The sequence below is a fragment of the Ictidomys tridecemlineatus genome, chromosome 12, assembly GCF_052094955.1.
Source record: "Ictidomys tridecemlineatus isolate mIctTri1 chromosome 12, mIctTri1.hap1, whole genome shotgun sequence".
NCBI classification, from domain to species: Eukaryota; Metazoa; Chordata; class Mammalia; order Rodentia; family Sciuridae; genus Ictidomys; species Ictidomys tridecemlineatus.
The window spans coordinates 28,606,385-28,750,563 of NC_135488.1; the positions used below are offsets into that span (position 1 = coordinate 28,606,385).

General features: G+C 37.3%; 1 pseudogene across 1 annotated transcript; it reads left to right on the forward strand.

Annotated features, from left to right (window-relative positions):
* Nucleotides 1–68,918: 68,918 nt before the first annotated feature.
* Nucleotides 68,919–117,293, forward strand: LOC144369149 (endophilin-A1-like; annotated as a pseudogene). The gene is made up of 8 exons (XR_013428623.1): nucleotides 68,919–68,987; nucleotides 81,794–81,866; nucleotides 106,142–106,285; nucleotides 107,192–107,325; nucleotides 109,114–109,272; nucleotides 111,556–111,659; nucleotides 113,842–113,972; nucleotides 116,050–117,293. The product of XR_013428623.1 is annotated as an endophilin-A1-like (transcript).
* The last annotated feature ends 26,886 nt before the right edge of the window (nucleotides 117,294–144,179 follow it).

Sequence of the window (144,179 nt, forward strand, 5' to 3'; positions counted from 1 at the left end):
CCCCCCCTTCTAGACTAGTTCTCTTTAGGAAAAACTGTTAATAGCTAGGATTCTTTTGGTGTCAAAAATACATAAATGTGATCTTCTCTTCAAGATCAGTATTTAGTAATAACTGGAACAAAGAGCCATTCTATTTTAGATGTCTCTTTTAAATAGCATATTGCTGGCATTAAAAAACCACTCAGATTTGATCTCAGCTGTTAATTTGAGAATAGAACAGAACACTGTGATGATTGTATGTTGTTATTCATATCCTATATCTATAGTTTTTTCTTCCATTTTTAATTAACTTTTCTTCTTTACTATTTATTTTGCTGCTTTAATCTCTTTTTATTCAAAAAATTTTCATTATTTTCCTTCTACTAGTTTGGACATTATACATTCCATCTGTTAGAATTAAATTTTAACACATACACTGATTTAATATCACAAAAATATATTTATATTTTCATAATTTTGTGAATCAAAGGACTATTAATTTGTTTGGGAATGAAATAAATCAAAAGACATGACCAACTCAGGATTCTGAAATCTAGATGTGCTATTGTTCTGTGATGCTAATCTGATATTTCATAGCTACTTGCTAATTATATTCTTATTAATGGCTCTTATTAATGATCCATCCTGTAGATGTCAAAACTGAGGTGAATCCGGTATTCCACAATGTAATCCAGGTATCACTACTGTAGGTTTACTGTGTGTGGTTCTGTAATTACAGTGAAGTTGCTGCCAGTGACTGAACTTGAGTTAGGATCTAAAATCATAGCAAAAAAAAAAAAGTAAAAATGAACCTCTTAAGATGAAATTGAAGAATATCTATTGGAATAACTAAAAAACTTGCTGCTTCATTAGTGAAATTATTATTACTTCTTGGGTATGGAGAGGGACACTTTTCTAATGATTATCTCTTGATTATTTTACCACCAGTGTCAGTTTAAATTTAAAAAATGCTGAGGGAGAAAAATAGTGAATCAGAGAAAAAAGTTTAAAAAAAATTGTGCTTTATAAATGGTCTTTAATTTTTTTTCTTAACACAAGCTTTCATTGAGTGTAGCTAAATTAAATTACTAGCTGTAAAGGCACAGCTGTTAGGTGTTCTATTAGGCTTAAATCTCTGATTAAAATATGGAAATTATTTTTCCTAATTTCCTTTGGGTAAAAATGCATTACCATGAATATATTAACAAAGTGTGCTTCCCATTATTATTTCTCTTAATATATATAACATCCAGATATATGTTGATGAGAAAGTCAAGCCAGGGTAGTTGTAATGTGGACACTGGATTAGACTTCTGGAATCTTCAGTTCTTAACTTGTTTTGAATTATTCACTCTGAGATATACTCACAGTTTACATCTCTTTGACTTAGTTTGTTGCTTTTCAGAAATGAAGGCATAAATCTTGATTTCACATGGTTGTGAGAAAGTTAAGAAATTTTGAAAAAGACAAAAGTTTTGCATTTAAATATATGTTAAAATGTATTAATGTTCAATTAGGAAAATGATATTGTCTCTCTGATTGACAGAAATACACAATTGTATAGAAAATTCAGGAGTGCTTTTTGTAAGAAATCAGAATATTTTCCAAACACTTATACAAATAATGTTTCTTTCTTACCTCCTCTTCTTTTTCCCCCTTTAATTTCCTCAGCTGTAAAAGAGCATAGTGACATTTCATTTATTTAAAACATAGTGCAAGGTTTCAGAAGATTTCCTTGGCTTGAAAAAAATGTGTGTGTTTTTTTTTTTTTTGCTTCAATTGTATTTTAAAGAAAAATGACAGTTTTTGCATGACTTTTTTTCATAGGAAAGGCAGCAGCATACAACAGGCACTAGTATGGCAGTATGCATAAACATGGCTGTATAACCAATGTGATGCTACAATCTGTACACATGATAAAAATAAGAATTCATACCCCATTTGAATCAAACGTATGATATATGATATGTCAAGGTCATTGTAATGTTTTGAGCAACCAATTTTAAAAAAGATGTCAAATACAAAAATTCCAGTAGCATAAAAAACTTCCAGATGTGCTTCTTACCCAGATTCAACACTGTTTCACTGTTTGCTTTCATTGGCTTTATTATTAGCTCTTCTCTCTTTACATACATATTTTTCCTTGAATCATTTGAGGGTCATAGACTAACCTGACACTGTTTCAGTGGATATATCATAGGAACTAGAATGTTTTCTTATATAACTTCTGTGGTAAAAATCAGAATTTAAAATTAGTTCAGTCTGAACTTGAATTTTGTTTATTGTCCCAATAATGACGTTTATATAGAATTTCTCCCTTTGGGTCCAGGACCTACCTATATTATGTTGTATTTAATTTTCATATCTCTTTTGTTTCTTTTAATCTGAATCCAGTCTTCATCCTTACTTTTCTCTTTCATGACCTTAGTGTTTTTGAGGACAACAGGCAAATTTACCATATACAACATATATTCACAGATTTCTCTAAAGTTGTATTTGTTTGCTTAGTTATTAACTTACTCATTTACATTTGTTACAGACTCAGCATTTCTTATTCAGTGGATTATAAACCATTATCATTAATATTTATTTTAATGTACAAGCTTCCAAACTTGGCCAGTGGGATCCTCCCCAAAGTGGCTCCTTCTTTGACATGCCACTGTCAGTCTTTCTGCATTGCCTTTCTTTCAGGCACAGTATTATATTCCGGGCTTCTCTTTCTGCTGTGGGTTCTGCAAGGAAGTCTTGTTCTTTTTAGTCAGGAATGGTATTTAGATCGTGGTGCTGGGGTGCCCTTTGCTATCAGATTGCCATAACTTTTAGACCCTCTTTGAGGTTAAAGCCAGGGAAAAGAAAAAAGTACACAAATAAATCCATGTCCATTCATTTTTCCATTGATCTATCCATCTGTTCAAAGTGTGGCTTCTTCCTAACACCTTTAGTTTCAGTTCCATTCCACAGGGTTCACACTAGTATATCTCCTTTCCATGTTTGTAACTAAACTTACCATCTGTGAGAAGGTGACATTTATTATTGTCAGTATACTTACTTACTTGTTCAATTAAACAAACATATTTTTAGAATTTCTTGCCTATACTACTGTGAAAAGAAACCTACTAACTACAGTTCAATGTTGTTTATGGTTCTTTTTATCTAATACTGAGAGTACAGTCCAAAGTACCACATCAAATGATTTGGGTTAGTTCCTTTTATCCATCTCTTTGATGTGATTATGTTCTTTATCTGCAATAGTTAGGTTCTTATGTTTATGTTATATTCTTTTTATTTCATTTCATTTATTTATTTATTTTAGTCATTGATGAACTTTTATTTTTTTAAATTTATTTGTGGTTCTGAGAATCAAACCCAGGGCCACACATTCAAGGCAAGCACTCTTCCACGGAGCCACATACAGCCCTATGTTGTATTCTGTTTAAGCATCCTTCCACCCATGCTTGCTGATTTTACTTATTGGTTATATAAAGTAATATGGTTTCAAGACTAAGATGTACCCAGAAATGCCATGACTCCAGTTTTTCCTACCCAGTTTTCACCTTGTTATTAGTTTCTGATTTATCCTCCTTATATTTCTTTTGCAAAAATAAACCTATTGTATGAATACAAAAATTTTTCTTATATTTAATTAGCGTTTATTTTATTATGTGTTAACTTGAACATATTTTTTCACATGATTAAATACCATTTTCAGATCTTTTGTAAATTATATTTTTCCCATTCTTTCACACATAAAGGTAACATGAAGTGTGTGTGTATGTGTATGTGTGTGAGAGAGTGAGTGAATGAGCACATGTGCAAGAGTGCTTTGCCTTTTTTCCCATATGACAGTATATTCTGGGTGTTTACATGTCAGTTCATAGAGACTGACCTCGTTTTTTTAATAGTTTCCAAGTATTGGACATCAGGTAGCTTATGTAGCCATCAGCATTTAGATTGTTTCCAGTATTTTGCAACTAAAAATGTTCCTGCAGTGGATAAACTTGTGTATGTGTACACACACACACTTACACTCCCATACATTCATAATGTTGGAAGTGTATATTTAGGGAAAATTCCTAGAAGTGGGATCACTAGGTCAAAAGGTAAACAGAAAAGTGAATTTGATAGATATTGTCATATTCCTGTCCATACAGACTGTACCAACTTTAGTTCTCATCAGTAATGAGAAGACCCATTTCTTCATAGCATTCTTAATAAACTGTATCAAATGTTTTAAAGTTTTACTAATCTGAAAGATGAGAATGGTATTGTGATATAGTTTTAATTTGCTTTTATTTTATTATGTGTTAATGTGAACATATTTTCATTTGATTGAATACCATTTTTAGATCCTTTTTGTAAATTGTCTATCTGTGCCTTTTGGTTGTTTTTTTTGAATTTTAAAAATCTCTTTCCCCTCCATTTGAAACATTCTTGATACGTTAGTGATAATAGCTCTTTAGCTGTCATATGTAGTACAAATTTTTTCTCATGGTTTTTCATTTGTCCTTTATTGATGAGGACATAATTCATATATCATAAAATCCATCTATTAAAAGGGTACAATTCTGTTATTGTTTTTTAATTAAATTTACAAAGTTATGCAACCATTACCACCATCCAGTTCAGAACATTTTATTACCATAAATAGAAACCTTAGGCCCACTGGTGGCCATTCTCCCTACCCTTTAAATAGCCTGTCAGTCACTAATCTTTCTGATTGAATAGATTTACCTATTTTTTGTGCCTGGATTCTTTTAATTAGCATAATGTTTTCAAGGTTCATCTATGTTATAGACATATTAGTACATCATTCCTTTTTGTGGCAGAATAATATTCCATTGTATGGATACAAAACATTTTCTCATCTGTGAACAGACATTTGGATTGTTTCTACTTTTTTGGGTATCACCAGTGATGCCTCTATGAACAATTGTGTATGTGTTTTTGTGTAGACAAAAATTTTCATTTCTACTGTGTTTACGTGAGGAACAGCCAAGTCACACTGTAAATTTGTGTCTAACCTTTTGAGGCTCTGCCAGAATATTTTTCAAAAACTTGTTAAGTAAGATTCTTTGAAGCACCAAGATTTTGAATTATGATGAAGTACAACTTACTAGGGTGTTTTTGTAGTGGTGATGGTGGTTTGGTGTCATATGCAAATGCTGTTGTTTAATTCAAGTTGACAAAGATTTATATCTATATTTTCTTATAGTTTTATATTTGGGTCTTTCATCTATTTTGAGATAAATTTTGTATAAGGTATGAAGTAGTCAACTAGCTTCAGTCTTTCACCAGTTATCCCATCACCATTTGCTGAAACTGTCATATTACATTTGTTGCTAAAAGTAAATTATTCATAAATGTATGGGTTTGCCATTTGTCTTTTGAATTTGCTTCTAATTTTATAACTTTGACCAATAAAGATTTCCTTACACATGAACAAATCTGTCAGTCTCTCTTATTTGGATTCTGAGTCAAAGGAAGTCTTTTCCTATACTTAGAATTCATACATGTTTTTCTTTAATAAGAGTATCTCCCCCCCCCCAAATCAATGCCTATTGAATCAGAACCATTTATTTTTTTAATTTTATTTTTTCAGTTCTAGGTATTGAACCCAGGGCCTCGCACATGATAAAAAATGCTCTGCTACTGAGGTACAAACCTAAACTTTGAACCATTTATTAAATGTCCATCTTGTTCAGTGATTTTATGTACTATTTAGATGATACACAGTTTTCATGTAAGTAAGTCTATTTCTGGATTTTTCTAGTTTGTTCCATTGATCTGTTTATGTACCAATATCATACTTTATTATTTTTTTGTGGTACTGATAATTGAACCCAGGGCCACTCGCACACTAAGGGAGCATGCTTTCACTGAGCTACATCCCCAGATCCCTATACTTTTAAGTTGAAATTTTAATTTTGTACAAGTTCAGACTGTCATATAGTTGTGAGAAATAATAGAGATTCCTGTGTCCTTTGCCCAGTTTTCCCTTATGGTAGCATCTTGCAAAACTGTTGTATAATATCAAAACCAGGATGTTAACATTTACAACAATCAGATTATTTTCCATTTTCTTGAACTCATTGTATTTTTTTTGTGTGTGTGTGTTTTAGCCATTGTATAACATGTGTATGTTCCTGTGTTCACCACCAGTCAGCATGCAGCCCAGTTTTATCACACAGGGGTACTCACGTTGCCTTTTTATAACCACACCTACCTCCTCTCTCACCCTCTCTGCCAGCCACTAATTTGTTCTCCATTTCTGTAATTTTGTCACTTTAATACTATAATTTGCCTTTTATAATACTATGTAACCTTTGGGGATTGGCTTTCCCCTCCTTTTCTCAGCATAATGTCTTAGAAATTCATACAAGTTGTTGTATTGTTCATTCCTGATTAAGTCCCAAGCTTGTCTACTCAATACAGATAATTGAAATCTTGTCATAACAGAAGCAGATCAAAAAGTAACCTCATAAATACTATTTCACATATGTTCATTGTGTGTGTGACTTTGTTTAACCATTCACCTGTTGAAGGACAGTGGGAATATTTCTAGTTTTTTTACTTATAAATCTGCTATGATAATTTATATACAAGATTTTTCTAGAATAAATGCCCATGAGAGTGATTGCTGAGTTGGGTGATAATTGCATGTTTTGTTTGTATAAGAAACTGAGAAACTGTTTTAATTATAGAAGCTTTTTAGTATGTTTTCATATCTGGTGGACTAATATCCCCTGATTGCTTTTGTTTTTAGGTATTTTTCAAGCTTGAATGGGGAGAAACAATAGCATTACACGAACATGTTTTTGTCTAATTTATACTGTTTATTAAATTACAAATAGATCATCAAATAGTATTTTCTCTATTTTTCTTTTCTAACTTCTACTATGACTAGGTTTAGTGTGATTTACCTTGGCAAATTATCATTTTAGTATGCTGCACATTTTGTACCTTTTCTGAATTTTCCATTTGTTGATTTATTTATTTACATGCGTGACAATAGTGGAATGCATTACACTCATTATTACCCATTTACAGCACAATTTTTTGTAACTCCGTATATAAAGTATTTTCACGCCAAATTATGCCATTATACATGTACTCTTTTTTTGCATTACAATTGTTAATACACATATGTACCACAATTTATCATATCTCTGTTTGTTATAAGGTATGTTGACACCAAATTCAAATCTTCATACGTGTATTTTGTATAATGATGACCATCACCTTCCACCCTCCTTGCTATTCCCCTTCCCCCTCCCTTTCCCTCCCACCCCTCTTCCCTATCTAGAAATAATCTTCCTCCCATACTGTCCCTCTCTACCCCACTTTGAGTCACCCCACTTATATCAGAGAAAATTTTTAAGAAAACAATGTTATAGAATTATTTCTCTTCTGTTCCTTTTTAAATCTATTTGAAACAATGGAATTTTCATATATATTAATGATTCTCAAACTTCATTGGGTGACAGAATCACCTCCTTGTTAAAACACAGATGACTAGGCCCCACCCATAGAGATTCTAACTCAGCAGGCCTGGGAGGGGACTGATTGCATTTCTACAATTCCAGGCCAGGCTGAGGCATTGGTCTGGGGACCACAATTGAAAAAAATCACTGGTCTGTATTAATGAAATGGAGCACAAGTTATCTCAGGGAATATTGCTGGGCATTATGATTGGTATTCTATTGATGTTTATAAGATAGGAGTGATCATTTCTGTTGCAACACAAGAAAGTTTGATATTTAAGTCATAGATCTGAAAGGAGATGGAAAACTCTAGTTTTAAATCTTCTATTTATTGAACCCTTCATTTATTCATCAGATTCCTTATCTTCAACTATATTTTCAAGGCAGGGAAAGGGAGTATCTTATTTAGAAAAACTTAATATTTTCTAAGATCCTATATTCAATTAACAAAAAGCCCTTGACTTCAGAATTCATTGAATAACATTTGCATCTCTGTGTCTCTGTTCTTTACATAATTAACTGTAGTGAAACTGAGAGTTAAAGATGAAATTTAGTTTTATAAACTTAATAATGGCCTTTATAGCTGCCAATTACAACTTGGTTGCCTTGAAATAATAAAACTTTTGGTTGAATTAGTATTTTTTTAGGTGTTTATCTTGTCTCATGACAATCGTGTTACCTCGTCACAGATTGTATGCATATCTTGACTGAATTGAAACTATATCAGTAAATTAATCCCATCTATTATGGAATTGACAGGGAGTTGCCTAGTGACTAATGTTGGAGCCTCATATGTCACATGAGACTTAATTGGAAACTGACCTTGGCAACCTGATGTTTTATTTTGACCTAAATCTACTGTGGTATGTGAGATAAATACTGTTATTTAAAGATCTTGAAAATGTGTATGCTAAATTTGCCCATTATATAGTTAATTAAGGTGATACATATATTAAAGTTTGTGGTTTGGCAATAGTTAAAATTGAGAACAGAGAAGGAAAATTTGAAAATCTTGGTTTCCAAGCAACTGAACACTTGTCGTCAGATGTGTGTACCACTTGCTTAATGTTAAGATGCCTGGGGTATAAATAATTGATTGAGCAAGGACTACAACAGCATAGGCAGCCGAATTCTAAGCTCCTTGACCTAAGCTCATTATGATCAGATTAGTGAATAGGGTGACTGAATTCATCAAGAAAAGGAGCCCCTATGCATATCTGTCATGTATACATTCTGAACATTCCTTCATTAACACAAAAGATCTGGGGGGACACCTCACATCCAAACCTAATGATGCCTCTTTTAATTCTTTTGCATTTAAGGCTTTGTGCTGGCTGTTTTAGGATGCCTTCCTTGATTTGTGTTCCCCACCCACCTACTACCATCTCTATCATGTTAGCAAAGCTGACTCTTATCTCCTTGTCTACTTATTGAAGTCATCATTTAGGTTCTTAGAGTGGGGAGTCTGTATTTATTTCTGTTTCTTATCATTTTTGACCTTACCCTTCTTGCTGTTTATCTTAATTCCAGATATTAATTCCTGATCTGGCATCTCACTGTTATTTTTTTTAATTTCTTTCCTTTCCTACCTACTTTATTATGAAAGCACTTAAGCATAGATTATGGGAAGAATTATTTTTGCCAAAACTTGAGTAAGTATGTCACAAATGTCCTTACACTTTCTGCCTTAATACATAATTGTGCACCTCTAAAAGTCCCGTTTTTCTACACAGCCTCAATGTGATTTTCACAACTCAGTTTTGTCCTCTTAAAACAAGAATGATTATACCATCTTCATCAGGTAATTAAACTTGTGGCTAAGAAGAGACCAAGGCCAGTCTGCATGAGAACCTTTCGTAGAAGTCTCCCTCCTTTTTTGCAGTTACTCTTTCAGACTTAGGGATTTCTGCAGGGGCAAATAAGGTCTTTTGTCCTCAGAGCACCCACAGATTCTGATTTGTTCTGTGTGAAAAATTTTAAAACAAAGATAAATTTGTGCCAACCTTATAACCCATTCATTGCTTTCCCCTTTTCTGCCCAGTCTCATGTTCACATTCCCATGCAATTTTATTTTTAACTTATGTTTGATCTTTGTAATAAGACATGGATTGTATAATTTTTGTAGTGATGTACTTTGACATCACAAGGGTGATAGTTCAATATTAATTTTATACTGAATGCTTTGAGATATCAACTGGAAGCTTTTAGTATTTTATAATCTTCTACTAAGCATGTATTTTGAGGGTCAGAGCTTTTCTCTTAAAGTGTTAAATGATAAGTTTTTATTGCACACAATTCATAACAAATCTTTTAGCTATCCATCTATCTATAAGCCTCAGAGGTGACTACATTAAGATGGGAAAACTAGGTAGAAGTTTATGGAAGGTACTGTAAATCAGTTTTAGGAGATGTATTACTCATAAGCATTTGGTTGGGGGAAAGATAAGTGGAAAATAAATGTCTTATAGTCAGTCTGAGGATTGCTAGTGGCACTTTTTAGTATTACCAATCAATGCTGGTATTTTTGTTATTGTTCCTTTTTTTTTCTGTGACCTCATCATGTTGTCCTTTATCTACTGCTAAAATAGAACCACATTACTAAGTCTGCTGAAGGGTTTCCTATGACATAGTCATATGTGACCAGTAAGTATTTAGACTCCAAATTAAGAAAACACGAAGTCAAATGAGATACAAGATCTATTCCTCCTTTGCAAAACCCATTTAGTTTGGATTCATTCTAAGAGGTAATATTTTAACTAGAGTCTCCAGCACTTGCTTATCTATTTCTAATTGACAAGCTGGCATGATACATGTGCATTCATATATTTCAATCTCCTAAACCTTTTGTGTTACTAAAACCAATCAAAACTCTCATATGATCAGGATTCTGCTAGGTTGTATAAAGCCAGAAGAGCGTTGCCTCATTGTTTACAACAGTAAAAACCCCGAATAGTCTACAAAATTGCAACTTTTCTGGAATACTCAAAGAACTTAGGTTGCAGGACAGTCAACTAACCTGTAATCTAAGGAGAAATAAGAGCCTCCAAGTAGACAGGATGATATACGTACCTGGAGCAGAAGCTGGATGTCATATAAACTGGTAAGAAAAAAATTCAGCTACATTTAAAGTAATGAAAGCTGAGTGACAACATGGAAAGAGCAGTGTGAGAATTCAGTCATGGGTGTGCAGGCCACAGACTTTACCAGGGGCTCTAGGGAGGGAGTGAGCTGGTGGCAAGGCAAGTGACTGAAGAATGCCTTTCTTGTGAACAGAAACCACTGTAAGAAAGGCAGGAAGCCATTCTGGGACTGCCCCACCCCATCTCATCTTTGGAACAAAAGCCTTAGGTTCCCAAGGGAAGGGCAGGCTTGGGGTACAGGGAAGACCGACTTCAGCAGGGGAAGGAATAGGCAAGTCCCTCTATCTCTGGAGGAGGATGTATTACCAACCCTGACTATTAGAGCTCCCTAATATTGGAGGAGGGTCAAGATCACTGGGAAGGGCCGGGAAGGGCCCACCCCCAACCCTTCACACACAAATCCCGTGTAAGACTGAGTTGAACCAGGATAAGAAAATACCTTCTGTATACATACATACTGGGTTAGCAAGCATGGAGTGACAGTAGGGACTGTCTACTGCTAGGTGACGGGAAAGAACATGGAGAGAGGCCCTTCGTGAGGTACAGGCATAAAGGGATAGAACAGAAGTTGAGGAAAACACTCTGGCAAGCCAGTCCAACTCTAAGCATGGGGTAACATTAAAGCCATATAAAAACCTGGGCTGAGCAGAGGGTAATACCCATAGCAACAATAAATCCCAATTTGAACTCTCAACTTCCAACTAGATTCAGTCAATTCCATAGAGAAGATGAGCAGAAGAAGACATGTGTTCATTTTTAGGCACTAATACTACTTATGTCAGTATGCACAGGATATCTGGCTTTCAGCCCCAAATTACCAAGACATCCAAAGAAGCAAAAAAACACCATATATACAAGAAGCAAAGCAGTCAATAGAACCAGACTCAGAGGTGATCCAGATGTCAGAACGAGAAGAGAACTTTAAATAACTGTGATCCATATGTTAAAGGTTCTAGTGGAAAAGGGGATAATATTTTTGAACAGATGGGGAATTTCAGTAGAGAAGTGAAAATTATAAAAAGAAAGAAATTGAAAATGCTAGGAATGAAAAATAGTAACAGAGAAGAATGATGTCTTTGACAGCCAAGGAAATAATAAGAGCACATAAACACAAGTAAATAAAAAAACTTTTCCATGTTGAAACACCATGGAAAAAAAAGGGGGTACCAAAAACCGAAATATTAGAATCTCTAGGAACCTTGAGAAAATATCAAATAAATATTTCATATATATATTATATACTGTAACATATAAATAATATAACATATAATATAACATATATATATATATATATATATATATATATATATAAATTAGAATCCCAGGATGAGAAGAAATAAAAGATACAGAAAATATTTAAAAAGATAATGGCAAAGAATTTTCCAGAATTAATATAATCAAGTAACAGATCAAAAATCAGTAGACAGCGAATAGGATGAATAGAACGCAAATACCATATTAAAACTAAAAAAACAAACAACCCTCCCTCCACCAAAAAAAACAAAAACAAATTTAAAAAACTCAGAAAACCTCAAAGGCAGCCAGAGGGAACAAAGACATTGTAAAAAGAAAGAATCAAAGCAGATTTCTCATCATAATTTAGGCAAGCCAGAAATGCAAATCATAAATTGAAAATCCTTTGTCCAGCAAAAACACTTTCTAAAATGAAAGAAATAAAAAAAGCAATTCAAAGTCCTTATTATTCTTCATTTCACTGATGACATTAAATGTCTATGGAAATGAAGGTAAGAGCCACGTTGAACTTTACTATTGTGACAAACCAACTATTGTGTCTCAACTCCTGGTTGCCTGTGACTTTTTGAGATTTGTCTGATCTTAGTTCACTGTTGTAGCTTTGATTGTTTTAAGGTAAAGTGCTCGGTATCTGTGATAGTTCTCAAGAGAAAAGGAACCAGTAGGATGGCTAGGGGAGTGTGTATAGATACCAGGAGATTTATTTAAAGAAGTTGGCTCATGTGATATGGGGACTGACAAATCCAAACTCCATGGGGACTGGTCAGGATGGAATCTCTGATGCTGCAGTCTTGAGACAGAATTTCTTCAGGAAACCAGTAGTGTGCCTTTAAGTTCTTTCAGTTTATTCCATGAGCCCTATTCACATTACTAAGAATAATATCCTTGACTTAAAGTCAACTGTATGTGTTATTATCCACACCTTCACAGCAATATCTGTGTGCATGCTTGATTGAATAACTGGTACTATCGCCTAGTCAAGAGGACACCCTAGTCAAGAGGACATGCAAAGCTAACCATCACAGGAGCCATTCATTACTGGACACGTGGGAAGATTGAAAACAGACTCTTAGCAAAATGTTGAAATCACAGTGGTGAACTACATCATGATCATTTGTATTTTTAGAGAGGCAGAGAGAATGATCTGAGACCAAAGATGCACATTAAATAAACTTTCTGCCTCAAGACCATTGTTATGCTCAAAGCCTCGTAATTTTTTTATCCTTATTGAATTAGAGAGAAACAAAGATGTGAATCTTAAGGATTTATATGGAAAGGTCTCAAGGGCTACTTATTTGTAAGAACTGAAGACAATAACTAGTATTCAAACTTATTAAGCCTTTAAGTGTGCTTTCTCATGTAATGTTTGCTTTTCCTTAATTTAATGTCTAGAACCACTTAAATATATTTTGAATGATTTTAGTCCAAGAACTGTCCTGTCATTAACTATGTTGATATAAGACATAGAGAGCTTGAACGTCACTATGACTCCATCTGCGAGTTAACAAGTATTCTGGGATTTCATGGGGAAAAGGGCCTTAAAAGTCATTGTAGTACAGTATTGTTGCATGTGTTGGAGGGAGATTAGGCTAAACGATGACACTGAGGCTCTATTTGAATAAATGCATGTTACAGGGTACATAGTTTAAAAAATGGACTTTCAAAGCACAGTAAAAAAAATTTAAATTGTAAACAAAATTATAGATGTAAGAAAGTAGTTAAGAGTGTGTGTGCTTTCTAGCATAGATCTGAACTCACAATGATAAAATGAGTTTTTAAAAAGAGAACTGTTGGAAGTCATGTCCTTGTAGAATATAATGGTATTTCTCAATTCTGATGATAATAAAGCCTAAATATTCTCATAAATGAGGATTTTTATTTTTCCCGAAACCATTATTATACTGAATATGTCTTATAATTACTTGTTAAATTAGAGAGAAGAATGTGACTTTTAAGGATTTGTGTGGAAAGCGTCTCCAAGACCACTAATTATCTGGGATCTGTAATTTAGAAAGTAACAGTATTTGCGACTATTTCAAAGATTGCTGCCTAAAGCCAGTTTTGTTATGTTATAGAATTCATTTGAGAGGTGACTGATAGTGTCTCTATAATTTTAATGTATTTAAAGGACACAGATCAGATGTATTACATAGTTCAGCATGGGAGCAGCAGATTTTCTGTCAGGTTAGAGTTCTAGTTTTCTGCTCCCTGAACTCACCAAATTCATCTGTTCCAGTCTCAATCTACTTGTGAATTCAAATACTCCTGAACATGTTTTGAATTTGTTACAGTGACTATAGATGCCTGCCTTATGTAAATGTTACCAAGATCATTTGTATTATTTGTCTTTCTACTATTAAGGTAGTACTGTATTAGTCAGCTTTGTATCATAATAATGAACTAACTGAGGTGATTAACTTAGAAAGAGAAAAGGCATTTTTGGCTCTTGATTCTTGAGGTTCCAGTCCAAGATCGAGCAGCCCCATTGTTTTGAGCCTTTGGGGAGGACAGTATGTATCAGCCAGAGCATCGTGGCAGAGCAAAACTTCTCATCTCGTGAACCAGGAAGAAGAGAGAGGCAGGGAGAAACTGGAGTCCTAAAATCTCCTTTGAGAGCATGCTCATAGTGACCTGAGGCTCTCACTGAGCCCCACCTTACAAATGTTCCACCACTTCCCAAAGCAATACCCTGGGGACAAAGCCTTCAATACACAGGTTTTGTGTATTGGGGGACATTCAAAATCCAACCAATAGTGTTACCAAATTTATTTAGTTCTATTGAGCTTGGTTTTATGGAAGACACTGTAGCACAAGAGGTCAGCATTTTTTTCATTGAAATTTTCAATCAGTAAAATTGCCTTTAGAAAACATGTTTTTTAGTTATAGATGGACACAGTGACTTTATTTTATTTATTTTTATGTGGTGCTGAGGATTGAACCCAGTGCCTCATTTGCTGGGTTAGTGCTCTAAGGCTCAGGCACAACCCCAGCCCCTAACATTGCCTTTCAATGTGATTTTCTATTGTATTTAGTATTATATATGGATTGCTTTAATTGACTGTTGAAAATATCACATCAGGATAGAAATTGGGTGAAAGTATAATATTGGTTATAAGAGGAGAAGTAACATTTTCTTTAAAAGGGGAAATGTATAACTTATCAGTAGAAGAGAAAAGAAGGTAAAATCCACTGTTTAAAAAATAGCAGAGATCATAAGTACACTCAATGCTCAGATCTAGTTTCTAATAACATTCTCCAGTAAAGGGAGCCAGGGCATCTTGGGGGGAAATGGCTGATTCTAGGACTGGGAACAGGAATTATGCAAGCTGAGTCAGCATTTTGTAGTGCTGGAACTTAAGAAGTCACTCAGAAACAAAACATTTTCATGGGAATGTGTCAGAGGATGCAAGACCAAGCTTAAAGATCTCAAACATCTGATGTGTGTGTGGCAAAAACTTGCCCCCAAAATGTGGGCTCTCTCTCCTCATTGTTGCTGAGAAGAAGTTTTTTAGTTTGACTACATCCCAATTATTAATTCTTGATTTTATTTCTTGTGCTTTAGGAGTCTTGTTAAGGAAGTCAGTGCCTAAACTGACATGATGAAGATTTGGGCCTACTTTTCCTGTTATTCACAGGTCTCTGGTATGATTCTAGTTCCTTGGTCCACTTTGAGTTTAGTTTTGTACATGATGAGAGATAGGGTTTTATTTTCACTTTGTTGCATATGGATTTCCAGTTCTCCCAGCACCATTTATTGAAAAGGCTCTTTTCTCCAGTGTATGTTTTTGGCACCTATGTCTGGTATGAGATAACTGTATTTATGTGGGTTTATCTTCATGTCTTCTATTCTGTACCATTGGTCTACAAGTCTATTTTGGTGCCAATCCCATGCTATTTTTGTTACTAGGCTTTGTAGTATAGTTTAGGTATTGTGATGCCTCCTGCTTCACTCTTTTTGCTAAGGATTGCTTTGACTATTCTGGGTCTCTTATTTTTCCAAATGAATTTCATGATTGCTTTTTCTTAAGAAATGATGTTGGGGTTTTGATTGGAATCGCATTGAATCTATATAGCGCTTTGGGTATTATCGCCATTTTGACAATATTAATTTTGCCTATCCAAGAGCACGCACGTCAGATAAGAACTTAAAAAAACTTGACACCAAAAAACAAACAACCTGATTAATAAATGAGCTAAGGAGCTAAACAGACACTTCTCAGAAGAAGATATACATTTGATCAACAAATATATGAAAAAATGTTCAATATCTGTAGTAATTAGAGAAATTCAAATAAAAATTAAGATTTTATCTCATGCCAGTCAGAATGACAGTTATAAAGACTACACAAAACAATAAATGTTGGCGAGGATATAGGGGAAAGGGCACACTCATACATTGCTGTTGGGACCGCAAATTGGTGCAACCATTCTGGAAAGCAGTATGGAGATTCCTTAGAAAACTTGGAATGGAACCACCATTTGACCCAGTTATCCTACTACTCAATCTATACCCAAAGGATTTAAAATCAGCATATTATAGTAACACAATCACATCAATGTTTATAGCAGGTTGATTCATAATAGCTAAACTGTGGAAGCAACCTAGATACCCTTCAATAGATGAATGGATAAAGAAACTGTGGTGTGAAAAAAATATATATATATAATACACAATGAAATTTTACTCAGCATTAAATGAAAATAAAATTATGGCATTTGCAGGTAAATGAATGGAGTTGGAGAATATCATATTAAGCAAAGTAAACCAATTCCAAAAAATTAGGACAAATGTTCTCTCTGATAAGTGGATGCTGATCCATAGTGGGTGGGGGGGCATGGGAATAAGGGAGGAACTGTGATTGGGCAAAGGGGAGGCAGGTGAGGAAAGGGGGTTTGGGGACAGGGAAGTTGGTGGAATGAGATGGACATCATTGCCCTAGGTACATGTATGACTGCACATATGGTGCTCTGCTACATCATGTACAACCAGAGAAATGAAAAGTTGTGCTGCGGTTATATACAATGAAACAAAATGCATTTGCTTTCATATATACCTAATTAAAACAAATTAATTCATTAATAAAGAGCTCAAACAGAATAATTTGAGCAACAAAATAAATGAAATAGTATCATATCAAAACTTTCAAATAAATATCCATGAGCCCATGCCAATATAAGTAAATGATTGAATGCTTTAGTAAATGGAGAAGAGACAAGTTTTCTGTGCAGAATAATTCTAAGTAACCCATGCACTCTTTCCTAAAAGAAAGGGAGTATGACTCTGTATGTGTTTGGTGTGTGCTGCTCATAGAGACTTCTGCCAATGAGTACAGCATGGAAAGGGGCAGGGGACAGGAAAGAGTAGCTTCCTGGTGAGAAGCCTGGAAAGCACTGTCCAGCCAGGTGATCCAGGTCCACATCAATAGTGATAAATTGTGTTAGCATTTTTGAACTTTTATACTACTAAACCCACAATCTCTAATCAAGAGGAAAACAGAAGGCAAACTCCAATGATAACATATAATACAACTGACCAGTGAACCTTTAATTGTGAAGGTCATTAAAACAAAAGTGAGAAACAGTCACAGCCAAGAGGAGACTAAGGAGATATGATAAATAAATATAACATGGTGTCCTAATGGGATCCTGGAACAGAAAAAAAAATGGGTAAAAAAAAGAAGCAAATACAGATAAGTTACACTTTAGCTAATAATGTCTCAATATTGGCTCACTAATTGCACCAAATGTGCTATGCTAATGAAAAATAGGATCAAAACATTCTGGAGCTCACTGCACTGGCCCCTCCAGTGGAGTGTCTGTACCATGGTCTAGGAGGCCCTGCCTGGTCTGGCCACTTCTCTCTAATTCCATTTCTTAGGCACTGCCTCCCTAGCACTGCTCCAGCCACACTGGGGTTGCTGCTGTTCATTAACTTGTCCAGGCTGTTCCTGCTTTTCCTTTGCTGCTTCCTCTGACAGGAGCTCCACAGGTATTGCTCAGCTCACTCCAGGATTTTGGCAAATACCACCTCATTAGAAGGGTCTTTTCCTAACCATTCTGCTTAAAATGGAATCTCTACAGTCTACAACCACCAAGCCTGTATTCTTTCTCTTTATAGTAGTATTTTATGAAATAATTTATATGTATTTTTACTTTTCTATCCATCCCACTAGAAATTAGGTTCCACGAGATGAGGGACTTTGTTAGTTCTGTTTATTCTTAACATCTGTAGCAACTCCTGTCACATGGCAGATAGGCGCTCAGTACATATCATCATAATTATTCAGTTCTGCTTCCTTCCTTTATTCTACAAGCTTACAGCCCATTCTCTTTGCCTCTCAAAAAGTTGTCCTCTGTTATGCATTAGCATTTGTATGTGTGAAACTTTGTTTCCCTTCTAGACTGCTAATACTGAAGCAGTTGTGCTTCTTTGATTTATCTGTGTACCCCACAGTGTCTAGCTCACTGCCTGGCAGGAAATTACATAATGGCATTTATGGGATAAATATTTGTGTCTGCTTTGCATCTGTCCTTTAACTGCTGTCAGCATTCCCTAGTGAGAGGCCTCAGGCACTGCATAAAATGCTGAATGCCTCAGACTTTGTTCAAGGGACTCCTCCAGGACTTATCTCCCTATCTCCATCGTCCCTTGATTCTGACTTGCTTGACTTTATCTTGGTTTCCTCTGCGTCACATGTCCTCTTTACAATTTTGTTTTCCTGTTAAATATTTTCCAAGTCCCTGGCCTAGAAACTTTGTAGGATGCCCCCTCACTTGCCCAGTAATTGTGGTTATGAAGCACCAAGCTCCTGTGGCCAGCCAAGCCTAAACAGATGTTAGCACAGCTGTCGAGGTATGGAGTGTAACCTCAGGAATGTACACTGTGGCTTGCATGAGGCAGGCTGCCTAACAGCACCCTGATGTTCTCCTCCACCTTTGCTAGCTCCTCACATTTACTAGGAATAAAGGCAAATTGCCAGGTACTGTGGGCATTTAGATAAATAAATATAATACAAAGACATTGAAGAACTCATACTATGAGCAAATGGTCCTTATAATGTAGATTTCGCCTGAATTAATTGTAGACATAGTGATTAGCAAGAAGTAAACAGACATCTGCATCCCAACCTCTCAAAACCTGACTCAGTACCCCACACCTGACTCCAACAGCAGTGACAAATTTTACATTTTTAAATTAGCCCCTTCTATGAAGAAGGGGGTATTCTTTGTAGAGTGGAGACTTTGAAAACCTTGTGTGACCAGAGACTTAGCAAACTAGTTACAGTTAATGATCAGTGCATTCTTGGTGGATGTAGCATGCTCCATGTTTTCTGCCATCTAATGTTTATTTTTTTGCTTTCACTTTATGCTAAGGGGTGACAAGTTCTTTTGAGGTTTCTGAACGAAAAGTGACCAACAGATTAAGATTCCCGCACACTTACCTTCCCTACTTTAGGATGAATTTTGATAGGGAGATTTATTCCAGAATTTCAGTGAATTTGATACTGTGTTTTTTCATCATCTTGAGACCCAGACATTTTTGAGAACATTTCTGAACACAAGAAGTGCCCCTTCAACCAAGAGGCCCTGTAGTTAATGCTATCCCTGGGTTTTAAGACTGCTATTAGGACTGCAAGGTGTCAGGGTTGGTTCATAATAATTTTTGCAGTTGTAGAAAGCAGCTTCAGTATAACACAACTGCATTTTTTTAAACTGGGAATTACCCTTGTGCAAGAGGCGGAATTCTGTTCAGCTCATTCTTTTCCTAGGTAATTTCTATATTGGGATAATTACTTATTTCCAATTTATAATCTTAGTTCTTAATTCCCTAGGAACTAGAATCTTTTTATAAAATACAGAAATGGCAAATTTGACCTTTAAAAGAGCTTTTCCTCTCCTTATATCTTTAGCAGAGAAACAAACCTCCATTTCTTTTGGTATCTCATTTCTTCAGTTCTCATTTAGTTAATGAGAGAACTGTTTTCTCCAATAACCTCTGGTAGAATAGAAATGGAACTTGAAGAGTCTGCTTAAAGTCCCTCTTCACTGAGACAAAATCGAAGCTGTTTGGATAGGGAAGTCAGCATCTCCCTTTTTTCCAGATATTAGAATTAATCAGCCTTTGATTATTTTCTAGGATTTATGAATATCTTTATTTAGTTCAAAGGGACAAGACTTTAAACTCCTTGGAAGTTCCTACCATTTTATGACAAATTGATTAGATTTATTATCTGCATTCACTGGGTGCTGACGCAGCGACTTTCTGATAAAGAAGTATGATTTGGGGCTGTGGAATCATGCTTAGTGAGTGAGGATGATCTGCTGGGGTTCTGGGAAGATACCCAATTCCTTATTCAGTGATGATGAGCACCTGCCTGTGTCAGGTATATTTTGGATCCTCAGCCACAGTGAAGAACCCCACCCCCTAATATCATGGAACTTCTGTACCAGAGAAAGTTAGGCCTGGGAGAATACCTTATATTTCTTCATGTGGCCTGAGACTCACACTGTTTCTCTCTTTACCAGTTTTGCATGGGATGTTAGATATTCTAGTGCACACACTTCATTAAATAGAGGCAGAGAATGTGAAGGTTTTTTAAGTGGAATCATGTCCAGATACTTTTTGATTTTCTTTATTCCCTTCTCTAGGCATTGCTTTATAGCTTCTTGCCACACCTTTGACCCTTATCTTTAAGACCTAAATTGCCCTTTAAATTCCATTCAGTCAATTTGTATTCTGCTTATCATTTCAGAAAACACTTCTGCTAATACCAATAAAATATTGTTTATCCCTTTAAATTTGTTGAACAAATAATAGAAAATTGGATATTAATATATTACTTAGAAAATGTACTTAGAACATTTTTAAATAAATTTTAGTTTTTGAGAGTAGTTTACAGATGAGTCCCTTTATTATAATTGGTTTTTCAGGGTTTATCACATTTTAAGTCTCTTCTTCAGTTTGTTTGCATGTGACCTCCTATTCATAAACAGAAATACATAGTTTATTGAATCTATGAAATATGACTGATTTTAAAATCTACAAATAAACTGAGTTTCTTTATCGTTAATTTAATATTCCTTCTCCTGACAAAAAACAATGGGATTTGCCGTTAGAGAAGATTTTACACTAACACAATTGGAATTTTATTAAAAAATACAAACTTGTCCTAGTACAGTCTGGATTGTTATTTAGACTTCCCTCTTTCTGGAATATCACATTTCACATTGTCATTACTTGATTTGAACTTTCAAATTAATGGTTTTGTATGCTTTTGGCAGTTGTTATAAAGTGCTACCTCTTCCACATAAACAGCCTGATGTTATTTGCGGGTTTGTCCTGAAGAGCTATTTATTTCAGTCATTGAAGAATGGAGGAATAGAACCTAATTTGATAATATTTATCAAAATTACAAAAGTAGTCTTTTTTTGAGAATTCATTTATGAAGTATACTTATATGTAAACTAACCTATGTTCAAAGTTAATAAATACAACATTTTTGAAATGGCAAAACATTGGAAAGAGACGAAGTATATGCATATTAATAGGGTACAGATTTATGGTGCATTTATTCAATGTAACACTGCAGATGTTAAGAATGCAGAGTGGGTTTGCTATGTATTTATGTAGAGAAAAGCAAGGTATAAACACACTTATGTTAGCTTTTGTGTAAGAAGAGGGGTGGCACATTTTGGTGTTTTAATTTGTTGCCTAAAGAAACCCTTGAAGGATATAAAAGAAACTGAAAATGTGATTGCTTATAAATATTACATGGAGAAAGTAGGGCAATTGGAAGCAGAGAAAAGTGAGAAACATTTTTTACTACGCACTTTTTAATACCATTTAGTTTCTTTGAGCCATGCTGTTTATATTGCCCTTTGAAAATAAAAAAAAGACTTTTTATGGAAAGTTTGGGAATTTTCATGTATACTAATATTGATCTTGGGTTTTTGGAAATTTACTGGATTTTTTTTTAGCAATAAAAGGTGATATTTGCTGTCCTTCTTCTGAGGGATTTGGGTGATGGCGATATTTTTTCATTGGCAAACACTAGAGCATATCTTCTGGCACAGAAATCCTGCTGGCAGGAAACATGATGGATGCTCTTTCAGTTACATTAGATAGACTAGGAAATGGAGAGGTGAACTGAAATACATGGTTTCTGCTTTCCAGGAGTTGCCATTACTTCTGTCTAAAATGGGGGTGGAGAAAGTAATTTTGTTTGCAAAACTGAATGGTGTAAAATGCTCTACAAACACACAGATGCCCACACAAAAATAAATGGAAGGTTGCTTTGTACTTTACCATTTTTTACAAAGGCCTTTCTACAGACATATGAAAAGATAGCAGTATTTTCACCTGCAAATTTGTAATTTTCTCTCTAGTTATATTATTTTGTAAGAACAGAATTGGAGTTACTAAGAACTTCAGTTCTCATCTGGGTAAACCAAACAGGGAGTAGAGTGCCTGGCAAAGGCACTGTTGGGAGAGGGGTCTCATTTTACTGTCAGAAATTATACGTACATCAGTATAGTTAGAATAATAAATATTTGTATCTTGGATAGAAGTTTCCTGGTAATAATTTCTGTTGGTAGAAGAGTTTATTGATGAAATCTAGGAAATTTATTAATGACTTAAGTTTATATGAAATACTTGCTAGATTTTATTTTTCTACGTTCTTTTGTACCTTTGAGTATTTTTCAAGATTTTCATTGGCAATAGTTTTTTTTTTCCTGGTTGGAAACTTCCATTTATTCAGAAGGGAAAAATCCTGCTAAGGAAATTGGAGATGGAAGCATATCGTGGAGTATACCAAGAGTCTGATTTTGATTGCCTGATTTTTGTTTGTTTGTTTAATACTAGCAAGAAAGTGTTAGTTCTTTTTCCTGGAGAGATGTTTCAGTTGTTCTATTCTAAAAGCAACTATTGCTTTTTTAAATACTCAGATCACTGGGTTTTTTATATGCAAGGTATGGTGTGCCTGTAACAGCTAATAGTATTAACTCTCATTCATCCTTCAGAATTTAATTTATTAAATGTCATCTCCTACCCACTCTCCCCAGTCCATCAATTGAGATAGTAGAGTTGAAACAAGGGAGAAGAAAGCAAACATTTGAGGGTCTGAACGTTGTAAGTATGGGACAGCTGGCAGTGGAATTGTGGACCTCCGGATGAAGTGAGAGAAGCCATCATTTTCTCTTGATCACTATGTACCAGTGACATGGGAAAGGTGATTTTCTTAAGGTGTTGCTGTTAACTATTAACATAATTGGGTTAAATACCAAACTTCATAGAGCCTACTAAGATCTTTGTAACTGAGTGTTTATAAACTGGACTTTGTGGTTTTTGTTTTTGTTTCTGTTTTTTTGGTAAGGAACAGAATGGAGGAGGCATCACCATTCTTTGATGATTATCTTCTTACATTGTAACCACAGGTTTGAATTTTAAAGAAACCTAGTAAAAATATGAAATTTCATAAGATGAATAAATAATTAAGAAAGAATAGAAAAGAAGCCAGAGATTGCTGTAAGGGAAAGAGGCACTGTGAAGATTATTAAAAGGGAATATGAGGGAACAAAATAATTTCAGATCTCACTCCTAGCTGTTCTTTTTGTGGCTCTGCTCAGTGGGTACAAATTGTGGAGTGTTCAGTGGTTACCTCTTAGCTCAGCATCTTAGGAAGATGTTTTCATTTTCTTAAACTGAAACATAATCCCTCTGTCTCCTTCAGATGACAGGCACATGGTGAAGGATAGGAGAGGAACTCTGGGCTCCTGCAAACTTGTCCCTGCATGACACACAATAGATTAGATGCCTGAGGTGTTGGCAAATATTGGAGATATTTATTTCCAAGAGGTTAGAAACTTTACCTAGCTCCTCTCCTCTGTGCACATAAGGAGTAATTGGATTATATTCACTGAGTCAATAGGTTTTTGGTGTCACATAATCTCAGGGCAACAAATGTGACTGCTTAGATCTCAGTGCACTCCTGCAGATGGCAACTTTCAGGAGGTGACCAGGAGGTATTGAACTCCCTATGAGCTCGCCTGGGGACTTCTGACCTTCTCTAAAAAAAGCCCTTGCTGTATTGATGCTCCCGGTGGTGGTGGTGGGTCGAATGGAAGTTATATAATCACAGTCCCTTTTTCTGTCAGGGTGGCCATTATGCAGAGAGCTAGGGCTGGATTTCTTCTTGGCAGGAATAAGCAAAGAAAAATCTGGTCACTTTTTTTTTAATGGAAACATCATGAAAAAAAAGCTTATTGTCTCTGAAATTAGAGAATGAAATTGTATCTGAAGGAATTTGTGGGGAACATTGGGGTTCTGCGATCTGACCTTAGTGAGTAATAGAGACCTTTTTGTACTGATATTGCATTTTAAAAAGACATTTGACATAGTGGGGAGAGAAGATACTAGGCCAGAAGAAGGTAGGCCTGCTACTCCTAATTCAGGCTGTGTGTTGTGTAAGTTTTTCTACAGTCTGATACAGACCACATGCCTTCCCTGAGCTTCTCCTTTCTGATCCCTTCAGTGAAGTTCTTCTGTAATAACCAAGTTCCTTCCAGTTTTGAAACCTGGTGTTTTAATTAGGGAGCTGCTTGAGGGCTCAGGAAGACCCACGTTACTGACATTTAGGACTTTTTTTAAATAGGAGGACATCTTTTAAAAGTATCTTTATAACTGAGAGAAGAATATTTTCAATGCAAATTACAGTTAAATTTGAATTCTCTAATTATGCTTTCACTTTTATGTTTGTGCCCTGAAGCAAATTGAATGTAAAGAAAACAGTTTTATAAACAAAACCAAAGAGAAAGAATATTTGCATATTTTGCTGCAGAAAAATGACCACTTTACTCTTCAGGGTTTTGGATCCTCCCTCCTGTTTCTGGTTTTTCTTACCCCAACATATTTTGTGTGGATGCTAAAACTAAACGTGACTTGCACATACCTTGGCACTGGATCTCTGTCATCCTCCTCCTTCCTTTTTTTTGTGGACTTGTATTCATTGAAGGGTAGTTTGGGGCAGACTGGACACATGGAAAGCTTCATGCTTCTGGCAGACAAGGGATGTGCTCTTTGTGGGGGGATGTATGAAATCCAGTGTTGGAATCTTGATGCTGTCAGATGCTGTCATTTCCTTTTTAGGAATTAGCCCCCTCACACCAGAGGTCCTAGAAAGGCCATGTGGGACGTGGAAGCCCAGGGCTGAACAGATACTGCTAACAACAAACATTGTGCTCTTTTCCATATTCCAAAACCACCTTTACAATTTGACCTTGGACTCACCTTCCAATGAAAAAGTTCAATCCAAATAATAATAGCTCTTGTGTTCACAATATGACCTCAGGAATACAAAGCTATATCTCTAACCATCTAGATCAACACGACTTCTAGAAACATTGTTTGAAATCTCCTAGTGCTCAATTCTGTTAGTGACTTTGTCAAGGAACCCTACCTGTGGATTTCTGAGCTTGGAATGGACCAAGGGAATATTTAAACTGCTATAGTATTTTATACAGAAACTGCTAGAATTATAACCCTAGGACTCCTGTCTTCAGCTTGGGTTGCTTCCCCTACATTCTTCTCCTCTTCTCATTTGCTCTGTTGTCACAGTGTTGCTTGAAAGGTATTAGTAAAATCAGGTTGGTGTTGAAAAGCCAAGATCTAGAATATTCTGTAAGGATTTAAAAGACATTCTCTCTCTGATTTCCCTCTTTCTGTACACTTTCTCTTATTTACCCCAAATCTTGTCCCACAGCTGGTCTTCTGGGATTTTTCTGGCCTTAAATATACTTTTTAAAAACTTTGTTGCCTTAAATATTCCCATAGAAGACCCTGCTAATGTTGCAAGAATCGAAAGTTGACTATTATGTACTTTTGTAGAAATAACACTAGATAGGAAGAATCTACAGACTTGGGTCCAAGTTGGATACAGCGAGTAATTTGTGACATTGGTCAATGTCTTCATCCCTCCAGGCCTCAGCTCTCTTGTTCAAAACATGGTGCCTTCTGACTCTGAAGTTCATAGAATGACGACCCATGGCACATTGTCAGTGATGAGTGCTCTTACTGTCAGCTTTGTATGTGGGTAGCTTTACAGACAGCTGTTAAATCCTGGATTATATAAAGACAGACTTATAGGCAGAAGGATGAATAGATGGATGGATATCTGGAATGTTTTAGTGAATGGGAAGGAACCAGGAGGAAATCCCTGGGAAGTATGTTTAAATTTGCATGAACATGTTTATATTGGAATAGTTCTAAACCCCAGGCTTCAGATAAACTAGGAAAATAAGACACAGTATGAAGAAATAAAACTTAATTTGCTGAAATTGATGAGTAATAAACAATTTCAAAAGAAAAAAAGAAATAAAGAATTAAATTAGGTAAAATGACGTTAGCTTAGCTACTTAAAAAACTCCTTGTCCTTGTTTCTGCATAATTAAAGGAATTGGACTAAATTCTACTATATATCCTCTTCCATGTAGGTAACAAGTATAGTGGAGATGTTTCAGACCTTGACAGGAAGTGAGAGATTTAGTAATTTTTTTTCCTTTTAGTTTTTGATCTTTTCCTAGAGGTATAGTGTATGCAGTTTACTAAAACTCAAATATAGAAGGACATGGGGAGAAAAAGCCAAAATTCTTGGAAATATTTCCATATATATATAACTATGATTGACTCACTGTCAATCATTTGGTAAAGGTACTATTAGATTTGTGTATAAGCAGCAGAAACTGTTTCATAACATTCAAGGTGAATGAAATAAGCTGTTACCCTTATTTCTCCAAACTAAATTTAAACCAAGTGAAATACATAGTTGCTAGATTGACAGGAATTTCAATATCACTTTCCAGGTATGTCCTTTCCTGTACCCAGCTTCCCAGCTCCCCTCTTCAACCACCACTACCAAGTTTACACAGCCCAGAAAGGACTCTCTCTGAGATCTGCTTTCAAGTAGGGAAGAGCCTTAGTATTTGTCTGTCTTCTGTGTTGTCCTTTCTCTGTAGCCTCACTGTCATGTCATGTGGAATTGTTTGGGTATGAGGTATACCCCCAAAGCTTCTGTTAATGCAGGCATATTCAGAGGTAGAATTATCAGATTATGAGAGCTTAACCTGATTGGTCCATCCTAGTTTGAATGGACTGACAGGTGGTAGCGGTAGGTAGGCGGGCGTCACTGGAAGTAGGTAGATCATTGGGCGTGCCCTGGAAGGGTTGTTCTTCCTGAGGCCCCTTCCTTTCTCTCTTAGTTCTGCTTTCCGGTGCTTCCAGGAGCTGAGCAGCTTTCCTCTGCTGGGCTTTTCCCCCAAGATATATTGTCTCACCTTAGGCCTAGAGCAGTGGAGTTGGCCATGTGTGGACTGAGACCTATAAAACCATGAACCCCAAATGAACTTTTCCTCTCTAAATTGTTCTTGTTGGATATTTTGGTCACAGCAGTGCAAAAGTTGACTAAAACAAGGTCCCACTGTTGAACACTGGCCCCACGTGGCTGTTCAGCAGTGCTTGCCTGTGGTACTGTGAAGCCTCATGAGCTTGAGACCATATGGCTTTTTGAACAAGGGCACCTCTATTAGTTCAGTGCTTTATCTATTTTCTCTGTCACATGGTATGTCATTGATGACATGTGTCATTTAACCAGTCACCTAATGGTGAATATGTAGGTCATTTCCAGTGTTTATTATAAATAGTGTCATGATAGACATTTTGTTCTTTGAATGTCTTATTTCTTTATACCCAGGTGGCATGTTGCTGTATTAAAAGATAGAATTGTTAAATTTTGACCCATATTGCAAAGTTGTGTGCTAGAAGAGATGTTCTAGTTTATATTCTCGAGAGAGCATCCAAGTGCCCTTCCTTGTCATTCTTGCTGATGATCTCTGTGGAAGAGGAAAGTAGTTTGGGCTACCACGATCTCAGAAGAGCAACATATGGCCATACACATGGAAAAATTATCTCTGGAGAACTTGAGTTCCTCTTGTGTTCTGGATCCATCTGCTAGGGATTTATTATTTTTCGTGTTTTATTTTTTTTCCCAAACTTTGTGTCGAGTTGGTCATGTCGACCCATTTGGATTCAGAGACTGAGCCGTATGTCATATACTATCTCATGGAATTTGAAGGAATGACCAGATTTTTCTCAGTCTTTCAAGATTTCTAATCTTTTTGCTGTGTTTTCCCACATATGTGTGATTTACCTAGTAGCATAATTAATTCAGGATTTTCAGCTAAAACTTCCTAAAGCAATACTCTAAGGTTCATTTGTGAGATGAAAATTGATCAGAACTCTAGAGAAGTAAAGAGATGTCTCCTTGGCACCTTTGTTCTATGGTTTCCTGATATACATTGTTAGGTTAGCTAGTACTGATTTCTGAATCTGTCTCAGCTACCTTTCTGATGATAACCAATTATTGTCCACCTTTTGTTCTTTAGCCAGACTATTTTTTTGCTATTCTGATTTTTTTCCAGGATTTCCCTGTGTTTAACTCTCTTTTTTAGAAATATTTCTATATTCTTTGTTTGTGATTGATTTGAACAGTCTTCTAAAAATTGCAAAAGCCTGTGTTAAAATCCTATTGGCAGTAAGACCACATGATTTCTGATATATTAAATCAAAGTCTGAGGACTTCAGTATATGGTGTAGAGAAAGCTATACAAATAGTTTTTCATACAAGAATCATATCAAACAATAGCAGATGAATGCATCTCTAAGGTTAAAGAGATGGATAGAGCTTTCAGCTGTGTCTTATCATGCTACATGGAGTGTGTCTACCCTTGGGCAAGTCATTTCATATTGGGCCTTAGTCCCAGTTGGTAAAAGTTTCAAGCTGTCACTTTCCATTATTCCATAACCTCTCAGCTTATTTTCCATTATTCCATAACCTCTCAGAAGTGGGCCCACAACCAAAGAGAGGGAGGCACTGAAAATGGAGTCACAAATCTAGCAAAGACTCCCTCTGGTGTCTGAATTAATCCTCTGTACACAGGGAAAATCTATACACAATGTTCCCAGAGGGATAAGACAGAAAATTTGAGAAGCTTTTGCAATAAAACACCTAGAAATTCTGGGTAAAAACAAACAAAAACAAAACAAACATGTGCTTTCATGCATTTCAGAGCTGCTTGGAAAGCAATATCAAGAGCTATAATAGAGAGGGAGCCAAGACCTGAGCTTCTGTAAGAATGAGGGTAGGTGACAGGCGGTGGAGAGTAAGTGTAGGACTTGGATTACCATGGATGATTTGGGTCTCTTTTAGGGGAGAAGTTGGAAGAGAGTCACCCTCTCATAAAGTCAGGACACTAAAACAATATCTTTAAAAATTGCACATGTATGTGTTTAGAAAATTCAAAGTAAAATAACCAATAACAAAATGTGAAAGCCTAAAAACAAAATGTTACCTAAAACATAATAGAATTAAGACTGTACTAATGCTTAGCAGTTTCCTAGGGCTGCTGTGATAAATTGCTGCAAATTTGGTGGCTTAAAACAATGGAGATTTATTTCCTCACAGTTCTGCAGCCCAGCAGTCTGAAGTCAAGGAGTTTTCAGAGTATTAATCTCTGAGGACACCAGAGGAGAATCTGTTCCTTGGCTTTCTCTTAGCATTTGGTTTTGCTGGCAATCCTTACTATTCTTGGTTGAGAAGCACCACTGACTTCAACCTCCATCCTTATAGGGAGTTCTTATTGTGTATCTATCTCTATGTTTCTTTTCTCTTTCTCATTGGTTGATCAGTCATATTTGATTAAGGGCCAACCTCATATAGTATAACCTTATCTTGACTACATCTGCACATGATTACCAATGTGACCTTGTTCCCAAAATAGATTATAATCACCAGTTCTGAGGGTTAGGACTTCAACATATATGTTTTGTGGACACAGTTGAGCCCGTACTATGTTATCAACAAAAATTAGTGGGTTAACTTGACTAATTAGAAAGTTTTGATTTGGCTTAGAAAGCAAGAACCTCCTCTGTACTGTGTGTGAGATACATCCAACAGTGCAGTGCTTCAGAAAGGTTGAGAATCAGTGCATCAGCAGTGGTGTGCAAGGTAGATATAAAAAGGAAGGGTTTTGAAACAACTATAAAACAAGATTAAATTGAGAGTAGGAGGCAAAAAGCAAAGAAAAAAGGTGATCTTTTTTTCTTTTATAGAAGAATGCTATCTAGTTAATATATAAGGAATGATAAAATTAGAAAATCACCATTTTGCAGTCCCCAATTGTGGTGGTGGTGGGGATTCTAGCAAAGGGCCTCTCAGAATGATAAAGGTATTAAAATATTTTCATAGTGTCAAAGTGTCACTCCAAAAAATTGCTGTTAAATGAAAAAATGAAAATGTCTTTATAATGGAGGAATCTGGTGGCTACCTCCTTAACCAAATGATCAGTTGAGCATGAGTAATAATGGGATAGCCTGGTATGATGCCTTCATTCAGGTTGTACTCACCATAATTTATGAGTCATTCTTCTAAAAATAATTCACTCAGTCTTTTTTTAACTTTTGAAAAAAGTTTATTCATTCATCGAAAGACAATATTGGCAATAGGTTATAGGAACATATTCTAAGTTTAAAATTAATCTTCTCTTTTGAAAGTTTCAGAAGTTTGCCTCTTCTTTCTAACCATACTCACTCCAACAAAATAGTGGACAAATAAAAGTTTATTTCCTTACTTTTACTTACATTCATATTGGGACAATTAGAATTGGTTCTTCAATATTTAGGTATCATTTATAATCAAGAGATTTAATCACAGAAGGGCACATGTAAGAATATGACAACGCCAAAAAAAAAATGTAGTCTTTATCTCTAACTTTTGAGATCTCAGATAATACAGGCATAGAGAAGCAAATCAAGTTACACCATCAGGAGGAGCCTGTAGTGTGGAACACTGCCTAAACTGCTGGAGAATTCTCCAAGATATTGGCCTGGTCTCTTCAAAAGCCAATGTCATGGAAGGAGAAGGAAGGAGGCGGGGATGGGGGATGTGTTTCAGGATTAAAAGTTAGCTGTAACAATCAAATGTTGTGTGTGAACCATCACTGGATTCTCATTTGAAAAATGAGTTTAAAAGACAGGATGAACCAGATATTAAATGATATTAGGAAGTTATTACAATTTTTTAGGTGGGGACTGGTACAGGTATTGGTATTAAGTGGTTATTTGAAATAATGTGCCTTAGGAGAAGATTTAGTATAATATTTGCAGGTAAAGTGTTATAAATAATTTGCCCTAAAATTACTAAGTAAAAAGATACATGTGTGTACACACACATATGACACAAATACATAATTTTTTAATTTTTTAGATATTTAGGGATATGGCTAAAAATCCTTGCAGTGTTCTTTTCACTATTTTTATAACAAAATGTCATGGTTATATCAAATTGAAGTTACTTTGGTTCTGCAATAATGATTTATTGTCAAGGAAGCTCTAATACAATATGCTATCTTAGGTGTAAGTTGACATATACAGTTACATCCATCAGTGCTAAGTGCATTTGACCAAATTCAGCCTCAATTCCTTATAAAAATTCCTAATAGAAATTGATCAGCGCTTCCTTCATCTGCCTTAACCTCACAAGCCAGATCACACCTCAGCACTGAAATATTCCCCTTAGGGTCAGGGGTGCAAGACCATCTGACCTTTGTTGTGGAGGTTCTCTGTTACCAAGGCAGTTCAGCAAGGAAAAAAGTACAGTATAGACATTGGGAGAAAGACAGTTAAATCATTGTTATGAGCATACATTTTAACCTTTAGAGGATCAATTGAAAGACATGAAAACAATAAGCACATTTATGTTTTAACACAGAGAACCGTTAACATGAAGAAATAGGCTATACAGGAACAAACAACCACCAGATAGAAGAATAGTGGAAGAAAAGACTCAATTTGAGGTAGAATGTTTTTAAAAAATAAATGCCCAGGTATAATTAGGAACAATTTTTCCTTAAAGAATAAAAACAATGTAAGTACATATAGAAAGCATTCTGTTTTGAAGGGAGAAGAACAGTATGATAAAGGAGTCAGTCTTCTAAGACTAAGTTAAACTAAAATGTGATAATTGAAAAAAAAGAAAGATACTGTTTTTAACAAGATAAGCTGATAATAAATTGTGTGCAAAGTAGTTAAATATAGCTAAGGGAAGTATAAAGAACACATGTGAAACCTTTAATGCTTAAAATACTCTGTTCATTAAAAAAACCAGATCAATGCACTAGAATAATTAGTCCATAGACCCTAATGCATATGTGAACTTAATATAAGGTATATGTGGATTTTGAATCAGTGAAGACAAATAGATGCTTCAGTAAATGATATCAGAACAAATGAGTAGTTGTCATGGATAAAAAGTAGGTAATATCTTACACCAGGATAAGTTCCAAATGGAACAAATAAAGGTTTATCTTCTAATTAATGAAGACTTCTAGGTCCTAGAAGGAACCAAGAAAAAAAGTAAATAATTTGGTTTGGTGAAAGCTTTTCTAATTATGACCCAGGGAATGTAAAAGAAAGAATTATATATATATATATATATATATATATATATATATATATATATATATAAAATCACAATTGTACTGCAGAAAGCTCCTGTGGAAAACATTTTAGAAGATGGAAAAGTAAAGAGATTAGCATAGTAAACCCTCATGTTCTCATCACCAGTTTTCAACCATTATCACCTCATGGCTGAATTTATTTTGAAGTTTATCATATCATCTTATCTAAAAAAATCTCTTTGTACATGTGTGTGTATAAAAAACATTTTTCCTTAACACATTAAAAACCATTATTACAACTAGAAAATAATCCCTTAATATTCATGCTTATTTTTAAGGCACAGGAAAATGAATCTGCTGGCGAATAACATCCACATAGACATACATGCATACACAAGGCACATTCTGCAATTTTACAGATGTTTAAAATAAAAAGAGAGGAATATGCTGCAGAAATTCCTATTGAACTAAATTTAGGTACATTCCCCAAGTGTGCAGTGTTCCTAATGCTCTGAATCTGTTAATGCCTCACTGTCAGCTGGCTGTATCCCTCGATTATCCTTTTGTTAATCCAGGATCTTGCTCTGACCTGAATGTTGCCCGTTCTTTAGCTTTCTCTTAGAAGTCACTGTTAGAAGTCACTGAGGACTGTGGCAGATGACATAGCAGCCTCCTAAACCCTGCAAGGTGTGTACTTTTCTGACCTGGGCAGGTGCCCCAAGGACTTTAAGGAAGAGTCAACCCTGATGAAATGTGAAGGTAGTAAGCTGGCTGCCTCCAGAATTTCCCACCTTTCCACAAATGAAGATGGCTGTCTTCTATGGGCAGGGAATGATTTAAGGGCATTTATGGCTTAAAGAATAATAATAAAATATTTTTTGAACAACTAGCCGAAGTGAATCACTTTTCATAAAGATGCTGTGAGAGCAACTAATTATGAGACTGATGACCAGATTTTAATGTTATAATCATTAATTTTGCTTTTAATATGACTGTATTTAGAAAAAACTTGTGGCAGTTTTGTTCAATTTGTTTTAAAAATAATGAAAAGATTTTTGGAGATCTAGAGCTGAAGACTGATCAAAACAACATTAAAAGTTTTAGTAAGCAGTATCAAAGTAATATATCTGTATATCTGTAGTAAGAGGTGTCACAGTAATATATTTTAATTAAAACTTAGAACTGTGTCATTTGAGAGATTGCATCTTTTATTCTGTTGTAGCTGAGGGACTTGCCCAAGACTGGCCAGCAGGGCCTGGACCCTGTTGCCCTGATCCTGTGTTCTTTTCATGTGGCCTTGCTTCCTCCTTTCATACGTCTGAAAAAGTTATTCTCATTCCCTTAGATTATGCATTGGCTATTAACCAGGCATGAAAGGCATGGATACACTTTTTGCTCTTAATTTAAACTCCCTTTCTCCCATTGCTTATGATGCTAGCTCCTGTTCATGAACTTTGCACCAGCCTTTCAGCTCAGCCAGATGCCTTGGAAGCAATTGATATTCCTAAAGAAATCCATAGTTCACTTTTATTTTCCTCCGATCTTTTTCTTACCCTGGTAAACTTTTTTGGTCATTTATCTCAGTCATAAAGATGAATGGATGAAGTACCTTAATTTTTTCTGTGTTATATGATGTACACTATGTTGTCATTCTTGTTTCTTTTGTATCAATGTACATTTTGTTTATGAAGGAAGAGTTGAATCTTTTTTTTTTTTTTACTCTCTCAGCTTTTAATGTCTCATAGTTGGATAGTGAAGGGTCTTGGATCTTCCTTGCATTTACTTCTTTCCTGATGTTTTAGACTTTATTGTCATGAGAGAATAAAGGGCGATGGAAACAACTAACGATATTTCTTTAACCCAATAGAAGATAGTAAAACCTAAGAGATGCTGGGAAAGACTGTGCACCCCATAGTACTCAGCCAAAGAGGAACCTGGAAAGGACCTTATGCACCAGGGGATAAAATGCTGATTGTAACTGCTCTGGGGGTGCCTGCTTACCCATGTAACCAATATTGCAGGATCATCAGTATAGTCTCACTATTTTTTGCTAAAAAAACAAAAAACAAAAAAAGACTATTTTCTATGCCATTAGAATGAATAATGGCACTTTAAAAATAGAATCCTATTTCTTCACATAGAAGAACCTTAATTAAGAGCCAGGGAAGGCTAGAGAAAGCTGCTGTAGGATTTTGCCTCAACAATAGAGTATTAAGAGGAAATTCAAGCAGTTTGCTTTGTAGGAGAATTGCAGCAGCATCTGAGGGTGGGAAGGATCTTTTAGGCAATATTGATGAATACAGACTTGACGTAGAAAGCCCCTATACAGCTAAGAGGTAGTTGGCTAACCCCTACTTGACCCACATTGGAGACCAGAAATTTAGGAGAGTAGCCTAGAGCTTTCAAAAGAATTTGTACTTTTGAATCTGGCCAGTCTTGTATCCTGGGTTCAACATGCTCTGTGACCTTGGGCAAGTCCCTCAATTCTTTGATCCTCCATTTCCTTATCATGATTTCATTAGGCTGTTAGAATGATATGAGATAGCAACAACTGGTGTTCTCAGCCAGTCCATCACGTTACTTGACACTCTGAAGTTGAGATGAAATTTGTCTTCTATGAGTTCTCAATCTTGCTTCTGAATCTGCCTCTTGGGGCCACACATAGCATGTTTGCAATCTCACTAACTACCCTTCTGAGGCATTTAATTTTAGGTTTTAGCTCTCTGTGGGCAGTCTATTATCCTTTGTGTGCTTGAAAGCTGTGTATTTGAAGGACAAATGCGGACACAACAGTGGTAAGTAGAAGGCACCTTACAGCATTCTGTACCATCTACCTGTCTTACAAAACAATCACATTTGTGAACTTGGTATTATTACTCAAATTAAATTTAAATGTTTTACTTCAGTCTTCAATTAATATGAGAAATTCTTTATTTTGGGATGAAAAAGTGTTGTTTCAGTAAAGGAGAATGAAACTTATGAGTGACACCAGCCATTTATTTACTTTACAACTGTTAGAGTATACCCTTAATTCCTTATCTCTAAGATATGAAAATCTTTCTATGAGCTTGTTTACTTGCTAGTGATGATCAAAACCCTCTCCTAACAGAAGCAGGTCATAAGGTAACCTCTTGAGCATGTAGTATCTTACACACATCCATCATGTGTTTTATTCTTCATATCCTCCCCAAATGCAAGGACCTGGATTTTTTTCATACTCACCTCTTGGATGCACGCAGATTTTGTGCATGATGTTTCTGTTGTATTAAATAGAATGTACACAGATAATTCAGCAAATCCTTATCTTTCAGCATGTCTATTATGAGTGGTCTGTGCTTCGTTGCTGCCCTCAGGCCTCTGAGATGGGAGGGACAGTCTATACCAGGTCTGAACTGTTCTCATGCTCTTGGTTTCTTTCTTCCCTCAGGGTCCCAGTGCTCTCCCATTTCTGCGCCTGCTTCTTGATATTTTTATTGCCACTCTCACTCCAGGCTGCTTCCCCTCCCCAATTTTTCTACAATCACCTGTATTTGGTTTGGTTTTCATAGACAGTTATGCTGAATTTTGCTTCAGCTTAACTGATGAGCACATTTTGTATGTTTTATTTACTGAGCTACATTCTTGATCTCTCCTTCATGTTAGATGTGTCTGTTTAGAGAAACCACCTTGGGAAATTCAGGGGTTCAACTGTAGCACAATTCCAGTCTGAAAGTATTCTAATCTCAGCTTTTAAAACATGTACAATTTGAGGGTAGAACCATGAGAGCTTGATTTTCTTAGAAACTCAACAACAAATATTTAGGTAGCAAATATGTATTTGATTATGTTACATTCTACTCACAAATTAAACAATCTTTCACCCTGGGCATGTGGTTAGGTCCCCAGAGGCTTACAGACTAGTTAGCACCCTGTGCTAAGATACTGCCCTTTCTTGTGCTTTGAGATTGCTCTGTGAAGGAGGTCCACTTCTGGAATCTGTTTAAAATGTGCTATTTAAGTTCTGCCTGGCCCCATTTAAGAAATTAGGCTATGCAAATCCAACCTTATCACAAGATTCAGGTTTAAGGAAATTTGAAGTGCATTTGAGATTCCTTTTTACCACAGGTTTTAGTTTTTACTGGAACTAAAATAATGAATTTTAATGTTTTACATTTGAGGTGAAAAGAATTCCATTTCTAGCACCAATGTATTTTACCTTTAAATCTGGGTCCTAAGTGACCATATTTTTTTCTCTATGTTCAATAGTTTCTGCCATGATTATTTTATTATTTAATTTAAAAATCATTTAATTTGCTTTACTGGAAACTGAATGCAGGGCATCGTGCATGCTGGGCAAATGTCGTATCACTGGGCTACACTCCCCCCACCTAGTGATTCTTACTCCCATGAAAACATTTTGTTTGTTTCTAATGTAGGTAAAGTGTTTAATCCAGAGGTTCTCCTGATATAAAAAGTTCTTAAAGTCATGTGTGATGGAATGTTTTCCAGGGCTTGTTCATTTGTGGCCCGTGAGGCATTCATTAGACCTGGAAGAGTCCAATTTTTTCACTTGCACCTATTTATAAGAGAGGGCACTCCTTTATCATTACCTGTCATGGTCTGAGTCTGAGTGGACTAGCTCAAGAACAGACTGTCTGTTAATATTTCTGTCACCATTTTTATCTGGTGACAGTACTGTCTGGAAAACAAGAACTTTTTTGGAAAACTTGACGTTTTCCTTGACTAAGGAGATTCACAAAGTTCAAAAAATAAGCAATCATCTAATGTGTATAGTTAGAAACTGTTATTTATTTTAGTTCAAATACACTTTCTTCAGGAAACCATTATCCATGCTCTTTCACCAGGCTGGACTGCATGCTGAGATTCTCTTCAAATATTTTACCATTAGACAGTGAAACCATTTTTGGTCCATGCAAGAATGTAAAACAGAAGTCATACATATTCCTAATCCCAGTTGCAAGAACAGTTTCTTGTGTGTCATGTCCATGAAATAAAGATGTGTGGTCCACATGCAGATCCATACACAGGTGTATGATTCTACTCAGCAGAGAGAGGGGGGTGGGGCTAATTGACATGTAGATGGACCATGTGTCATTAGCTTCTTTTTCTCCACAGTATTTAGTAGGACCCCAGACAGCACCATAAGGAGCTTATGACTGAAAATGGAAATAACATGTGAATCAGTACATGTTACATGTAAAGAGAAAAGGCTTTTTTTGTTATGTATGTCTAGCAAAACTGACATTCATTTAAAAAATGTTGAGTTTCTAGTATGTTCTAGGCACTGTGGAAGAGTTCTACAGATATGAAGAATGAAAATATAGATCTTGTTTTCAAGTAGCTTACAGTTTCTTAAGGGAGAAATATATACCAGTGATAACAGAGCAAAGGCAATACTAATAGAAGTATGGTAGGTACACTGTGCTTTGAGACCTTGGAGGAAGGAGCAGAGTCCTTGGGGTGGGAGTACAGTTGTCTGGGAAGGAACTCTATGTTGAAGAGTTTGAATTTCATGCTAACGTCAATTAGGGAACTGTTAAGGATCTTAATTCTCAGAGTGACATGGTCAGATTTGCCTTGTGGGAAATTTATTTCTGTGTACTAGGATTTAGGAATTGAGGTTATGGTGATTCTGGAACAAATTAAACATAATTACCATATGATCCAGAGGATTTACTTCTGGATATACAACCAGGAAAAAAAAGCAAGAACATAAAACAGCTGACAAAAGACCAAAAGGTAGAAACAATTCATATGGTCATTGGCAGATGAATGGAAAAATAAAATGTGGTATGTGTGTGGTTGAGTGCATGCATATACAATGGACTAGTAGTCATCCTTGAAAGGAAATAAATTCTGATAAATCCTGCCATTTACATGAACCTTGAAGACATAGCAAATAAAATAAATCATTCTTCATCCTTGAAGTATGATGATAATAGCACCACTTAATAAAACAGGGCAGTTGTTGTGAGTAATATTTTGTCCAGTTCATTTTGAGGATGCCTGAAACACAATAACTTTTCAGTGTCAGTGTCTGCTGATTTTTTACAATTACTGCTATTGTTGCTACTGTTTGTTTGAAGCAATAACATAAGGATACGGCATAATAATATTGTTTCCTTGACTTTGATGGGATTTCTTATATTTAACATCTGTAGTACAAATTGACATACAATAGCTGTACAGTAAAAGTTTTGACATGTGTATACCTCCCGAAACCATCACTGCAAGCCAGAAAGTGGACATACCCATCCTTCTGTTTCAAATGTCCATTTGTAAGTTTTTTCAAATCCCTTGGCAATTTTTTTTCTTCTGTCGCTGGCCCCCTCTCCTTAGGCAGCAACTGGTATTCTTACTTTTCTGTGTAGATTAGTTTGAATTTCCGGAGTTTTATGTAAATATAATTACATAGTATTATGTAATTTTTGGTCTCACATTTAAGTCAGTAAGTATTTAGAGGTTTATGCATGTTTATGTGTATATGAATAGTTCATTCCTTTATATTGCCAAGTATGGATACACCACAACTTGTTGTTTATCCTTATGCAGCCATTGATGTATTTTTAGGGTTTCTAGTTTGGTATGATTACAAGCTTTTTTTTTTTTAATGCACATATGCTTTCTTTTCTTATGGGTCTATCTAGGATTGGAATAGCTAGATCATATAGTAAATTCATGATTAATATTTCAAGAAAATACCAGCATAATTTTACAAGGTGGGTTGTTCCATCTCACATCCCAGTAGTGGTGAGTGAGAATCTGTTGCTCCACACCCTCATCAACACTTTGGTATGTCAGGTGAATTTTAGCCACTCCAATAAGCTGTATAGTAATAGTTAGCTGTACTTTAAATTTTTATTCCTAATGGCTAATTGTGTTGCACATCTTTTCATGTGTTTATTTGCCATTCTCTATATTTTCTTTGATGGTGTTTCTGTTCGGATGTGTTGCCCATTTCTTTATTGGGTTCTTTTCTTAACTGAGTATTGAGAGCTGCTTCTGTCACATGGATCCAAGTCCTTTATCAGATATCTGCTTTGTGAATATTGCCTCCCAGTTTATGGCTTGACTTTTCATTCTTTTAACAGTGTCTTCTAGTAATTAGAAGATTTTAATTTTGATGATGATTATCTAATAAGCCTGTTGTTTTTTGTGCTTTTAATGTCATAATCTGAAAAAATCCTTACCTAATCCAAGGCTGTAGAGATGTTTCCTATGTTTCCTTTTAGAAATTTTAGATATTTGAGTTAGATCTATGATCAGTTTAATTTTTGTATACTGTAGAAGTATGGATTGAAGGTTTTTTCCATATAAACATCCATTTATTCTACATTATTTGTTGAACACTCTTGTTTGTTCTTCACTAAATTGTCCTTTCATCTTTGTAAAACTTATTTCTCCTCAAGCCCCATTTGTTAGTCCTCCAACTTTATTTTTCTAAGTTGTTTTGGTTGTCTGTGTCCTTCATATTTCCATATGGGATCAGCCTGATTTTGTTCGTACACATTCACCACTCCCCAGGTAGGATTTTGATTGGCATTGTATTAATCTATAGATCAAAGTGAAATGACAGAGTAGAGCTCCCCATTTGTTTAGATCTTTTACAACTTCTCTGCCCAGTGTTGGTTTCACAAGTATAGATCTTATACATCTTTTTATTAGGTTTATCCCTAAATATTTTATATTTTGATGCTATTTTGAACATTACTTTTATGCTAATTTATGATTATACATTACTAGTATCTGAAAATATAGTTTATATGAACTTATAGCCTGCAGCCTCAATCAACTCCTTATTGCAGTAGCTTTTTGTAAATCACGTTAGGTTTTTATTTATTTTTCCCATGTTTTTACTGGTGTATTATAGTCATACATAATGGTAGGATTTGTTGTTACGTATTTGTACATGAATACCATATAGCTATATAATTTGGCCAAAATCATTCTCCAGTATTTACTTTCCCCCTTTCTTCCTTACTTTTCCTGATCCCTTTCCTCTACTCTGCTGATCCCTCTTCAATTTTTATAAGACTCTCCCACCTTACCTTACTTTTCCTGTTTTCTTTATAGCTTTCACATGTGAGAGAAAACATAAAACCCTTGGCTTTCAGAGTTTGGCTTATTTTGTTTAATATGATGTTCTCAAGTTCTGTCTATTTTCCTGCAAATGAAACAATTTCATTTTTTTAACTGGATAAAACTTCATTATGTATATATGCTACATTTTCTTTATCTATTCACCCACTGATAGACAACTAGGCTGGTTCCATAGTTTGACTGTTGTGATTGTGCTGCCATAAACATGGGTACACATGCATTGCTATAGTATGAAGACTTTAATTATTTAGAATAGATATTAAGGAATGGTTTAGCTGGATCACATGGTGGCTCCATTCCTAGTCTTTGGAGGAACCTCCATAATAATTTCCATCGTGGTTGTACTAATTTACAGTTCCACTAACAGTATGAAAGTGTTCCTTTCTACAACCTCTTCAGTATTTATTATTATTTGTATTTTTGATTGCTGCCATTCTGTCTGAAGTGAGATGAAATCTCAGTTAAGTTTTAATTCACATTTCTCTAATTGCAATGATGTTGAGCATGTAGAAGTTGGTTTTTTTAAAAAAACTTGTGAATTGATCTTATTATTTGTGTCATTCTGAATTAGTATTAATTGGTCAGTTTTCTTCAATATGGATCATATGTTGGAGTGTTGACCCTACATTTTCTTCTTGGAGTTGCATAATTTCCTGTATAATTCTTAGGTCTTTGATTGATTTTTAAGTTGATTTTTTGTGTAGGGTGAGGAATCCTCTCATTCTTTTACTTATGGATAATCACTTTTCCTAGAACTTTTTGTTGAAAGTCTGTCATTTCTCCAGTGTGTATTTTTGGCACCTTTGACTGTACCTGGGCGGGTGACTACTTTAGATTTTATATGTAATTATGTCATTATTTTGGATGCCTTTTATTTATTTTTAACACTTTGTTTTCTGCCTGTGTATCCATCTGTGGGTATTACTATTCATTATAACCTCTATTACAGTGTTGAGTAGAAATGATTAAGTGTGAACATTGTTGTGCATATTCTTGATTTGTGCTGATGATGAGGGGCATTCATTCCTTTACTATTAAGTATGACATTAACTGTAGGCTTTTCTTGCATGTCTTTTTTAACATATGGGGCATTCCTTTTGGTTCTGAGAGTTTGGGTCAGAAGTAGATGTTGGATTTTGTTGAATTCTTTCTATACATTTGTTGAGGTAATCATATGGATTTCCCATTTTAGTTTCTTAATAGAGTAATTGATTTTTTTAATATTAAAAATATTCCTAGACAAACTCCACTTACTATTCTTTAGAATTTGTAAAATTTGTAGTGATATCAACTCCCTCATTTCTAATAGTACTAAATTGTTAATTTCTGTCTTTCTTTGCTCCTGATAAAAATACCTAGGAATTTATTGATGTTGATTCTCTCAAAGAGCCTGCTTTCTCTATCATTTTTCTCCTTTAAATTCATTGTTTTGATTTGAATTTTATTTCTTCTGCTTACTTTGGGTTTATTTTGATTTTCTTTAATTTCTTAAGGTAGAAGGCCCAAGTCATTTTTTTGGTACCTTTCTTTGCCTGTAACATACTTGTCTAGTGCTATAATTTTCTTCATAACAATACAACTTTAGTGTCATCTCACAAGTCCGGTGTTGTACTTTTATTCAGTTCAGATTATTTTCTAATTTTCCTTTGATTGCCAGTGTGGTAATTAGAAGTAGATTATTTACTTACTTCATAAGAATTTTGTATTTTTCTAAGAATTTTTCTATTCTTGATTTCAAATTTAATTTTATATGGCTGGAGAAGACACCTCGTATGACTTGAATCCCTTCAAATGTATTGAGATGAATTTTATGGCTGAGATTATTCTGTATCTTGGTAAATATCCCATGTATACTTGAGAAAAATGTGTATTTTGTTGTTGGTTGAAGTGTTCTATATATGTTGATAAAGTCAGTTTGGTTGATAAAATTCATTTTTCTGTTTAATTTTTTTATATTCTCAATTGCTATCTTAAATGTCTCTGATTTTTTTCTCCCTCATTGTCTCTTGGTGTTAATACTGTCCTATATCTTGTTTTATCTGTAAAATTATAGTTAGAAACCTATAATATTATCTATATTGATATCTATTCGTTCTTTATCTCTATTTATCTTTTTAAGCATATGTAGTATAATTATAATTTCTTTACTCTCCTTGTGAATTGATCTTATTATTTGTGTCATTCTGAATTAGTATTAATTGGTTAGTTTTCTTCAATATGGATCATAGTCTTTATTTGTTGCTTCTTTGTATCCCTAATAATCCTTCTTTGCATGGTGTTATGAATTTTCCCTGAATGTTGGGTATTTTTATATTCTTATAAAAATTTTGAACTTTGGGCTGGTTGAAATGGTGTATACCTGTAATCCCAGCCACTCAGGAGGCTGAGGCAGGAGGATCACAAGTTTGAGGCCAACTTGAACATTTTAGTGAGATCCTATCTCAAAATAAGAAATAAAAAGGATTGGAACTGTAGCTTAGTGATGGAGCACACTTAGGTTAAATCCCCAATACTGAAAAAAAAATTCTGAACTTTCTTTTTGTACAGAGCAAAATTACTTGGAAATAGTTTTGTCCTTTTAGATCTTGCTTTTAATATTTATTGGGGAGACCAGAGCAATGTTTAGATATAGCCAAAGTGCATTGCTTTGTACTTCCAAGACTTCTTGAGTTCTCTACTAAATTCCGTGTCAATTATGAGCTTTCCCAACATATCTGGTGGGAGTAGGTATTATTTCTGGCTCCACATAAGTGCTGGGCATGGTTCCCTCTAATCTTGTTAGATGATTCTTCCTGCAGTGTTGGTTACTTTCCTCACATGGATGTGCTTTGCTGAATAGTCAAGAGACTCTCTAGAGATCTCCAAGATGTTCTTCCTGTGCATTGTGACTCTGCCCTACAAATTCTCGTTGTCTTGGTCTTCTTAAACTGTGATCTCTAAGGCTTTACCAGTGTCCTTGTATTGTGGCCTGGAAAAACCTCTCAGAGCCCTAAGTTGGGACAGTGTAGAGATAATCTCATTTGTTTCCTGTCAATCAGGGTTCACTATTTATTTGCTTGATACTCAGTCTTAAAATGATTGTTTCTCATATGCACGCACATGCTGATTGTCTTTGGGAAGGAGTACACACACACACACACACACACACACACACACACACACACGCTGATTGTCATTGGGAAGTAGGATAAATCCAGTCTATTTTACTCTGTCTTGCCTTGAAGCTGCAGTTTGATGACCTGCTTTGAAATTGGTAGAACCTGTTAGCTAAGTGGTCTGCAGAATCTTCCATTGTGGTACAGTGGGAATGGTGATATAAGGCTGAGGGTTTCATTCTGTTACTACCAATCACCAGCTATGTAAAATGTCTCAAGGGACAGACTTATGGAGTCTCTAATTAAAAGGAACCTTTTGGGTCATGTGGCTCAGCCTCCAACTCTGAATAAAACTCTTTCTGCATATTCTTTCCTGTATTGTTGTATTAGGCAACTCCCATTTGAAGAACACATTTCATATTTTAGACATTTCTCACTATTAGGAATTTTTAATATATTAGCTGGAATAAATCTTCCATTCAGATTGTTTAGTGAAGTCATGTGTAGTTAGTCTAATCTCCTCTCCATACCATAGCCCCACTTATATTTGAGGACTTATTGCTCCCTTCCTTCCAAGTCTCTGTCCAGAATTATAACCTCTGGTCTCTGTAAGTCTCAATTGTTTCCTGTTTCTGCCTTCTTTATGGAGCTAGAAACCATGCTAGATACTAAGGATGCAGAAGAAAATATGCCATCTCTCCTTTCCAGAAACTCATAGGCAAACATAGGGAAGAGAAGAGATAAAAAGATAAAAATACAGCACAGAGATAAAGATGCTAACAGAAGTGTGTGGGGTGTGCTGGGCCCTTCACAGGATTTTGGAGATCAGCTTAATGAAGGCACGCAAAGTGTACTCTGTAGAGACTATAAACATGTCTGGTATTATTAGTGGTAATAGTCAAAGATGTGTCCACAGTTGATCCATTCCCTTTATTTTCCCTGAATCATGTTATGCTTCTGACCTTTTCAGTTTTAACGTTCTGCTGGAAATCTCTGGTTTCCACATAATTAATGATTTTTAGTGTATGATGGTGCCCACAGGGGTGGAAGCATGCACTAAGTTCATTTTTCCTCCTGCTTGTTGCAAGTCATTTTTTTCTTGGCTCATGAGAAAGGCAACTTGTACTCAGTGAATCTTCGTGTAAATTGGAATCTTGTGAGCTAGGGGCACTGTAAAGCTCTACTGATGTTTTATTGCTTAACACTTTACAACTCCAGATGGCAGTGGTAATACTTTAGCATTTGCCATATGGAGAAATAGAAAACAACTTTTAGAAGTGAGCCACAGCAAATTCAGATCTCATAGTTTTGTAGCACCAGATCCAACTGTGCCTCTCTTGTAGGATTTTGGAGCTTCTAATTATGATTTTTTTAAGCATCTCATTACATTGCCAACAATACCACAAATTAAATTAAGAGGAAGAACTTATACATTGATATGACATGTTGCTGAGGTTGGACCTGGGAGGGCACAGTGTGGCAGCATTTCTTATATTCAGGGAATGTGTTAAGAATGTGGTTCCAAACCCTACCTTCAAATGTCATCAGAAGTTCAGGAAAGTGTAGGAGGCAGTGTCCTTTTAGTTAGTCTCTAGATGGCTTTGCTGCAACTAGTGGTGGGGACTGATCCTGTGAAATGGGAGTACCATATTCCCTTCTTCTGTCTGTGGCTCTGTATTTTTTCTGCCACCCTTCCTTCTACTAACTTATAAGGGTATATTTTTATCAGAAATTTAAATTCTGAGTGTCAAAAAAAAGTGAGATAGACATTTCTCTTCTCAAAGTCTTCAGTATAGCCTGTCTCATTTGGTCACTATAACCATGGAACCTTGAGTGTGTTATTTTGAAGCTCACTGAGTGTAATTGAGATAGCACAGTCAACCAGGTTGAAACAGGTTAAAATCAAATTCCTTCCCACAATCGTAGCTAATGTTCATCATCTTAGAGAAGATATTATGCCAAATATTACTTCCTTCCAAAGTGGTTAAGCTAAGTAAGACCCTAACCTTTAAAACTTAAAGAACTGTGTATGTGGGTTTACTGTTTCTAGCCTGTTCATAGGAACTGTTTCAAAACCTTATTCCAGTCAATGTTTTCATGATGAGCTTATAAACATGAAGGTGAAACGGATTCTTACTTAAAATATGAAGTTAAGCTTTTGGAGTCAGACGCATCATGTCTTGCTCAGCACATTTTTAATACCCTTGTGCTTGTTGAGGTTTAAAGGATTTAGTACTATGTGAAGAATCCATCCTGCATTTGACTGTATCTTACCTGAATAAGCTATAAGTTGTATATCTTTTTAAATGATACATAGTCATTCTGTATGTTTAAGTACATTTATCCATTGTGTATGTCTTTTTTAGTATGTAGAATTTCTTTTTACTTTCACTTGCAAAATTTCCAATATATTTTTGATATGTTGATTATCCTTTTTGTAAAGTATAGTAGGCCAAAAAAAAAAAACCCACAAAAACATCAATGTCAATTGTAGGAGTATTTGTAGATTTTCAATAAAAGGAAAGATGTTTCAATTTGTTGGGATTGGTTTTAAAATTTTAATTTTAGCAGACTCTCCTCCACATACAGAAATATTAATTCAATACTTAAGACATAATACAGCAAAGAGATTACCCTGCCAGTGAATTAACTGCATGATCTTCTACCTCTTCAAAGATAGGAAAGAATAGAAGAAATAAGAAATTTACTTTCTAGTATGCTTTTGATACTTTAGGTGAAATGAGATCTGAGCAAATGTGAGAAATAAGAATTAGCACTTGGTGTTCTAAATTTAACTCTAAAAGAGTTAAATAATCTTGGAGATTAAAAATGCACAGCTCTGGTAGTTCTTGATTTATGAATTGTAGTATGCATTTGTGCTATGACCTCTTCACAGATGAATCACTGAAATTTGATCAGTGTAGACAGTGTTTGCTTCAGTAGTCACTAAAATATCTTCCAGAAGGAAAGCTTTAATAGAAGGAAAGGCAGTGTGTTGTGCAGCACTGTGCACCTGGTGGCAAATAAGATATGAGTCACCCTATTGGAAGATTAGATTGGTAACAAAATGTACTTGGTACTTCTGGCCATACCCACTCTGCTTTCTGAACCTTCCTTCTCTTGTCTGGCTCATTTTTCCAGTTGCTTGGCTCACAGTCTCTGTACAACCTTCTGAGACTGGCAGTTTGGTAAAACTGACTGCTTGGTGTTTGATTCTGATTTGGGTCCGGATGCAGGCCATCTCAGCCCCTTATCTGGATTAGGAAATTAGTATGGAAGTGGCCACACTACAGGTTTCCATGGAACTTTACCATTTCAGGATTTCTTTAAGGATTACAAAAGAAATACTCATTCTGGAAAGTAGAAGCAAACAAAAAATTAAATAGTTTATAATTCTTTTAATGGAGTTAGGTTTGATATTTTTGAGGAATTATTTATCTCATCTCTATACATACTATTATTAACAGTTAGAATCATACAGTTTTAAGGCTAATTTCTTTTTACTTTATGTTTAATGATATGTATTTCTATCATTTTTCTTCTTTTTTATTACTATTTTTTTTTATCCTAGCAAGGCACACTTTACTTCTGCAAAAGGGTGTGCTACCCAACAAAGTCTGGCAATCAAGCACACTTGGATGGGCAGTCCACCTGTTTTTATCCCTAATGCAGCACTGTCTCTTGTTCCGATAGGAGGAGATGGGGGTCTCAATCTATGTGATTGGCTGATTTTAAAATTGTGGAGGGCAAAGGCAAGGGCTATAGTTAAAAAGACTATGATTGAATCTTACAATCCAGTTAAGGCTACATATTATAGTCTGTAACTGGACCACTCTATTTTCTATTTCTCACAAGTCTCCCTTTTCTTTTTATACCTTTCTCTCATTTTTGTTCTTGTACCCTTTGGTATTGCCACCCATCTTAAACATATTAACTTTTTAAGATCTAAATTGTCCATAGTATGACTTCTCTTTTTAGTAGTTTGGACTGCCATTCCAGTGATTAGGAGCACTTGGTGAGGTCCTTCAACTTGGTTGAACCTAGTCTTCTTTCAGGTTTTGATTAAAACCAAGTTTCCAGGCTGGAAATGATGACTTGTGAACTCCAGAGGAGGAGTCTAAGCAACAGATCATAATAATCATACCAGCAAAACCAACAACAAAAACAGACACAGATCAAGTCCATGTATACAAGAGGTTAAGAAAATTTATAGATCTCCAATTGACTCAGAACAAACTTGTGACTCTGACAGAGCTTTTTGTGATATTTATCAGACACCCCTTTATAAATACCCTTCCTTTATAACCCCTTCATTTTATTTATTTCCGGAGGAATAACACAAATATGCATCTCAAGTTACATTAAAAGAACCATTTTCTTTCCATTTAAATGTCCATGTCTGTGCTTTAGTTATACTCTCCTGCCAGGTGTTTAAGATTGAGATGGTCAAAATTGACCTTTTTCTTGTGTGCAGTTAAGAATCAGCTGAGATTTGTCAGGGATCACTCTTGGGAACTTGTAAAAAATCCTTTGGTTCTTTAGCCTTCCTCTACTAGTGATGCCCTCTGCCAGAATGGGTCAGGATTTTGCTGATCACATATGGACGCATCAAGGACATTTGCCTCTCCCTATTTACAGAATGTGCATTGGTTGGTTTCCTGTTCTTTGGGGTCCTCACGATCCCCCTGATCAAGAGGAGGTCAGGTGACTCACTGGAGTTGCAGGGCTCCTAGAGGGTCCCATCATTCCCTGAATTCTAACTGAACTTAGAGAGAAAGGGCAAAAATACTGACTGATTTTTCCTTGTCCCTTTTACTTGCTTGATTGTGTTCTCCAAATTTTTATTTTAAAAATCTAGAAGGTCAGTTTCACCAGTCTTGAAGTAGGAGTACTGAGTTTTAACTTTAATGTTTATAATTACTTGGGGTCCATATTAGTACTGGAAGCTGGCATTATATTCTATCTGTGCCATAGATGATGACTTATTTCAAATTAACTCAGGTTGTTCTGTTAGGGTATTGCAGAAACATGGCTTCTGACAGGAAGCTGTTAAGAAATTTTACAAGGAAAATACAAAATGAAATTAACAAAGGCAAAAACATACTCAATTTGCATAATGGCTATGAACTAAGAAATATAATTTATATAATCCTAAACCTTTATTTAGTTATGTATTTTATACCCTGTTTATTTTGAGATCACATTAATCTTTACAACAATAAACCTGTCTCTTGAACATAAATTTAAATGTGCTTAATTCTGGCCTACTTTGGAGCCATCCTTACATGAAATAAGGTAAGAGGCAATCATAACTTAAGGTGAGTCTGGGTTCTTGAAAATTCTTAAACTACTTTATTTCTAAAGCTGATTTTTGCCTCTTTCTTACATATCATTTTACAAAGTTATTACATATTATTTACTGAATCTATCTGAATATCAGTTAACATAATACAACATTATGTCTGAAACATTAATCAAACAGAAATGCTAAGAGAGTTCATAACTTAAATCATATTTTTCTATTTACCTTCCAAAAGTACATTTAAATTTGTGAAAAGGAACATAAAATTTTATATATATGGATATATAAAAACTTATTGATAAAAAATTAGATTTACTCAGTTGCAAAACATTAAATGACATAAATACTACCCAGATTGGTTATTTCTATATAAATCTGAAGAAGAATATTGCTATAGACAGTTTTAGTTAGGACAGAATTTTACCAAGCTGGTATTATCCAAAGTTTTACATTTTAAAAGTCTTGTGCACTTAAAGAACATGAAGACATCTAAAATGCAGGGCAGTTAGTAAAGGTTAGAGTCACAGTTACACAGATATCATTATTAACTAAGTTTTACTTTTACATTAAAATTTAGACAAGGATTCATGTGTTGTTGAGAAGAAAGTGCATTTGCTTGTTGATGGATGGAATATTCTAGATATGTCTGTTAAGTCCAAATTATTGATTGTATTATTGAGTTCTATAGTTTGTTTAGTTTTTGTTTGAAAGATCTATCCAGTGGTGAGAGAGATGTATTAAAGTCACCCAGTATTATTGTGTTGTGGTCTATTTAGTTCTTGTATTTGAGAAGGATTTGTTTGACACATATAGATGTCCCATTGTTTGGGAGATAGAAATTTATGATTATTATGTCTTGTAGTCATAGGAATCCTTTCAGCAGTATGAAATGTCCTTCTTTATCCCTTTTCACTAGCTTTGGTTTGAACTCCACTTTATCTGATATGAGGATGGAAACCTCTGCTTATTTACATGGTATATTTGAGTGGTACATTTTTTCCTACCCTTTCACCTTCAGTCTTTGAATGTCTTTTCCTGTGAGATGAGTCTCTTGAAGACAACATATTGTTGGGTATTTTTTTTAAATCTAATCTGTCAGTTTATGTCTTTTAATTGATGAATTTCGGCCAATCACATTCAGAGTTATTATTGAAATATGATTTGTATTCTTGGACATTTTGTTTTATTTTTGGTTTTAAACTTGACTTAGTTTCTCCTTTGATTGGCCTTTCCTTTAGTGTAGCTCCTCTCTTTGCTGATTTTCATTATTGTTTTTCATTTCCTCATCTTATAATATTTTGCTGAGGATGCTCTGTAGTGTAGGATTTCTCATTGTAGATTCTTTAGTTTTTCATAAAAGTTTTTAAAATCAAATCTGAAGCTTAATTTTGCTGGATATAAGATTCTTGGTTGACATCCATTTTCTTTCAGAGCTTGGTATATGTCATACCAGGATCTCCTGGCTTTGAGGGTCTAGGTTTCTATACATGAGTAAATCCTCTGAAAGAGAAATTAGGAAAACTACCCCATTCATCACAATAGCCTCAAAAAAAAAAAAGAAAAAAAAACTTGAGAACCAACTTAACAAAAGAGGTGAAAGACCTCTATAATGAAAAGTACAGAACACTAAAGAAAGAAATTGAAGAAGACCTTAGAAGATATGATCTCCCATCTTTCTGGAGAGGCAAAATTAATATTGTGAAAATGGCCATATTACCCAAAGTGCTATACAGATTCAACATGATTTCAATTAAAATCCCGATGTCATTCCTTATAGAAATAGAGAAAGCAATCATGAAATGCATTTGGAAAAACAAGAGACCCAGAATAGCCAAAGCAATCCTTAGCAAGAAGAGTGAAGCAGGAGGTATCACAATACCAGACCTTAAACTATACCCCAATGCTATAATAACAAAAAAGGCATGGTATTGGCATAACTACATAAATATAGTTATCTTATACTAGACAAAGGCGACAAAAACATACATTGGAGAAAAGATAGCCTCTTCAACAAATCGTGCTGGAAGAACTGGAAATCCATATGAAGCAAAACTGAAAATAAAACCTTATCTCTCACCATGCACAAAACTCAACTCAAAGTTGATTAAGGACCTAGGCATTAGTCCAGAGACCCTGTGCCTAATAGAGAAAAAAGTAGGCTCAAATCTTCATCATGTCAGATTAGGCCCTGACTTCCTTAACAAGACTCCTAAAGCACAAGAAATAAAATGAAGAATTAATAAATGGGATGGATTCAAACTAAAAAGCTTCTTCTCAGCAAAAGAAAAAATCACCGAGGTGAAGAGAGAGCCTACATTTTGTGAGCAAATTTTTGCCACACACGTCAGATAGAGCACTAATCTCCAGGATATATAAATAACTCAAAAAACTTAATACCAAAAAAAACAACCCAATCATTAAAAGGGCTAAGGAGATGAGCAGACACCTCTCAGAAGAAGATATACATTTTATCAACAATTATACGAGAAAATATTCAACATCTCTAATAATTAGAGGAATGCAAATCAAAACTACTCTAAGATTTCATCTCACACCAGTCAGAATGGCACAGCTATCAAGAATAAATGTTGGCGAGAATGTGAGGAAATAAGGCACACTCATACACTCGGCTACCTCAGTCGTGGAGGATATAGATGTGGAATCAATGCAAGGACACCAGAAGCTTAGTGAGAAAGCTGGCTGATGAGAAACCGTAGTGGACTTTCAGCAAGCTCCTGTTTATTTTTGGAATGCATACAGCTGTTATAAGATGGGTAGGGCGTGCCCGCCAATCACACATAAACACCTTAATATCTATAAGTCAATCATCTTTTGCCTAGTGTAACTGCACTATGAGGAAGCACTAAATATTGCTGTCGTGATGGAAGGCAGTCTGGAAGGGTCTTTGTCCCTAAGGGAGGGGGCTATGAGTTGGGGGGCTACATGCACTTGAAGCACTTGACTCGGTTTCCTGACCTGGTAGTCTGGTACCTTGGCAACGCTGACCACAAGTACTGAGGATGTGGTTTCACAGACAGCTTGCTAGAGCAGAGCACCCCGTCTTGCAGGTGTGCCTGTCAGGCCTGTACAAGATTAGGTTTCCCTAGCACTCTGAGCTGCTCATAGCTACTAGCTGTGAACTGAAAGTTATTCCAACACCACTCCTTGGTCTACCCAAAGGACTTAAAGTTAGCATACTATAATGATGCAGCCACATCAATGTTCATACCAGTGCAATTCACAGTAGCTAAGCTGCGGAAGCAACCTAGATGCCCTTCAATCGATGAATGGATTAAGAAACTGTGATATATATACACAATGGTGCATTTCTCAGCATCAAAAGAGAATAAAATTATAGCATTTGCAGAAGCTGGAGAATATCATGCTAAGCAAAGTAAACCAGTCCCTCAAAACCAATCCCAAAAAACCAAAGGCAGAATGTTCTCCCTGATAAGTGGATGCTGATCCATAACTGGGGAGGGGGGCATGGGAAAAATGGAGGAACTTTGATTGGGCAAAGGGGAGGGAGGGTGCATGGGGGTGGGAAAAATGGTGGATTGAGATGGACATCATTACCCTAGGTACATGTATGACTGTACATATGGTGTGATGCTGCATCATGTACAACCAGAGAAATGAAAAGTTGTGCTGCAGTTGTGTACAATTAATCAAAATGCATTCTCCTGTCATATATACCTAAATAAAATAAATAAATAAATACAACAATTTAGACAGGCTCAAACCATTCTCAGATGTATATATAACAGTTGTTTATTTAACCAGTATGAAATTATCATTTAGAAGACTTTGAAACATTTAAAAACCTTAATCCCTTTAAGATTTAGTTTCCTTAAGTAATAAAACCTAACAGACATAAGAAATTATCATAAGAGCAGATCAGTGGTTTGAGGAGCCATGTTCCTTCTAAACATAAAGAATTATTAGCACCTTAACTGTTAACTTTAGGAAATAAACCTTTAATAACTTTAACTGACTATGCTGATTAGAGCTGACTAAATCACACACAGAAACTTTTTGAGATTTACCTTCCACAAATCTTTTGGAACTTACATGGACATTCTACAACTTGTTTATTCCACCATAAAAAAGACTGTCTCATCTGGAAACATTTCTTTTTCCTTCAATTTTCCATTTTGAAATATATTTCTACACCATAACTTTCTTATGTCTCTCTTTTTCCAGTTGCTGACACTTAAATTTACATTCTAAAATAATCATTATGAAATTTTGGAATTTAGAAAAAAAATATTTCTTTTAATAAGTTTTTATAGCACTTTAATTGAAACATAGCTGAACCTTTTTTATTCTTTGCATATAGAATTACCTGTTAGAATTTTAACTCTTAGAAACCTTGCTTTTGGGTTAAGACCCAGAAACAAGCATCTCACTGTTTTCCCTCATTTATAAATTTATAAAACACTTTTAATATACTCAAATATATGTTACCTTTATGGAATTCAAAAAGCCGAGAATACCTGAATTTATACTTAGTTGATGTGTTAGTATTTTAACTTTGCTAATTAATCAGATGTCTGTTCTAATAAACACATTTGTAAAGATTAATCCCATTTTTATTAAAACTAATTTACTATGCATGTTACCAATGAAAACCAAAGTATTAAACAAGTCTAGTTAACACTTTGTCAGTTATTCTTGCCATAGAAAAACCTTTAGAAGCAATGGTCATTACACTTTAAACATTTTATAGAAAGCAACAGTTTGATTGGCTGACAACCTAGAAAAATGCATGCCTTAATAATTTCAAAGGCATCTTTGCCCTTACCAATTTAAATTGACCCTTTTGGTTAAAGTTTTACTTAAGTCACATGAACTTAAGGCATTTGGATTCATTCTTTAAATTTATGAGTACTCATTCATCTGTAAGCCAGTACATGTAAGCCATACCATGTACATGATAAAGGCAGAATCACGTGTAGAGATATGACATACAATACACTGGTATGCACTAGTATATGTAAAAAAAACAGGAAACTAAGATTTGGTAGCTCTTTATCAGCTGTTAAATGCCTACAGGTAAGAGGCAAAAGAACTATCAATTTTAACCCTTTGGAAATTGAAATAGAGCCTGTCACAGATTTTTACATTGTGATTCAGACATGGAAAGGGCCTGTGCTTTCCATTTTCCTTCCCTGTTCCTATGCCTACAAGTTTTCCTGGAGATTTCTTATATACCCCAAGCTTCTTGTGTGCTCAGTGAGTCAAAATAAAACAACAGTATTTTTATTTTTGGTTTCTTTTTCCGTTTTGTCCTAGGACTGTCTTCCTATAGTTTAACATGAGGGCCAGAGGTATTTGAGGATATTTCGCTGTCTTTACCCTGCCAGCCTCCTCTTTTTCTAGACTATTTTATTTAAAGGCTCAATTTCCACTCTGGATGGTTTTTGCTCTTCCCCTTCCCTCTGTTCTGTGTGTGATCTTATATTTCCGAATACTTGCTCCCCTATACCCTTTTCGAGGTTTCTTTCACTTGTGTCTCAGTCACACTCACAAAATCTCCAGGATGTCCTAACCACCAAGGAAGCACCTTTTTCTTGAGAATAAATTTTCTTATCTTGGTCCATGCATGGAGTTGCCTGGTTGTTGTGTTGCTTGCTTGGGCCCTTCACCACCCCCCCCACTTTCAATGTGGGGTCCATTGTCAGCCTTAGGAGTCACAGATTTCCTTCCCTACTCTGAGGCTGCCACATCAAGTCAGCATGATGGTCTTCTGTGAGGAGGAAGACTCCATGACCCCTGAGACAATACATGTTGTTCCATGTTGGGCACCAAATTTCTTAGAAATACCTGTGTGCTGCAAGAAATCGAATTAGCTTGGTAAGGGCAAACTGTACTTCTGCAGAGGGCATGTTACCAAACAGTCTGGCAAGCAATCACTTCCATGGTTTTAAGTGTTGTTGTTTTTATTTTGTTTTGTTTTGTTTTGTTTTTCCATTTAGACAGATATACCATATTTTACTTAACCAATCTGTTGTTGTTTTCTTAATTTGTTGGGAAAGTTTCTCTTAAATGTCCCATTACATTTCTAGCTATACTTGTATTTTTGAAATACATGTTCCTCAATATGTTTTTGTACCTTTGACTACACTGGTGGTTAATTTTAGGTATCACCTGACTATGTTAAGGGATAATCTTATAGACGGTGAAACATTATTTCCATTAAATCTTTGGAGTTGTTTCTGGTAGAGATTTGGCATTTGCACTAGTAGATTGTTCCTAGGGACCTTCCTTATGCAATCTGAGCCCAAACCATCTAATTTCTGAGGATCCAGATAGAAAAAAAGACAGAATAAATATGAGTTTGTGTTTTCTGTTTTCTGGAGTTGAGGCACCTATTTTCTCTTGTCCTTGGATGTCTGAGCTCCAGATTCTTGAGTCTTTGGTCTCTGTGATTTGCACCAGCTATCCCTTGGGTTCTCAGGCCTTTGGTCTTAGAGTAAGAGTACACCATCATCCTATCATTTTCTGAAGCCTTTGGACTTGGATTGGACATATTACCAACTTTCCTGGTTCTTCTGCTTCTAAACAGTGCATCATGGGACTTCTTTGTCTCCAGTGCCCTTAATAAATTCTCTATTGTATATTCTATTGTTTTTGTTTCTCTTTGAGAACTTCAACTAATAGAACAACTAATAGGAAAAATAGGACAGTGAGGCAGGGACAGCTTTGGAGAGTAGTGCAGTGAGGTTTGCATGAGGATGTCAGTGGCAATGCGGGTGCCTTCGGTCTGCGTCATCCCAGATGATGTCTTACCAGGCAGACAATGAAGCTGCAAGCTGATTAAGAACCTAATGCCCTTCATTATGCATTTATACAATAGTAATTACTATTAACTATTAATAAAATATTAATAATGCATATAATGTATAATAAATAATAATATTATTAGAATTATAGCCAATATTTACAGGATTAACTGAGTTCCATGCACTAGTCAAAGCACTTTCACACACTTTTGCTTGTTTAATCTTTATAGCCATCTTATGGAATGTCTGGATCCCCAAACACAGCAATATAAGGGATATTTCAGATTGCTAAATCACAACTCACCCCTAACTAGACAAGATTAATCAAATTTTTATATTCTCTAAAAGTCTGAACTATGAAAATTGATGATATTTTGAGTAGAGATGGAGGTCAGCACCACAGAAATAAGAAGACCTTTCTGCACTGAGCATCTTTGCACTAATTGCTGCATCAGTGAACTCAACAAGGGAGGAAAATAGAGGTGGAAAGCAGATAAAGCACTAGAAATATAAATTTCTCACTAGTAGTTATTTTTAAATGCCCTGATTACAGAAGGGCAAGATTTTCTCAACTTTTAAAAAAGAAAAAAAAACCAAAGTTCTGATGAAGTGATGGCCTGGTTGTGTTCTTAGTGCCATTCTTAACCCCCGTCCAGTGTTGTGTAACTGAAGACTCATGTGATTTTAATAACAATAGCTAAGTATGTTCTCTCACCTAGTTTCCATGTCCACTCAGAAGCGTAATCTATGGACTTTATTTTGTAGATGAGGAATCTCAGAGCATTGAGAAAGTGGAACACCTGCCCAAGGCAACATAACCAGGAAGTGGCAGGATTGATAACCCAGGAAGTGTGGCTTTGGGACTTCTTCTCATTATTTAAATTAACCTCATTCTGGTCTGTGTCTTCAGGAGAAGGCAAATGTGATTATGAAAATCTTCTAAATTAGCTTTATTAATTTCCATTTTTAGCACAAAATATCAGTTTTTCATACATGCAACACCAACTTATAGGTTCTAAAATGTTTGTGTCTTTTATTTTCTCTGTGCTGACAAAAGCTTGTTGGAGATGGTTTTAACATCCCATTATTCAAGAGACAACATTTTCTGCATGCAATTACATTCATTTTCTCTTGAAAATATTCATTGTATAATTGTAATCTGATCCTTTGGCTATGGAGTGTGCAGTGAAATGTTGGTTTACCAAAATTCTTCTGTTTGTCAAATGGCTAATTACTATTTTTACACCTTGGGTTCACTTACTATCATTGTCTAATAGGGATGCTACACATTTTCTTTATAAACTAGCCATTTTCTTCTGCCAGTAATTTATGACCATATCTGACTACAACAACTAGGACTAGTAGGCTGTAACAGGGGACATGCATAGCCAGGTGCTGGAAATCGAATAACTGGTTCTTAGTTTACTACCTCAGCTTCCCTGATGTATTGTGTCCCTTTCTTTCACAAATGTCTTTTATCTAAATAATCAGTGCCAGATAATTTTGCTTCAATTGTAAAAGATAAATAACACTCTACAGTCAAAGCACTTCAAAGTGCACTCAAAAAACAACAAAACAACGTTTTTTAGGATGCTAACACAAACTTATTTCATTGTAGCAAACAAATGTGTTTTTTAAAATATTTCATTTGTGTTATTTCTGCAGCAAAGTTTTCATATTGCCCCTCCAAAATCTCACCTTGTGTAATTATTATTTTTAATTCATGTTCAGAGACCCTTGTAATATTTCTTGTGCCCACTCTTTTTACCAAGTTTTGATATTTTATGTTTTCAACAAAATATTTGAATTAATAAATTCTTTGGTTGTTTTATGCAATTGGCATCATATTATTTTGCCTTCAGTACTGCTTGCAAGTTTAGTCACTCATTTTTTAAAATTTAACTAATGATTCTCTGCTTCTTTTATACATCAACTTTAAATTCACAATGATTCACTGGCATATCTGGTTGAACAGAGATGAAATAGGTGGGAATGTCTCATAAACTCCCAAATAATGTACATGAGGGATTTTCTCTGCTTGACCTTTAATAGATAAAAGCTTTGGACAAGTAATATCTGTGTTTTCCTTTATCACTCTCTCTCATTACTTCCTTTTTGCACTGCCCTCTTTTAACTTTATTTGCCTGAGGATTCCTAGTAGCCACAGGACTCTTCTCAAAAACTTTTTTCCTGGATTTTCATGTCTCCTAAAATAAATCGATTTCTTTCAGCATGTTAAATGTGTCCTGCCACTGCTTCCTGGTCCTTATTGTTTTTGATGTGAAGTCTGCTATTAATCTTATTGGGAGTCCATTGTAACACAATGAGTAAACAATTTTCTCTTGATTTCCCAGAGTTTCTCTTTATATTTGGCTCTCAACATTTTGATGTGTTAGGTGTGGTTCTCTCTGAGTACACTGAGTTTCTTGGAAGTGTAGATTAGTGTTTCTAATAACCTTGAGAAGTTTTTAGCCATTATTACTTCATTCTGCTCCTTTCGTCTCATATTTTCCTTATGAATTTCTTGGTGTTCTTGATGGTGTGCCGTATTTCTGAGATTCTGTTTATTTTTTCTTTACTCTTTTTTTTCTATTATTTGGTTTGCTTAATCTCCACTCATATATTATCAAGTAGGTTGATTCTTCTACCATTGCAAATCATTGCTAAGCCCTTCTAGTTAGTGATTGTTTAATTTCACTTATCATACTTTTTAACTTCAGAATTTTCATTTTTAAAAATGTCTTTTTTTCATATTCTCTTTGATAAAATAATCTATAAGCATGATTTTCCTTATTTCTTTTAACATGTGTATACTGGCTACTTTCATGTCTTTGTAAGTCCATCATCTGGGCCCTGTAAAAGTAGTATCTAGTGCCTGTTTTTTTTTTTTCTCTCTGTGTATGGATCATATTTTCCTGGGATGGGAGTGTGTGTGTGTGTATTTTTTGCATGTGTCATAATTTTTTTGTTGAAAATGGCACATTAAGATAACACAACATCTCTGGATACTGATTCCTTCTTGTGGAAGAAGTTTATTGAAGTTGTTTGATAATTTGTTTGGTGACTTGACTGAACTAATTCTTTGAAGTCTATTTTCTTCCCAGTGTGTATATCCTCTGATGTTCACTAGTCAAATTTTCTTTTTCTTCTATGTCTGTATTAGCTTGGTTTCCTAGGAGTCCCATCCCCTACCATGTTTACCTAAACCTTTATTAATCCAATTTCTGCGTAAGCTGCCCTGGGCAGTTGGGTATGTGTGTGTGGTTTCCATATTAGGAAAATCTATGGTTTGTGCTGAGTTCATCCAGGTTCTAGTAGCTCAAGAGGTTCTCTCTCTGGTTTCTCCTAAGAAAGTGCAGTGTGGACTTACAGTCTTAAAGACCATGAAAGATAAATGTGATTTTATTTTTAAGCTTGACTTCCCAGGGGTTACCCCTGAGCTAAAGTAACTTAATGTTTATTTGATCAAAGGCTGTGCTTATACCTCTTGAGTCAGTAAGACTTTTTCATTTTTCTGATGGGTCTGTACTTGACTTAAGGCATTTTTTTTAGGTCTCCTCTATATTCCACTCTGATTATTCCTGATTAAAAATAAAAGTGATGTGTGCCTGGGTCATGTGCTTATTAGTCTTTTGGGCCCCTAGAGGTGAGTGTGACCTCAGAAACACTCTTTGGATGTCTTGCACATTCTGTTAAATTATGGTTGTTTCACAATTTTACTTTTTGCTACTAATATGCAGCTAGCTAATTGCTTGCCACCACAATCTCCATTCGTTTTGATAATGCCCCTAGGCATGATCTTCCCCCCTTTGCATTCTAAATAAAGTCAGTCCCTTCAGGCAGTAGTGAGCTCTCCATCTTTAGGGCCAGTCTCTCATCCTTGACAGAACCTCTATCACTAAACCATTTGAAAATAGGAATAGTAGCCTGCTTCTCCTAAGAACGACCCTGTAATATGAAGACAGTGGGAAAAGGAAGATGGAGTCCTTTTAGTAGCACCTGCTAGGAATTACTCTTCTGCTTTGCATGGTTGAGGTTAGGGGCCAATAAGGGACATTGGCAGCTTCAAATGAAGCTGGAAAAGAATATTTCACCTTCAGATGAAACCATAGCCCTTACACTAGGAGTTGGGAGGCCAGGAGTCCCTCTGTACTTGGCCATATCTGCCCACAGTGGAGCTTCCTTTACACACAACTGGGGAAATGGCTAGGAGCAAGTCACAGCCCCCATGGGACTTCATTCTTATCAAGGTTTAGTATGTTTTATTGAAGAGAAATTTCTCCATTTGCTGTGGGCTTTTAGGAAGTTTTCTAGGGACTTGAAATTTTTTTTTAGTTTATTTTCAATAAACCTTACCAGTTAAATAAATGGTGGTGGTGCCAGAGGGGGTGTCTACTGATTTCACTGCCACTCTGGAAGGTCCCTCTTTTTTCCTTTATTTCCAAAACTTTTCTCCAAGTGAAGTGACATTTAGCTCACCTGGAGGACTAATCTTTCTTTGTCATTGAATGTGGTCATTAGATTGTGACCTTCTATATCTTTGTGTTCCTTGTGTATAGTACTAGGAATGCTGCTTAATTGTGAGCTCTCAATAAGTGTATATGAATGAATGAGTAGATGAATAAACAGGTTTGATACCATATTTTCCAAGTCATGTGTTAAGTTTTTACCCAAAGGGATTGATACAGCAGTATAGGGGTTTTTGTGACTATGGGGACGATAGGTCTAGATTCTGCTGAACCAGCCCAGTCATAGCTAGCCAGAATTGTAAAAAACAAAGGGAATGTGAAGAACTGCTACATGGTACATGAGTAAGAGAAGACAGCCCAGTAGCAGAAAAAACAATAGTAGCAATAAAAAAAAAATAGATACATGATGTGCAAAGGCATCCGTAGACTAGGAATCACAGGGAGTTAGTTAACATGAAAAGTTGTTGAATCTGTCAAGAGTATGACATTCATAATATGATGCACTATAACCCATATTTGCAAAAACAAGGCTAACATAACAAAGTATTGGGGAAAATATGGAGGAACAGGAAATTTCCTGCCCATGGTGCCATAAATTGGTAGAACTACTTTGGAGAGTGATGTTACAATATCTAAATAAGTTCTATGTATAGTATCTTTGACTTATGTCAGTAATTTTACTTCAAGGCACAAATTCTGGGGGATATTCTCACTTGTGCAGCAGGAAACACAGAGGCATGCTTGTTACTGAATGTTTTTGAAAAACATAAAATACCCCTAATATATATCAGTGATGAAATGGAGAAACAAATTTTGATGTATTCTTTTAACGGATAACTATGTAGTAGTTAAAATATATGACCTACTTCTACTTATAGCACAATTATAAGTTAGATATGTAATAAGTTACTGGAAGGCATGTACAGTATAACATATCATTTAATAAACAGATAATAAATCCTTGTTTATCCTGGATACTATAGCACAGGTATTAACAGATTGTGGCCTGAGGGCCAAATCTGATCCATGGGCTGTTTTCAAGAGCCACAAAAAAGAATGATATTTATATTTTTAAAGTATTGTAAAAACAACAACAACAAATAACATGTGACACAGACTGTATCTGACCCTCAAATCCTAAATGTTTCTGTTTGTCCCTTTACTAAACAAGTTTGCAGGCCCCTACCGTACAGGTGGGCTTGTGCCCACAGCTACATGACCTCAGTCTGGGCTTGGTGGACAGCTCCTGTGTCCCACCTTCAGCCTTTCTTCAGGAGTTTGTCCTATGCCTTGGAACTTTAGCTGTTCTTGGGTGCATCCCGAAATGTCAGGAGTTAAAAAACCTCAAAGCAATCTTCAGCCAGAGGCAACGTGAATCAGCTAATGAAGATTGCCATAACTTCCTGTTCATCCAAAAGCCCATGCTGAGGTGTGTCCATGTGGTGCTTTACAGGGACCCCAGCAACACTGAGCCACGTGGCCTAAAGTGGTGGTAACCAGCTACAGAACACACCCTACCTTGGCCTTACCTGTCCTGCCCTGCCTTTCCTTTGCTTGATCACACCTCAGTCCCAATAATCTGCTATCTCTTCATATGTGTCCCAAGTTCTGCTTTGGAGAACACCAGAATAAGGCAGATGTGGGCAGGAAAAAAACAAGATTGCCTATGGGAAGAAGAGTGGTTATCCCAGAGCAGACAAGCAGAATAAAAGGGACCTTAGTTGAATTTATTACCTGCTATTTCTTTATTTGAAAATATCTGTAACTAATATGGCAAACGGTTAGCTTTTTAAAACTTAGTTTGTTTTTTCTTCAAGAACCTGATACTAATTTTGCTTAAGCTCTGGTTTCTACCTTGGCATGGTTATCATATCTTGAACAAAATTAATTTAAGAATCAAAGAAAGTTGACTGTATTTAACTGGTAGAAGAGACGATGAACCATATAGTAATTAAATTGAAAGGGGCTTTCCTCCATTTTCATGTGCACTTCATAGTATCGCTTTCTCTTCTGGTAGTAGTATGTATCTAAAACTTTCTGCTCTACTGAAGAGATTCCTCTGAGATTTAAACAAGTAGAACAGGCTCTGTCTAAGTTGGGAAATATTACATAAGAGTGGATGGTAATTCACTCGAGAGAAACACAGTTTGCAGAAAACTATAAAATAGCTTATTGGGAAAATTTCTCTTAGGTTCCAGAAAATTAAATCCCAGTAGGAGATTTTATATGCTATGTAAGGAGGAGAACCAAGACCAAAAGGAAAAAAAATAGGAAAACAAAATAAACCAAAACAAAAGGATAACATTTTAAAAAATGTGTTTCCTGAGGTTGCTTAGAGAACAGGATGTTTTTATTAGCAAATTTGGAGCTTGAGGTATGCAGGGCTTCTTACAGAGAGAAGCCATATGTTCTTTTGTGCATGCCAGCCTTGTGACAGTCATGACTCTGAGGTCCTGCAAATGAAAGCAAAATGCGGCAGAGCCCTTATGACAGGAATGGGATCTCCTCTCAACACAGCACGCTGGGCTCTCATTTGGCCAAGTGGCTTTGCACTAAATATATCTCAAATGAAGCGTTTACATCATAAATCCTGCTATGTTTCTTCCTGCTATGGTCTGAATGTATGCCCCCAAAAGCTCTAACTCCAGTGCATATTTGGACATGTGGTCTTTGGTAGGTAATTAGAATTAGATGACATATTGAGAATTGGTTTTTATGATAGAATTAGTAACATTAGAAGAAGGTAGAGCATTCTCCACACAACAATGAAGGAAAGGTCATGTGAGAGGGTGGAGTGAATAGGCAGCTCTCTGTAATAAGAGAGTCCTCACAGAGACCCAATGTGCCAGCACCTTGATCTTGGACTTCCAGCCTCCAGAATTTTGAGAAAATACATTTTCATTATTTAAGTCACCCAGACTATGATATTATGTTTTGACAGACTGAAGTAATATAATGCCTCATTGCTCTTAGGATAAAGGGCTTTATTTAGTCTGAAAGAACTTGCACGATCTGGTTCCTGTCAGCATCTCCAGCTGCATCTTGATGACTTTCTCCCTCCCCTCTCTGAGCATCTTCTGTGCAGGCTTCTTAGAGGAACTGTGCTCCCCTGATAATCCCTAGGGTCTTTGCACATCTTCCTCACAGTGTCTTTCGTGCCTGACTCATAAAAAGCATCCAGTAAACATTTCAAATGAGTAAATGGCAGAGATGAGAAGGTAGCTGCATTCTAATATGATGGTGGTTGTGGAGATGGTGTGATGGGGGAGCAAGTGTTAAAAAAAAAGTCAACACATCTTCATGTGTATCCACAAGGCACTAACTTAAAAAATATAAATAGAAGAAAGATCAGTGGGGTAGAGGGAAGGGAATGGAGGTGAGAAGGAAAGAGGAAGGACTTACCAAGGGGGGGAAAAGGCAACACATTGCTTTGTCTGACTGTTAAGTGATTTCTGCTCTTACCCTGATTTTTCTGCCTTGTTTTCATCATATGCTTATCAAGAGTCATGCCTACATATTTCCTTTTTAAAAGAACCTGTTTAAGGGACTGGGGTTGTGGCTCATGGTACAGAGCTCACCTAGCACGTGCATGGTGCTAGGTTTGATCCTCAGCACCACATATAATAACTAAAATAAAGATATTGTGTCCAACTACAACTAAAATAATATTTTTAAAAAAGAACCTATTTAAGAAAATACTGTTGGAGTATGTGACCAGAATTTCTACTAATTACCCTGTTTTCTGTAACCACCTCTTGTACTCCTGCTTTGCCACTGGAAGATGGGTGTTTGGTGGGGAAGAGAAATACTTTAATGCAGGGATTATTCAGGGAGTGACTTCTAAGGGGTTTGAGTAGAAAAAGGAAGTGGAAGAAAATCTGATGCAGAGTTTGGCGTCCTGTTGCACTGCCTTCTTGTCTGCTCCTACACTGCAGACCACGTGCCAGAGGTCCACTGGATTCTGGGAATCAGAGAACAAGATCAAATCATTGCCTTCTAACTGGTTGTGTAGTACACACATGTAATCCCAGCAACTTGGGAGGCTGAGGTAGGAGGATCACAAGTTCAAGGCCAGCCTCAGTAACCTAGTGAGGCCCTAAACAATTTAGTGATACCCTAACTCAAAATAAAAAATAAAAAGGTCTGGGGATGTGGCTCGATGGTAAAGTGTTCCTGGGTTAAATATCCGGTACAAAAACAAAACAAAACAAAACAAAACAAAACAAAAAAAAAAAAACAGTCACTGCCTTCAAGAAACTCCAGAAAGACATTCAAACAAACCATGATGATAAATACAGTCTAACAAATACTGTGAGCCTACCATAGTTAGGTTCAGAGGCTGTGGAAGCACAGAGAGGTTTAGAAGTCTTCAAAGGCAGGATAGGGTTGACATAGTAACAATAATAGTGTATAGACAAAGGGAGAGGGCTTTAGAGTTATTATTGAAGGACAGTAAAACCAAACTGATATTAATTCTTATCAAAATGTTTGCCAACAATTTTTAGCAACATAAACAGTATGGAACAGTTTAAAACTTTAAAGAACTTTTGCACAATAAATTTGCATATTGATTATAGTACCTCTTGTGAGGAATACAATGAAGAATAAGATTTTAGGTTTGGTTGGAAGACAGTGTAAGGGAAATGTAATGGCAGATAAAAACCTCAAGCTTTTAATGTTGTATTAAAGGTGCCATTGAACATCTTGAATCCTCAATTTTGGAGGTATTTTAGGTGATACAGGAGGATTTGTAGATGATTCTGAGAGACCTATGGGTTCATTTCTACTGTTTTGCTTTATACAAATGCTTTGCCTGAAGTTTGTTCAAATAGGTAATCAATTTATCAAATGGCAAGCACTTAAGGACTACTAGATGATTCACAATATATTCAGAACTGTGGAATCCTAGGTTTGGAAACCATCTCACTGGAAAATAATAGAACAAAATAAATAGTATCAGGTAAGAAAAAGAAAACTCTGGTCCTCCATATGGATTCAGGAACCCTGTATTCCTCACATGGATTCTTATGCATAAAACAAAAGAAAGTTTGAAATGTATTAAAATAAAAGGAGGACAAGATCTTTGCCATACTCCTAAGGAATGAGTCAGTTGTTATTTAGCTCAATGTTTTATTCAGTGCCTTGATATATTTAGATCCTTTGTGACTTGGAAAAATAGCCCAGATAACAAAGTAGATGTAATTTTCAGTAATACCTTTTTCCCCTTAGGAACATAATTAGATAAGGATTTTTGTATCAACCAACCAATCATGCCAGATCAGTATCTAACTGCTAGCATCGTTCACCTTGTTTAGTGAACTGTTTCTCTCAGAGCAAATGGCAGCTTTTATAGAGAAGAGAAATTATGTTACATTCTCATTCTCACTGTTGTGCTCCCTTTTCTTTCTCTCTTCCTCTCTTCCCACACAGTTTTTGTTTGTTTGTTTGTAATTTTTTTGTGCATGCATTTGTAAGCTAAAGCGTTAAAGCCTGTGGACTGATGAATTTGCCTCAGTGTGTTTCCAGTTGTCAGTTCTAACCTAATGATCCCAGTTTCTCATTTGATACAGTAAGCCAGCTACTGTGGTGCTGAGTTTGTGATGGTTGCAGAAAGAAGGGAATTAAAATTATTCTCCTTTGAGCACTGTGGTAATGAAACTATGACACAGACCCTTGGGATTTGGATGAGGGCCATGTTTCATTCCCTAGGAGTGGTCAAAATGTGATTATACCAAGATTACCCTGGTAATCTCTAATATTTCTATACATGGTGGCATTTCTCAGCTGGCTGATTTTTTGTATACGTTTTGCAAATAAAGTTAAATGTCTGATCCACAAGTCATGTGAGGTATCTAACTGTAATAATTCTCTTTGACAAAAGTAGAACTTTAGTGCTAAGAGCCACAGCCAAGTAATATGATGCATGGCACTTTTGGTTGTAAGGTGACGCCAGCTAGCCATTGAGATGATATGATTATGTTAAGATTTACATTCATATGGATATTGGACTCCTGTTGTTCACGTCGGCCTGCTAAGGGACTCCTGGAGAGTTCCCATTGGTTGGGGAAGTACAGTAGGAGGGAATTCCGGGGGAGGAACAGGTCCCCGCGTGTGGGGATCGGCTTCTTCCCAGCCGTGTACGGGGTATTGGCGGCATTTTCAAAAATAAAGTTTGTTTCTGCTTGAGTGGCTCGTGATTCTGTGCCCAGCCAGACTGTGGCACTTTAGGATATAGTGAGTTTCTTGATCATGGAGACAGTTCTATAAAATGGAGATGACAACTGAAATTGTGTAGCAAATATGTATTTATTGTGAAAGTTCAACAAGATTTAATTTTCACAGCCCAAATTTAAGAGTAAACCATGTACTTCAAGAACAAGATGAAAACTCAAATTGACTTCCATGCATATATGAATTTGTTGGGATGAACCCAACTATTATTCATAACTATAAAGCTCTAATAAAAAAGAATACAATGAAGAGTAATGTGAATTGAAACTGTTTTCATTGAGCAGATGTGAGAGAGGAAATTAGTGTGGCACAGTAAAAATTTGATCATAGGGAAATTTTGGTATTAATAACCTTTAAGGTCTCTCTCTTCTATTCCTAACTTTCTATAATTTGAACATGAACTTGTAGATCAAGTCCTGGCACTTGGAATTCCACTGGCAGATTCTAAACTGGATTCTAGTTCAGAACCTCTTCCATCTCTCCCTTCCATTTTATGTTTGGCAAAAATCCTTTAGGATGCAGGTATAAAAATACAAAACAAAACAAAACAAAAAACTAGCTGCTGAGCTAGATCCCATTAGTAAGATCGATGCCAGACAAATCTTGGATCTGTGAAGACTGCTTAAAGAATTGGTAATCAGCTTATTCAGGGCACAGGGGAAGAGGCTGATGTTGAATACAGAAAGTTAAGGCAGGGAATCTGTATCTGCCCATCTGGTGTTCTGATTGAACAGCAGGCAGAGAAGGACAGCACCAAGGAGAGCTCTTCAATGATGTGATGTGAATCTGAAAAATCCTGCGAGTTGATGTGGAAAAACTAAGGTTCAGGTCCTGGTTCCACCTCTGCCTAGCTAAAAATGTCTATAACTGGCAAGTAATTTAATTTATGCAATCCTCAGTTTGCATAAGTTTATTCTACATAGTTCTTGGGGAACACATTAAATGGTAAATTACAAATGAAAGTATGTGTCAGTGATACAACTTAAAGATATTAATATTGTTTTCATTAACCTTTCAGTTTGAATCATAGACCTTTACCTAACCTAAGATTGAATTGTGTTGGAGAAGAAACTAGCACTTTTCCTTAAGTGTGAAATGACAGTTAAATAAACTGATAGAAAAACCAAAATACCACAAACAACTACAAGCTTTATTGGTGAGAGACGAGAGCTACGATTTGCTCTATACATTGTGGGTTCAGATATAGGTTCTTTTGGTTATTATGCCACATAATTTTCATAACAACTCCATGTACGTAGCAGAGTAGAGGAGTCAGTTCCCGTGCTCAGCCCCTACACTTTATTCCTTCTGTTATTATTAGGGGTAAGGGAGGGGAAGGGATGGCATCTGATATTCAGAGTGATAGAAATCCAAGTCTCAGCTTTCCCAAAAGTAGTTTATTCTGAAGGTTTTCCTATGGCAGAAAGAAGGTAAGAAGGGTAGAGAGAAAGTGAGGGTAAGAAAGACACCTCCAGCTCCAACAATCATTTATCAGAGCTTCCTTGGCAGGAGCTGGAGCTAGATATCAGAGGCCTCTTTAGAAAGAGATGAGCCAAGCTTACTAGGATAACCCAAGTTGCTGCTGACATTACTGTTCCTTAGTCATGGTGGGGATCCTCCACAGTGACTCTCAGCCCAACAGCCAGTGAAGGAAATTAAGAACATAATTGGTTATCAGTGTGAGATAGCTATGTAATATAATGACATCTTAGGGAAATACTTCTAACTACCTTTACACTTAGGGTATTTTAAGGGAAAATGAAGTCCTGTGTAATCAGTATTCAACTTTCTTTCCTATCTTCAGTGAAATCAGAGTATTTTTTATTATCCTTAATTTGAATAATTATTTCAGAAAATATCAGCTTATTTTTTATGAACATAAATTACACGTGGAAAATGATAATGTGCATGTGTTAATTTATAAATATAAAATGTATGATAATAGGAAGTGATTGGTTGCAAAGAAATACCTTTACTATATCTTTCCATATAGTTTGCCTTCTGGATGTGTAGAGAGCTACAGGGAGCTGTGAAAGATAGGTATTCAAGTCCTTTTATCTGAAGATCAAGTAGACTGATTTCTTTTTTTTTGTTGTTTAATAGTTTGATAAATACTTGTGATTATCTGTTCAATAGCCCACTGAGGAATAAGTTGAAGGAGTAGCAATTTTCTACCTAGATAGCATTTAAGAGCCATTATTGGAGGGAAATGACTATTATATGATACTGCTCCTTAGAACTTCCATAAGGAAAATGTTAGTGATTAGGTATATTTGTATGATGATTTATGTAGCAGAAAGAGCACCAGCATTGAAATAGGAAGATAGAAGTTTAAAAACTTGCTTCAATACCCACAGAAGGTTGTTTTTAAACCCTCTGAACCACAGTTTCTTACTATGAAAATGGGACTATCCACCTAATTCTGAAAATGATTGTGAGAGTGCATTAAATGATGTTTCTTTTATTTTTTAAAATTTTTTGAACCTTTGATGACAAAATGATGTTTCTGAAAGTGCTTAATTACATCTTTGTAAAAGAAACTATATTAATTTTCTTGTTTTTTTTCCCCTGCAGAAAGTAAGTGAGAAGGTTGGAGGAGCTGAAGGAACCAAGCTAGATGATGACTTCAAAGAGATGGAGAGGGTAAGTCCCCACCACCATGAGTTTCCTTTGCCATAAGTTTTCCACCATTAGATGGCCAGGGGGAGCTGCTCTCTACTGATATCTGAGAACACATTTCATTGTTTTCAAAGATATTGTCCTTTTGAAGTGTATTCCAAAATAGGAGATTTTAAGTATCCTATCATCCCTCAGTGCTGTGCTCAGTGAAAAGTAGAGTGTCATAATGCTCTACTCCTAGTAGGTCCTATCATCTCTTTTCTACATAAGGATTATGTGGAGCTGATGGTTGAATGAGGGTAAGGTGGGAAGAAAAGTGGAGAAGTTGGAGAAAGATGTCCCAAATGTTTTTGGGAGAAGCTGAAGGCTGAGTCACTTTCTGACTGTAGAGGACTTTCTGACAGGATGGTGCCATCCAGATCCAGCAGGGTAGTATGGACAGAATGCAGTTTTGGAGCATATCTGCCTTGGCTCCAACTCCATTTCCACCGCTTGTTGCAAAGTACATTTATTGCTCAAAGTGTGTAAATATATAACATGAGAATACTTATACCCACTTGGAAAATTTTTATTAAGGATTAAGACTAATATAATTAATTTAGGGTTCTGCCTAAAAGATCACAGGTTCTCAATAAATAAAGGTAGAGGTAATGAATAAAATGTCTCATTTCATTTTTCCTGGGGTATAAGCTGTATTTTCTCTTTCACTTTGAGGCTGTTCATAGCAAGTGGTATTTAGGCTTATGATGAAGAGTGTGTATTGAATTGTGCAAATATCTTGGGTTTTCAATTGTTGATGGTGATGGATCTGGGAGTACAAATCCTGTACTTGATAAAGGCTATCCCAAGCCTGTATAATACCTGGAAAATACATTTAAGCATAATTAAGAATTTTGTTTCTGTACATTTTTATAAAAAAGCTTTTTTCTTTATATTCTGATTTGCCTATATCAGAAATATTTTAGAGGCCTGAGAGATAGATTTAACTTTTTTTCATTTTGTCCACATTATTTCCAGTGACTGTCTCAGTTTTGCTATTTTTTGTTTGTAAAGTCTTTTTTAATATTTAATTGATTTTATTTTTTAAATACATGACAGTGGAATACATTACAATTCTTATTACACATATAGAGCACATTTTTTCATGTCTCTGTTTGTATATAAAGTATATTCACACCAATTCATGTCTCTGTACCTGTACTTTGGATAATGGTGTCCATCACATTCCACCATCATTGCTAACCCCTGCCCCCTCCCTTCCCCTCCCACCCCTCTGCCCTATCTAGATTTTGTCTATTTCTCCCATGCTCCACCTCCCTACCCCAGTATGGGTCAGTCACCTTATATCAGAGAAAACATTTGGCATTTGTTTTTTTGGAATTGGTTAACTTTACTTAGCATTATTTTCTCCAACACCATCCATTTACCTGCAAATGCCATGATTTTATTCTCTTTTATTGATGAATAATATTCCATTGTTTATATATACCACATTTTAAAATCTATTCATCTATTGAAGGACATCTTGGTTGGTTCCACAGTTAAGCTATTGTAAATTGTGCTGCTATAAACGTTGATGTGGCTGTGTCCCTGTAGTATGCTGTTGTTGTTTTTTCAAATTCTATTAAGAGGTTAACTCATTGTTTTTATTTGGTATCAAAAGAACATACAAGTCATTATTCATTACTAGATGCTGGGAGAAAATTTTACATTGAAGGACTATCAGGCTTATTGGTACAATAAAGATTTACAATAAACACATCTTTAAATTTTTTTCTCATTTAATCTCTATTGTAAGAAGCCTCATTGTTTTTTTATTAGTTGCTCAAGACAATACAATGATCTTGACATATCATACATTTGATTCAAATGGGTTATGCTGTTTTTAAGTCCTTTGGGTATAGACTAAGGAGTGGGTTAGTTGAGTTAAATGGTGGCTCCATTCCCAGTTTTCCAAGGAATACTGGAAAATACTGCTTTCCATATTGGCTATACTAATTTGCAGTCCCACCAGCAATGTATGAGTATGCCTTTTTCCCCACATCCTCACCAACACTTATTGTTTGTCTTCATAATAGCTGCTATTCTGACTTTAGTGATATCTTAGAGTAATTTTGATTTGCATTTCTCTAATTGCTAGAAATGATGAACATTTTTCCATATATTTGTTAATTGATTGTATATCCTCTTTTGAGAAGTGTCTGTTCAGGTCCTTGGTCCCATTTATGGATTGAGTTATTTGTGTTTTTTTGTTTTGTTTTGTTTTGTTTTGTTTATTAATCAGCAGGGACTAAAATGTCTGTGTTGGTCCCTTTTTTCATCTTATTAATACCACCTATCTTCAGGCAAAGCTGTCAACCACTGATATTTATAGTTCTGGGAATAGTATTCTGCCCATCCTTCTACAGCATCTAAGTCTCTAAACACTGACACACATTCCCAGAATGTCTTGACTTCTCCACTCCTAATAGTGGAGTTCTTACCCCTTCTAGGAACAGCCACAGGGCTGTGTTAGGCCCAGCCTCACTCTGTGCCCAGTCTTGCTTAGTCCTCCTTTTATCCTTTGATTCTCTTCCTGAGTACCACATGGCCAGGGCTGTGCCATTATAACAGATTAGGCAGGGATTTAGAAGTTTGAAACTAAGTACCAAGTGTTGGAAGTTGGTCTTGATTTCAGCATCTTGCAGGACTAAAGCAAATAAGTCACATAGCTCACTGACTATGTGAAGACAAAATTTTGTTTCTTCAGTGAGTCTAAAAAGAAAAGCAAATCTGAAGAATAGAGTTTATCAACAAGCAATTAATTAGACCTTTTTGGAGACTTATTTTGCTATGAAACCTATGTGAGTCTTACAAGCTAATTAAAATAAAAGGGAATCTTACAAGTATTTTATTTAGGCAAGTACAGGTGTCCCTAGAGGATGAAGATGAAATGTAGGATTCATTTCTCTTATTAAGGAAGTTGGGGCCTAATCCCACATGATTGATTATATAAAGTTTCTGAAGGTTTTATTTTTAAAATCCAGAGTTCCTGCAACAAAATAAACCTCTAATTATTTAAAGGACCTACTAATGATTTTGCATTTAGGGTTTTATCTAAGTAAATTCAGAGATTTAGATTTCAGTTCAGTGTCGAAATTATTTTACTTCATCTTATTTCATGCATCCTTTGTCTCATCTGTGACTCTTTCAAATTTTGGACTCTACCCATAATTGATTTACTTAAGCTATAAGATTTGCACTAATTGAAAAGTACTTGCTTTGGATTTAGAATCTCAAATCTTTTCTTTCCGGTTAATTTGTATATTATAATATTTTAGCTCAATGTTCCCAGGTCTTCAGAAGAATTGTCTACCCTCAATTGGTTTTCTGATCATCAAACAGTTGAGGTAGAGAGCCCTTTGTTCAGCTGTATTCTCAGATGTGCAATTAGACAACAAAACGAAATAAATTAGAGGTCTGCATTAGGCATCGCTGCTACTGGGAGAGAGAGGTAGATATTCCTGGAGGTTGCTTCTTTAATTGCTGCCCCACGCTTTCCTGCTAAGGTGCAGTCAGATCCCCTCATGTCTCCCAGCCTTCCAGCCTAACCCTCCCTGAGCTAATTTGGGGGAGCCTGTGGCTATGTTGCTCTGCAGGAACCCTTTCCATAATGATCTGTCTCCTCCTCTTAAGTACCTTGAATGAAATTGGTTCTGTTTTAGGCTTAAATGTTATCTGTTGCTTACAAGCTTCATTAAACACAGGCAAAATTCATTACTATGGTACAGACACTGGGTGGGTTTGTTCCTTGAAAAGCTATAGATTTTTAAAAATGAAACTTCTAGAATTTGAGGGCTCTCTGATTCCTTCTCAGATTTTATTAGTTACTGTAATGATTCTGTGTTTTTTTGTTGTGTTATTATGTTTATTAATTCACTTGGAAAATCTGTAAATGATAATGTGTCAGGCATTATACTGGGTACCAAGTACAGAGATAAATGAGGCTCAGTTACTGCTTGAAAGAGGCTGCCAATTTGGAGGGGAAAAAAAAGACACATAAATTTGTAGCAAATAGGACATAGTTCTTAGTGCCATGGGGAAAACCTCTGTAGATCTAGGATAGATGCCTAACTCGATTGGATAGATCAGTGGAAGCTTCCTAGAGGAGAGACTACTTGAATTTTTCTCTTGTCTCTGAAAGTATGGATAATGCAGAATTCCTAGCCAAGGGATTTATTGTTATTTATTGTTATTTTTTTGTAATGGAAATTCTCTATGTTTTAACTAGAAGAGGTTCTATGGTTAGAAACATGTTTCTAGGCCCTTTGGTAAACAGAATTCTTCTTAAGGGGCAGCCTCAAGTTTTAATAAAAGCAGTATGTTGAGAATGAACAAGAAGACTGTCCTTGCAAGTGAGAGTGAGAAGGTGATGATTGCTGGTAGAGTGGGATGAGGGGAAAGGCTGATAGGACAGTGTCTTTGAGTTGGAGAGGGGTTGAACCCCAAGTGGGAAAACTGGGATTAATGGGTAGAAACCATGGGTAGACAGATTCTGGCTCAATATAGAAAGAACTTTTGGCTATCAGAGGTGTTAAAAAAAAAAAGACCCAGAAACTACTGAATTCCCTATCACGCCCACATTGAAACAGGCTAAACCCATAGTTCCTAGCTGTATTGTGAAGAATGCTAGTCATCTCTTGAGTTTCATAGCAAGTAATGCATTACTAACAAGATCTCTTTTTAATGATGTCACTCTTACTTAGATTCCAGAGATGTCTCTCGAATGGGAGCAAAGGAATAAAAGTGCAGCCAACATGTTTAGAGTAGCACACATCTCTGAGTGGGCAAATGGGTGCCCACCATGCCAATTGTGTATCCTTCATGGAGTGTGGTGACAAAGATGTGGCTCATGGGACTGAGATACTCAACTGCTTGTATAAAGCTGTGAGAGGGATGGGAGTCCCACAGATGATGATCTTCAATGGCATCTTTCTGCCTGGCCTAAAATTTCATGAAGACAAGCTTCCTTTTGACTATGTGTTTATAGTATATTTCCAGACTATTTGTATTAAAGGCAGTGCTCAAGTAGATTAGCAAAATAATGGTAAGAATGATAATGGTCAATGATAGAATAATCTCAACCTAATACTTTCTTTTCTTTTTTTTTCACCATCCTTCTAGTAACCACACCTTTGCTAATATTATATTTTGAAAACACTACCAAACTTTCTGAATACATGGGGTATCTTCCTTTAAGCAAGGAAGTTGGGGGACAGGCACAACTACTTCTTGCGTTGTAGGAAATGATTAAAAGCCTCACTGTTGGATCAGCCTGGATCTTCCTGCCAACCTTTCCCAGGTGCTGTTTTATTCATGTCTCTGTGACCTGCTTATTCAATTATTCTCATTCCATGGTTCTCAAGTAAGTGTGTATACATTCCTAATAGTTGCATTTTCTTAACTTTGGTGATAGAAAACTTAAGAATTTGAAAATATTTTAATGTTCCATGTGACATTTTAACTTCTTTCATGTAACCACCATTCATTACCCCATATCCAAGTGGGCGCTTAATTTACCTATTTATTATCAATTGCCAAACCCACAAACTACCTGTGCTCCATTTAAGACGTCTAACATTCTCTTAAACTCTGATTTGCTTCCCTGTGGCAGCATCTGTCATAACAGATGAAGGTATAGAAGTCCAAGCCAAAGGAATGAGCAATCTATTCAATGAAATAATATGAGAAAACTTCCCAGACTTGAAGAATGAGACAGAATCCCAAATCCTAGAAGCCTACAGGACACCGAATGTGCAAAATCATAAGAGATCCACACCTAGATGCCCAATGTACAGAATAAGGAGAGAATTTTAAAAGCTACAAGAGAAAGGAAACAGATTACATTTAGGGGTAAACCAATCAGGATAACAGCTGATCTTTCAACACAGACTCTGAAAGCTAGAAGATCCTGGAATAACATATTTCAAACACTGAAAGAAAATGGGTTCCAACCAAGAATCGTGTATCCAGCAAAATTAAGCTTCAGGATGGAAGATGAAATTAAAACCTTCCACGATAAACAAAAGTTAAAAGAATTTGCAGCTAGAAAACCATCTGTTCAAAACATCCTCGGCAAAACATTACAGGAAAAGGAAATGGAAAATAACAATGAAAACCAACAGTGGGAGGTAGGACAGTAAAGGGGGGAAAATAATCAAAGAGAAAAACAAACCATGTTTAGTAACATAAATAAACAAATATGGCTGGAAGAACAACCCATATCTCAATAATAACCCTAAATGTTAATGGCTTAAACTCACCAATTAAGAGACACAGGCTAGTAGAATGGATCACAAAACAAGACCCAACAATATTCTGCCTACAGGAGACGCATTTGATAGGAAAAGACATACACAGACTGAAGGTGAAAGGTTGGGAAAAGTCATATCACTCATATGGACTTCGGAAACAAGCAGTAGTGTCATATCAAATAAAATAGATTTCAAGCCAAAGTAAATCAAAAGGGATAAAGAGGGACACTACATACTGCTCAAGGGAACCATACACCAACAAGACATAACAATCATAAATATATATGCCCCAAACAATGGTGCAGCTATTTTCATCAAGCAAACTCTTCTCAAGTTCAAGAGTCTAATAGACCACCATACAATAATCATGGGAGACTTCAACACACCTCTCTCACCACTGGACATATCTTCCAAACAAAAGTTGAATAAGGAAACTATAGAACTCAATAACACAATTAATAACCTAGACTTAATTGACATATATAGAATATACCACCCAACATCAAGCAGTTACACTTTTTTCTCAGCAGCACATGGATCCTTCTCAAAAACAGATCATATATTATGTCACATGGCAACTCTTAGACAATATAAAGGAGTAGAGATAATACCATGGATCTTATCTGATCATAATGGAATGAAACTGAAAATCAATGATAAAAGAAGGAAGGAAAAATCATGCATCACTTGGAAAATGAACAATAAGTTACTGAATGATCAATGGGTTATAGAAGACATCAAGGAGGAAATTTAAAAATTCTTAGAGATAAATGAAAACACAGACACAACATATCGGAATCTATGGGACACATTGAAAGCAGTTCTAAGGAAAATTCATTGCTTGGAGTTCATTCCTTAAAAAAGAAAAAACCAACAAATAAATGATCTCATACTTCATCTCAAAATCCTAGAAAAAGAAGAGCAAAACAACAGCAAAAGAAGTAGAAGGCAAAAAATAATTAAAATCAGAGCTGAAATTAATGAAATTGAAACAAAAGAAACAGTTGAAAAAATTGACAAAACTAAAAGTTAATTCTTTGAAAAAATAAATAAAATCAACAGACCCTTAGCCATGCTAACGAAGAGAAGAAGAGAGAGAACTCAAATTACTAGCATACAGGATGAAAAAAGGCAATATCACAACAGACACTTCAGAAATACAGAAAATAATTAAAAATTATTTTGAATCCTTATACTCCAATAAAATAGAAGACAGTGAAGACATCGATAAATTTCTTAAGTCATATGATCTGCCCAGATTGAGTCAGGAGGATATAGACAACCTAAACAGACCAATATCAATTGAGGAAATAGAAGAAACCTTCAAAAGACTGCCAACTAAGAAAAGCCCAGGACCGGATGGGTATACAGCAGAGTTTTACAAAACCTTTAGAATTATGAGCAATATAGTAGTCTTATTTTAATTTCTTTTTCCATTTAAAAAATGTAAGACTAAATAGTGACCAGCCTCATCTGATTCATTGACTACAGTTTGCCAAACTCTGACTTAGCATGAAGACAAAACTATTATAGTAAGTAAAGAAAGTTGACAGCTATTTTTGTCCCTCTCTGAAGTTGTAAATTATAAGACTGGATAGTAGAGAAAGGACGTCCTAACTCTAAAATATTCGAAGTTGCTAAAATCTTGGCATTGAGAAAATTGAAGGAAAATACCCAGAATGTATGCCCATGATTTTACCTTTAGGAAAAAACCTTATTTCACTCAAAGGCTTTTATTTCCTAAAAGCATGCCTATATTTACAGATATTTATGTTTTCACCTCCTTTAAAGAGCCTTACCCTACCATCCTCCTTACTAGTCCCAGGCAAGAATAGTTAGCTCAGGAGCTCACAAAAATGGAAGTTGCTGTAATTTAGGATGATCAAAGCTTATTTTTAAGTAATTGGAAAATTGGGGAATTGAAGAAATAAAGAACTATATGTCATAATTTCAAAGTTACACTGTGTTTTTCTTAAGTGAAAATAAACTCTTGCTTATAATAAATGATGTAAGGGTACATCTTCTTCATGTTCATTTTATCAGTTCTGATAATAAGAGAATATGTTCTTGCCAGTTAAGGTATAGCTTTCCTAGCCAGTACCTTGCAAGGCACGTTTAGGATTGTGATCCATGGCTTGTCTGTGGCCAATACAGTATAAGCTAGCAAAAATCCTGAACGTTATTATTGAGGACAGAGATGGAGAGAGATGAGAAGTTAGTCAGCCTCCTCCTGGCAGATGACTCTGGAATAGCAAATGGTCATGAGACAATTCAGCTCTAGTACTCTTTCTTAGAAACCTAATCCATGACCTTGAGTTTGCTTCCCATAATAACACTAGCTATGTGACCCTAGGGAGCTCCTTCCCTTTTCTAGGCCTTAAGACTCTCACTTTTGAAAAATCAAGGCTTTGGACTAATTGTGCTTCTGGTCTCTTCTTCTTATGGTTATTAACTTAAACGAGTGATTATCTGTCAGAGTACATAAAGATCAAGGGCCCATGAATGGATTTGCTAAAAGCTGTTCCCTGTTGGTGTATGTTGTGAAAAGAAAATACACAAATAATTCTACTGGATAAAGTTTTTTTCCCCAAAGATGGACTTACAAAGAAGCCCATTTTATGCTCAGATCAACAGTGCTTGGATAGAGCTGGTTCTGTATGATGCCTGGATTAGGTAACCAGAGAGGTTGAAGGAGTCAGCCTCAGTGGACAACAGGACCTGTAATGGTCCTGGGAGACTTTGGTCAAGTCATCAGTAACACTGGAATACTTTCTATTCCCAAGTCTTTTAAAGGTTGAATCCACTCTAGGTACCCAAAATGGTACTCTAATATTGATATCTCCAAGATCCCTGTGCCTCTGGGACTACTGGCTTTAACCAAGTGAATGGCCTCTCTGTAGAGAGCCTTAGTAGTTAAGCTCTATATTTACAAAGCTTGGTAGGGCTAGGGGTTCCCCCACTTGAATGACAACTACATTTCACAGCCTTCCTTGCTGAATCTCCTGTGGACAATGTGAGGTGTGTGCTGTTGGCACCAGCTTCTGCAGAGGCACCTTTGGAACTGAGAATTTGTGGCTCAGCAGCTCAGCATGGGAGAGTCCTCCTTCTGTAGGGCTCAGGGTGGAATAATTTTTGTGATTGGAGCTTTATAGAATTTGAGGACGTTCAAAATGAAACAGAAGATGGGATGACAGCTGCTTTCCTCCTGACCTTTTTGGTTGACTGCTGTCAGGTTCTTTGTCCATGTGGGGGAGGGTACAAACTCCTTCTCAACTCTGACTTGGTATCTCTCCTCAGGCTGGGGCCTTCCCCTGCTGCCTGTCCTCTAAGGAAGATATAGGGTAGTGTTTAGGAACACAGTCTCTGAAGCAGGTGTCCTAGGCTCTATTTCCTCATCCATGTAACAATATTTAAATCCCTTAGACTGGTTTTTGACAAATAGAAAACATCTTGTGATAGTAATGGTTATTATTATTATTAAGGACAGAGAAGGAAGAAAGTTAGAAATAATTGGTCTTCTAGCAGCAGAAGACATCAGGGTCATCTGACAGTTCCAGTCTTCTGGCACTCCTTCTTAGAAATCTTGATTTTTGGAACTGTTTTCCTTCCTATCATAGCCAGAGGATTTCTGGATATATCCAACATCTTCTTCCTTAATGCCTGATATATAGTTAGCAGGTGATCTGCATTTGTCTTCCTACCACTCATGTTCTCTGAAGCTTCTGCATGTTTGTTCTGCATATACCCTTTGGATTCATTGTCCTGACCCTAAACCATTCCATGACTTGAGGACATAGATACTGATGTTTTACTAATACTACCAGGACCTCCATGTGTGGTAGCAGAAGGCATGCAGTGCATAACTCCAAGGGCTACTGTTCTTTTTAGAACTAATCTCGGAACTATATGTTCCATCCCAAAACTTCTTAAAAATTTGAGTCAATCACTCAGAATAGCCAAAGAAATCCATAGCAAGAAAAGTAAAGCAAGAGGTATCACAACACCAGACCTTAAATTTTACTGCAGATTGTTCAGGTCCTTGGCCCATTTGTTGATTGGGTGGGAGGGAATGGGAGGGAGAAGGGGAATTGCATGGAAGATGGAAGGAGACCCTCATCGTTATACAAAATACATGTATGATGATGTGAGAGGAAAAAAAAAAGAAATGTGTCACATTAGATTGGGTAGAAAAAAGTGATGGGAGGGGAGGGGTGGGGAAGGGGTGTTAAGAAGGGCAGCAGAATAAAATAAACACTAGTATTGCTGTATGCATATATGTGTCTGTATAACCAAAGTGATTCTGCAACCTGTACACTCTGAAAAATGAGAAATTATACCCCATTTGATTCAAATGTACGATATGTCAAGATCATTGTACTGTCACGTGCAACTAATAAAAAATAAATAAACAAATAAAAAATAAAAATACACGGTAGACTAGTAGAGTGCAACTGAGATGGACCTTAAGTCCTTCTTGTCAATGAATATTCACAATTATCTGTAAAGCCTAATAAGTTATTTTCCCTTTTTTCTACTATATATCTGTATGATGCTGGATTTCCTTGATATATTTCAGCACAAACCAGTACATTGCAACAGACTGAATGTGGAAGCTGCTAGAAGATTCCAGCTGACTCCCATTAAGGAAGACATTTAAAAGATTTGTAAAACTGCCACTTTTTTATTCACAATATCTTTTCTGAAAATATAGATTTTTTTTAAAAAAAGTGTTACTTATGCTTACATTCACTGTCTATATTATTGTTATTTCAAAATAAATTAACAAAAAAAATTCAAAGAAAGTAGAGATTATCATGCTAGTGAAATAAGCCAATCGCCCCAAAACAGAGGCTGAATATTCTCTCTGACATGTGGATGATAACTCACAATAGGGGTGGGAGTTAGGGAATAATTGAAATACTTTGGATTAGACAAAGGGGAATTAAGAGAAGAGAGAGGGAATGGGAATAGGAAAGATAGTAGAATGAGTCAGACATTACTTTCCTATATGCGTATGTGATTACATGACCTATGTACTTCTACAAGTACAAACAGAAGAAAGAGAAATTATATTCCATGTATGTATAATATTTCAAAGTACATTCTATTGTCATGTATAACTAATGAGAATAAATTTTAAAGAAGTTGAGTCAATCAAAAGGACTTGGTACAAGACTCATTTGCAAGCCGGTAAATCTGAAATAGTATGCTTTTAAAGATAGTTTTATACCATAATTCCTTGACAAAAGAAATTTATTTCCTCTGTTTATCCCTGTAACAGTGCATACAAAGAGTTATGTTACTGTCATGGAATGGGAGATTATTAAGCATTGAAAACTGAACTGCAAGATGAAATCTTTTAATAGGTAGATTATGGAATACAAGGAGGTTTACACCATGCAAGGCTGATTTTATATGTGTATACAATAAACTATGGAAGCTTTTTAGATTTGAGGGAGGAGCCCTTGATCTCCAATAAACAGATGAAAAATTTTTCATGCACTTGATATCCAAATTTCACTATTAAAATTGCCTCCTATGCCTGATACGTATGCCATATAGTACGTGCATGTACCTGGAACACATGGATGCATTTATTTCCATCAGTCATTTTCCCTATAGTGTGAATGAATGTACCATACATGTTGACAAGAAAGGATTTGGTGGAGCAAGGTGGAGGGGATCTGGTTGCATTGAGTAGTTTCCATCATCTCTTCCCATGGGAAGACGGGCCTGACAGGGAGGGCTTAGTGAACAGCAAGTGCTGACCACGCAGAATTTTTTTGAGATAGACTCTAACATCACAGTTTTTATTTAGAGTTTACCTTATGTTCAAGGATTGGTCAAATATGTTAACTGAAGATTTTTGTATCCTTAGGATGTTCTCAGAAGTTAAATACAATCTTTCCTTCTCACACTTGAGTAAGCAGAGTTGATACTGCATTCTTTTCTCTTTTTCTGTCATTTATTTATTTATTTAGTTGGTAGCCGCAGTTGAAACCAGGGACACTTAACCATAGAGCCATATCCCAGGCTTTTTAATTTTAATTTTTTATTTTAAAACAGGGTCTTGTTAAGTTGCTTAGGGCCTCACTAAATTGCTAAGGCTGACTTTGAACTTGTGATCCTCCTGCCTCAGCCTCCCAAGCCCCTAGGATTACAGGCAAGCCCCATCACACCTGGCACATTATTTTTTCTTTTGAGCAGTGAAATCTGCCACCATACGTGGCTCTTCATAGACATCCATTAAATGCCTCTGGAAAAAAAGTATGATTCACTGTCTCGATCTTATTTTTGCCAGAAGATAATGAAGCATATTTTGAAACAAATTTTAGGCAATTACTAGCTTCCTCCTTGAATAAATATGTTTTTCAGATCTTGATAGACAGTCATTATTCCTTTTAGCATTTCCCCACAGTCCCTCACCTTCTACTGCTGGACTTGATATTACTCTATTATCCCAACAGTGGTTTTCTATAGACTTAACAAAAACACTAATGATTTCTGTCATTCAGGATGTGTATTTTCTCGTTTCAGAAAGTGGATGTCACCAGCAGGGCTGTGATGGAAATAATGACTAAAACAATTGAATACCTTCAACCTAATCCAGGTAAGGGATTGTCTTACCTGTATTTAGCATGCCTCCCAATTAATCTTTAGCTTCTCTTTGATAGACATTTTCAGTTTGGTGGGCTTCTTCATCAGTCTGCTTTTCTGGAGGTTCAGTGACATCACATATAGCACTTCAACTGGGGGAGGGTGACATTTTTTATTTTTATTTTTATTTTTTAGAGAGAGAGAGAGAGAGAGAATTTTTTAATATTTATTTTTTAGTTTTTGGCAGACACAACATCTTTGTTTGTATGCGGTGCTGAGGATTGAACCCAGGGCCGCGCGCATGACAGGCGAGCGCACTACCGCTTGAGCCACATTCCCAGCCCAGGAGGGTGATTTTTTAAAGCTCACTTTGCAGTAACCAGAGGATCTGTGATATTTTATCCAACCATGGTGTATTTAACAAATGGTGTGCATGGACAGCTTGATTGACATATAATGTCATGTCTCATGCTCTTATCACTTGACCTTTAATTTGCAAGAGATGGTAAGGAATAAAATGTATGTATTTTTAAAATAAGATATAATCCCAGAAGATGTGAAAAAAGTCGGAAGGTGAATACTTTGGTGAAATACAAAGGGTTTTTGTTCTTCTGGCATCAGAGGGTTGTCTTTGATTCTGATTCTTCTAACCTTAGAGGAAAGAATTGTAATAGAAATAATGCAGCTATACTTTGAAAAGAGAACCAGATAGAACTGGCTCTTTAAATAGGCTTAATGTGTAGCAAAGTAGAACAACCTATATCATAAGCCTCCTCATTATACTTTCTCTATATCTGTTCCTGACCACAGGGTGTAAAACTCAAAGCAGGGCTAAATATATGCATATTTGGAAGCATTTGTTTTTGAGACTAGTTTCTTTGGGAGTTTTAGGTTGGACTGCCATGTCCCTGGTGGTTCTTGGAAAGATAGTGCAGGAGACTGTCTCAGCCCTGGTGGGTCTGGATACAGAGCCTAAGTGGGCAAGAAACAAGGAAAGTGGAGTGTTTGAGATCAAATGACGTCGCAGTGCTCCTAGTAGGGCTACTCTCTCCTGCCACCACCCCCCGCCAGCCCCCGTGTTGCAGCTTTCAATCACATTTTGTTTACCTATGGCAGCACAGCTGCTATTTTGAAGATGAACAAACTATGTGGGAATAACATTCTGTTTTCTTTTTTTTTCTTAAAACATGCTAGAGATGAGATAATGTGAGGGTGGAAAATATAGAAAAAAATATGGGAAAGGATGGGAACCAGGAATTTAATTGATAGCAGACCAAAGAAATTTTCAAATGGTTATTGGCAAGTTACATAAAAAATAACAAAATACAAGCCCCTAATTTTTACCCAAAGCCTTCTTCATAACCTTTTTATTCCACAGAAATACAAAGATACCTTAGCTGTATGCTTAGGCCATAATATTTAGACAACAGTAATTGGTCAGATTTTGAAAAGAGAACTACTTATCCTGGTTCACCCCAGGAAATAATTGTTTTGGGCAAGAAACTTTTCTCTTTATTTTTGCATAGGATATTAAAGTACCCTATGATTTCCTGAGATTCACACATGAATTATGCTAGTAATTCACAGTTTGGGGCTAAATATAGGGGACAGGGAGAGAAATATGTTTATTGAGCAATAATGCATTTTCAGCACAGTGCTAGTTACAGTCACTGTCTCATCTTTTAAAGTGAACATTTTCTTAATATAAAAATGAAATATAACTGAACAATTTATAGTGTAAAGAATGGACTAAAAATTCACTGTGTTAACAAATCCTCTTTGGGAACCTGTCTTTTTCCTGAGTGTAATAGAATTATACTGTGTCATGGGTAGGTGTAGGGAGTTGAATAGTATGTTCTTCTGCAAACACCCCTACCCCATTCAGGTCTACTCAGAACTTCAGAAAGTGACCTAATTTGGAAATAGTATCTTTGAAAATATAATTAGTTAAGAATCTTTATATGAACTTCCTCTGAATTTACAGTGGACCCTAAATCTAAGAACTGGTGCCTTTGTAAGAGAAGGAGAGAGAGGACACACAGACACTCAGAAGACAACTATGGGAGGAATGAGAGCAGAGGTGGGAGTTGTGACACCTTGGCATAAGCCACAGAATGTCAGCAGCCACCACAGGTGGGAAGAGGCAAGGAAAGATTTCTCCCACAGAGCATCTGCAAGAAACCAACCTTGCTGATACTTTAGTTTCAGATTTCCTGACCTGTGAGAGAATAAAGTCTGTTGTCTAAGCCATCCAGATTGTAGTAATATGAAATAGCAGCCTGATAAAGCAAATGCTATGGACAGCTTCATTCTATGCACAGAAATATCAAGGGCCAGAGAAATTAAGAAACTGTTGCAGTCACATATCCAAGAAGGGAGGAAGCTGGGCCTCTTAAGTCCACATGATTTCTGTTAACGCCCTCCTGCCCCTTAGAAGAATGAGTTCCATTTCATTTATATTTAAAGGGTTCTTTACTTTCCGAGTAGATATACTGAAAATTCAGAAGGGAAACATTGTGAGATTGAGGCTTATTTTTTATTTTGATTAAAAATGGTTAAAGGAGGATGTAATTGAGGGAGATATGTATTTTTAGAAATGAACATGCTAATTAATTGCCAATATATGGTTTTATGTCTCTTTGAGAATTGAATGGTTATCTACTGTCCAGAAGAACAATTAAGACCATCACCAAACAGTCTCAGTTTGGTTTCAGAAAAGCATTTATGGGAAAGTCACATATACAAATAAATAAGTGTCACTCCTAAACATTCAGAAGCAAATGAAATTTCATATAGTCATTCCTCAGAATTTGAACAATCTGTGTTTAATGGTTTATGAGATAGAAATAAAGTTTATCCATGTTTGGGGTTTAGATTCTCCTTGAATTCTTGCCTTGGGAGCAGACACAGCATAGAACTCCTGGAAGGTACACTGGTTATTCAGAACCCAGGTGTCCTTTTGGAGCTGGCACAGGAGTCTGGCCAACATTTGGAGGCACTCAGTCTTTGGGTACAGTAGAACATAAATAATATTCCAGATTCATGCCTTGTTCTAAGTATTTTAACTGCCTTGCTCTTAGGGACCAGAGCTGGGTCAGTAAGTCTGGATAGCTGGATTCTGGTTCTGAATAAGCAAGACCGGACTTGGTTCAGGACTGGAGCTGATGCCAAGTGACAAATTGACATGGGTAGCCAGTACAAGCAGTAGAAATTAATGCTTTGAGGGTACTTTGAGAGTGCCCTGAAATAGAGGTACTCTCAAAGGTGCTTTCTGGGTTTCAGATCTTGTGGTTGTGGAGCTTACACAACTTTTATGTTCTCAAAACTTAAGTTCTGTTGAAATGATGACCAAGGAGGTGCTGATTAATTTTTAGGAATTCATGGATATGCTCTGTGAAAGTCCCACATTTGTACTTGCCCACCTCAACAGTGACATTTTAAAAAGGCAAATCTGGTCATATGACTATCTTTCATAAAACCCTCAATGGCTTTTCGTGCTTTTAGGATTAAGTTTCAAATTTTCACCATGGCTTAAAGGGTCCTGCCTTCCTCCTCATCAGCCCTTTCCCTTCCACCTTGCTAAGCTAACAGCTCTTTCAGGTCCAGGTATACAAGGCATGCAGAAGCCTTCCTTTGCCGTGTCATTGTTCTGTTCCTCTTGTAAGTTCAGCTGCTTTTCAGCAGTGGCACATGTCATCCTTATTGAAATTATGTAACATGTTTGTTTGTTTTTTCCCTCTCTGTGAGGTCAATATCATGCCTGTCTGATTCACCGCTATATCCCAAGCCCCCAGTCCAGTTCAGGCAGCCAGCAAGCTCATGGCTATTTGAATAAATGAATTAGGAAGCACAGTTAACAGTCAGTAGCTAATACAATACAACTGCTCTACAAAGGAGAGGAGGTAAAAGCTTTTCTCTTCCCAAACCATTGGAACCACACATACAACAGGCATTTATCACATGCATATTCTTCTAATGGGCCAATTCTAGATGTTTCTGGGTTAAAATAAGACCCATATCAGGTCCATCTCTCTAGTACTTGACAGTGTAACAGTGTAGTTGACACACACACTCTGAGGAGGGTGGAACACGGGGGGGCTTCACAGCTAATTCCTTGTGGAAATTCCAGCTGATTGATGAGGCAAGGAAAAGTGGGACACAGGCACTCAATAGGCCAGCAGTTCTTCCCTGTGAAGCAGAGCTTTCAAGGGTGTGAAACAGATCTGTAAGGTCTTCCAGCTGGGTCTGTGACATTCAGACAGGAGTAGCATAACCAGTGCCAATTTCTAAGCTGACTGGATAAGGTATTTTTAGAAAATATTTTTAAAATTTATTTTTGACTGATGCATAGAAATAAAATTTATCCATGTTCGGGGGCACCATGTAATGTTTCTATATATGTATACATTGCATAGTGTTTCATACTTATCTCTTCAAACATTGGCCATTTCTTTATGGCAACAATATTCAAAATCCTCTAGTTTTATGAACTATACAATACTACTTGTTATGTGTAGCCATCCCACTGTGCAGTAGCACTCCAGAACGTCTTACTCCTGTCTCATTGTAGCTTTGCACCCATTGATCCACCGCTCCCCATCCATACTCCACCTGACTGTACCCTTCTTCTGGTAACCACCATTCTATTCTCAACTTCTGTGAGGTCAACTTTTGCAGATTGTACATATGAGTGAGACCATGTGGATCTCCAGTTCCATTCATGTTGTTGCAAATGTCAGGACTTTATTCATTTTATGACTGAGTAGTTCCATTGTGTATCTGTACCACATTTTTTTTATTCATCCATCCCTTGATAGATACTTATTTAGTTGTTCCCATCTCCTGGCTCTTGTGAGTAGTGCTGCAGTGAGCGTGGGAGTGCCAGTGTCTCTCTGACAGGGACTGATTTCATTTCCCTTGAGTATATAGCTATAGTATAATGGGATTGCTGGGTGATAGGGTACTTCTGTTTTTAATTTTTTGAGACTTTGAGAAACCTCTATACTGGTTCACATAATGGTTGTACCAGTTAACTTTATCTTCACCAGTGTGCAAGAGCCCCCTTTGTAGATAAGAAGTAATTTGAACATGAAAAGTACTAGTACAAATTCTTGCTCTAAGAGAAAATATCATTGCATAAAATATAAATCAGTTTTTTATTTAAGTGTTCTGATGCCTTGTGGGGAAGAAAAAGGCACTAAATAGGCATTGTCAGTTTATATAATGCAGACTACGTATGTAATTACAAATTTTCTAAGAGCTACATCAAGAGAGTTAAATGAAAGGTGAAATTAATGACATTTTATTTAACCAAACATGTAAAATACTGATATAGACAATTATAAAGGCATTTTACATTCTTTTTTTTTCCTGTCATACTAAGTCTTTGAAATTCAGTGTGTATTTTATACTTCCTGCACATCTCAGTTTGGACTAGCCACATTTTAAGTGCTCCAAAGCTCTGTGTGGATAGTGGTTTCTGTAACAGATAGCGTAGTGTCAGAGAATTCTATATTCAACCAGTTTAAAATTTGAAATATACACTACATAGTTTCATAAATGTTTAATGTGTACGTAGTTAATAAATGTTTAATGTTTGCCACCTTGGTTTATGCATTAATATATTTTATTTTCAATAGAAAAATGAAGTGTTTAGGATCAAGCTGAAGACCATTAAGTTATTGTACTTTAAACATCCGAAAATTCATTTCATGGTAATGTTGTGGAGATTCTCCCTCAAACAGAATCACAGATTGGAGTATGAATCCTTTCCTGCTGTAGCATACTTTGTTAAGGTAGAGACTTTTTCACTTAACACTGAGAAATTATTCTGACCCTAATGTCATAAACCAATACAGATTTCTAGGCTGCTGAGAAAAAATGTAGTTTGAACATAAAAATATTATGGGTAGTAGAGATTTTCTCTACATAAATTCTAGTCCCTTAAATGCCTTAGAGGTCTTTTTCCAGTGTATCCAAGATTCAGGTATTAAATTTGGGTCATTAGATTTCTATTCAGTATTTTTAAATAATAATTTCAAATCTCATTTGTGGAATGTTGCCTTTGGGGGAAAAAAGTTAGCTGCATTAGATCTAAAACATCTCATTAGTCCCTGGAAAGATATTACATCAAAATTACACTTCTTTCCCACAGGCTGTCCTTTTAATCATCTTCTTCCAAACATGAATAAATATAATGATTATAAGATATTTTGGTGTTGGCGGAACTGAAAGGTAATGCACAGATCACCTGGCTTTTGTTTACTGAATCTTTGTTCCCACAGCACTGTATTTTCTTTATTTCCTGGATGACAGGCCTGACATTTTCATCCAGTGTCTTTAAGAGCTCTTAGGATTGTACTTGACACGTAGTTTGCCCTCGGTATGTCTGCCACATAGGTGTCTGATGAATCTGCAGCATTCACCCCTCATTTGAAGAATGAGGAATGTACTGTCTGGTAGCCAGTACCTTTTACCTTTCCAAATCCTGACACTGAAAAATTTCCAAATGAATAAAGGACTGGTTACAAAAGCAATTGTGAGGAAAATGTTAAACTTCAAAGGAATAGGGTCTCACAAGGATAACATATTAAAGAGGAAAATGTAAGTAAAGCAATAGGCAGTATAATCCATATACTGTATGTATTGAAAAGGCTGGCATGGTTTCCTATTTTTACTACATCTTTGGGAAAAATATGGAAAGTTAGTAGGTTCCTAATATACTTGAGACTTTAAGTAATTCATAATTTTAAGTCGGCTGGAACTGATGGTGGATTAATGATACTCATTCCCTATGTCTCTAAAGAATACTAAAGCCAGACATTATTTAAAATAGGGTTGCTATTGTCATCATTATTACACTGGTGCTGGGATTGAGCCCAGGCCTCAGGAATGCTCAGCATGTGCCCAGCGCTGCGCCACAGCTGAGGAGCCCTGCACCTTCTGCCTCTCCAGGCTCCTTCTCCCTCCTGTTCACCCTGGTTTCTTCATTGCCTCAAGCTCTTTCCTGGACCAGGAATTTGTGGTAGCAGTTCCCGCTTCCTGGAGTGCCCCACATGCTCCTTTTTGACCTCTGTCATCTTACTCATCCTTCCTCAGTTCAAATTATCCTCTCCACTGAGAGGCATCTGCTGCGCTTTCATTCTGCACAGCCCCTGCAGCTTTGCCTCCTCACCACACATTTCTATCACATAAGCCCCTTCCACACATCTCTCAAGTGATTTCACATAGAGTAAAACTGAAAGCACTTACTGTTGGTGACAGGGCCTTGGTGGTCCCACCTTGTTTTCTGCATTTCAAACAATCTTCATCATGCTCCCTCTTCGCCACCTTTGCCAGGTTTCTCAAATGCAGGCACATTCTCACTTATGTGGGCCTCGTCAGTCCTTTGGCCTGAGTCCTCCCTCTCCATGTCTTCTCAGACTCTAGACTCATGTCTCTGCTCAAATGTTACCTTGCATGGCTTTCTTGTACAACTCTTTTAAAATATCAATCCTTTCACTCCCTAAGCCCTTTTCTTGTTTTATTTTTCTTTGTAGCACTTATCTTTAGTACATTTACTGTGTGTTTCATTGTTAAAATACTGCAAGTGGTATAGAATCCTGAGAGTAGGATTGTTGTTGATACACTGAAAGGATCCTAATTTTTTTTCATAACTGTACTTGGAATGTTTACTTTGTATGTCATTTTATTTGTTCAATATACTACCATATTCCTTTACTCTCCTAGCCATTTCCATACATTCAAGATGTAAATCATATCTTGTCACTCTTGCTTACAACTCTCAAGTGTTTTCTACCGAAGGAAGAATAGACTGAGAATTGACACCCAATCTTGTACCTGTCTCAGGTATACTCTTGCACAGGGTTAGGGCTAGGGTTAGCTCTCAAGATAGCTTCTGCTTCTCATCACTCAACCTGCAGTCAGATGCCTTCTCCTGGTGTGGTCCTTTCCTGGCCATCCTATTTAAAATAACCTGTTTCTACTTCTTTCATTATTTATCCCTTTTGTTATTTTCTATCACAATTGAATTTATACTCCAGCTTATCTTTTTGTTTATTGTCTGTCCATCACCCCCATTTCCCATCCAGAATATAATCTCCACAAAGGTAGGAACTTGTCTGTCTTGTTTGTTAAAAAGATATATCCCTCATATATACACAATGTCCTCCATAAATATTTTGTAAATGAACCTCTCTTTATGTCATAACTCAACAAAGGACTATGTCTGTTTTGCTTATTTTATATACTGTTTCTAGCACAGTCCTTAGTGTTTAGCAATTAGATAATTTGATGAATAGCTGATTCAGATCACATTAAGTCTATTTAAACTCCACCCTGTAGGAGCCGCAAACCTTTCTGGTAAAATCTTGGTCTGCAGGCTTCTGCAGGCCAGAATCAGCTTTTAGTTTGTCTTTATAATATCTCCTTCATGTCACAATTGATATGTTTCACAAGTAATTGCTTTGGGAAAATGCATATGTGCACACTATCATGGGTGAGATTATTGGATCGAAGCTAGTGACAAAACATTTGTTTTTGTAGACCTAGATAATAGTTGTTCTTGTTTGAAATGAAAAAACTAAAGCTGCAAAATAGATTAATTTTCCCAAAATCATTCAATAGAAAAACCAGAATTCTTAGATATAGTTGTCTTTAAATTTCGTTTTGTTTTCACTGTCTTTTTTTTAAGAGAGAGTGAGAGAGGAGAAGAGAAAAAATTTTAATATTTATTTTTCAGTGGACACAACATCTTTATTTTTATTTTTATGTGATGCTAAGGATCAAACCCAGCGCCCCGTGCATGCCAGGCATGCGCATTACCGCTGGAGCCACATCTCCAGCCCTTCACTGTCTTTTATGTTGCAAAATATGAAGATAACTTCAGTCTTGGTACGTGGCAGATACACTCTTAGGTTGACCCCTAATACCTCACACCCATGTAACCCATATCCTTTGAGTGGATGGAGCCTGTGATTTGCTTTTAACCCTAAGTATGGCAGAAGTCAAGGGACCAACCATTCATCACTCCCTTGATTAGCTAACATTATATGGCAGAGTAGATGGGCTGTTTCTTCCATGATTATCTTCCATTGTGAGTCTGTTTTAGCCCACTAGAGCGAGAGAGATTCTCCTTTACTGACCTAGAAGAAGCAACCACCATATTATGACTGCCTAAGGAGAGAGAACCAACTGAGGTGGTCCCTTGAACCACAAGATGGCCACTACCTGGCAGCAAATAAGAAGCTAGGGACCTGTCACACAGACACAAGGAAGCATATTCAGGCAACAAGTTGAAGGAGCCCAGACGCAGCTTCTAACCCACTCAGGCTTTCAGATGACAGCCTGGCTGACACCTTATTTGCCCTACTGTGAGAGCTTAAGCAGAAGACTTCCAATTTATAGAAACTGAGATAAACTGTTGTTTGAAGCTAAACCAATACAGTGTGGCTATAGTGCATTTGTTTCCCGAGCAGAGCATGGGAAACCGAGTTGTTTTCCATGTGAGGCATATCTGCTCCTGTTAATTTTGGCTCACTGGATACAATGCAGTGAAGTAGGAGATAGATTGGGAGTGCTTATCATTGTCTCTTCAGCTCAGGAGGAAGTCTCCTGAACATGTTAAGGAGTGGCTGGGTAATCCATTCCATGTTGAAACTAAAGTTATCTTCTTGTTTTGAATTATGATAGTAAACAACACTTCTCATAGTGCCTGTCACTTTGTAGGAACTCAAGAAATGTTACTCTCCTACCCTTCCCAGAGACCTTCAGCTCTACCTGAGAGCGTCTCAGATGTGTCCTTAGCCATTTCTCAGGCAAGACGTCTAGGGAAAAGTCCTCTGTGCACCCTTTCCCATGACAATGTCATAAGTCCTTACTCTAAAAACTTGAAGAATCAAAGGCTCATCATGTTAGTATACTGATGCTTGTGTATTTTTCAAATTACACAAACTTTTTTGTGCTCCTGGGGTGCCGTTGTCTGTTCTCCCAGGGCTTGCTGTGAGATCTGCGCTGGCACCTTGTAATACCCTGTCCTGAGATGGGAGATATTTGCTGTTCAATGTCATGAGTTTTTACAGCTGCTGACTACCACAGCACAGTGTCTTAAAAATACCTCCCTGCTGCTTCCCCCTCAGGGGCATAAAAGAACTCTATCACCTCAAAGAGAGCCCTTACGTAAATGCCATTATTTGGGTTGCAAGCATAATGATCCAGTGCTGGAGTTACCTGTTTGTGAAAGACAACAGCAGATCTTCCTCTTCCCTTTCCTCAATCCCTTAAAATACTTAATTTCAAACACAACTGAATTACCACCTAAATTTTGTGGGTTCTTTAGTAATTGTTAGTGTGCAAGATAGAGAATTACATTGCTCACAGTGCCTGGAGCATCAGAAGGCCACATTTCAGACTTACAGATGTTCTGAGGTTTCATTCAGGAAAATTAGGCTGTTATACACAATCATCACATTGCCAGCATGAAAAGATGCCGAGCTCCTTGCTACATACATTTTACTGCAAATACTAAGCCCACAATTTAATGTAGCATGATTTTGGGATTTATACTCACTCTAATATTATGTTCTCTGTTACACTTTACAAATTTACAATAATTGAGAATTAATTTTTAAATTTTTTATTGTAGTAAAATACATAAAATTTATTGTCTTAACCATTTTAAGTGAACAATTCAGTGATAAGAAATACATTCATAATGCCATACAATCATATCACCAACCATATCCTTATCCAAGCTCTTTTCATGTGTAAAAGTGAAATACTATTGTCATTAAATAATATCTCCCTGTTTCCTCCTTTGTCCCAGACCCTAGCACCTGCCATTCCATTTTCTGTCACCAATTTTGACTACTCTAAATATTCAAGTGAAATCATACAGTACTTGTCCTTTTGTGACCAGCTCATTTCACTTGGCACAATATACTTATGGTTTATTCATATCATAGCATATGTCAGATTTCCCTTCCTTTTCTCTTCCTTTCAAAGGCTGAATAATATTCCATCAGATATTTGTACATGCTGCGTTTTGTGTATCTGCTCATCTTTTAGATGAACACTTGGTTGGATTTCTTCCCCGTCTTAGCTGTTGTGAACAATGCGGCTGTGAACACATGCACAAGTATCTCTTGAGACCTTGCTTTCCATTCTTTTAGATATATACCAAGAAACAGAATTGCTGGATCATGGCAACTTTATTTTAATGTTTTGAGGAGCATGGCACTGTTTGGCATGGTGGTCCTACCATCTCCTGTCTTAACAGTGTGTAAGGACTGTAGTTACTCTGTATCCTTATGGACACTTTTTCTCTATTTTTGGCAGTAATCATTCAAATGGAGTGTAAGATGGTATGTCACTGAGGTTTGACTAGCAGTATCCCGATGATGTTGAGCAGTTTTTCATATGCTTATTGGCCATTTTAAAGTTTTCTTTGGAAAAATGGCTGTTCAAGTCCTTGACCCATTTTTAAATTGGGTTGTTGGGTTTTTATTGAATTTTAGGAAACATCTGTATATTCTTAATATTAATCCCTATCAGATAATATTTCCAAATGTTATCTCCATTTCCTTGGGTTATTGTTTTAGTGTTTGTAATGGGTTCTGACGCACAAAATTTAAAAAATTTTCATGAAATCCAGTTTTTTTCTTTCTTGTGCCTTTGGTATCATATCCAATAAATCATTGTCAAGTCTAATGTTATAAAGCTTTTGCTATGTTTTTTTCCCTAAAGGTTTTATAATTTTAGGTGTTGCATTTGGGTTTTTGATCCATTTGGATTTAATTTGTTAGTACCTACCTTGCTTAAATACGTCATCTCATTCACAATCACAACATTTTTTCTCCTTTGTTGCTCTTTTTTTAAATTTCTCTTTTACTTTTTATATATATATGACAGTGGAATGCATTACAATTCTTATTACACATATACAGCACAATTTTTCATATCTCCGGTTGTATACACAGTATATTCACACCAATTCATGTCTTCATTCCTGTTCTTTGGATAATAATGATCCTCACATTCCACCATCATTAATAACCCCTTGCCCCCTCCCTTCCCCTCTCACCCTTCTGCCTTATCTAGAGTTCCTCTATTCCTCCAATGCTCCCTCTCCCTATCTCACTATGAATCAGCCTCCTTATATCAAAGAAAACATTCGGCATTTGTTTTTTGGGGGATTGTCTAACTTCAGTTAGCATTATCTTCTCTAACTCTATCCATTTACCTGCAAATGCCATGATTTTATTCTCTTTTATTGATGAGTAATATTACATTGTGTATATATGCCACAATTTTTTAATCCATTCATCTATTGAAGGGCATCTAGGTTGGTTACACAGTTTAGCTATTGTAAATTGTGTTGTGTCCCTGTAGTATGCTATTTTTAAGTCCTTTGTATATAGACTGAGGAGAGGGATAGCTCGGTCAAATGGTGGTTCCATTCCCAATTTTCCAAGAAATCTCCATACTGCTTTCCATAATGGCTTCACCAATTTGTAATCCTACCAGCAATGAATGAGTGTACCTTTTTTCCCACATCCTCACCAACACTTATTGTTGTTTGTCTTCATAATAGCTGCCATTCTGACTAGAGATCATCATAACATTTGAACCTAGTCCTATATTATTTCCTTGATATAATGTATACTTACATTATTTAGCAGAAAATGATTATAGATTGTGTCACTGGAGAAAGCAGTTCTAATTTTATTTTAATCTTCAAAAGGAGGCTCTATTTCAAAATTTATATGTCACTTTTGGTCCTCTACATTTTAACAATGCTTGTTCACAATGCTATTTGTCTTTAGGAATTAATTATCTCTAATGAAATCTGACAGTGTCTAGAAGGAAGAATAAGCTACCTTATTGTTTTCTTTGACATATCCACTGGGGCTTTAAAAAAATTCTTTCTTTTGCTCAGACCTGTACAAAGAAACTATATCATTAGAAAATGGTCAGGCTGTGGTATACATTGATGTGGGGAAAAAAATTAAAGACAGATTTAAAAAAATAGTTCATTGGAGTTTTAAAGTGATAACTGTTTCACTCTAGGTAACGGTTTTATAAAGGATTGTGGTTTTGGGGTTTTGAAATTTTACATTTAAATTCTGTGCATCGAGATAGATACATCTATTCATTTGCAAATAATGTAGTCCACTTGTCCTGGAAGATTTTCATGGAAAGAATCAGAAATTTGGGGATCTGAAAGGCACTGTAATGTGTGGGGTAAGCTAGTCTTGTGTTGAGTGAAGAAACAGAGGTCTGAGGTTAGGCAGGTCACCAAAGGTCTGAGGTTAGGCAGGTCACCAGAGGTCATAAAGGTTTCAGAAAGACCTCCAACCTCTTAATGCATGCCCACTTCCTGAATGATCATACTTCCTCACCTCTGTATTTTAAAACATTTAATGCATGTAAGTAGAGCTAAAGCTTTGCATTCTGCTACTGCTCCTTCCTAATTTGACCTAGTTTAGAGAAGGTCTAATAAAGCAGTGAGAGCCAGTGCAGCATTCTGGGAAGACCTAACTATGATTCAAGGTCTGGCTCTGAGGCTTTGTTGCTGCATTTCCTTGGGCAATGACATTATTTTTATGTGCTTCATTTTCCTTTCCTGTAAAAGGGAGAAACAAAACTTGTTGTGTCATTGCTAGGATTAAAGAGATGATGTGGGAACTACAGAGAGTAGATACTTCTGAATTGATAGCTGTAAATGAAATGTGGTCATGATCTTCAGTTTCTCCAAGATATTTGGGGGGATTTTTCCAAGTTTTTAGACCAGATGGTAGCATTTATGAATATTAGAATAAAATCATTCAGCATTTTTCCTGCTAAGGAACTCTGCTCTTGGAGCAATGAAGCTTGGCTTCATTTCTGTAATGTAAATAAAGGTGACAAAAGAATTAAGTCCCTTTAAGCAATAAAAGGCTCCACAAAACTTGTTCCAGGTCTCTGGTGCTTCTGTGGTAAGTGCTAAATCCATCAGGTTTCCTCACAGACCACGAAGATGTGACTCAGTACTGTGGCCACCTGCTCTGCCTGAATGTGTCTGCTGTGTTCATCAACATGAGCCAAAGGTGGGGGTGGATTTTCTTCTCCCTGTTGTGATGCACAGATATCCTTTCAATATATTTTCTTCTTTGAAATTTCACAGTTGAAGAGGGAAGAAAACCGTACTTGAGAGCATAACAGCAGTATAAAGTAGGTTGTATTTTTTTCTTAAATTTATAAATGGTCTCTCTCCAAACACTTCTGTCGTAATCATTTGTGGTGGGAAGGAAGATGGGGTGCAGAAGGGCAGACTCACCCTCTTCCCTGCTCCTTCAAGCATTAGCACTCATTTGCACAACCCCGTCCCCTCCCCCCTCCACACTCCACCCTGGCCTTGGATTTGTGCTGGACTTCTCTATTCAGTCTTCTTATTCCATGGAGACTGCTGGTACAGAACTTCCATCCATTATAAACTTTGATTTTGAATTATTTGTAAATGAAACTTAAAATCAAAAAGGTGTCATTAGAACCCCCTATTTTTTCCTTAGGAATAGGAGCAATTCAACTCTGGCATTATTGCCCTTGGGACCAAACCCCCTTAGAAAACATCATTTGTGCTTGGTCCTCTGAGGCTTTTTTTAAAAAAGCAAATATCAATGTGTTTCCAACAAATTATATAAAACTTCAACACTGACTTATTTATGAGTGTGCTGTACCCTATTTTAGAGACACAATAGATAGAACCACTAGCAAGAAGTACCTGTTCAGAGATAATGAGGAACATGGTATTCAACAAAGAACATCTCAATAGTGTATGTATATGAGTGTTATGTTATTTTTGATACTTCTTTCATGTGTTTGAACTATTTCATTTTTTAAGCAAATAGTATAGCCAGCACAGATGAGAATTGGAGAACATTAAAATTCTCCTCTAGCTGGAAGGTTAATCACTGCTCAGTGCTTTAATGGTGCTAATAGTTTAACAATCTCTCTAGAAGAAAAACTTTAGTTTGTGGCAGTTGCCAGTATCTGTGTTGCAAAGTCTCCTATGGCCATTTTTAAATTGCCAACAAGGTATCACTAAAGGTAGACATGGAAAAACACACTGTCATTTGTCTCTCTAAAGCACTGCTGGATGAATCCAGAAATACCATAGCCACAGAAAAGTAGTCCCCACAGGGAAGTAGGCAGCAGATGCCCAGAGAATACCTTGAGATTGAGGCAAGGAGACCTTCAGAGCAGGGAGGATGTTAGGGACTTGTCTCTTTTGTATCTGTGAAAACCTTAGATCACACATTCATTCATTGATCACATTCTTGTGTTTTCTTATGGAAATAAAGCTTCCATAAAAAATTTATTATCCAAGAAATAAATAAATCACTTAGAAATCAATATATTTTTTTATTTTTATAAGGCTTCTTTCAAAGTTAATTTTTTTAGTGGCTGAATCCAAGAATAGCAACCCCAGATGGAATCTTTAAGAGATAGAACTTTAGAAATCCATGTGAAGTGAAAATTATAATAAATGGTTTTATCATAAATGTAGCAATTCAGCAAGTTCATAAAAATTACTTTTATATCAAGTTTGCTAAAATAATCATATAAAGACAGTATAGTAGCTTGAATAGTATTCCTCCTAAATTCATGTCCCAGAACCTCAGACTGTAACCTTTGTTCCCTTGTGTTGTCATAGATGGCTGGCTTAAACAATAGAAAAAAATGTTTTCTCATAGTCTTGAGGCTGAGCAGTCCAAGTTGAAAGTGTGGCCATTTGTGTTTTGATGGGGGCTTTCCTCCTGGCCTGCAGCACATTCACCTTCTCACCAAGCTCCCATGTAGCCTTCTTACAAGTCTTCTTATAAGGAATCTCTTCATAGTTTTCTCATACGTTTTACAAGGAATAAATCCTAAAATCTACTTTATACGTAATTTTCTATATTCTTTTTATTTGAAACACAGAAATTAAAGTTGGTGCATGTTGCTGTTTAAGAACTCATGTGTTTTGATCCTGTTTCTAGAGTTCGTCTTTCTCCTTTGTGTTTACTGAACAAACTCCGTTCTTTAAAATATCCAGAATAGAGTACACATAACTGAATTATAATAGCTCTTAGATGAGGATCTCAACCTTATGGCTTCATTTAATCTTAGTTAACTTCTAAAACTCCTGTTTTCAAATACATGAATTTTGAGGGAACACAATCCAACCCTTAGCAGCCTTCTTACCTTTTTTACATTAGTCACTTACCAGCTTCATTCTATTGTCCCAGATTGAGCTCTCTTGTCCCTCTCCTCAGTGTTACACCACAGGCAACATCAGATGTTTACACCTAAAGCCATGTTTATTCTGCTGTGTAAACTTTCCTCTTGTCAATGGAAATCTTGGGGTACCACATCTGTTCATCTCAGTATCCTCATTGTTCACCTAATTCCATACCACACTGACTTTGTTGTGATGGTTGTAACTTGTTTTAATGAGTATTTCTGTTAAGTGCCAAGCTCAGCCAGGACAGACATCATTTCTGGTCTTCACATTAAGGAAGCTTTGACTTTTTCCACTTGGGGATAAATAAAGTCTTCAGATTTTCAATTATTTGCCAAATTTACCTTAAGGCAGTGTTCTAAGCCATGGGCATACATTAGCAAATGAAACAAAGCCCCTTCCCCAGTGGAGTGAGGTTGATACAGAATAAAAATTTAGTGTTAGGTGGTTCTCAGTGCAATGAAGAAAAGTGAAGAGTAAGGAAAATAGAAAGTAACAGTCTAGGAAAATGGTATTCTTGGTGTGTTCAGGAAGTAGTAAAGAGCTATAGAAGGAGGGGATGTCCATGGGGTCAGAGCCCATAGGACTTCAGAATCATTGTTAGGACTGGGCCTTCTACCCTGAATGACCTGAGAACACATTAAAAGGTTTGGGGAAGAGTGACACCTGAATGACATGAGAATACATTAAAGGGTTTGTGGAAGAGTGACATGATTTACACTGAATGGGAGCACCCTGACTCTCATATGGAGGATAGGTTCTAGGGGGCAAGAATAGAAGCAGGGGACATATGTTAATGATCAAGGCTGAAGATGACATGGCTTGGACCAGTGTTAGCAGAGCAGTACACAGATCAAAAGTATGTTACTCAGTTGCATAGTATAAACTGATGATCTGTACAAAGGCAACCAGCTCAGGCTGAATACTCAGGATCCCAGAAGCTCTTCCTGATGCCAGCTTCCCGGCTTCCAACACCAGACACTTTTGTCTGTCTTATAAGTTCACTTAAATAGAACCCTAAGCACATCAGGTGCTCCTGTGATTTACCTTTTTCTGTTTGACTTTGTACTTGCTATTGTGTGTAGTTATCATTTCCTTTCTCATCTCTGAATGTTCCCTCATGGGAAAACGGACTGTTTATTGTCCATTTTGTCACCAGCAAAATAAAGGTGTTTTCATCCTCTGGCTACTTTAAATAGTCCCTTTTTTGTACTATGTGTACACACCTCTGGTGGACGTATACCTAGAGGTGGAACTATAGCTTGTAGTTCAGGTCAAATCATGCTGCTAAGTGATTGTCCAAAATATTCTACCAGTTTGTCTTCCTACCTGCTGTTCTTGAGAGTTTTGGTGGCTCTGCACCCTCTGAACACTTGATGTCTTTTTCTGGTGCCTTGTTTCTTTTCTCCAGATGCTGAGAATGGCCTTTCCCAACTCTGCCTGTATAGTGGACTCTTTCAGAAAACACAGATCAGATCAGTGTCACCTGCTTTATTAGCTTTCCCCACCCTTACTCTTCTAGGGGAGCTGGTTATATCTTCTCTGTGTGAATTTATAACCTCCCCTAAAGCATGGCCCTACCTTTTACCTGGTGCTGGGGAATGAGTTTTCTGGGTCTCCAATGGATGACGGCTCCTTGGGGTCAGAGGCAGGGCCTTTCTTGCAGCAGTCTCCAGAGCAATCTTCTTCACATAGCAGGTGTTATTAAATACTAATTTTATTATATTCCATGAAAAATCCTTTAAAAACATATTTTTGGTAAATAACAATTCAACCAGGCACTGAAGTTTTAGAATTTTCTTTTTTGTATAAAGGGTAGTAATTTAGTTTCCAGTGTAACATACTCCCCCACCCCCCGCCCTGTGGACACAACATCTTTTTTTTTTTAATTTTTATGTGGTGCTGAGGATCAAACCCAGCGCCCCGAGCATGCCAGGCGAGCATGCTACTGCTTGAGGCACATCCCCAGCCCCAACTTATTATTTTTTAATTGGATCTTTTAAAAAATTATTTTAGCTAGAGCCCTTCATTTAGCTTAGGAACCCTCTCTGGTTAGGGGAAACGAGAGTCTGTTCCCTAATTCAAGGAGATTGTGAGATCAATTTTTGTCATTCTCACATAAAGCAGAACTTCATGGTATGATTTAAAGATGAAGTGTTTCAAAAATCCAGGTTGCTCAGGGAAGAGTAGTGTGGTTAAGTGCCAAGTTGTGGCTCTTAGACCACCTGAGATATAGGACTCCACCCTTCTGTACCAATGGAGAAATGGAGAGGCCTGGCCATCTTGGGACTCATACTGTTTAATGCATGTAAGGGAAGACAGGCAGGCCAGTTGCCCAAAGCCTGACCCATACTCCAGCCAGCCCATCAGACAGAGTTGGAGTGATAAGACTTGACCAGCAGCCACTAGCTCCATTTCAGAGTACAGAGGAAGGTCAGGGTGCTTTTGAATAGGGAGGGAGGCATTCTTTAATGATTAGAAAAATTGATGTGTACAGAAGAATTTTATGAGAAGATTAATATTTTTAAATGAAATTACTTGGCTCACAATGGGAAACATCATGGACAAATTGTAATCCATTCTCTCCTCTGCATTTGTCTCTGGCTCTTTCTTCCAATGACAGCCTTCAAAGTGTCATAGTTGCCACGTTACTTTTGCCTCCCAGCCCTTGCACAACCTCCCTTTGGTCCATGGAAATAGGAACTCTCAGAAATGAGGTTCCCTGCACGACCAAGATATCCATGGAACATTGCAACACATGCTGCCTGAGGAGAGCCTGGTTCTCTGTTTATTCTTGAGTAGTGGTGACAGCTTTATGAATGAGATAATTTTCAGGGATACATAGCTAACAACAGGATTTATAGGCTGAATTTCTACCTATGTCTGCATGTGTTCAAAACTAATGCTTAATTTAACACACTCTGCTTCTTTCCATGAAAGACAAGACCTAATAGTGATTTATTTCCCTATTCATTAATTTAGATGAAGAAATAAAAATCTTAAAAACTAAGAGTTAGCAGAGATACTGGATGTTCAGCATTTCCGGCTAGTTGCTGCATTGGACAGGTAGCTTTAGTCCACTGACTCACGTGGACACTGCTTTTAGGTCAGAGGAAAATAGCTTAGGCAAGGCATGTGGAGCTGCTGTCTAACTCCCAGCAGAGCCTTGACTTCCCTTTGGCTGTTCCCAGAATTAGAAAGATGGCCAGGGTGCTGCAGATTATGCTTCAGAGTTGGGTGTTAATGAAGATTGAGGCTTAGGTGCCCTCATTTGTCTTCCTTAAAAGATAGCATAGATTTTGAGCATAGTTTCAAAATAGAAACTGTCCTGTTTATCTAAGTAGAGCCCTTTTTGGTTATCCCATTTTCACTTCCTGCTGTTTCAATCCAATCCAAAAATTTCCTTCCAGAATTCACTGTAGACATCAAACCCTCTCTCCTGATGGTGCTTCCTGATAAGATTCTACCTGTCAATCCTTATTAACTTTTCTCTTCCCAGACAATTGTCTTTATACCAGTGAGTATATGTTTTCATCAAACCTTTTGATTGAAAGGTCCCTGAGGTTGGGGCAGTGGCCACAAGGCAGAACACTGTTTATCTACTTCAATCACTAGATGAGGATTTGTTTCATTTGTCTGTCTGACTGTCTATCAATTCAACTATCTGTCAGTACCCAGGGAAACTCATGGACCACTGAGCTGCATCACTAGCCATTTTTATTTTTTATTTTGAGAGAGTATCTTACTGAGTTGCAAGGCTGGCCTCAAAGTTGGAATCTTCCTGCCTCAGCCTCCCAGTTGGCTGGGATTACAGGTGTGTGCTATCATGGCCAACTGAGACTTGACTTTTCTTTTTTTTCTTTTTTTTTAGCTTAGTTCTGACAACTATCCCCCCAACCCTCTTTAACTGAGGACTTGTTTTAAACATCCTTTTTCCCTATGGGAAAAATATATGGAAATATTTTAAATTTAGTTCTTTAGAATAGAAGTAATACACAAACATTCTGAGTTCCTCAGAACCAAGCCACAAGACAAAGATTTAGCACAAGTACTGGTTTTCAAGGTGATTTCAGCAAACCCTGTGAGGGGAACAGGGAAGAAGAGGAACCCAGTAAAGGGGACATTATAAATCATGGTATGACGGCAGGCAACTGCAGCATGATGATCCCAGTGGGAGCATAGGAGCAAAGAAAACTTCAGAATTAAGCCTGTGGATCCACAGAGATTGTTGCACCTTCGCAGCTCAAGGCTCTCAGGGCTGCACACATTTGGTTATGTTGGTCTAGTTGCCTGTGGTGCCTGAAATATTGGGACTATCTTTTTCTTAATCTTTTTTTTTTCCCCTGTGGGGATGGGTGTACTGGGGATTGAACTCAATCACTCAGCCACATCCCCAACCCCATTTTGTATTTTATTTAGAAACACAGTCTCACTGAGTTGCTTAGTGCCTCACCGTTGCTGAGGCTGGCTTTGATCTTGTGATCCTCCTGCCTCAGACTCCTGAATGCCTGGAATTACAGCCATGTGCCACCGCACCTGCTCTAGGACTGTCTTTATCTCCCTTTGCAGTCATGTTGGGATTCCCTCTGTCTGCTTCTTTACATTGGGTTCCTGTTTATTTTCTAGGTCTCATACCTATCCCTTTTCATGATTTATAATTTCATTTTAGTGGAACTCTTCCATTAGTCTGAGAAGGGGAAAAATTTGTGACCTTCCTTTTGTGTGTTTGAAAATGTCACTGTTTGATCTTTATTTGTCATTAATAATTCAAATATAGACTAGTATAATTTTCCTTATTTTCTCTAAGAAATTTGGAGGTATTGTTTCATTGTTTTCTAAGAAAACTTCTGTTGCTCATGCTGGTGTGGTCTCTGGTGAGGGCAGTAGATTAGAGCACATCATCTTGGGAGCATGTGTAGAAAGAAATGGTTACCTCTCAAGTCAGAGCAGGAGACATGTACACATACACTCCCAGTGACCAAGAATCTTCCACTAGACCCCCCTCCCAAAGGTTCCAACACCTCCACATAATGCCAGCCTGGGGACCAAGCCCTTAATATATGGACATTGAGGGATACTACCCACACTCTGAACACATCAATTGGTGAGTCCTACAGTGCACATAGTGACTGCCACAGAATCCTAGCTCACAGGGTCAGGGGTTTTCTTTAAAAAAAAAAATCTGTTGAATTGCCGTACCTTTTATTTGTCAACCAAAGAAACAAGGTTCTAATTTCCATTGTTGTGCTTCAGGGGGTGGTCAGCACGTGAGCGGTCCATTTATGCAAACCACTACTCTGCTCTGTCTTTTCTAGGATGGTCTTCTCATTCATTTCTTCATGCCTTCAGCAGATGTGTTGAACATCTCCAGTGTGCACAGCTTTGTGTTGACCCTAACTGGGAGATACACAGACCAATATGCCAGGGTCCTACTCTCATGGCCCAGGGGAGATATTGCTATTAGGATAGGAAACCACTTTTTCAGTAAACCCAAATGAACTAAGATAGTGATGGTGGGAAAGTAAAGGTTTGGCATATTCAGAGAGAATATAACCATTTGTAAGAAAACCAAGTGATGAAGCAGGGGAAGATATTTTGGAGAATAGTCAGGCCCCTTTGGAGAAAAGGGATTTAGGTCTCCAGGGTCACAATACAACTTGGACAAACAATCCAGGCTGAGGTCCCATTACAGGAATTTTAATGTCTTATATTTGTATTTTCCAGGCTCATACTCAGCTTCCTTTAGAAAATCATTTGAAATGATTGTTAACATATATATATATATATATACATACATACATACATACATATATGGTAATTTCAAGATCTGATGTTATTTTTCAAGAACAGAGAGTTTTTACCAAACCAAGGTTCTTAATAAAAATTTAATGAGTTTGTGAATGAACTTAAAAGCCAACCTCTTCAAATGTGGGCTAATAGTTTTTTTTTAGATCATTTGAATAAATAGATAAAATAATAAAATATGGCTTTATTCTTCCTTGTTGTAAAGATGTGGAATGTATCAAAGATGTTTTTAAGTAATTAGTAAGAGAACAGGGCTATTCATAATTCAGCAACAGTCAAAATGAGGAATTTTAAAATCAGCTACAATATATTAAACTGTTTAAAATTGCTTACCAAAGACAGTTTTTAACAGAAGAAGGTATAACACTAACCAATACCCAGCTTTCATAAACAGAATATATCTGTGGAATGTAAAATGTTCAAAACAGGATTTGAAGGCTTACCTTACCCACCAGGGGTGGTTTTACTACTCTCTGTCTTTGGTCTGTGTTCCATGTGTTCATTCTGTGTGCCTTATTATCAGGTGTTGGCTTCTTTCTTTTATTTGTACGGATGTTACTACTTCTTCATTTTCCCCATCCCCTTGTGTGTATCAGCCAGTATAATATTTATCCTATCAGACTACTGCCTGTCTGCCCAACTCCTCAGTGTTCAGTGAACACCGTGAGGGCAGGGATTGTGATTTTCCTGGGTCTCAGCCGGGGCTGATTACAGAAACAGCTCTGCAATTCCACTTTAATGACAGTTTCCTCTAGTAAACGGGTGATTATGAGACCGTTTTAATTTTAAAAATTCAATATATCTGATACACTTTTCTTTGGAAAGTGGAGGTAAATAAAAGGTGAATTTTACATTTTTACAGTCACCTCCAGCTTTGCGTGTGTCGTTGGTCAGCCTGTACTCTCTATGGTTCTATGCTCAGTGAGTTGTTGTTTTCAGAATCCTTTGCAGTGTCCCACCCCACAAGTTGGACAGTGCCATGTTCCTATAACTCATAGAAGTCCCCCATCATGGCACTTAGTATGTACATGTCACACTAATTACTTTTAAAATAGACTTTACCCTCAGGTCCTTATAAACTGTGACAGCTGTGGCCTTAATTATCTCACTCATTATAACGTCCCTGGGCAGGGTTGGGAAATCCTCCCCTGATAACTCTCTTATCTCCAGTTTGTATCATTGAGGCCCAGAGTTTAAATAAGAGTCTATTTGAACTAGATCAGCCACTGAATGCCAGAAGTACCTTTAGATGTGGTTCTGACAGGGGTTTCCCTGCAACTGGGATCTTAGGCACAATCCTGGGTTAATGTACAATCCAAGCTCTAACAATGAGCCTAAGGAACCCAGGCATTCTAGAATAAATTAAACCATAGCTTTAATATCTTGGTAATAAAGCCTTTTCTTCTACTAAGATTGAAACTGCTTTCCAGGCATCTTCTTTTATAAAAATAAAAGCCAAATAAATAATTGAAATGCTATCTTTGAGGCATTAAACTAATTTTCAGATGTAACTATGTGCAAAAGAAGTAATTAATTCTTAATGAGCACACTATGTTTCTTCTTCATGAATCTGTTTATGGTCATAATCTTAATTAAGAGACTATTTTGAACATACTTCTATTTTATAGATGATGTCATTGAAACACGGCATAAAGGCTCACCCTTCAATAATTTACCATTGATTTTGGACTTTATTCCATAGACTTCTAGAATTGAGATATAAAACTGGAATAAAGTTAGAGATCATCACATAATTCAGGATTTTCCAAAATGGTCTCTGTGGAGCCACCAAGTGCCACAGACTCTCAGCTGGAGCCACCAGAATGAAGAGGGGACAGGGACAGATGGGGATAGGATCTGAGCCTCTACTATTGCTTCTTTGAGAATAGCTTTGCCTTTTCTTTATAATTCCTCATAGGACTTTAAGGGAAAAGAGAGAGCTTAGCGATTATATATCAACACAGTCTATATTTATTTGCATATATATGTTATATTGATATCTTTCTATCTCTATTTATCTATGTCTCTATCCATATGTACATCTATGTCTATCTATACATCAACACCCACATATTTCAAGTAAAGCCCAAACCATGAAGGATAAAGGTACGGTTTTTGATCATTAAGCCGATTATAGGCTGGTCTGAGGTCTGCTTCCTCATCTGTCCCTGTTTCCACTGTGCCACATTGCTGACTTCAAAAGCCTGTTCTCTCTTTGCCTTCAGCATCCAGAGCTAAGCTCAGCATGATCAACACCATGTCAAAAATCCGTGGCCAGGAGAAGGGGCCAGGATATCCTCAGGCAGAGGCGCTACTTGCAGAGGCCATGCTCAAGTTTGGAAGGGAACTTGGAGATGATTGCAACTTTGGTAAGGAGTGCCATGCTTTTTCACAGTGTACTTACTCTGGTTAGCCTTGGGGGCTGTATTTCTGGTAAGAAACTCTGTAGGCAGTTAGTCAAGCTATTTTTTGTTTTAGATCTTACATATATGAAACAATTTTTTTTTAAATTTTCACCTTTTTTTTAAAGGTGATTTGTCTTTTTTTGGTTAGTTTGTTTTTCTTTTCTATGATTGGATCCAGTGCTTACAACAGACTTCTAGAATTGAATATTTTCCTTTGGTTGACATACCCAGGTGCCTCTGTACTTTCTATTTGGTGTGTCTGGGAGGAACTGAGAATTGAGATAGAGGAAACAGTCACAGCACAAAGCAACATCTTGCCATTTGGGCTTTCTCTTAGATCTTAGCTCCTTTGTATATGTACCTAATCCCACTTCTCCAAGTGAGACAGGGTTTATTCCTTCACTACCCACATTTTCCAGCACTCAGCAATGACACTAAATACCTCTTGTCTTCCTTCACCCCCTTGTGATGTGGGACATGTCCTTCTTGACATGATGATTGTTCTTCCTGATTGAACCTGCTTTTCATTCCTAGTGAATGAGCTTCTTCTAAATACATTGGTCTGAAACTGGTCCTCTATCAACAAGAGCTGGTACTTCCAGCAGAGGGCAGAGAGCCTCACAAATTACTTTTTAAAAGTGAAGTAAAATGTTACATTCTTGATGATAAGGGTTATTCCCCATTGGCATGGGGCTTTGAGTCTGGTTCTCAAAATGAACATCCTAAGTGGAAAAGACATTACACATTCCTTCTGGTCTTCGTCATCTTTAGGATGTGTAATCCTGAATTTTCATCTGTGAATGCCCTATTTTTGCAAGTGTAGCTCATCTTTGTTCTTTGAGTTAGAAGAATTTCCTTCTCTCCTTCCAGGTCCAGCACTTGGTGACGTAGGGGAGGCCATGCGGGAACTTTCAGAAGTGAAAGACTCTTTGGACATGGAAGTGAAGCAGAACTTCATTGACCCCCTTCAGAATCTTCATGACAAAGATTTAAGGGAAATTCAGGTATGTGCAACTAGTCCTGTAGAAGTTGTCCAGATGCTCATTTCCTTTAGAAAACATTTTTGAAGTTAATATTTATGTTGACAGAACTGGGCACATGAAATTTAAAACAACAGGGCAAGACAAGAGAAATTAGAAGTATAATACCTTTCTGCCTACTGTTGTGATGTGCCACTCTTGTGTATTACATGTGACTTCTTTATGTTCAATTTCCACATTCGTTTTTTCAAACATTTTTCCCTCTGGAAGCATAATGGACTCAACCTGAGAAAACATAATTTTATCAGTTGGAATGATTTGCCAGACTGATGTCACTCCCCAAATGTAGTTGGACTATATGTTAGTTTAAGTAAATATTCTTTCACTTTTAAATGTATTTTTTTAAATTTTTATAAAAAATATGATTGGGATTGATCAGGAGTAGCCAATAATCCTCTTTCTGAAACTTACAGAACCATTGAGCTATTTCTAATAAATTCAATGGGCTTTGTCTCTGACTGGATATATGATGTTTGCTCATTCAATCACTGAACCTAAAACTGAACAATTAATATTTGTTGAACCTGATGTAGCTTAAATTTTGTTGACTGTCAAGTGGACTTCAATAGCTTGAACTCGGGTTCTCTGGTTCTCCCTGTTCTAGTGTAAGTCTCCTTCAGCCCTACTACTCATTCAGGGTCACCCAGTAAATGGTGGACTGGCACTCTGCATCCAAACTGTAACTGATCCCATGCTCTACCCCACAGCTGGCTGAAAGTTCAGATGTTTTAAAATAACAGAGGAACAGATATCATTTAGTTTGGATCAGCCATGGACTGGGGGCAGGTTATGAAGTGGGAGGGAAGGATATTTTTCATCCTCCTTTTTTTCTCAGTTCTTTGTCACTCCAAGCTCTGTTTTCTTTTCTTTTCCTTCCACTGCAGACATATCCAGAAAAAAGGGAAAGTCCAGCATTTTCTTCCAGTCATTAGTAATAGAAGACTGCAGCTCTCAGGGTGGGGAAAGTACCTTTTGACTTTGGAAAGCAACTTGCCCACCTGGCCACTAACAGTGCTGGGCAGAGGCTGGGCAGCCTGACTGGGGTAGTACAAGGAAGAATTGAAGCTCATTGTGGAGCATTAGATGAAATCCTTCGGGGTGAGGCTTTCTGATTGAGTTGTATCACCTGTCAGGAGGAGGCTTAGGCTAAATCAGGACATCCCCAAAACCTGCCACAATCAACTGGAACACGGTTAAGATAGAGATTCCCAGGCCCAGCCCTGGATGTTTTGATTTAGGTGATTAGGAATTATTTATTTTATTGATGAACAATTTAGGTGATTCTAACAGACTGAATGATTACAAAATCAAGAATTCCATTCCTTTTCACATTATTTCAGGGAAAGTGTTTTTGCCCTGCCTTTTCCTGAGATACAGTTTCTCTTGAAGATGGAGACTTGTGGGCTGAGTATATCCTTTTAGTATGTGTAGGATATGCACACATATTCCCTTATCATTGTGAGGGAAAGGCAAAGTCCAGCTTGACTTTGGCCTGGCAAAGGCAGAAAATAAAGGACAATGTCATTTCCCACAATGTCTTTCTCATTCTTAATTAGTTTTGAAGATATTTCTCCACATTTGGAAATATTTGCCTCCTTAATGTGTATTTTTTTTTGTTTCTCTGGCAGTGTGCCATTTTGAAATGTAGCCTGTCTTATTTTGGAGGCTGATAGGCATGACGTATAAGTGAGCTGCAAGTGGACCTTTTCTGTAAGTCCTTTCATAGAATATTCATGCCCTTGACTTTTTCAGCATCATTTAAAGAAGTTGGAAGGTCGACGCCTGGACTTTGATTATAAGAAGAAATGACAAGGCAAGATTCCAGATGAAGAGCTCCGTCAAGCTCTGGAGAAATTTGATGAGTCTAAAGAAATTGCTGAGTCAAGCATGTTCAATCTTTTGGAGATGGATGTAAGTGACTCTTCTGTGGTTTTTAATTTAATCTTATCATTGAGGCTGTAGATTAATGTGTTAAAGAGTCTGATATTAAAAATGTTAAGATTGGATTATACTATGTGGTGAGAACACATAGATGCTTATTTCTTTTAAATAATTTTAAGTGATAAAGTATACAGAGAAGTAGTATTTTCCTGCACTGTTATAGTTTGATTTACCTAGATTTTTATTTCTGATGAGGAATCTTAAAACATTACTAGTAGTCAAAGAGAAAAAGAATGTTGGTAATGATTCATGAATAAGTCCAATATTTGAAAAAATACTTTGTTAATACAAAGTATATTGATTTGAGATTATGAAATACATTTAGAATTGAGCATCTAACATAGATTAAGACATTCTGCATTTTGAAGTAAAGTTGACATTGTCTTTGAAAAGGTAATTTTTATTGAGAATGATGATTGTAGTATAGGTATTACACTTGGGATATAGATGAGATGGTTTAAAAGCATACCCAGGGTGCTAAATTATTGTTTATTGCTATAGACATTCTGTTAAATTCTTTTAGCTTTGAAATTACAACGAAAGATCCTCCTTCCTCATTTCACTTATGCAATAAGACCTGTTATACCAGCTTTCCTGTCCTTGTTCATCTCCACCTCCTACCCTATAAGCTGCTCAGCAACTTTTGCCAAAATGTTCATAGATATTATGTATTTATTACTTAGGTTAGGGTCTCCAGAGAAATAAAACCAATAGGATATAGGTAAGAGGGAATTTATCAGGGAAATTGGCACATGAAATTATAGTCTCAGAAGTCCCACAATATGCCATCCAAAAGCTGGAGAACCAGGGAAGCCAGTAACATGGCTCAGTCAAGCCTGAAGTTGTGAGAACCAGTGGAGTTAATGTGTAATTCTCAGTCTGAGGGTAGAGTCCCAGAACCAGACAGAGGTGGAGAGCTAGTGGTGCAAGTCTTGGAAACCAAGTCTGAAGGCTGAAGAACTGGGAGCTCTGATGTCCAAGGGCAGGAACAGATGCCTAGTTTCAGGAGCTAGTAAATATTTTCCTTTCTTATGCAGTGTTACTCTGTTTGGACCCTTAGCCAAGTTGATGGTGCCTGTCCACATTGGATAAGGGCACATCTTCCTTACACATTCTTCTGATTCAAATGCTAATCTCTTCTGGAAATACCTTGACAAATATACCCAGAAATAGTGCTTTGCTTGTTATCTGGGTCTCCTTTAATCTAGTTGAGTTGACACTTAAAATTAACCATTACATCACTTAACTGCCTTCCTCCTGTGGCAGGGAAGGCATATTGAACAAATCTGGTCTTTTTCACCATCCGGAAGTGGTATAGGTTTGTGTTCATGTGAAATAACTTTTGTCCACCTAAATACTCAGGAGGAATAACATAGGAAACCTGAATCTCAGGGATCTTTCCCTATACCTCAAATTCAGGGTAACATCACCTCTGTTCACTAGGAGGCTACTGCTCATGTCAGAACACAACAGGAGATTCAAAATGAAGAATAACTAAGGGGCTGGGGATGTGGTTCAAGCTGTAGCACGCTCACCTGGCGTGCGTGCAGCCCGGGTTCGATCCTCAGCACCACATACAAACTAAGATGTTGTGTCTGCCGAAAACTAAAATAAATAAATATTAAAAAATTCTCTCTCCCTCCCTCCCTCCCTCCCTCCCTCCCCCCCTCTCTCTCTAAAAATATATTTTTTAAAAAAAAGAATAGCTAAGGATGCTAAGAATATTAGAGCTAGAAAGAACTCAAGATGTCACATAATCAAACCCCTTTGCACTACAAATGAAGCTCTGAGAGGATCAAAGGTTTTCCATCAGACTATATTACCTCCATGGTGCCTATGTGAGCAGTCAATATTCACATCTTTATTACAACACTGATATTAACTTAGCATAAAAAGTATAGGGAACAAAGAGTCCTTTAGTCAGTGGATCTTTTTCCTTTAAGAAATCCATAAAGGAAGCCACATCATCATCAGAAGGTGGTAACTAGACATCAGACTGTTTAATAGAGTGATGTCATCTTCACGGGGTTTCTTACTTATGCTGCTCTTCCTGGTACTGATATATGTGGTTCTGAGAACAAGGATGCTTTCTTATCTGTAAGGAATTTGGAGCCTGCAGAACATCTGTCTTAGCCTGGCCTGCCACACAGTCATCAGCATTGCCAGGCACAGTCATATGTGTGGGGCAGTAAGTAGTAGGAGCTTCAGGACAGTAACCTAGTAACTGAGGCATGATTTCCCCTCTATCTGAAGATTGAACAGGTGAGCCAGCTCTCTGCGCTTGTGCAAGCCCAGCTGGAGTACCACAAGCAGGCAGTGCAGATCCTGCAGCAGGTCACAGTCAGACTGGAGGAAAGGTGGGTAACACTTCCTTGCATTTCTCATTCACATTTCCTTGATATAAAATGATGTAAAGAAACCAAAATAATAGAATACATTTGGAGACAAAACTTTTGCCAAAATTTTTGTTGATCCTACATAGACATCTTGTGGATTAGTTGTCTGTGCTTCATTTTACTTTGTTCTTTTGGATCTAGGCTTGGGTTTATGATAGATTGGATTCTATACTGACTGTCACAGATGGACACCTGGATACTGTTGATGATGATGGATGCAGTTTGTGAGCAGATGTTCAGCAAGAGACTTAATGCATATAATTATTCTAAAAACATCCTTGTAGTCTAAGTAACAGTTGATCAAACTGAGGTTTAGGGAGCCCATGGCCACACTCAGTGGTGGATCTGGGGCTCACTGGCAAGTACAACCTATTTGAATACCTGCATCTTTTCATATCAGGTTTCTTTGAATGATAATAAAGTCCTAACAGAATAATAAAGTCCTCTCTCACTAACAGAGAAAGCCATTTTCATATACCTGTTCTACTTCCATAGATACACTTCAAAGAGACGTATAGTAGTTCTCTGTGCAAATGGGCTTTCTGGATTTGGGGACACAGCCTGCAGAGCTACATGCAGTGACTCTACACTATCCTACAGATGCTGCTTATCTGACTTACATTGGGATTATAGTCAATAAACCCAAAGTATAAAAAGCATTTAATATACCTAAGTTATGGAACAACATAGCTTAACGCACAGTGCACTTTAGAATAGGGATTGTTTATATTTGTGATTATATAGCTCACTGGGATTTGTGGCTCCCCTCCCCCGACTCCTGCCCTCAGCATTGTGAGAAAATATTGTATTGCATGTTGCTAACCCAGAAAAGATCAAAATTTGAAGTGTGGTTTCTATTCCATCTGCATCCTTTTGGCACCTTCAAAAATCAAAAAATTATTGAGTCAAACCATTGTAGGCTGGCAACTATATACATGTGTTATTTTACTTAGCCAGATGAAGCAGAATAATCTTGCTTAAATATATATATATATATATATATATATATATATATACCTTAAAAGATCATCCAGCAGCCTTTACTCTCAGATTATGGCCAGATTAGACTCACATAGCTGAACAGATAGATGGCTTAGTGCACAGTAAATACACCATTGGTATTGTGCTGCACTGTTGGAAATGTCACTTGTTTGCATCTGGCTAGGCTCTTCCTCTCCTCAGTATCTTCTTCGGTGCTTTGATCATGCAGCTTCCTTTGGTACACTGTGCCTTGTGGGAATGTATGTATCGCTGAAGCCTCTAGAAAGAGTTAAAACTATACATGTCAGACTAGTAAAGAAGTATGTGCCTTTGTGATACCTGTTGAACATAAAGGGACCAGTTTCCTTTCTTTCCTCTGAAATATGTTGAAAGTCAGTATCATTCTACAGTGACCATACCCTTAGCCCCTTCCATGCTTGCATATCTCTGGTGTTCTTTGCTTATCGAGTATCTAAAGCTGTGGAAAATACTTAGTGGTATGCAGAATGTGTTATCAGCCATACCTTTCCATTTTTCTCCTGCTTTCCCTTATTCCCTTTCCCCCACTATCTTAGACTGCTCACTCCTCTCAGTATTTCCTTCTTCCTTCTCTTTAAACCTGCTCTTGTTCTAGAGTAGCTTTCTTCCACAGTGTTCTTTTGGAAATAACTCCTAGGGATCTTTTGCATCTTTCCTGAAACTTCTCTACCTTTCCCAGGTGAGGAGGACTGCTCCCTACCCCCAGTCTCACCCCAAATTCCACAGCACTTTGTAGATCTCTCCTTGACAGCACTATTATAATTTGATAATCTGTTGTGCTGTTCCCTACAGAACATAAATTGCTTGAGGGCAAGAATTGTATCCTAATCACCTCTCTGTTCCTGGCACTTCACACAGTGCATAGTGGAATAAATCACTGAATAAAGGAGGGAGGAAGTGAGGGACTGATAGATGAATAAAGACAGTGAGGATAACACTGAAGGAGGACATCACCAAGAGCACAGGTGCACACACAGAAGGAAATTACGGCTCCTTTGATTTTCCACATTCTGTCATAGTAGACTGGCAAGTGGCCCAACATCTCCTTGATTTTGTTGCTTTCTGTTTTTGCTCCTGAATCAACCCAGCCTTTTTTTTCCTCTCCTCTCTCTCTTCTGTGCAGAATAAGACAAGCTTCATCTCAGCCTAGAAGAGAATATCAGCCTAAACCTCGAATGAGCCTGGAGTTTTCAACTGGAGACAGCACGCAGCCCAATGGAGGCCTCTCCCACACGGGCACTCCTAAGCCTGCAGGTAAGGAGCACACATCACTGACCTCACTACCTAGGCTTTGGACACATGGCTAATATTTTTCCAGGATTTCAATCTGCATGAGAAATGTATGGTAACACAAGTCTCATGGAGTGGCTTGCTGGGTAGAAACTGTTAAAGGAATCTTTTTTCATTTTCTTTTCCTCCACCACTTTTCTGCAAAACTTCCTTTGCATGACCCTTTTCTCTTACTCAGCAGTACACACAGACTTCCTAGGAGACATATTTGATTGTGGGCCTCGTTTTGTGGTGGTCAAGTACCACAGGAAGGTGCTAGGCATGTCTTCTTTTTTCCCTGCCTTTTCCCTCCTGTGCATCCAACACATGAAAATGAAGCCCCTGGGCAGTGTGCACCCACATATACCCTACATCACCCAGCGACAGCAGCTCCAGGAACGTGTGGAGCTGGATTTCTTGAGTCACAGGAACATATGGTTCAATATATTTGCAGATGGATGTATTTTGAACCTCAGCACCTGCTAGGTTTTTTTTTCTACTCCCATCCTCTACCAGTTCGTGGTGGGGTGGTAACTGAGGTTGGTCTTATGAAAGCTAAGTTTTGTTTTCTCCAAGTAATATTGATGCACACCCAGTAACACATTCTCTCAGTTATCACGATCACTCTCCACCCCCTATCCATAGGACAGACAAAGCCTGTGCTTGAAGCATTGCTAACTCCATGACACGGCTTGGTTAAAACATGGGAACTGTCTTTTACTAGATACAGAATTTTCGATATATGCAGCTTTATCCTATTTTCTATGAATCTTCATTGCTTGATGTTCTTTAGGAGAAAACTTTGGATAGATGTTCTTAGGGAGCTGAAAAGGAAAGGAGACAGAAACCCGCAGATGAATCTCAGCTCTGTCCTTGCTTTCACCTCTGCAACTCTGAGCTGAGTTCCCTGTGTCAACAGCAGTGGCTTCTGGCTACCAGGACTATTCATATAAATTATCTGTAACAGTGCTTCTATCCAGAAACCAGTAGTATATTTTGCTTTTCATTTGAATTTGGGGCTTTCTCTAAATAAAATATTAATTACCTTGTTTCTCTGCCAAGACAGCTAGTTTGTATGGGAGCTATATGTACTTGGGTCCATATTCATAAGTATATGTGGGCTATATTAAAATATTTGGTCATTTTGTGTATACACACACACACATACAGACATATACACACTGTGTGTGTGGTGCCAGGGCATTGTGCATGTGAAGCAAGCACTCTGCCAACTGACCTATATCCCCAGCCCCAGAGAGATATATTTTAAGATATATCTCCAACCCTTATTATTTTACTTAAAGTGAAATACATTATTTTTATCTACCATCATAGCTCTGAGCTTCAACATTTTACCAAGAATGAATTATATTTCTTTTAACATCATCTCATTTAGTAGACATAATCATATGAAGTAAATTCTATTGTTAATTACAATTTGGAAAAAAATGAAACCAAGGGTGACCTTGTGCAAGGTCACACAGAGTAAGAACTTGAACCCAGTGTATTTTATTATTGTGCTTTCATTACATTACAGCAGTTTTCCAGAGGTGAGGTTTTTTTTTTTTTTTTTTTTTTTGACGAATGATAACTGTTATTCTGAGGATGCAAAGCATTGTACATGGAGTTAATTGTCCTATTTTGAATGTGCAGGGATTTTAAAGTGCTAATATAACAGGATTCTGGCCATGCTGTGTTACTAATCTAGATCTCATTATAAGCTCCCCAAGTCATAGGGTCTCCCATCTCTGGGTATTGTCGAGAAGGCAAACCTTAATGAATGCTGCTGTATGTATCACAAGAATAGATGTGGCCATTTTTTCATATTGAGAATAGAAACAGGAATATCCAACAACTTCCAAAGATTGAAGTAAGCGTCTGAAAACTGTTAGGGTCAAGATGGCCCTAGAGCGATGCTGGAGTCTAGTAGCAAGAGGGAGCATTGGCAGGGAGAGGTATATGGGAAGGAAGAAGGGGAACAAGAAGCCAGTTGGATGTAGCAGGCAGTAGATACTGCAAGTTAAATATCCTTTGTGTTCTTCTCTCCTGTTCCTACTCCCAGGTGTCCCAATGGATCAGCCCTGCTGCCGAGCTCTGTATGACTTTGAACCTGAAAATGAAGGGGAATTGGGTTTTAAAGAGGGTGACATCATCACACTCACCAACCAAATTGATGAGAACTGGTATGAGGGGATGCTTCATGGCCAGTCAGGCTTCTTCCCCATCAATTATGTAGAAATTCTGGTTTCCCTGCCCCATTAGAAAGTTATGCTGGCTGGCTCACCTTTTCTTGACCCAGATAGTTAAGTTTAACCACTGCTTTGATAATGCTGCTTTACAACACATCTTGAGTGCAGGCTGCAGTGGACCAAGTCATCATGCCCCACAAGTATTTTGGGTTGACTTGTGTGCTCCCACAGGAGCCTTGGTGACGGATGGTATCTTCCAAGCCTAGTGGGCATGGCATGTGCTTTTAAACACCATCTGAGACTAGCTGGTAGTCACAGAACTACTGTTTACCCAGTTCTCAGGAGGCTGTGGTTTCTTAGAATATGACTATGAGCCACATCACAAAAAAAACATCCTATTGAAGATATTGTCTATCACCTAGGGGCCATTCAGGCCTCAACTTCTTCATTCAAAGAGGAGAAAGTTCTTTCTTTTTCACTTTGTCCCTTCCTAAATATGTGAGGCATGGAATTGTCAAAAAAGCCTCCCTCACCAGCAAATTGTCTTCTGGTCTGAATGAATAAGTTTCCTGATGCCAGCAGTAGAAAAGTATTAATGGTGGGCTCAGAGCATTCCTCTGGAAACAGTCACCTTTTTCTCCCCATTGATGCCTATTTCTGAGATACAGCCTGTTTTCTTTACTCCCTGTTATTAAATCCAGTGGGCTAGGGGAGAGAGATACTCATTTATTTTGAAGTGAGACAGCAATCGGCATATTGTAGAAAGGGCTGAAAAGATGAAGTTCTCTATTATGAGGAATTGGGAAAAGGTCTGGTTTTCAAGCTCAAATTTCTTGCTGTACAGAAGCCATGTACATAGTTAGACCATATCTGGAGGGTACAGGGAAGGGGGAACAGTTATCTTCCCTTCAGTTTTATTCATGAAATATATGTTTCATCACATAAATTCATTAGGCACAGAGATACAAGGAGAAAAATACTAGTAACCATTTCCCACAACTTCATAGACCAAGAAACAGTAAATGTCTTTCCTTTCCACTTTTACCTTGTGTTCCTTGAACATCATTTGTGTGAATTTGCCCTCAATGAGGACCAAATAAAATGATTTTTGTGCTTAGCGGTTTAAGGTTTGTGACTGCATATGCAAAACCTCTCCCAATTCAGTCATCACATCTACATCTGTCCCTTCTATCCCATCTCCATCTGGTGTGTACAGTGCTGTGTGTAAACTTACCAGTGTTGTTTTTTTTCCCCCTATATCAGTCATGAAAGTCCTGTTAGGTATCCAGAGTTCTATTTATCTAGCTGTACAGACTATTTCAGAGATTTAATGTGTTGCTTCCGATGTGCCACCTGCAGTAGTGGATCATGTGGAGTGAAAGGCAAATCTTACTTACTGCTTAACATATAAACTCTCACCCGGGAAGCATTGCTGTTTCCAATAAATATTGCTGAAAACAAACACAGAGGCTCTGCTTTTTCATTTTGTGTCCATTTTGAGGGTCTGACGGTGGGTAGAAGAGGACTCACTTCAGTCTCCTTTATCTCCTGTTGCACCCAGACCTGACTCCAGCCACCTTTCTATCTCACTGTAAGTAGGAAGGTTCCGGCAGCAAGAAGCCAGCTGGACATTGGTAACTTCCATTAACTCCAGGAAGGAGAAGAACTTGAGAGATGAGACAAGTGAAGAGGGGAGGTCTCAAGATCCCATAAGATGCACCAGTGGCAACAGCAAGATAATAATACAACAAAGGGCAAATGAAATATATCACATCAACCAGTCTTTTTATTTCCTCTCATACATGAAGAGAAACAAATATATATTGAAAAACAATTGGGTCAAAGTCCAGCATTATAAAATAAATTAAATTAAATTAAATTAAAAAATCCAGCATTCTTTTTCTCTTGTTGTGTTGTGTGTAGCAGCACTGGGCAGGTGGCAACAGGGGAAGTTGCACACAGAATAGGTATTTCCAAAGCTTCCAAGAAAATAAACATGCTCTTTGTATATTAGGCACCCTTTAAATTATTTTATGCTCAGACTAGTAATCCAGATTTTCGAAACTAATATGAAGAGTTTTAAAAACTTACATATGTGAACTAACCTAACAAAAACAATGTTTTCGGAAGCTACATGAGTTCTAGATTATTAAAGATTAATTCAGTTTTAAAAAACTACTAATGACATTGTTGTGAATGTAGAAATCCAGAAGGATCTCAAGATAAAATGTTAATAAATGATTTTTATAGGATTACTCTGTATAAGATGAAAATTTCAATTAAAAAAATTTACAGAAGCATCAAAAGGTCAAACCTATAGATAGAAATCTAGCAAGATCTCTGCATATGAAATTATGGAATATGTTTTAGGAAAAATAGTGAAGAGGTATTCTGTGTTTCTGGATTGGAAAAGTCGGTTCAGTAAAGGTAAGATATTTCTCCAAATTTACCTGTTGAAATATTCAATGTGGTCTCTACCAAAATCTAAGAATGTTTGTTTCTTTGTATTCAGCTTCAAGCCTTATAAAATTTACATGTAAAAGCAAAGGGATATTTTTTCTTGAAGGACAAACTTGGAGGACTTACCCTATATAAATCTAAAACATCATAAAGTTTTAGTAATTAAGGTAGTATACTGTTAATGCAACAGTAGAAGCATAGTCTATACAGAATAGTGAATCCAGAAAGAGACATTCAATCATATTTGAACCAATAAAGCATTCCATTATCTTTAATGTGATATAGTCATATCAGCTGTATCTGTCTAATGTTATTTTTGTGACCTAAAGGATAACGAACATCAAAACCTGACGAAATAGAGTAATATCATTATGAGTCAATATGAATTGAAATAAAAGTGCCCTGACCATAGATTCCAGGATTCAAAAAACCTTTTTTTTTCAGGGAGTCTTCTGGAGATTATTACTAATACACTTAGCAGATTCATAACTGTTTGAATTTCTTATTTTTATTTAACTATGTAGTAAATAGTTTGTAATGAAATCATAAATATAGAAAAGAATAGACAACTCTGTGGACTATCAGTGGAAGTTAAACTTCTCCAAAATTCTTGCCCTTCAAAGTAATCACAGAACAAACTTTCAGAAATGGAAGTGGAACTGAATTAAACTGAACCTAAAATGGTAAACAAGTTCAGTGGGACGATTGTTTCTCTATTTTTCAAATAGGTTTAATAGGTCTTAAAGAGAAAACTCTGGAAACATAGTCCTCCCTCCCACACTCAATTTATCTTCTTTGTAAATAAGTACACAATAAGAATATGACCAGAAATGGAAACTTCTGTGGGACTATGTATATGTGGTATATAACCTGGACCATCACTGCATATATTGCTTAGGAAATCGGTGTTTTCTCAGGCTGTTACTTCCAGGATAGCATCTAACATACTGGATGAAACCATGTGGACACATTTTAAAACCCATTGTTTCACCAGCCAGGTTAACAACTGCTTAACATGCCCACTGCCCTTCATCTTCTGTGGATGGAGTGGAAGGACAGACTTTAAGATGAAGAAAGAGGCGTGACACCTGCGCTAAGAACTCTGGGTGGTGGCTGGGAGAGAAGACATGCAATACAACAAGGCCAATACCAGCTTTTTCTGGGCGCCACTGTTGAGACCTGTTCTGACTCCAGGTTAAAGGAGCTGTCAAATTGACCAGCAAAGCTGTTTTTAAGGGCTCATTGAGTGCTAGCTACTTAAAGTTCAGGCCCTTGAATGTCACTCAGTGCAAATGAGTAGATGATGGTGGCCTTTCACTTAGAGAAGGCTACAATGCTTGACAAGTGAAATTGTCCACATTAAAAGCAAAAGCAAAGAGCTTCTCAAAACCATTTGCTTAGAACAGAAGGTGGATTCGCTGGAGTTTGGAAAACGTGAGAATCTATTTTTAAAAAGCTCTACCAGTGATTCTAATGTATATTTCTTATCCAAGCATCTGCCTTCATCAGAACTCAGGTAGATAAGAGATTAGGAAGGGACCTAGAGTACCTCAACCTTCCTAAAAATCGCACCTGGGGTTAATTGTACAAACTGAATTTCAAGGTTTTTGTTCCAGATGCTCTGAATCAGAGTTGCCCACAGAGGGGCCTAGGAAATTATATTTACCATCAGAAAGGTTTAGGAAAAATCTGCAGTGCTGATGTGAATCAGTATTCTAAATAAGCAGAATCATGGGTCTTGTTAAAGCAGATGTCTGAGCCCCACCTCCAGAAACCAGTCCTAAGTCTGGAGCCAGAACCTGAGAATTCACATTTCTACCAAGCTCCATAGTGTTATTGCCCATCTCTGGACAACACTTGGAGTATCACTGTTCTACTAGATCAGCTTCTTGTTTCCTGGTTTTTAATCCCTGCCTGTGGTGTTGAACATGATAAGGAAACATTGACACACTATTCACTATTATTATTTTCCCCAAATAATTGTTCATTGTGCTCTCACACACAATAGAATTTTCTATGTAGAATGACGAGTGGGGAAAATCCAGGCATATTCTGCAGACCTGAGAGGTGGCACTTCAGGCATGCTTTGGTGGCTGCTTCAACATGCTCTGGAGAGTCCCAGTCTACTTCCCAAATGACTCAGATTCCCACAAGTTTGGGAAGTACTCCTCTAGATACAAATGTTCTAAATAAGCAGGACACTGCTCACTGACTTTTTCTTGTTAATTTTTTGCTTTAAGGTATTCATGTTTATTGATTCAATAATATTTGATATATGCTTTTCTACCCTTACTCAAGAGTGATTTTGCAAATTCAGGAACTCCAGTGATTTTTCTTTTATTTTTTTTTAAATTGAGGACAAAAGACATCCTGATCTGAGTCTGTGCTGACTTGGAGTCTCTATCTTCTCTCTTCCCTGCCATTCCTTGATGCCTCACTGCTAACTTCCTGTATCCTGAGGGGTCAGGAGAAAGGGTTGTCTATGGTAGTCTCAAAAGCCCCACATGGGGCCACTGCCAGAGTTCTTGCTTTTTTTGTTTAGATCAGTGGGTCACATGCTTCAGTGCATATCAGAATCACGAAGGATGCATGTTAAAATGCAGATTCTTGGGTCCTGAGCACACCAGGAGTAAGGCCAGGGTTCTCATGTTTTACAGCTCCAGTCCCACCCTATGGTTTGTTTGCAGGTCCTGACAAAGCCACACTCTGAGAAACCCTGGTTCATTCTTGGGAATATTGATTTGTGAGTATGTTGGAGGAGGATCAATTAATAGACATGGGCTGGCAATTGAGGAGAAAGAAGGAACCAGCTTCCTCTCACCTTGTAGTGCAAGTGATTTCCATGACAAGACAGTGAAAAGCACTGCAGAATGCACAAGTCAGCTCCGGATGCTGACAGCAACATAGCCTCTTCTCTTGGTTTTTCTGTTTAAGAACATCAAGGACTGTCAAGGTGGCACAGGCCTATAATCCCAGCGGCTTGGGAGGCTGAGGCAGGAGGATCGTGAATTCAAAGCCAGCCTCAGCAAAGGCAAGGCACTAAGTAACTCAGTGAGACCCTGCCAATAAAATTAAAATAGGGCTGGGGATGTGGCTCAGTTCATATTAGGGATATCCCTAATACCGCCCCCACCCCCCAAAAAATCAAGGATTTGAAATTGTTGCGTAGGAAATAGCAATTGGGCAGAGGAAGATAGTTCATGAGTCTGCGGAAACCTGGATTGACTGACATAATGTATCCAAACACCAACATTTTAGTGTCATCTGATGATTATATATTTTATATCCTCCCCGCCTTTCTCTTATTTTTCCTGTAAGTAGTTTCATGGAGCCTAGATTGCCCTCTGCTGGCAAAAAAAAAAAAAAAGTAAAAACTGACAAATTCCCCTGGTGGTTTTAAAATCCTCAAATGTAGGCAGTACTTAAGATCTCCCTTTTCCCTGTCATATGCTGCTGAAGCCCTTGATCCTTTAACAAGCCAATTTTATCAGGTCTGCCAATAAATCTTTCCCAGTTCAGCCTTGTATTCCTAACTCCCATCCCCAGTTCACTCTCCAGAAATCCACTCCCACATGTATAACTCGTACCTATTGGTGTGCATTAGTCTCTTCTTTCTTCATGGTGTGGATTATTTCTTGCAGGGAAGACACTGCATCTCTCTGCTGTGGGTGACTAATCTGTGACAATATTGGCCCAGAGGCAGAGAGAGGCAGCAAGGGCTGAGATTTTAAAACAGCAGCCTGAGGGTGGAGGAGGATGGAACCTGAGGGGCTTCAAGCAAGGGGAGGGCTGGTCTTCCCTAGAGAAGTAGAGGGAGAATTTGTCAGGTGGGATAATTCAGAAAAACCCAAGTTCAAGATTCTGGGCCTCATGCACTTAGCCAGTTCCATTGCTGTTTTCTGGGTTCCACGTTCCCTGACTTCAATGTAAGATACTATTAAAATTGCATATTCCATTTTCTTTACAGTTTTATCTCAACAGATTCTGATTTAGATTTCTATTAGAGTCTGCTTTGCTGCAGAAGGTAGAGACCTCCCAAAGGCTTCCTTAGAGATTCTCTGGCTTTTATAGCTCATGGCTGGCTGACCTGTAGCCATCTTTTTTTTTTTTCAGGATATTCAAAGCAATTACCAAAATAGTGCTACAGTCTTTATAATTACAGTTGCCCTATACCCTTCAAGTCCCATGTGTAACTTCACCTTCCCTCTGTACCTAATCCTAACCCCCAAAGGAAAATGTTGATAATTGTGATTATTTGTCCATCAATGACCACTACAAATGGTGTCCTTAATGCCACCTGATTGGTGGGTAATCATCTCCAAAATTCCATTCTGAGTACATGCATTCTGGGACCATTTCTGGTACTGCCTTTCTCAGGTTGGTCCCCCAAGCTGTTCTAGAGGTGTCATGTTTTGGCAACTAGTACTAGATCCCACTGGAAAATGCTGAGGAGGAATATTTGCTTGGGGAGTGAAATGGGAAACAATTGTCTTTTGGCTCCTATCCCTGACACTTCTGGGTATCTCATGGCTGAATACAAGAGTAGGTTTCCAAGAATCAAGTAGGCAGCCCTAATATAGAGCAAGGCACTAGCTGAATCTGTACAAATCAGTGAAACTTGCATGCAAGTGTATGCTGCAGCTTGGCAGGAGTAAGAAGTAGGGCCAAGAGGATTTTGAAGTGATGCACAATATATACCCTACCTCCTACCGCAGGCAGCTCATCCTCAATCCAATTCTACCCTTCTCCACAGATTTTGCAACTCTTGTTATATCAAGGATATTTATCTGTCACATCAAGGGAAGCTGCTTACCTAGAGGAAGTATATTCTTGCTGGCACCTTGTGAGCCCCTGAGACAGCTCACTAAGCATTACCCCTGCAGAACTTCTTCCTATGACATTTTTGCACCTGCTTGTCTACTTTGGACCATCCCTAGATGCCTTTTGAGCCTGAGGATTATATCTCTTTTCTAGCTGTGCTCAAAATGGCATTGCCCCCACCAATTTTATTTCCATTCATCTTGTTGTCCTGGAAGAGGACTAGAAAATTTCTGTTTCACTGCTGTCTTTATACCAGAATTCCTATTCTAATTCTTTAAATCACAAGGAGATGGAAATGTCAGGTCCATGAGTGGGGGATGAATCCTAAGCCTCACTCTCATCTGGGTTACTCTCTATCCAGGGCCAGATGCTGTCCCATAGCTAAGTTTGCTGATTTTAACCCCCTGCTGAAGAGAGGATGTTTCAGTCATCTTCATGGTCCTGACCCAAGCTGGCATGATTCTCTTGGTGGGCTGTGGATAGAAAAGGCTTCTGTCTGCACACACAGCTGAACTTCTGCATTGGCCACTGGTAAGTATTCTCTGGGAGAGAGATACCTGTCTGGACACATTATTTTTCTTCAAGGTAGAAATCATAAGCCTGGGGTGGCATCTAATTTCAACTCTCTTTCTTCATTTGTGGCAGATATTTCCTTGTCCTAAGAAAGTCGCAAATGCCCCTGTATCTTGCCTAAAAATATATAGGGCATAGTTCATTTGCTTCACAGAGGTGGCAGGGGAGGGGATTTTCTTGAGCATTTCCATAGATGCTTGACATATACTGTCTTGTGTAATTTATGCAACAAACCCAAGAGAAAGGTGTCAATTTTACATATGAAGAAACCGTGGCTGAGCATTATAGCACCAATTTTTTCTGACTCCAAAGTTCAGGCTTTTCTTGTACAACAGCAGTTATCTAGTAACTCATATTTTGTAGATGAGGAACACAAGTCCTCAAATTCAAAACACAGAACCTCTCACTCCTATTCAAGAGCTCTGTTATACTGAGTAAATGAGACTCTCTGAGCCCCAGATTCCTTCATCGTAAAAGAAGGGATATAATAGCACCTTCCTAATGGTTATGGTCATTTGTTGAGGATTCAGTGATTTCATACATGTGAAGTATTTAAAATACTGGAATACACAGTATAGGCATGCCATGTGGTTTAGTGAAACAAAGCCCAAACAAGGCTCACAGATTCTGGGGCTAGAATCAGTTCTTCTAATCTCCACTCTAAAGTCCTCCTTTATGATACATATCTAAAATGGTAATAATCTATGGGAAAATGAATTTCACTTTCCAAAATACTCTTTTCAGCCAACATGATATTAAACAGTGACAATTCATGGTTTTGATTATTTGTAGACTGCAACCAGTATAGACTTATTAAAATTCATTCCCTTGCGCTGGGGCTGGGGCTCAGCAGTAGAACGCTTGCCTTGCATGTGCGAGACCCTGGGTTCGATCCTTAGCACCACATAAAAATAAATAAGTGAAATAAAGATATTGTGTCCAATTACAACTAAAAATAAATATTAAAAAAATTCATTCCCTTATTCTTTAGGCAAGGGAAGCAGGAACTCATAAGATTTGAGCCAATCAGACTTTAAAGATGGGAGGTATCAAACTGGAGAGACCAAATAAATGGATGTTGATCAATCAGGAAAAGTCATGCCTTGTGAATCTTTGGGCTGAATATAGCTCATACCTCTCCTATTCATTACAACAGTGAAGATCTTGATTGCAAGTGACAATTACCAACATACACTAAAACAAAACTGAACAAAAAAGGAATGAGTTGGTAAATGCAATCGGTAGACTTTAGGGTAGAATTCACTTTTGGACAAGACTAGAAGTAGCTGGGTGTGGTGGGTACACACCTATAATCCCAGCTCCTAGTGAGGCTGAGGCAAGAGGATTGCAAGTTTAAGGCTAGACTAGGCAAATTAGCAAGATTTTTGTATCAAAATAAAAAATCAGGACTGGAAATGTAGCTCTGTGGTAGAGCGCTCCTGGGTTCAAAGCCCAGTGTCACAAACAAACAAACAAAAGCAATTCTAGGAACTAAGAAATGCCATTGGCGCTTATTGTTCTCTTAAAAAAAAAATTGCCAGGGGGCTACGGGGATTGAACCCAGGGGTGCTTAAACACTGAATCATATCCCCAGCCCTTTTTAATATTTTATTTAGAGACAGGGTCTCACTGAGTTGCTTAGGGCCTCGATAAATTGCTGAGGCTCGTTTTGAACTGGAAATCCTCCTGCCTTAGCCTCCCAAGCTGCTGGGATTTCAGATGTGTGCTGCTGCACCTGGAATTTAATTTTTAGGATTTTTTTAAAAAAATTTCTCATCTGTGCATGTTTCCACTCTTTTTTAATGTGTTGGCTTAATTCTCATCTGCTGTCGACATCTTTTGCATGTCACGAGAAAGATAATTGCTGACAGGTACAAATCTTCATCCTTATAGGAAGAGAGTCCCTTTTTCTTCCAAATAGAAACATCTCATGGGAGAACTCTGATTGGCCCCACTTGGGTCTGTGTTCATCATTGGGCCAGTTTTCTGGTTCAATCTCTCTTGTTAGGTGGATGTGGCCCTATGGTAGTCCCGTAATTGTCATTGCTCTCCCTTGTGGAATAGGAGGTTTATGGTTTGGGGATGGAGAAGCAGCAGCTCCCAAAGTGAAAGCAAGAAGCCATACAAGCAAAAATCAACTAGTGTCCACCCTGCCACCTCAATCTCAAACATTCTCAATTATTCCCTTCCTCTTTCCCCTCCAGTCTAGGTCCCAACCAATTTCTGGCTCTTGGTTTTTTTGCCATTTGTAATTTCATTTACTTTTAAGTTTAATATTTACATTTGATGCCCTGATGCTTGTCTCCTGGCTGTACCTGTGGGATTATGGTTCAGATGTGCTCCATTACTCTCCCTGCACTGGCCAACCATTACAGACCCAGCTTCTAGCACTAGTTTTACCTTCCCAGCCCCTTGAGCTTCCCAGAACCAGACCTCTTGGTGATATCCGAGTTGCAGCATCTTAGGGCTCATGTGGCTGATAGTAAGCAGTTTATACAGAGCACTAAAGGGAATGGGGGAGGGTTGGTATCTCAATGTTAGGGAAGGATGAGAAATATTAGGGTAGGAGATAGGACTGGAGACTATCAATGTATCGGAGTGGAGCATTGCTTCAGTTCAGATCCTGGGAAAAAGGGAACTCTGAGGGATTACTCCAGGGTCAATGAAAAACATGGATGTCCTACTTTCTTTTATTTGTGGGAGGGTTGATAGTCTCTTAAGACTCAATCTGTTCTCACTCCATATAGTTTTTTTGCCATTTGATAAAGGCATGAAATCATTCACTGCAGAGCACCCCACAGTTTTTAGTTTTCTTTTGCATCCCCGTGGTGGTGGTATGCATGTTCCTGACATCCTCTTTGTTTCTAGTAATTAGGAAGTTAGATCTAGAGAAGGACCTTGAGTTTTTTGCAAGACAGGACAGGCCCTTAGTGAATTCTTTCATTGAGTGACATTTAATCTTTGATAATTTATTTTTCTGTGATTTTGGCAGTCTCTTTGGACACATTACTTCATCAGGAATTGCAAAGTAATATCCTAACTTATTTATTTTTCATTTATTTACTAGAATACTTCTATAAAAAGAAACTTCCTTTTATCTACTACTTGTTTCTCAGTGGTACAGACTATATCAAAAAGTAGCATAAAATCTGGAATTTTTTCCTTCTGTTTTCCTGTTTTGAAAACAGAGTTCATTCACTAGCATCTCTAACAGTGACCAGTAAGTACCATTGTGAACTCATGGATCTAGCATATTTGATATGCTTCAGTTATTCTTACTGATACTCAAATTGCTACTGTTTGGGCCAATGTGAAGTGTGACTCCATTTGAGTTGAATTCTGAGGTTTTTCCATACAACCCTAGGTTTCCCACCTATATCTTCCTTGCTTTCTGGTGAGGTGAAAGGTGACACATCTGGTAGATTTATTGCCCTGGAACTACAATTGAATATTTATTCAAGGAATCCTGTTTCCTTTGAGCAGGAGATAGAGTCTTAAGACCTCAGACTAGGTGCCAGAGGGTCATTTTGTTTTCTGCATTAATGAGAATGCCATATTATTCAATTATAATTTATATAAGCAATATATAAGCTCTGACTGTTGCCAATTCCATGACAAGGCTTTATAGATTTTAGAAAATTTTCAAGTTATGTTTGACAGTATGTTTATGTTTAAATGGTTTTGTGCAATCCGCACCTCCTCCCCCATTATCCTTGGGGGCTTCTCAAAGATATCAGCTGTTATCCTCCCAAGGAGCTGAACTTGAGGCCTGATGAGAGGCCTGTGGGACTGCTGACCACATGAGATATGCTTAATGAACAGAGAAATCAAGCTGTGCTTTCAAATATAAGTCTAAAATTGAAGTCACTAGGCCAGATGCTTTGAATTTCAGGCACTGATTTGTGTGAGCAAGCTGCTTCTCACATGGGCAGTCCTGTGTAATAGGCCTCAGGAGGACTGGCGGCAAGGATTTATTTATTTAACGATGGTTCAACATTCATTCAAGCAATGTGGGATGCCAGCTGGTGGGGAAATGCTCGCAGAGGCTGGAAAGGCCAGATCATCCGATCCGAGTGTTGTTTGTATAGCTGAGCTGTGCAAAAAGCTAAATTTTAACCTCATTGTGCTTAATCTGATTTCAGATAGTCATTAATCATAAGGTTCAGCTTTTCTGATGGCCTGATGCAATTATTTCCACCTTGGGGGCATTCCTACAGGAGAGCGGGAATGCACCTTTCCATCTACCAAGCTCCCCTTTCCCTGCATATTGCTGGAGACTGTTGTGTAAAAAGCAAGACTCCTCTTTGTACATCAGTTACCACCAATACCTCCCCTTTTCTCTTAAAAATATTGCATTTTATGATGCAGCTTAACTAATGGGTTCTGGAATCTTTATTCAGAGGAGTTCTAGGCTTTATAGGCAGCACTACTTTGGTCCTTATCCAAATATCTAAAGAGGATTGTTGCCTTTACTTTTCAAAATAAAGTTGCTTTCTTCTTCTGAACTGAAAATGTGTAGTTCAGTCTTCAGAAGGAACATCTGATTCACAGAGCTAGCTGATTTTTAGGTAAGAATGACAAATTACCTTTTTAGGTTTGGGACTATCAGACTAAGGGTAGGGAGTGATTAAATCCTAATCTGTTAGTGAGACCCTGAGATATTATGACATTGTATCATTTGCCAGCCAATATTAAAGCAATACAACTCCTAAGCTGTACCCTTGCCATGTTTTGAAGTCTCTCTATATCATGACATGAATATTCCTATGATACTTGTATTAGGGAGGCTGGCTGCATGCTTTCCCCCCCCCTCTGGAGAATCACACAACTTTCACTTTCATCTCATCTACTCCTTTCATTTTCTCCCCCTTTATGAGGAGAGGCAGCTTATTTAGGTAAAAACAACAACAACAACAGCAACAACAAAAACCAACACAATGAAGGTACCATATGTAGGAGCGGAATGATTTTCTGAGTACTAGGAGGAGACTGGAGGTGGACAAGACATGGGAATTCCAATCATTAATGGAACCCTCTGGTGGTTCCCTGGGGAATGTGGAGTTGTCTATGTGATAAATCTAATAATGCTGACTTCCCAGTTCTATGGGCTATCAGTATCACCCAAAGAAGATCAGGTCCTGCAGGCTCGAAGAATTGGCATCTTTGTGATAACCACTGTGGTCAGCAATAGGAGTGTCCATCCAGATGTTTTGATGCTGTGCTGGGACCCTTGCATGATCCTAGGGAAATGGGTAGCTCCAGTATAGATTGACTGAACTTTCCTTTAGAGAGTTGGATTTAAGTTTCTTTAGAGGGAACTGCAATCTGAAATTGTTCGCAAGGCTCATGCCTCCAACTCCCCCCTGAATCTTCAGGGACCTCACTCCATCAGTTGCCACCTGTATTCCTCTCAAACCTGCTCCACCCCTTCCAGTGCTTCTTTCTCCTCAATATATAAACACATTCAATCCTCCCAATCTTGAATAGATGCCTTTTCCTGGACCCCATGCACTCCCTGTCTTCAATCTTCCTCCTTCCTTTCATAGAAATCTTCTTAAAAGAAAAACTAGAATGGCAATTATCAAGAATACAAACAACAATAAGTGTTGGCAACGATGTGGGGAAAAAGGTACACTCATACATTGCTGATGGCACTGCAAATTGGTGCAACCACTGTGAAAACAGTATGGAGATTCCTTAAAAAACTTGGAATGGAACCTCCATTTGACCCAGCTATTCTACTCCTTAGTCTATACCCAAAGGACTTAAAATAGCAAACTATAGTGACATAGACACATCACTGTTTATAGCTGCTCAATTCACAATAGCTAAACTGTGGAAGCAACCTAGATGCCCTTCAATAGATGAATGAATAAGAAAACTGTGGTATATATACACAATGGAATATTACTCAGCCTTAAATGAGAATAAAATTATGGCATTTGCAGATAAATGGATGGAGTTAGAGAATATCATGCTAAACAAAGTAAACCAATCCCCCAAAAACAATGCTGAATGTTCTCCCTGATAAGTGGATGCTAATACATAATGTGGAGTGGGAAGAATGGAGGAACTTTGGGCAAATGGGAGAGAGGGGAGGAAGGGGACACAAGAGTAGGAAAGATGATGGAATGAGACAGACATCATTACCCTGGGTACATGTATGACTGCACATATGGTGCAGTTCTATGTCATATACTACCAGATAAATGAAAACCTGTGCTCCATTTGTGTAAAATGAACAGAAATGCTGCATGTATAACTAATTAGAACACAAAAAATAAAAAATAATAAACTTAGGTCAGATTCACTTCATCTTTTTTGCTTAACTCACTCTGACTTCTGCACTTAGCACTCCACAGAACCACTCTGGTGAAGGTCACCATGGTGTCCTTTTCTGACCCTATTTCATTTACATCCTCTGAAGTAGACGGTTTCCTTGTGGAAACTGTATTTACCATTGGAGGCATTTTTTTCTCTTTGCTTCCTCCCTTTGTGGTTTCATAGTCTGTATGAGACTTTCCTTCTGTCTGAGAATGTTGGTCACCATGAAGTCTCCTTTCCAACTCAGTCCTCTTGTCTCCCTCTCTATACATATGCTCTAAAAAGACTGAACTTTTTTCAGGGATCCATTTACCATGTACATGTTGATAACGTTGAAACTCTTTACCTCAAGTCCAGATTTTCTGAGCTCTAGATATAAGATTAAGCTGCCCACTGGACATTTCTTCTGGGTTCTTCAAACTCAGTATGTCCCAAACAGAATTAATCATTTCTATCCCATCCTTGATCTGGTTCTTCTTCAAAAATCTAAATCACCAGGATATGACTCATCCACCTATGTAATTACCTAACCTCTTAATTCTTTCATTTATCTTACCTACTAGTTCTCCCACCAATGACCACATCTTGTCCATTTTACCTCTAAAATTGTGTGTATGTGTACATCAGTTCAAAAGGCCCTAATTTTTGCCTTCTTCTCTCCATCTCCATGTACACCATCATAAGCATCCTAGTTGGTCTTCTTGCCTTTTGTCCCATTTTGTTTAATAAATTTTTCTGGGTCTGGGGATGTGGCTCAAGCAGTAGTGCGCTTGCCTGGCATGCGTGCAGCCTGGGTTCGATCCTCAGCACCACGTACCAACAAAGATGTTGTGTCTGCCAAGAACTAGAAAATAAATGTTAAAAATTCTCTCTCTCTCTCTCTCTCTCTCTCTCTCTCTCTCTCTCTCTCTCTCTCTCTTTAAAAAAATAAATAAATTTTTCTGCTTGTTTTAACCTGGACTCTCTGAAATACAAATTTCATTATATTACAACCTTTTAAAATCAATCGTTGGTTCCTCATGTTATGGAATGTGAGCATGGCAATGGATATGTCTTGGCTACAAATAATAGAATATCTGATCAAGAGGCTACTTTATTTTTCCCCTTCATAATAAAATATCCAGAGATAGGTGGTATCAGGGTGATTCAGTATCTCCATGAGGCCACCAAAGATTGCCATCTCCAGAGTGTTGGTAATGTCTCCATTCATGGTCACCAGATGGCAGCAATAGCAACACCTTCATGTAACAGCAATAGCTTCCTGTGACATCAACAAGTAGATTGAAAGTGGAGGGTGCCCCTCATGGGTGTCTCCTGTTTTTATATGGAAGAAATTATATCTCATCCATCCCTCCAGCAATGTCCCCTGATATCTCATTGAGCAGAATTGGGTCAGATGTATATCTTTAATCATAAAAGCAACTAGGAAAATTATTATCTCAGATGCCAAGAAGAAGCAAATCAGCAAGGAAAGATGGGTGGGAGAATGACTGGTAGATAGGCAGCCAAAAGTAATTATCCTAACTTCTACTCCTGGAGTCCCTAACCACATTTCTTTCACCTCCATGCCTCCGCATCTGTGGTTTCATCACTGGAATGTAAATCCCCGTGTGTACAACACTCTCTGCACCTGGCCACCTCCTAGTTTCTTTTGAAACCTCAGCTCAGGCATCATCTCACACTTCTTACACCTCTACCTGCTGGATTAAATGTCTATCTCATTCTAATTCCAAATTTCTGTTCCTTGTAGTAATCTTTAACCTGCTTGATAATACAGACTGAATATCTTCCTCTATTATAGCTATAGCTCATTTTCTTTGAAGGCACTGAAATGTTTTCTAATAATCCCATGAATGGATCTGAATATACAAACAGTGGCTTCCTCTTTGTGGTTGCCCACATCTTTGTTAGCTACCAATGGCCAGTAGAGGGCACTATGGCTTTGGCTAGAGTGCCTTTCAGCCCTCCCTGATTCCTGCAGCAGAAAGCTTGCTTTGTTTTTATTTTCCCTCAAAGAAGTGGCCGTTTCTGAGTTACTCAATAAAAAGATTGAAATCATGCATTGTTTATTTAAAGTTATATCTTGCTTGGGTAATGCATCCCTGGACTCCATTGAGGTCATTTAGAGTTATAGCATACCTCCATTGACTTTTCTGAGGTTTATTGCTAATATGATGCACACTTTAAATTCCCCTTCGTAGGCAGAATGTGTGCAGCTGTTGAGTTCCTGAGAAGTTATCTGAAGAGCTGAAGTGGCCTGAAGAGCATAGTCTGGTGTCATCTGCTTTAAAGCCTATTCTATGCCTTCACCTCATGGAAAATCACTTAGACCAGGTTGGCCAAGGATGTTGTGCAGGTAAAGGTAAGTGTTATTTCAGAACTGAAGAGCAGTGGTTGTGGGGTTAGGAAATAAATATAGTATATTGTTCATCCAGTTGTTCATGCCTTTAATACATGTTTGAGAACCTATTGTGTACCTGGCATTATTCTAGGAATAGGGACAAAACAGTTAAATGAAACAGAATGAACCCCTGACTTCATGAAATTTACTTTCCAGGGAGGGAGACCAACAAATAAACATGTATAATACAGTATCAGGAAAAAATCCTATGGGGGACAGAAAGGGGCATAGTAAAGGGCTGGAGGAAGGTGTATTAGAAGTAGGTGCCATAGAGGGCATAATAACACTCTGGACAGTTAAGAAGTTGCAGAAAATCCTAAAATCAGAAGGGTGCCTGGCATGTTTCTGTGGCCAGGAGCCAACAGGAGTTGCAGCAAGGGAGTAAGGGTGGGGGTAGATGAGGTCTGAGAGGTAGCAAGGGTGGATAAGGGAGGACCTGGTAGGTTTGGTAAGGAATGAAATTTTTACCTCAAAGTCAGTGGAGTGAGTTGATCTGTTTTACTCTTCAGAAAGAAAATCCCGACTGATCGTGGGAAGGGTGATCTGCAGCTGAAGCAAGCAAGGAGGCTAGCCAAGAGGTTATTGCAGAGAGCAAGGAACAGTCAAGAGGTGCTAGAGGCAGGATAGTGGTGGCAGTAGTGAGGTGACCCACAGTGGTCAAATTAGGCTGTACTTGAAAGATTTTAATGATGGAATTGGTTTGGAGTTTTGATGGATGGTTTTATGAAGGGTATTACAAAATGGCCAAAGCCAGAGGACTCATTATTTTTCTTTCATTTTTGAAGGTGTTATTTAAACAAAGTCTAAACGAATCATCTATTTTAAGTTCTTTTGTACCCTAATGCCAAACCTAGAACCAAACAACTATGGTTAACAACAAGGATCTCTGATTTCAAATAACAGGGGTCTTCCTACATCATTCTTCCTATAACGTCCAACAGTCCATTAGTCAGGCTTGGATGATGTGTAAGATTGGACTATTTTCTCTTGGTGTCCTCTGCTCCTGCCCTCCACCCCTTTCTGCTGTCTCATGTGGAATGGCAGCATTTCATTTCATTAGCTGCAGCAAGAACCTTTATAATGTTTATTCTTAGAGCCGCCCCCCTCCCAAATCATTTCCTATCCTGAGAAAGTAATGAAACCTCAGCATGACGGTTGTCATTACTTCCCAATAGGTTGGCAAAAACACCTTGGTTATACAGTCTCTGGGGTCCTATGCCTGTAATTCCAGCAGCTGCCACCAAGTGGTGCCTGCAAAATTTAACAGGTTACCTCCCTAGGCTCTGGGGAAAGGAGTGAGGAAGAACAGATTGTAAAAATCCAGTTGTTCCTTTCATTAAAAAAGATTTGCAGTTAATAGAAATGAATCTCATTAAAAACGGTACCCAATAACTTGGAAAGACCGTTTTAACAGTAATTCATAACAAGAAAAGCCTGCCTTTTCACTCTTTCCTAAGTCAACTTCTCTGCTATTCAGTGCCTATTTTGGTCTCCTCATTTTATCTCCTCTTGTTTTACAAGAACCTCCTGATTGTAGTTTCCAGAATTATAGATTTGAACACATCAACTCCTCCCCCCCCAAAAAAATGTTTGCCCCTGTTGTCTATAAAGTCTGACCTTCAAATGTCCTTCATAATCTGGACCCAACTTGCCTTGATATTTGCATCTGTTCACACCCATCTTTTCAACCCTGCATTTTCTTGACATAGGACACATTCACATTCCTTCAGTCAGGGGGTCAACTCAGGTCTTTGCTTTCCTTATGCTCTTCCTCCTGCATGGAATGCTCTTTCCTCTTCCTCACTGGAATAGCTCACTGATTTTCCAATGCTCATCTTAGCCATCACAGATGGCTACCCTGCGGGAAGCCATCTGTGAATTACATGAGGATCTTCTCTCTGCATGGAAGGCAGGGAGATTTAGGCTTGGCCTTGGTATCTATCCATGGCTCTCCTAGGGCAATAGATTACCCAATGCATGTGACCTTTATCTTTGCTCTGCTAGGAAGATCCCTCATAATAGTTCCAGAAATGGGTGTAACTCACTGGGAACTGGAAAGCCCAAGTTTAACCTTTTTTGGTGAAGAACATTCTATGGAAGGCCTTTGATGTTTCCAATATAAATAAAGCAGGCACAGGCTCCATTTTGGCCAGAGTCTAGGAATTCCATCCATCAGAACAGCTTGCCTGTCCTACCCCTGTTTTTGAAACTGCTTTCTGTGCCCTGTGGTCTTTTTGTTATTCTACTTTTCCTAGCTTTTATTTCTCAACCAGCCCATTCCACTGAGGGGAACCCCATTTCCACTGCCTGCATGGGGCATGAGCGGGACACCACCTTGGAGGATCTTGCATTATCTTCCTCCACCTTTCCTCCCTGTGCTGCCACATGATCTTTGAAGACTCTTGTGTCTCCATTGTAGCACAGATGCTAATGACTGAAGGAGCTGTTTGCTAAGGGATCTCTGTGTGCCTGTGACTCCTTTAAGCCTTTTCTATTTATGATAATATGAATAGTTTTCCGTAGGAGACTACAGAAGATCATGTTTTATTTACATTCTGTAATTTTTCAGGGTTTAGTAATGTACCAGACGCATATTTCATGCTTATAAATTGCCTGTTGAGTAAAGGCCCCAAAATTTTGTTTTTGACTTTGTTGGCTCTCACACACTTCCTGATGATTGAAAGAGTTCCTGTAAGATTCTGTGAGAGTTCCTATAAAAATTCAGAGAAGACCTAAAAAAAAAAAAAAGAAAAGAAAAGAAAGAAAAGAAAAAAGAAATGCCCCTTTTCATGGGATGAGGTTTGGGGAATGTTTCACTTTATAAACCTTGGGCTATGTTGCAATTTACAACAGATGGTAAACAAAATCACCCCATCTCCTATCAAGAGTATTTCTGACTTTCTGGCATTCATTGTAGATTTAACATGTTTTGGATAGTAAGATGAAATGTAATTAAATTATTCAATGTGTTATAAAGTTTTATTCATGTATGTGGTAAGTCAATAACTTGGTTTTTGTCTTCCCTTCTCCTTTTCCCTTGTGCAATTTTAACTCTTTAAGGAGTTCCAATATAAAAACAGAGCATGCGAAGCATTTTCCCTGCATTCTGAAGTTTCAAGGGTCACCCAGAGTTTCTGCACTGTGCTGGAACTCAGAGTGTCACAAATGCAGGGAACTGTGTGGGTTTGGCTTGCTTCTCATGCTGCTTTGGACTCAGAAGGACAGAACATCTGCAAATACCTGCAGGTGTATCTGCAGGAAGAAGAGGAAGATCTGAATACTACCAGGGGAGCTTTGGATGTGAAGGAATATTTTTCCATGAGAGAATGACAAGGCAAAAAAATGTAGGTAGTTAAATGATTAATTGATATATATATTAATATATATTAATTAATATATATATCAATTAATCATTTAATTATATATTATTAATATATATATATATATTAATTGATATATATATATTAATTGATATATATATATATTAAGACACAAATGGTATTGGGCAGAGGCATCCTGCTGAGTACCAGAGCGGTATGCTCTAGTCCAGGGACAGAGGAAATTGTTTCTTAATGGACCTGAATTCCTTAGGGCAGGACATTCAAATATCATCAGGGGTATATTCCATCTTGGAGCCTATTACAGGGTCATAGATACTGCTATGAAGGGAAGTCTTCCCCTTCGATTCCAGAATAATTGTGATAAAAGAGAATCAGCCTCAAGTCCAAAGGAAACCTCCCTGTGGGCAAGCAAAGAATGGCATCAGTGGTACCAGAGGCACCTCAATGGCTGCTGTGGGGGAAATGAAATATCAGTACCTGAGATGAAGTGGCAGCAGTTACTAATTTTAATGAGTGTCCAAGAGAAGCTAGGATTGGGTTTCTCATTTAAGGACAAAGGAAACAGAAAATGTAGACAAGCACAAAATACCCCCAAACTCATCCAAATGTTGTGATACCAGTCATCTTGCCCAGGCTTGGTTCATAAGGACTGACCTGGGGTGTGTGTTCCTTGGAGCACACAAAGCGTTTCCTTCACCATCATGCTGCGTGGCACCTTGCTTTGTTGATTGTGTACCTGTATCCCTTGCCAGACTGTGAATAAAAACAAGGATGTGCTATTCAGTTTTGTACTTCTGAGACCCAACCCAGAACCTGCACTTCGGTTTATCAATCTATCCTGTTGAATGAATGAATTTAGGAGAAAAATCAATGGATGACTATATCAGGAGTTAGTCTGGCCCCTCCAGCACTGAAGCCTGACTCCACATGCTTCTAAAAAAAACACTTCCATGATCTCTGAGAACGTTTACTCCTAGCATAATCCTCTGCATTTCAGAGGCACAGGATTAAGAATAATTGCTTATCTCAGCAGGTGGGGCTGGGGAGAACTGATGCATGTTTGACAGGCCTTTTCAGTGGGTGGAAGACAAAAAGACTTTGTTTTGTTTTTATATTACTGTCTCCAGAAATGCTCTCTAGACTGTGCAGACACAGCCCAGCCTCCCAGAGCTCTGATATAGAACCAAGCACTGCACATTCCTAATCCAACCCTTTCATCCAGTAGTTCACATGCTTCTCAGTCTCTGATAAGAGGTGAGTTTAAGGGAATGAAAGCTTGAGAACCAGCAGCAACTTCTCGTGTGGGTCATGGGCGTCTCCATGAAGGTCAGCAGCAGATGAGGCACGCTACCATGTGTTTTGTTTTTATTTTTCTTTGTTTATGTTCTGCTCCCCTTGCTCCTCGCTTTCTCCTCCTCTTGCCCCTCCTTGTCCTGCATCAAAACCTTTGTGAGGATGCATTAATTTTCAAAAAGACAAACCCCCAAATACAAGCAAACATATGAACATTTTAAAGAGCAGAAAATTGGTAGAGATAACTTACATACTCAGACCCAATCTTTATATAAGTGGAAATCAAATGAAGACAGTTTAGAAAAAAACATCTTTTCATAATAAACATCATTGTATCTCCCAAGTAACTTGAAGATAACTTACCCTTATGGATGAGCTATGGAGAATCCTTGAATGAGACCTCCATTGACAAAAAACAACAAAAACTCCACTCTCATTTCTAAAATAATTATAAATTAGTTGACATTTTTTTTGATTCCAAAATGATGGGAACATCTTACCCTGATGCAGTTATTTGAGCATGAGCTAGGGTGGAATTGTTTGGGTCCATAGCTGTTTTTCAGCACTTCACAATTACCCAACTGTGCTAAATTGTTTTGAAAGTAGTTAGATTTAAATAATTTGATTATAGTGATCAAGGTTTCTATGAGTTTTACAAACATCTAACTCTAAACATCTATAAAATTCTGTAGAAAAGACTTCTATCTAGATTCATAGGTGTTTAGATGACCTGGAAACTTCAGACCCCCATCTGGTCCCAGCATTGATCCCCTGGAACCTGAGAAAAGAGAGGAAGAGGAAAGGTGAAAGGCTTGCTAGAACCTAACCTGGTGTCAGGATTGTCCAGCTCTTCTGGACTCAGAGAGTCTCTGACTTTCTGTGCTCTCTTTCTCCAAATGCACACTGAGATCTCAGATACCTAAAGCTTATCCTTAAGGGGGATGGAAAGCCTGAGGAAAAGTATTCCAAGAAAGAGAAGGAGCCACGTCCTACAAGAAGCTCTATCAGCAAGAGATCCTCATTCCTTTGAAGAAGACTGTTGGCCCAGTCCTCAAACTAGGAAGCCTATAGGGTTATGGGAGCTAAAACAAAAATGGAAGAAAAAGTTGCCACCAGAAAATATACTCCACCCCAACTCTGTCTTTATATAAGTCTCTTTCATATATGTGGTGTTGTCCCTTGGCTAAATTTTGTAACTTTTTCCCCCCCCCATACTGGGGACTGGACCCAGAGGGACTCTACCAAGGAACTAACGATATCCCCTGCCCTTTTTAAATGTATATATTTTTTTAATTTTGACAGAGGTTCTCTCTAAGTTGGTAAGGTTGGCCTTGGACTTGTGATCCTTCTGCCTTGGCCACTTCAGTAGGTGGGATTATCAGTGGATGCCACCATGCCTGGTTTGTAACCTTACTTTTGTAAGCCATTTACTTCTATAAGTGGGAGTAAGAATATTTGATATCATCTAATCAATTAGTTCTATAGTTAGTGCTGTGTTCATAAGGCACTTATAATCTGATGAAATCTGTTTTAGTGACCTAATAGCTATAGGAAAAGAAACAAATGTTATCCCACAGTTTGATAACATTTGTTATCAAATGGGTTAAATACTTTTTATACCATGGCTGCTCCAAACCTGGATAATCACTGGCAACATGGAGAACCTTTCTGGTTGGCCCTTAGAAACCAGTCTTTTTCCCAGTTACCAGGTCTTCCTCATGACCAATCAGGTAAGGACTACACTGTGCCAGGCCTGCTGCCCTGCCAAAAGGTACCGTGTTCACACCCTCTGACTTAGTCCACTTTTTCATTGCTATGACTAAAAGGATCTGACCAGAACACTTTTGAAAGAGGAAAAGTTTAGTTGAGGTTTTAGAGGTCTTAGTCCACAAAAGCCTGGCTTCATTCCATGAGACTAATCATTTCTCCTCTGAACCTTCTTGCATTGATTTTTTCTTTGTTGTTAGTTTTTGGAATTTTGACTCTTAATATATGTTGGTATAGAATTCTTTGAATTTATCATGTTGGAGACTTATTTAACTTCTTAGATCTGTAGGTTTATGTCTTACGCCAAAAAGGAGGAATTTTCAGTCATTATTTCTTTGAATACTTTTTCAGTCCCACTGTCTTACTTTTCTTTTTCTGAGATTCCAGTGACATGAATATTAGATGTTTTGTCATAGGTCCCCATGTCTCTGTTGACTTTTTTCAGATGATTTTTCTCTGTAGTTCAGATTGAGTTATTTTATTGTTCTATCTTCAAGTTCCCTTTTTCCTGTTCTCTGCATTGTGCTGTTGATCTCTTTTATTAAATTTCTCATTTCAATTATTGTATTGCTTATTCAAAAATTTAAATTCTGTGTTTATTTACATATTAAATTTTCTTGTTGTCCTTTCTCTTTGAGGACACTATTTTTTTTTCATTTATTTCAGGCATATTTTTCGATTTTTGTTTTTTAGGATTGCTGCTTTAAAATTTTGTCAGATAATTCTAACCTCAGTATCATCTTGCTGTTGGCATCTATTTATTGTCTTTCTCATTAATATTTTCCTATCTCTTGGTATAACAAGTTATTTTGAATTGTACCTGAACATTTTGGTTAATGTATTATGAGACTCTGCATCTTATACAGGAGGGGTGGGGAAAGAGAAGTGTGGCTTGTTCCTGGCAGGTAGGCAAGGAAGCCCATTACCTATTGGGTCTTCATGGACACACAGAAGAGGGCAGGTGCCAACACATTGAAGACAGGAAGATGTTACTGCCATATGGGGGTGGGCGGTCAGAATTCCCACTTTGTCTCTATCGATATTGTGGATATCACCGTGATGCACAATCCATTTTCAGGCATGCTTGTCTTAAGATGTTGTACACAATAAGCAGTAGGTAAGGTCCCTAGCTTATCTGTATTTTTATGTCTATCAGAGTGTTCTTATGTTCCTTTTATATACAATATCTAGGATTTTTAGCTAAGTCTAACAAAAAGTGTAAGGAAGAGGGTATCTACTGCTTCTTCACAGATGTAGAAATCTTAAAAAATAGTTTGAACCTGATGCTGTATGTATTTATAATTGTTCCCCTCTGGTATCATTTTACTTATCTTGCTCATCTTTTTCTCTTTTCTAGAGATTAAATCAAAGAAGTCTTGGTCTTTAGGCTCAAGATTTTTGGTAAGATTCTTTTTAGGTGATGCTGTATGGTATCTAAAGAGAAACTTTAGAACAATTAGATAACTTTAGAACAATTAAATACATAACCCACCAGAATTTGTGTCATGTAAGTAACATGGTAGAGAAGATAAATATAAGAGCAAATCAAAGGTAACTAGAAAGAAGGAAATAATAAATATGAGAACAATAAACAAACCAGAGAACAAAAGAATAGAAAAATGGAATGAAAATGATAGCTTTTTCTTCAACAAGAACAAAAGATTGAAGAATTTCAAGCTAGATTCATCAAGACAAAAGTAGTAAATTACCAAATTAGTCAATTCTGATAGTGTTTGTTTTGAAATAAAAATTCTTTCCAATGCACTCCACATACAAGGGAACTCTTTCAGCATGATGCCCTTTCATTCTTCATGCTTGTACATGATTTTGTACATAACAAATTCAAGGTAAGCACAATAAACCATACCCAGATAAGCCAAGCCATGTAGGATGCACAAAATGCATACATGCACACATCTACCAGCTAACCATGTCACTGTCTGTGTCATGAGCTGTAGCTATCCATATCTGGTGTTGGGCCTATCCATTCAGTTTCAAATGATCCTCCTATTACCTCCCAATAGCTCACAAGCTTCCTCCTTACAGATACCCATTTCCATAGGCAAACTTTAGGATTTTTTCAAGGTTAAGAACCATCTATATTTGTTGTGGTATTTATGTCTTTCTTAGTCATTTCACATATGTAACAGTATGCTGCTGTTTTTAATAGGTGCTTCTCTCTTCTTTTAAACATTTCACTAAAAATTTTTTGAATGTTATAACCTAATTTTACCCATAACCTGTGGTTTATATTATATGCAGCGCAGTGATTTCAAAGATTATCTATGTGGTACAACTGACTGTAGTATCTGGGAACCCAAATTTAGTGTCCTTAGTTGTATAACCAGTTATCAAGTTTTTCTTTGGATAGTGGTGATCCATAGCATCACTGAATCCTACCCAAAATCTTGAGCCTGAGGATCAAGATTTCTAGATTTAATCTCTAGAAAAGAGAAAAAGATAAACAAGATTAGTGAAATGACACCAGAGGGGGAACAATTAGATAAATACAGAATGCTGCAGTCAGCCAAGCAAGTGGCTTGCTCTGATTGAATCCTATTTTGAAAAAAATCAACTATAAAACATATTTTAGTCCAGAAGGACAACTGACACCAGGGTATTACATATATTATGGAATTATTGTTAATTTTAAGAGTAACAATATTATTACTTTTGAGTCAAAATGCCCTTATGTTTGGAAAGAAAAATGTCTGTATTTAGAACTGAAGTATCCCAATGCCTGTGATTTCCTTCAAAATGCTTCAGCAGTACACATACACACATGCATATATTAGAGCAAATATGAAAACGCACCCCAAAACATAAGAAAACAAATACAGAGAAATGCTATGGGTGTTGATTATACTAACTCTTATTTTTGTATGTTTGATATTTTCATATTATGTTATTATTACTTTACAAAATTCACATGTTAAAGGACTAAAAATATTTTCACCTCTCTTTCACAGAACCTTCAGAACTTCCGGGCCTTGTGAGTCCCAGGGTCTATTTATCCTGTCTGTACCAAGTATACTCAGCCCACTCTTATTGCTCCTGTGTTTTCTGTTATAAAATGCACTCCGCTCAAGCAGCCTGTGCCCATCTTCGGGATTCCTTGCATTCCTCCAGGATATAAGACTCCCATTGTATTCCCTTGTCTGGCCCCACAAGGGAAATTGAGCATAACTTTCTTTCTCACTTGGAATTTTTTTTTCTTTGAGAAAAGGAACAATCAGATCAAAGCAAAATCTGAAAAGTAAATAGAATTGTACTTAATAATCACCAAGAGAAGAGATGATGTATCAGAAGTTTGGACTTAGGGAATAAGTGCCAAAGACTTCAGCATGGATGAGTAGCCAAGGGAGAAGGAAGAGTCTGGAAAATAATTCTAAAATGCGTATGCCCAAATCCGGCTTTCATGCAAAATTGGGCACAGCTTTCCCAACTCCTTGACAACTTGGAGCTGCTGGATCTGAGCCAGGACTGAAGGAAATAGATACCTGAGGACACCAGACACAGGCATAGCTCATGTGCCCACTGTTGCAGTGATAGCAGAGAAATCTCAGGGATGGGGGCAGTTACGGGTATTTAGGAATGATTATAGGACTTCTCTTTTTGTTTTCTTTTTCCTTTTTCTCCCATTTTTTTCTCCTTTAATTTTTCACTGAAGAGGTGATTAACTGTTGTGGATCCAGAAATAGTTTAAGCTAAACATAGCAAAGCTGGCAGGCGTTGTTACAAAATAGAACTTGGGTGTGGGAATGCTGCCTCTTAGCTATAATCCTTCCTTGGGTGAAGCAGTGTCAATGCCATGAACTCAAACCAAGGTCAACTCTGAGAATCAAACACAAAGGTCTCATCACTTCACCTCAGGAGGAAAAGTTTGTTCTTACGGGTATGCAACCTACTTCAAGTCAGAGGACCATTTTTTTTTTAACAATAAACAGTATTTTTTATTATTTATTCTTTTTAGATGTATGTGATAGTAGAGTGTATTTTGACATATTATACATACATGGAGGTAAACTTTTCTAATTAGGATCCCATTCTTGCCAAATAAGCAGTGTTTTGAGAGGTGACAGAGACCATTATAATCATTATTAAGAACATTTGGAGCTGGGCCTGGTGGCACAGGACTGCAATCCCAGCCTGAGGCAGGAGGATCACAAGTTCAAGTCTAGACTGGGCAATTTAATGAGACCCCATCTCAAAATGAAATAAAACTAAAAGGGATGGGATATCGATTAGTGGTAGAGCATCCTGGGTTTGATCCCCAGTACTGCAAAACAAAATAACAACAACAAAAGAAGATTTAGTTCAGATTACTGATTTTATAAATGAGAACTATATAAGTAAGTTACACAAACCCACACAGCTAGTTGTGGTAGAAGCAAGACCCTCAGTTCAGTGCTCTTCCTGCCACAGCTTGTGGTTTTTGTTAATTTATGATTATTTTCCCACTAGAAAATATGATCAAACATGAACACAAACAGAATATGATTAAAACCCAGAAGTGATTGTGCATGGGCTCATTTGAAACCCTGTAAAACTTTTATCAGGTTCTAGGGTTGGGGAGGGGTCTGATGCTGAAGAGGGGAAACAATTGGCAAAATAATCAGAACCTGTGGTTAGAGGCATGGGTTGGGTTTTCTGCCCCAGGAGTACTGCGACCTCAGGGAATGCTCAGAGGTGACTCCAGGTGTGCCAACAGAGCATTGAATGTGGTTGCACCGGGGTTAGGGGCCTATAAGCACCATTTCCTGGCAGTATGTACTATGGAATTAGACTAGAGAACATTAGGAAATAGGAAACAGCCAGGAAAAATAACCACTCTGGATCCACACGGGGTGTAAGTAGACGAGATCTCTTCCTACATCCAGCCATAATCCAGTGCATCCTGTATGGGATTCTGTGCAATTTATTATTATTATTTCAAGTAGAAACCTCACAGAAATTTTCTAGCCATTTATTTTTAAATCTTTTTAAAATATTTATATTTTGAAATAATTTGACTTTCATAAAG